At 55.1% G+C, this 116,503-nt stretch overlaps 6 protein-coding genes, 2 long non-coding RNA genes and 1 pseudogene across 15 annotated transcripts; 6 read left to right on the top strand and 3 right to left on the bottom strand.

Moving 5' to 3' along the window:
• The first annotated feature begins 8,373 nt into the window (after positions 1–8,373).
• Positions 8,374–15,194, top strand: LOC145514503 (leukocyte immunoglobulin-like receptor subfamily A member 6). 5 transcript variants are annotated; one of them, XM_081512373.1, is made up of 10 exons: positions 8,374–8,679; positions 8,832–8,867; positions 9,095–9,325; positions 9,462–9,764; positions 9,996–10,292; positions 10,645–10,828; positions 11,450–11,497; positions 12,189–12,305; positions 13,081–13,133; positions 14,006–15,194. In XM_081512373.1, the coding sequence occupies exons 1-9, from the start codon at positions 8,646–8,648 to the stop codon at positions 13,106–13,108; spliced, it is 1,278 nt and encodes a 425-aa protein (XP_081368499.1). In that variant the 5' UTR covers positions 8,374–8,645; the 3' UTR covers positions 13,109–13,133; positions 14,006–15,194. The 5 variants fall into 5 exon arrangements, with proteins under 5 accessions (XP_081368499.1, XP_081368496.1, XP_081368498.1 ...); XM_081512370.1 differs by having other exon boundaries at positions 10,526–10,828; XM_081512372.1 differs by having other exon boundaries at positions 9,041–9,325.
• A 12,549-nt stretch (positions 15,195–27,743) lies between these two features.
• LOC145512485 (sentrin-specific protease 3-like) lies at positions 27,744–30,704 on the top strand (annotated as a pseudogene).
• A 4,489-nt stretch (positions 30,705–35,193) lies between these two features.
• LOC145514504 (leukocyte immunoglobulin-like receptor subfamily B member 4) lies at positions 35,194–38,260 on the top strand. Of its 2 annotated transcripts, XR_014060185.1 has the most exons (6): positions 35,194–35,333; positions 35,486–35,521; positions 35,696–35,980; positions 36,217–36,519; positions 37,490–37,703; positions 38,039–38,260. XR_014060185.1 is itself a non-coding variant. In XM_081512374.1 (5 exons), the coding sequence occupies exons 1-5, from the start codon at positions 35,300–35,302 to the stop codon at positions 37,609–37,611; spliced, it is 780 nt and encodes a 259-aa protein (XP_081368500.1). In that variant the 5' UTR covers positions 35,194–35,299; the 3' UTR covers positions 37,612–38,260. The 2 variants fall into 2 exon arrangements, 1 of the variants encoding a protein (XP_081368500.1); XM_081512374.1 differs by having other exon boundaries at positions 37,490–38,260.
• A 6,956-nt stretch (positions 38,261–45,216) lies between these two features.
• On the top strand, positions 45,217–49,693 carry LOC145512481 (uncharacterized). Its single transcript, XM_081506169.1, has 4 exons — positions 45,217–45,433; positions 47,573–47,857; positions 48,181–48,304; positions 48,626–49,693. The coding sequence occupies exons 1-4, from the start codon at positions 45,217–45,219 to the stop codon at positions 48,678–48,680; spliced, it is 681 nt and encodes a 226-aa protein (XP_081362295.1). The 3' UTR covers positions 48,681–49,693.
• A 6,227-nt stretch (positions 49,694–55,920) lies between these two features.
• Positions 55,921–72,571, top strand: LOC145512480 (immunoglobulin superfamily member 1-like). The gene is made up of 20 exons (XM_081506168.1): positions 55,921–55,954; positions 56,109–56,144; positions 56,318–56,602; positions 56,736–57,038; positions 57,256–57,552; positions 57,786–58,088; positions 58,474–58,488; positions 58,999–59,159; positions 64,469–64,714; positions 65,567–65,652; positions 66,206–66,299; positions 68,048–68,159; positions 68,312–68,347; positions 68,521–68,805; positions 68,939–69,241; positions 69,459–69,755; positions 69,989–70,291; positions 71,070–71,084; positions 71,202–71,466; positions 71,813–72,571. Exons 1-19 carry the CDS (start codon positions 55,921–55,923, stop codon positions 71,372–71,374), a joined length of 3,384 nt encoding a protein of 1,127 aa, XP_081362294.1. The 3' UTR covers positions 71,375–71,466; positions 71,813–72,571.
• Positions 60,340–66,699, bottom strand: LOC145514500 (uncharacterized). The gene is made up of 4 exons (XR_014060183.1): positions 66,601–66,699; positions 65,621–66,355; positions 65,026–65,500; positions 60,340–60,629 (listed from the first exon to the last, which is right to left on the bottom strand). It is a non-coding gene; the product is annotated as an uncharacterized LOC145514500 (long non-coding RNA).
• A 4,996-nt stretch (positions 72,572–77,567) lies between the features above and the next one.
• LOC145514501 (uncharacterized) lies at positions 77,568–79,011 on the bottom strand. Its single transcript, XR_014060184.1, has 3 exons — positions 78,931–79,011; positions 78,297–78,636; positions 77,568–78,039 (listed from the first exon to the last, which is right to left on the bottom strand). It is a non-coding gene; the product is annotated as an uncharacterized LOC145514501 (long non-coding RNA).
• Positions 79,012–80,373: 1,362 nt separating this feature from the next.
• On the top strand, positions 80,374–108,707 carry LOC145514487 (leukocyte immunoglobulin-like receptor subfamily B member 3). 2 transcript variants are annotated; one of them, XM_081512333.1, is made up of 16 exons: positions 80,374–80,489; positions 80,642–80,677; positions 80,852–81,136; positions 81,273–81,575; positions 81,793–82,089; positions 82,321–82,623; positions 102,526–102,810; positions 102,958–103,263; positions 103,533–103,814; positions 104,183–104,482; positions 105,010–105,054; positions 105,846–105,962; positions 106,634–106,667; positions 106,749–106,789; positions 106,982–107,034; positions 107,701–108,707. In XM_081512333.1, exons 1-16 carry the CDS (start codon positions 80,456–80,458, stop codon positions 107,845–107,847), a joined length of 2,868 nt encoding a protein of 955 aa, XP_081368459.1. In that variant the 5' UTR covers positions 80,374–80,455; the 3' UTR covers positions 107,848–108,707. The 2 variants fall into 2 exon arrangements, with proteins under 2 accessions (XP_081368459.1, XP_081368460.1); XM_081512334.1 differs by lacking the exons at positions 102,526–102,810; positions 102,958–103,263; positions 103,533–103,814; ... (5 more) ...; positions 106,982–107,034; positions 107,701–108,707 and adding exons at positions 83,912–84,028; positions 85,310–85,352; positions 85,435–85,472; positions 85,872–85,924; positions 86,797–88,982.
• A 1-nt stretch (position 108,708) lies between these two features.
• RPS9 (ribosomal protein S9) lies at positions 108,709–115,628 on the bottom strand. 2 transcript variants are annotated; one of them, XM_081512360.1, is made up of 5 exons: positions 115,598–115,628; positions 115,218–115,419; positions 114,890–115,012; positions 109,787–109,973; positions 108,709–108,954 (listed from the first exon to the last, which is right to left on the bottom strand). In XM_081512360.1, the coding sequence occupies exons 2-5, from the start codon at positions 115,312–115,314 to the stop codon at positions 108,777–108,779; spliced, it is 585 nt and encodes a 194-aa protein (XP_081368486.1). In that variant the 5' UTR covers positions 115,315–115,419; positions 115,598–115,628; the 3' UTR covers positions 108,709–108,776. The 2 variants fall into 2 exon arrangements, with proteins under 2 accessions (XP_081368486.1, XP_081368487.1); XM_081512361.1 differs by having other exon boundaries at positions 115,218–115,339.
• Between the last annotated feature and the right edge of the window lie 875 nt (positions 115,629–116,503).

The following is a 116,503-nucleotide window of genomic DNA, read 5'->3' as shown; positions in this document are numbered from 1 at the left end:
GACGGCAGCCCATCAGGCTCCGCTGTCCCCGGGATTCTCCAGGCAAGAACACTGGAGTGGGTTGCCATTTCCTTCTCCAGTGCATGAAAGGGAAAATGAAAGTGAAGTCGCTCAGTCGTGTCCGACTCTTCGTGACCCCATGGACTGCAGCCCACCAGGCTCCTCCGTCCATGGGATCTTCCAGGCAAGAGGCCTGGAGTGGGTGCCATTACCCTCTCGATGCTAAGTGAAATAAGTCAGAGAAAAACAAATTACTATCTGATCTCATATATGGAATCTAAAATGCAAAACAAAGAAAACAGTATGAGAGAGACTCATAGAAGCAGAAAGTGAACGGGTGGCTGCAGGAAGGAGGGGGGTTCGAGGGGCAAAACACTGAAGGGGACAAACGTCCAGCTACAAATAAGTCACAAGCAAGTAACTTCAGCATAAGGAATATGGTCAGTAATGTAATAAATCTGTATGGAAATGGATGGTGAGCAGACTCACTGTGGTCATCATTTCATAACATATGCAAATGTAGAATCCTTACGAGGTGGACCTGAAACTAACATAACATTGCACATCAGATGTATTTCAATAAGAGAAGAGAATGAGGAGACTTCCCTGGTGGCCCAGCGGTTACGACTCTGCGCTTCCACTTCGGCGGGGAGAGCTTTGGATCTCTGGTTGGGGAACTAAGATCCCCACACGCCATGTGGCCAAAAACAAAAAGCAAACCTCCACTACACTGGGAGTATTCACAATGAACACATCTGACAAAAAGAAACTCACATGCATAATAAGAAAAAGAGAAAGCGTCCCATTGTTTAGTAAAAATAATAATAATAAAGTTAGTTAACCCAATTTTTAAATGAGAAAATGATTCAAAAATTTCACAAAAATAAAATATCTAAATGGCCAAAGACAGATGGAAAATTCACAAGTTCATTAGTTACCAGAGACATGCAAAGTAAAACCACAAAGGCAACACCACCCCTCACAGCGGGGCGAAAATAAGAAGGTGGGAAAGCGGAGGGGCGGGTGAGGATGTGGGGTAGCCAGAACGCTCCGAGTGTGAACTGACACCATCACTTCGAACCATATTCAGAAGGGCCTACTGGAGCTGAGTAGATGCACAGCACTACACACGGCAATTATGCCCCGAGCTTTATTCCAACAGAAGCGCACATATACGCTCACCACTGGACATGATTTAAGACATTCAAGGCAATACTTTCCATCCTAACGTAAACTGGAAGCTAAGCAAATGCCTCTTTACTCTAGGGGGGATGTACGCATGGTGGTGATTCACACAATAAAATACTCCACAGCACCCAGAGTGTGAGACAAATCTTAAAATATTCGGTTGAGCAGAGGAAGCCACACACACACACACACACACACACACACACACACACTCACTGAAACAGGCTGCAGAGAATATTCACCCTGAGATAAAAAACCAAAACATGCAAATTTAACCCATGCTGTTGAAGTCAGCAAAGTCATTACCTTTGGAGACAAGTTATTGGAAAACGTGAGTGCTCAATTTGTGAAAATTCACCAAGCTGTGCATTCAACATGTGTAAATTTTTGGGTATTGTACTTCAATAAAAGTCAACACACACACACACACATACACAGAAACACATCAGTGAAAAACCGCTGAAAAATCCAAAGACAAAACATTAAAAGCATGGGAAATAGACATATCATTTTCAAAGGAGCCACAGAGGAGATACAGTTTATCTGAACAGAAGTGATTAATGCCGTATTTAATGTGCTGAAAAAGCTAACTGCCAACCTAGAACTCTAGGACACCGGGAAACATCCTTCCAAACTAGAAGTGAAATAAAGACATTTCGGTGGGCAGTGAGAAACTATTCACCACCAATAGACGGCCAGGTTTTCTCGGCCCAAACCGCATCCTCTCCACTCCCCCTTCCGCAGTCCAGGGCGGGAACACAGCCCCTCAGATAGAGCTAGGTTTCTGCTAATAGGGAGACTGGGCACTGCTGCTCATAGACCACCATCAGCGTCTGACAGAGCTCCTCTCGGGAGAAGCGGCCGATCCCTGGCCTCGGGGACAGAGGACAAGGGATTCCACGAGGGGCTCCCGTCCTGCAGGGCTCCGTGTGCACACGCGCCCTCCTACCCCCGGTCCTGCTCTCATTTCAGCACCCAGCTGGGGGCCCCCCCGGGTCCCAAGCCCAGGGCCAGGTCCCAAGGTCTGTCTCCCCGTCACTCAGTCCCTCTGGGATTTTGCCTGTGCTCACGGGCCAGCCCCGCCTACCGCGGTTCCTGCCCCGCCCGGGGAAATGGGCAGAGAACCCACGTGATAGGATATTTTTAATGCGCTCGACACCTCCCGGGAATGTAACGTATATCGCGATATTAAACACTCACGGGAGGATTTCAGGGTTTTCATTTTCAATACGAGGACCTGTTGGCATAAAATGATGTAACTCTTTGCTCAAGAACAGAGTCGGGACTGACGGTCAAGTCAGTGTGCGGCACAAAGCGTGTTCTGCTCACAGGTGGAGGATGGGGCTCCCACCTCGGGGTGCACCCGGAAGATCCCACACGCCCTGGAGCAGCTGAAGCCAGAGAGCCGCAACTACCAGGCCCGTGCGCCTGGAGCCCGAGCAGCACAAGAGAAGCCTCCGCAACGAGAACCCGCGCATCGCAACCAAGAGCGGCCTCCCCACCGCAACGACAGGGAGCCCGGGCAAAGCAGCCAAAAAAGTACAAATAAATACGTGAAAATCTCAAAAGGAGCTCTGGAGAGTTAGGGGCATGCGGCATGGGAACCTCGTGCTGAGGACCCGAGACCGGAAGCCTGTTGGCGCAGGAGGCGCGGGCGGAGCTGGGGGCGCTCCGTGGAGGGGGGGTCCTCCAGTGCCAGGCTTGCCCCTCGCCCTGGGGTCCGCTCCGCGCCGGGATTCTCTCACTGCCCCACCCCACGCCCCGGTGACGGGACACTTCCTCTGCACGGAGGCTGTGTGTCCCAGCGCCGTGTGCTGTGGACTTTCTGGTGATGGAGCACAGACTACTTTAAACTCCTTCATTTGGTGCCTACTGGCCCCTGGACAAAGTCTCTGACTTAAGACTGTTATTCCTGCTTAGAACGGTGCTCGTTGCATGCCTGCTGACAGGTGAGATTGACCAGAACTTAGTCTACAAATAATAAATGCAGAGAAAAGGGAACCCTCCCACACTGTGAGTGAGAATGTAAATTGGTGTAGCCACTATGGAAAACAGTATGGAGGAAGGTCCCTCAAAAAAGGCAAAATACAGCTACCGTACGAACCAGCAATCCCACTCCTGGGCATAAGCCCAGAGAGAAGCATAATTGGAAAAGGTACACTCATACCCTAGTGTTCACTGCAGCACTGTTTGAAAGACAAACATCGTATGATTTCACTTATGTGTGGAATCTAAAAAAAGATATGGAAGAAATTATTTACAAAACATAAAGGGAATTGCAGACATAGGAAACAAACTGATGGTTACCAAAGACGAAGGAGGGAGAGACAAATTAGGAGTCGGGGGTTACAGATACACCCTAATGTATATAAAGTATATAAACAACAAGGACCTATGGTATAGCACAGGGAAAACTATACTCAGCATCCTGTAATAACCCATGACGGAAAAGATTCTGAAAAGGTATATCACTCCACGATTTTGCTGTACAGCTGAAACTAACACAGCATTGTAAATCAACTGGACTCCAATATAAATAAACAAGTAATCTGTGTCACAGCAAATCCAAGGCTAAACGCACTTTTACATTTGCAAAGAAGGAGTAAGATGATCAATCTAGACCTTAAGGTCCCATTTTCTACTGGGTCCAGTCGGCAGTGGAGCAACGGTTGGAAATCAGGCACGGAATTCACCGAGACAAATCTCTTCTCAGCCTCACTCAGCAGTCTAAAGACAGGAAATGAGATTGTGTGCAGAGTGGAGAAAGCCAGAGTCTAGAATCTGCTCAGAAAGACTGGGCTGGTGGGAGAGTCAGTCTGCCACAGATCAGACTGCACGCTGGCATCTGGGGTTCCCCTCATATAACAAGAAACTCCCCAACAGATCAGTTCAGCTCAGCCGCTCAGCCGTGTCCAACTCTTTGCAACCCCATGGACTGCAGCACACCAGGCCTGCCTGTCCATCACCAACTCCCGGAGTTGACTCAAACTCATGTCCATTGAGTTGGTGATGTCATCCAGCCATCTCATCCTTTGTCATCCCCTTCTCCTCCTGCCTTCATGGATCAGCCTTCACTAAATCCAATCAGAAGGTGAACCTCATCTGGTAGACACAACTTCTTGAGGAGGGTGGGCAACATCCTTCCCAATGTGACAGGACAATGGAACATGGCTTCCTGTGGGTCCCAGAACACCCGTGCCACCAAAGGAACACGGAGGTGACCCATGCACCCTGATTAGACAGTGTTCTGAGGATCTCCTATAGGCTTGATTCTAGAGTCAAACACATTCAGAAATCAGTTAGCGTTAACGACGCCTGTGACGATTTTATTTCTTCTAATGTGTTAGGGCTCACCCATCTGAAGATCTTTGCCCAAAATATTCTCGAATGCTTCCTTCTCTTTCCCTATAATTTCACTTGATTTAGAAAATGCCAATTCATTCCTGGCATTTAGCTATAATGAAATAATTTAGCTTTCCCTCATCACCTTCAAACCTAAACCCATAAACTCTGTGATTTCTTAATTCATGCTGACCTATTGCTGTAAACTGTTCCCCCCAAGACCAATCTTGTTTCCCACGTTAGACTTATCTGTGTAACTGTTTTGTTAATTTAGTTTTTCTTTTACACCAGACCTTCCATGAGGGCGGGGAATACATCTGCTTTGCTGAATTTTATTTCCTCATTTCCTAGGAAAAGTGAAAGTCGTGTCCAAATCTTTTCGACCCCATGGACTGAAGCCCGCCAGGTTCCTCTGCCCATGCAATTCCCCAGGCAAGAATACTGGAGTGGGTGGCTGTCCTCTCCTCCAGGGGATCTTCCCAACCCAGGGATCGAACTCAGGTCTCCCGCACTGTGGGCGGATTCTTCACCATCTTAGTCACTAGGTAAGTTCATTTCCTGGGATGGCCACGGGTTGACATGCTTAAATATTTCTGAGTAAACAGGGATAAGATTCCTGAATGGGGAAGGATGAACAAAAGGGAAGTCAAGCAGTCATGGAACGGTTGTTAAGGTGAGTGATCTCGAGCAGTCAGAGAAGAGATGATGTCATTGGAAAAAACAAACCAAACACCTCATGGCATTTTCCAGTCCCTGAATTACTGTGAGTTACCCTGGAAGCCCGAGCTAAGACAAGGATGGAAGTGCAGGCAGTTTATCTGAGAAGCAAGAAGGTGGGAGTGGGGCAGGGAGAGCGTGAAGGAAAGGAATTCCTGTAGAGAAGCTTCCTGAGGTCCCTGCAGGGGGTGTTGGCAGGGGCTCCACCAGGACCTCGAGAGTGTAGAGAGTGCCCTGCAGGGTCTTCCCTCCGAAGGCAGAGACACTTGGGAATGTATTCATGGGCTCCTGTTCCCCACTGCTTGGAATTGCCCTGGGGATGGTACAGCCTTCCAGGTCTGACCTAAAGAGCTGAGCCGTCAACCACATCAAACATGAAAGAGCAGGTCACCACAGGGATGTGAAATGGAGGCTAAAACAGAGGCTTGAAAACCTCTGTTCAATGGGTTGAATCCAGTCTGTGAACTTGACTTCACCCCTTCTGAAAGCCTCTGCGTCTTTGCCTTCTGGACCAGAAGACAATGTCTCTTTCAATCCCTGCTTCCTCTTTTCCCTCCCAGCCAGCGTTTCAGTTCTGAAGTCAGACAGTCTTCTCCCCCTTTAAGGAGAACAGAGCGGATCAATCCTTACTCACCTCCCAGATCAGACCACAACTCCAGGTCACCACAGGCCAAATCTGTTGGAAGCCCTGCAAGCCTAGCCTTGGAAGCCAGCAGCACGTTGAACAAAGGAAATCACCCCCGGATATGAAGGCCTGCCTGGGGAGGGAGAGAGAGAAAGGGACGCCGGGAGCGGCCTGGGCCCAGAGCCCAGATGTGGGGCCTGCAGGGAAGCTGGCCTGCTGGATGGAGGGAGCAACATGCCAGAACGTTCCAGAAGGCCAGCAGGGAAGGCAGACAGTGACCAAAGGGCTGCCTGTCCAGGGCTTCCATGGACCATTGGCCATTGAGGAAACGTCCCGAATCCTGGCCACAGAGAAACAGCTTATTCCTGTTGTTTTCGTGACGGTTTTACAGTTTTAGATTCTTATCTTGTAGTGTTACAGGTTCCCCAAATTAAACATAACTTTACAATTCTTGCATTGACACAGAATTTTCATTGTTCTCTAGGTGCCAGGAAACCAGGCCAGTTGACCCCTCCCTGCCAATAAAAAAACCAACCAGGTGGAATATTAGCAGACTCGGACAGGACCGCCAGCAGCTGTTCTTGGTTGCTCGTTTTCACTGAGTTTTTGGCAGTGCGAGCCCTGTCCTCACACGAATTGTCTGTGTTCTTCTCTGATGGGGACACTGAGGGGCAAGCAGAGTGGGAGAGGCGGGATGAGACAGTTCTTGCAAGATGGTGGTCACCAGGGAGAACCTGTTCGTGTAGACCCCAGGGAGCTGGGCCACCAGGGGAGGGGGAGGGGCAGGGGAGGGAGGGGAGGGGAGAAGGGGAGGGGAGGGGAGGGGAGGGGAGAAAGGGAGGGGAGGGGGGAGGGGGGAGGGAAGGGGAGGAGGGGGAGGGGAGGGGAGGGGAGGGGCAGGCGGGCTGAGTGGTGCGGGGAGTGCGGGGAGCAGAGGGAAGTGGACTGGAGAGTCCTCAAGACACCGCGGTGAGAGTCACTCAGCCATCAAAAAGTCAGACTTGTGGTCACTATAAAATTAATTTCTATGAACCAACCACTTTCAGATCCACAAAGAAATCCCAGCTTCCCCTGAGTAGGAAGAACAAAAACAACAGCAGAGGAAAATTCTAAGGGATACATGTAATACGGAACGTGGAAAACTGAGCCCACGTGAGTGTGTATCTTTCCAACATCCCTGAGCGGCACAGAAACCACCTTTGCAGAAATGAAGAGCCGCATCCGACCCTCGGACAGAGGCCCTGGGCACGGCGAGTGTGGCAGTCCTTCTTCAACTGATGTATAAATGAGCCAGAGTCCTCAAAACGCACCAACAAGCATTTTTTCAAAAAGTAGACAAATTGATACTAAACTTTATATGGAAAAATCACACCCAGGAGACACCCCAGGAGAAGCAGTATGCAGGCAGAGGGGATGAGCTCAACCAGAACCTAAAACACACCGTAGAGGGGCTTCCTGCTGGTCAAGTGGTTAGACTTTGCCTTCCGATGCCGGGGGTTCCATCCTTGGTTGAGGAGTTAAGGTCCCAAAGGCCCAACAGCCAAAAAGCCAAAACAGAAAAAGAAACAGTATTGCAACAAATTCAACAAAGACTTTAAAAACGGCTCACATTAAAATTTTTTTTTAATTTTTTAAAGATGCCACATACACCATAGAGCCTCTGAGTCACGCGGCGACAAGAAAGCCTGGGTGCATCTCCTTCCTCCAGGAAAAGAACCAAACAGAGAACCAGCCGTGTTCCGCAGGCATTTCAAGCAGTGCGGTTTGATAAACAGTGTGGTTCATTCGCACGCGGACGCTTCTGGGAAAAGACAGCATGTGGCTGCAGCATAAGGTCAGCAGCTGCGAACATTATTAAGTGAATGTTTAAGAAGGAACGCAGTGTGTTCAAACTCTCAGAGTATCAATATCTCCCCACGAAGGGCAAACAGCAGCTTCACTCTGGAGAAACCCGGGGCTCGCCGAGTTCACCCGCAATCACCAACAGGGAGAAACAGGGATAACACGGCTCGGCTGGTGTTCCACCCCCAGCGCACAGCCTGCATCTGACCCGAAGCGGTCTGGGTGCCGTTCTGTGCGCGTCACACCTCCTTTCTCGGCCGGCTCCCACTTCCACAGCAGCCCGGGCACCGCTCTCATCACCAGTGTTATGGGGGGAGCAGAGACTGATGGCAACTTCACTGCGTCCAAACAGGCGGCCCGAGCCAGAGACTCGGGATGAACACGAGCCATTCAAGACCAGGAGGGGCTCAGACCTTGGGCAGGAGCCGCTGATCTGCTGACCGCTTGGCCCTGAGCCCTGCATCGGGCTCTCATCTCCTGATAGCACATTTGGACCATGCCTGGAGCACACGTCGGGGTTTATGATGGGCGGAAATTGTTTTCTGAACAAAAAGGATTCTTACATCTTATGTGGGGTGGCCTCGGAGACTGACATGTACCAAAATAGCTGCTCGGCTTCCGGTGAATAGGTGCTGATGCTTGGGGGGAGAAAGGCCATCAGACCAGGAAGGGTTAGGGTAGCTTAGAGTCACGTGCGGCCTCAGAAGTAGTCAGAAATGTCTGTAGAACCCAGTGCCCGCTCCAGCCTCAGCCTGCAGAAACCAGGGCCGGGTTCCGGGTAGGATCGGTCCCCTTCCTGCGGGGACGCTTATATGAGAGCCGCGTGACAGGAAGCACCAGCCTCTGACTGGACACACCGTGTGGTCTGTCTGTCTGGAGGGCACCCAGGTCTCCTCCATCCTCACAGCCTGGACCGCAGGGAGGAGACGCCATGGCCCCCACCCTGACCGCCCTGCTCTGCCTCGGTGAGATGAGAAGGGGCAGGGGGAGCCCTGGTCTGGAGGGTCCCCCCAGCCAGCCTGCTCCCTCAGGGGGCCCCAGGGCCCAGGAGGCTCCCAGGGAGGGGAAGCACTGCTCAGAGCTGAGGGCAGACCTCTCACAGGGCTCTCTCTTCCAGGGCTGAGCGTGGGCCTGAGGACCCAGGTGCAGGCTGGTGAGTCTGTCCCCAGGGCCCAGCTCCCTCCTCTCGTGGGGACAAGGGTCTCCCCCAGGCCGCGGGGAGGGGGACGGCAGCTCGGGGCTCATGGAGGGGGAGTCTGGGAGGTCTGGGCTGAGAGCCGGGGCCGGGGGGGACGCCTGGTGAGCCCGCCTCTGATTTCCTTCCAGGGACCCCCCCCAAACCCACCATCTGGGCTGATCCGGGCTCTGTGGTCCCCTCAGGGAGCCCCGTAACCATCTGGTGTCAGGGGACACCGGGGGCCCAGGTGTTCCGATTGGATAAAGAGGGACGCTCGGTTCTCTGGGAAAGACAGAAAATACTGAATCCCACGCACAAGGCCCAGCTCGCCATCCCACAGATGACCAAGCATGATGCGGGGAGCTATGACTGCCACTACAGAAGCCCCGCTGGCTGGTCAGAGCGCAGTGACCCCCTGGAGCTGGTGGTGACAGGTGAGGGACACTCAGGGGCCTCAGGAACTGCCCTTGGGAAGGGGGTCTGCTCTCAGGGGGTGACCCTTTCCCAGCCCAGCCCTGGGGGAGGTGAGGGTGGGGGCCCCAGGGAATAAGCTGCCTCCCTCTCTCCTAGGAGTCTACGGCAAACCCAGCCTCTCAGCCCTGCCGAGCCCTGTGGTGACCTTGGGAGGGAACGTGACCCTCCGGTGTGGCTTCTATCAGAGATTTAACAGATTCCTTCTGACCAAGGAAGGAGAAGACAAGTTGTCCTGGACCCTGGATGGACAGCGAAGCCCCAACGGGCAGACCCAGGCCTTGTTCCCCGTGGGCCCCGTGACCCCCGGACACAGGTGGACGTTCAGATGCTACGGCTTTTACAGGGAAACCCCCCGTGTGTGGTCGGCCCCCAGCGACCCCCTGGAGCTCCTGGTCTCAGGTGAGGAAGTCCCATCCTGAGCCCATACATGTGTGCAGACACGACAACGTACTGGGGTCTCTTCCCCCAGGGGAGCCCCTGTGAGAGAGTGGGGAGAGGAGAGTGGGGAGAGGAGCGTGGGGCTCCAGGACAGACACACAGACTGAGAGACAGGAAGGCCTGCGGCCGGGCCCAGAGAAGGGGGTCCACGAGGGAAGCGGTTCCAACAACCCAGCGTGTGTCTCTCCCCAGGGCTGTCTGGGAAGCCCTCCCTGCTGACCCCGCAGGGCCCCGTCGTCACCTCTGGACAGAACCTGACCCTCCAGTGTCGCTCTGACGTCGGCTACGACAGGTTCGCTCTGTCCAAGGAGGGGGGACAGGACCTCCCCCAGCGCCCTGGCCGGAGGCCCCAGGGGGGGCTCTCTCAGGCCGACTTCCCCCTGGGCCCAGTGGGCATCGTCCACGGGGGCCGGTACAGATGCTACGGTGGACACAGCCTCTCCTCCGAGTGGTCGGCCCCCAGTGAGCCCCTGGAGCTCCTGGTGGCAGGTGAGGAGCCAGCGGGTCCGTCGGGGACCAGACCCTGAACAGGCCCCGCCGGGGGAGCCCCAGGGGTGATGCTGGGACCAGGGGGAGGGTCTCAGGGAGGGGGACAGAGGGAGATGGGCGAGGGGGGAGGGGAGAAACTCGGAGAAACAGAGGCAGCGCTGAGGGTCCAGAGAGGCCCGGGGAGCCTCGCTCAGAACCGAGGCCCGGCGCCCTCACCCCCTTCCTCTCTGCAGGATGGCTCGGAGACAGCCCCTCGCTCTCGGTGCAGCCGGGCCCCTCGGTGGCCCCGGGGGAGAATGTAACCCTGCTGTGTCAGTCAGGAAACAGGACAGACACTTTCCTTCTGTCCAAGGAGGGGCCAGCCCATCGCCCCCTGCGTCTGTGCTCCGAGAACCAAGACGGGCGGTACCGGGCCGAGTTCTCCTTGAGTCCTGTGACCTCAGCCCACGGGGGCACCTACAGGTGCTACCGCTCACTCAGCAGAGAGCCCTACCTGCTCTCACAGCCCAGCGAGCCCCTGGCGCTTGTGGTCTCAGGTGAGGGCCTGGTGGTCAGCTCTGATGGAGCCCCCCTTTCTAGGGTGGGAGTTGGGGGTCTCCAAAGAGAGTCAAGGAGGGTCATGCAGACGGGGACCTAGGCTTCATAGGGACGGAGGGAAACGCTCCCCCCACGCCCTTTCCCACATCCTGTCACCGGGCTTCTCAGAGGTGGGGGAGGAGGCAGAGAGGCAGGGGCAGCCAGGGGCGATTCAGAGACGTGCTGAGCAGAGTGGGTTCCAGGAAGCTGCCGCCCCTCCCCAGTCACAGGGGTCATCCAGAATCCTCTGGGGACCCCAGCCCCTTGACACGGGCTAAACCTAACAGCTCCTGAGACAATGGGGTCTCTGTAAAGCAAGTGGACAACTGGACCCAGGCCTGTCCCTGGGTTCTTTGCTGATCGAACTCTGCTTCCAATCTCAGCACACCTGGTATCCCGGGGGCGGTGCTGGAGGTTGGGCAGAGAAGTGAGGCAATTGCAGCCTCCAGGGGCTCTGAGGCTGATGGATGAAATGTCAGGGGTCACAGAGCAGGAGATGCTGGGGCCCAGCTAGGTGGGGGAGCAGCAGGGCTGAGGAGGGGAGAAGCAGCCCCACCCTCACTCCCTTCCTGATTCCGCAGGAGGTTCGGAGGGTCAGCACCCCCCTCACTGGAGTCAGGGACTGCAGAGTAAGTGTGAGGGTCTTGGGGAGGTGGTGGCGGGTCTGGGGCGGGGCAGGGCTGAGTTATGCCCCCGGTTCAGGCCCCCCTGGAGACACTGACTCTGTCACCCCTTCCCATTCCCCTTACTTTTGGGGCCTCAGTTTCTCCCAGTGTGAAAGGAGATACCCATGGCCCAGGTCTTAGATTTCCTCAGTTCTGACCTGGGTGTGACCCCGCATCAGGAGAGGAGCACAGGGAGCCCCCAGGAGGGGACTGTGGGGTCCTGTCCCCTCCGCTGCAGCGCGGTGACAGCCTGTGGGGGACGGAGGACCCAGAGGCCCCTCCACGCAGCCCGCCCCTCCCCCTGCCCCCAATGTGGTGGGGGAGGGGCGGGGACAAGGGAGGACCCTCAGCTCCAGCTGAGACCCTCGGACAGCCTCCCCACCACCACAGCAAGGAGCCCCCAGAGCAGGAAGCTGGTGTCCTCCTGGGGGACGCTCAGGAGGAGCTCACGGCCCTGGGTCCATTACCAGCTCTGCCTGCTCCAGGCGGGGTCAGCAGGGGCCCGTGATGTCCCTCTCTGTGCCTCAGTTTCCTCCTCTGTAAAATGGGTGGGGTGGATTGGAGATGGATGCACAGACCGCAGCACGAGTCTGCACACAGTAGGTGCTCAGTTAAATGGCATCCCTGGCTCACTCAGATGTCTCTGGTGCCCCAGGCCTCACGTGGTACCTGAGTGTCCTGATCGGGGTCTCGGTGACCTTCATCCTGCTGCTCCTCGTCCTCCTCGCAGTCTTCCTCCGACACCGGGGTCAGGACAGACGCAGGAAGTCGGGTGAGTAGGGACCCAGGTGAGCAGGGCCCCTGGAGGCTGAGGGGCTTCAGGCTCCACTCAAAGGGAAACCTAACACATGGGAAGGGCAGCTTAGGAAACATCATCCAGAGACTGATAGTTGAAAACTCAAAAAGAAAACACCCACTGTCAGCTCACGGGCCTTAATTTAAGCTGTTTCCTCCTGTGCAATGTCTCGAACCACTGAACTACGCGCAAGAGTTCAGGGTGCCTCCTCTCCTCCTGAATCCCACGTGGAGGGCAGGGTCGCCACATCCCCGGGGCGAGCCTCTGTCCCGGGTCCCATCCCAGGCCGAGGCTGAGTTCCAACCTCCCACAGGGGCCGCAGACCCAGGGCCCAAGGACAGGGGCCCGCAGAGCAGGTAACTCCCGCCCCGACACCCCCAGACTTCCCCACCCACAGCACCCCCACCTCCTCCCCCTGACACAGCGTCTCCTCAGCTCCAGCCCAGCCACAGACACCCAGGACCAGGCCATCTGTGAGCAGGAGAGGCGGCGGCCGGCCGGGGCGGGGGGCATAGAGATTTCTGGAGGCAGCGGGGGGTGGTCAGAAGGGTGGGGGAGCACACAGCACCCTCCCCGGGGTGCAGGCGGGGTCACAGAGACTTCTGGAGGCAGCGGGGGGACGCTCAGAAGGGTGGGGGACCGGGGCTGGGAACTGAAACCCCACACAGCACCCCACCCGGGGTGCAGGGCGGGGGCTCCAGCCCTGAGGGTCTCGGAACCCTGCCCAGCGGTCCCCCCTTCTCTGCTGCAGATGCTGCCGTCAGCGACGCACAGTCTGAGGTGGGGCTGCAGCTGGACCATCGGGTGAGACCCCGGCTCCCGTCCGGCCGCCACAGACCCTCTGTTGCCAAACTCAGCCCAGGGCACAGTCGCTGTGCTCACATCCCCGCTCCAGCCACGCCCACCCTGACCCCCCCTTCCCGGCTCCCAGGGTCCTGCTCTGACCCCACCCTCCCCTTGCCCTGCGACCTCAGGGCCCCTCCTTCGGGGCGCCTTTCCCAGCTCCGTGTCCTCTGGCTGACCTTCTGGTGTGGGGTGCAGCCCCAGGTCTCAAGAGGACGCGAGCGTCCGTGACTTGCCCGCACGCCCCAGGCCCCCCTCCTTCATCCCCCAGCAAAGGGCATGGGCCCTACGCCAACAAGCAGGCAGAGTCCCAGAATGCAAGGTCCTGAGGAGGAAAGTAAATCAAGAGATGGGGCTGAGCACACGGGGTGGGCACACTCAGGGAGGTCCTGAGGCAGGAGGGACGCGCTTTAGCAGGAAGACGGCGGTGTACTGGGGCAGATGAGCAAGAGCTCAGGGCTCGGACAGAAACCAGGGCCGGACAAAGCACCCGGAGGCTCCCGGGCATCAGGAGGCCCCTGGAGTTTCCATCAGGAGAGTGAGCTGACCTGACCCGAGGCTCCAAGCCTCATCTGGGCACAGCGGGGAGCTGGCTGGTGGAGGGGCGGCCGACCCAGGAGGCGCCTGTCCTGTGTCACTGTCTCCAGGCGGGAGGCAGACCTCCAGGAGGGGACGGACGCCCTGAGAACCCCCGAGATCGAGATGAAGACGGGAGGTGCCCCCCTCTCCTCCCGGTCGGGGGCATTGAGGGAAGGACAGACAGACACACAGTAGATGGGTCCCTCCTCTCCGGGCCCCCAGGCGCCCCACTCACACATCTTCCCCCCCCACAGGCTGCCACGTCCAAAGCCCCCCAGGATGTGACCTACGCCCAGCTGAACCACAGGGCCCTCAGAAGGGAGACGGCCTCACCCCCCGGCCCCCCGGTCCCCTGACAGGGGAGCCCCTAGCAGAGCCCAGTGAGTACGCCGCTCTGGCCGTTCGCTAGCCCAGGAAGGACCTGGACCCCAGGCTCCCGGGACAGGAGCTCAGGGACCCCAGAAGGCACGGGAGCTGCCAGCAGTGGACACCACCTAATGACCAGCAGCCAGTCCCTGGGCTCCTAACAGACCACCAGGAGCCCCGGGACCCTTTGGGAATAACCTAATTCTACCCTCAGAGATACCTAATATCCTTATATTTGGGAAATAATGCAACAGACTTCTCTAAAATCTGCGTGTGGATGAACAGTAGGCTGTCTCCAAGCTCCATTCCCCTCTGGAGGCTCAGGGGGCAGCCTCGCTCAGGTTCTTGGAATAACTGAACTTATTATGCTGGTGGGAATAAGGCTTCCTGTCGGCTGAGGGCCCTGCCCAGCTTCCAGAAGCTGTCCCAGTCCTTGCCTTGGGGGTGCTCGCTTCATCTTTGAAGGCCAAACGGAAGATGAGACTTGCTGCCTCTCTCTGACCTCATCTGCTGCGTCTCTCTCCCACTGTTGAGGCCGCGTGTAACTCTTTGACTCCCCAGCTAATTTAGGATCATCCCCCTCTCTCAGCCGCAGCTGCATGATGCTTCTGGCCATGTGATGTAACATGCTACAGGCTTGGGGGATAGGAAAGCAGGTATCTTTTGGGGGGGGGGCGTCTTTATTCTGCCTGTCACACACTGTGAGTGTGCACACCGTTCAATGGTTATTAGTAAACGTATACAGCTGTGCAGCCATAACCCGGACCAATCACAGAACACGTTTCACCATCCCTCAAAGTTTGTTCCTGTCTGTAGGTGTGCTCTGATCCCTGCCACTGATTTGCTTTTCGTGTTTATAAATTTGCTTTTTAGGATATTTCATATAAATAAGATCAAAAATATTTAGTCTTTTCATTCAGGCTGTTTTGCTAAATTTAGCATAATTTCTTTTGAGTTTTTTCCACGTTTAGCATTGATTTATAGTTTGTTCTTTTTACTGTTGACTGTATTCCATGGATTGTATGTACTGTGTTTTGTTCATTCATTTTCCAAGTAATAAACATTTGAATTGTATCCAATTGTTGACTATGATGAAAAAGCTTGCAAAAAATGTTCCACCTATGTCCATGTGCGTAAAAGATAAATGTGTGTATTGAGAACCAAAACCAAACCACAAGATAACACAGAAGTTGGAAAATGTTTTCAATAAATGATAACCTAAACAATATGCATCAAATGTATGAATTTAAAACACTGATATGTGCAGGAAAAAATTTATAAATTTAAAAAATTTAGAACCATGAATATATTACAAAAGCTTAAAAAAATCAATGACCTCACTGCTCACACCAAGAATATAGGAAGAGATAGCAAATTATTTCACTTGAAGGTAGAAGGTAGGAATAATAAGGACAAGGGTAGCTAATAATGAAGACAATCAAGAAGTAGAGAAAATCAATTAAGACAAAAAGCACACTCATTCTTGACAATAGTCATAAATTCTAACCACCACAACCCAGGTAAAAAGAGAGAAACCATATTTTTTATATCATGAACGAAATTGAAGGCCACAGCACAAATCCTACACGATTTATTTGGTGACAGAACATTATGAAACACTTGATACCAACATCCAGAAAATGAAGAGGAAATGGAAATATTCAAGTGTACAATTTACTAAATGGACTTGAGATTAAATGGAATATTGATCACTTTATTCATTGACTCGGTAATCAAATGCCCATGATTGAAATGTCAAAATGAGACACAAGGGAGGTAGAATGGTTACTAGTGTTGGTGTGAGGGGGAGGGGCATACTTGGTCCAAAGGGCACAAACTTGTGGTTATACAGCTGAACCAGCTCTGGGCCTTCAGCATGGAGCAGCGTGGTGATACCCAGTAACACTGGATCACATTTCGAGTCTTGTGAAGAGAGTACATCCAGTACGTCTAACCACAAAAAAGGAAATCGTAGCCGTGATGATATGGAGTGGTTGAGTGAAGCTGTGGGGTCACTAATTCTCCATGTGTATCAGTTCGGGATGCTTTGCTGGAGATTATGTATTCATTTTTTTAACTTAACAAATCACTATTCAGCATCCATTTATGATTAAAACCCTCCAGAAAGCAGGAATAGAAGGAACATATCTCAACATAATAAAAGCTATATATGACAAACCCACAGCAAACATTATCCTCAATGGTGAAAAATTGAAAGCATTTCCCCTAAAGTCAGGAACAAGGCAAGGATGCCCACTTTCACCACTACTATTCAACATAGTTTTGGAAGTTTTGGCCACAGCAATCAGAGCTGAAAAAGAAATAAAAGGAATACAGATAGGAAAGGAAGAAGTAAAACTCTCACTGTTTGCAGATGACATGATTCTCTACATAGAAAACCCTAAAGACTCTACTAGAAAATTACTAGAGTTGATCAATGAATATAGTAAAGTTGCAGGATATAAAATTAACACACAGAAATCCCTTGCATTCCTATACTCCAATAATGAGAAAACAGAAAGAGAAATTAAGGAAACAATACCATTCACCATTGCATCAAAAAGAATAAAATACTTAGGAATATATCTACCTAAAGAAACAAAAGACTTATATATAGAAAACTATAAAACACTGATGAAAGAAATCAAAGAGGACACAAACAGATGGAGAAATATACCGTGTTCATGGATTGGAAGAATTAATATAGTGAAAATGAGTATTCTACCCAAAGCAATCTACAGATTCAATGCAATCCCTATCAAGCTACCAATGGTATTTTTCACAGAACTAGAACAAATCATCTCACAATTTGTATGGAAATATAAGAAACCTCGAATAGCCAAAGCAATCTTGAGGAAGAAGAATGGAACTGGAGGAATCAACCTGCCTGACTTCAGGCTCTACTACAAAGCCACAGTCATCAAGACAGTATGGTACTGGCACAAAGATAGAAATATAGATCAATGGAACAAAATAGAAAGCCCAGAGATAAACCCACGCACATATGGACACCTTATCTTCGACAAAGGAGGCAAGAATATACAATGGAGAAAAGACAATCTCTTTAACAAGTGGTGCTGGGAAAACTGGTCAACCACTTGTAAAAGAATGAAACTAGAACACTTCCTAACACCGTACACAAAAATAAACTCAAAATGGATTAAAGATCTAAACGTAAGACCAGAAACAATAAAACTCCTAGAGGAAAACATAGGCAAAACACTCTCCGACATAAATCACAGCAGGATCCTCCATGACCCACCTCCCAGAATATTGGAAATAAAAGCAAAAATAAACAAATGGGACCTAATTAAAATTAAAAGCTTTTGCACAACAAAGGAAACTATAAACAAATCACTGATTGGCTTTATCTGACTGTGCTGGGTCGGAGGTGGGGCCCGCGGGATCTTTGATCTTCTCGCAGTGAGCGGGACATGCAATTGGGCATGGAGGGGTCCCCTGAGCCCCCCCTCCGCTCCTCTGCCTGTGAGGAGGGGCCCAGAGTGGGAGGCCCGGCCCCTCCCTCCCCCCTGTCCCCAGCAGGGGCAGGGGTCCCTCTGCTCTGACCACTGTGGTGTCCACACTGACACCGCCCTGCAGTGTGACCCCTGGATTTCAAGGAGAAATTTGCTTTGTTCCCGGAGTCCTGGGGGCTCCGTATCCAAGGGCCCGGAGACCCTGTCTTTACAGACAGGAGGCTTCAGGCTGTAGAGACCGTGACACCAGAGGGTCACAGGGCTCCCGTTGGTGACCACGGGCTCTGGGTCAGCCCAGATGGAGGGTGTCAGGGGATTCCTGGGAAGGATGCAGAGCTGAAGTTTGGGGTGCCCTTCTGCCCTCAGTTCCCCCAGGTGTCACTGCAAGGCTGTCCCCAGACTGCTCACCACCCGTCCACACGACTGTGCTCCCCCCTGATGGCGGGGCTGGGGCCTGTTGGGCTGAAGCAGGGGGTCTGGGGAGAGCTCACCCACCTTGACCTGGTCCCGTGGGCCCCGACAGGGCCCTGGAAATGAGTGTAGGGACAATATACATAACATCTACAAAATAAAGCGGGTGAGAGCAATGTGACCTATAGATTTATAAGGTCTCTACATTTCCCGTGAAGAGGTAAATTCTCTTTCTGTGTAAAGTTGGGTATGTACCTGATAATCTCTGGGACAGCCACTTAAACAGCGAAGTGGTATAGTTACAGCACCAATAGAGAAATTAAAACGGAATGCTAAAAATATTTTTAAATCCGATGAAAGGCAGGAAAGGGTAAACAGAAGAACAAGAAAGACGAGGGAGAACATTTTAGAAGACGAAATGATAAACCCAAACAACAATCTTATCAGTAATAACATTATATGAGAATGGGCCAAACACAGCAATTAAAAGACAGAGATTGTCAGACTGGTTTAAGAAAAAACCACCACCGCCAAGACCCTACACTGTGAAGTTTAGAAAAAGCTTGCTTCAAATATAACATATAAAAGTACAAGATAACATGTAAAGGAAAAGAAGGAACAACATGCATGAATCTTGGAAACATTATTCCATGTGATGTCAGCCCGACACAAAGTATCTCCTACTGTATGATTTCACTGACATGAACTGCTGGGAAGAGCCAAATTCCTACAGGCAGGAATCAGAATGGAGCTGACCAGGGCTGGTTCTAAGAGGACCTAAGGGATTCTTGCTTAATGGGTACAGAGTTTCTGTTTGGGATTATGAAAGTGTTCTGGAAAATGGGCAGTGGCCATGAATGCCCAACATGGTAAATGTGCTTAAGGCTGCTGAACTACACGCTTTAATCATGTTTCAGCAGTGGAAAATACCACGGTGTGTAGGTTTTTTACCACTAAAAAAAGGAGGATTAAAAATGTACTATGCAAACTCTAACCGAAAGAAAACTTAAGTGGTTGCATTGGATGCCATTTACCAAAAATGACCACAGACTTGGTGAATTAGAAGACTTATGTGATCTTACAGCTCTAGAGGTCAGGAGGATGTAATCAGGCTCACTGGCGTGAAGTCAAGAAACAAGAAGTTTCATTTAGTTCATCTCAGCCCAGGACTGGAAGTCCAGAAGGCAGCTGAATTCTAAATATTGATCATGTGTCCAGCAATGTTGGAAAACTACTGTTAGCTCTTTTTTCTTTCTTATTTCACTGTACCAGGTCTTTGCTGCGGCCCGTGGGCTCCAGTTCCCCCACCAGGGATCGAACCCGGGCCCCCTGTACGGGGAGCGTGGAGTCTTAGCCACTGCACCAGCAAGGAACTCCCAGAAAACTCTTTCCTCACTTAGAGTAGGCCATCTTGTGTTGTGCAGGCTCCTGGTAACGCAGGGTTGCTCTCGCCCGCTTCGGGTCTGCTCCCTCTGTCTGGTCTCACTTCCTTGGGAGGCGCCACCAGTGCGCTGGCGGAGAGATGCGGTCATAGGACCACACTTGGATCCTTGCCAGGCACAGAGGAGAGGACCCCCGTTCCCACCTTTACAAGTGACATCTAGTGTTGATTGTTGAACATGCCTTCACCGATGAAAGGAAATCCCCTTTTATTTCTGATGTGTTTTTATTTTCAGCAGAAACCGTTGGCATATTTTACCAAAGGCTTTGCCTACATGTGTTGAGGTGATTATTCTTTCACTTGTTGTATCGATATATTGCATTATGTGATAGATTCTTCAATTTTTAAGTTACTCTGCCCATCCAAAAAAACCAAACAAACCCACAGTATGGTCATGAGTAACATCCCTTGAACACGTCACTGAATCTGACTTGTGTACACTGTTCATGGATTTACCTCCAAGGCCATGGGAGAGACCATCCTTTCCCTTTCCTGTTTAAAATTCCCTTGTCAGGTTTTGGTGAGTATATCTTTCTGGTCTGATAAATGTGTTGAAGTGTTGAGGTACATGCCTTCTTTTTCTGTTTTAAAGAAAAGTTTATGCAGTTACGGAGTTACGGAGTGTGTGTGTTCCATAAGTACATTATTGCTTGGGATTTCCCCGGTGGCCCAGGGACTAAGGCTCGATGCTCCCAGGGCAGGGCCCAGGTCCCATCCCTGGCCGGGGAGCCAGATGCCACTCGGCACACTCAGGGTCTGCATGCCGCAGCTGAAGACCCCAGCTGCCACTGCAGAGCAAAGATTTCGCACACCGCCGTGAAGACCCAGCACAGCCAGCGAAATTATACAGAGAAATAGTTCAGGTTTTCTTTTTTAATTAGTACTTAAATGTTTGCAAGAACTCACCAGGGAAGCTTCCTGAACGGATACATGCATCGGAAAATGGTTACCACCATAGCTTTACTTAAGGCCTCCTTCTCATCACTTGGTTGCCATTTCTTCGTGATGAGAACATTTAAGATCTACTCTCTTCACGAGACTCGAAAATGCGACACAGTGTTACCAGCTATAAGTGCCCTGCTGTATATCGGGTGCCCAGAACTTATTCACCTTGTAGCTGGAAGACTGGGCCCTTTGCCCCAGACGTCTCCCACTCTCCCCCTCACTCCAGCCCTGGTAACCAGCATTCTACCCTCTTGGCCTCTCAGGCTGACTTCTGTAGATTCTACATACCACAGGCGTGGGCGTTTGACTACAGATTCAACGCATAAGGTGACAGATGATCCGTTCAGTCTTACATTTGAAGCTTTTACCATTTGAAACTGTACACTTGAACGTGACCATCCCATCTGTATCTTCTATGTCGGCACGTTTCAAAATGTTTCATCAGGTTCTGTCACTACCTTTATAAAGTCTGTAGAGTTTGTGGTAGTCTTGGCAATGTCTTTCATAATATTAGAAATGTGTCATTTCTCTGTTTTTACCTTGGGCCTGGTGGCCAGGGTCTATGAACGTTGTCAAGAATGAGGTTTTTTTTTGCCTTAACTGATTTTTTCTACTTTGTGGTTGCCTTCATTTTTAGCTACCTTTGTCACTGTTATTCCCAAATTGCACCTTTGTTTGAAAAAAGTTTCTACTTTCCCCTAAATTCTTGGTCTGGTAAACTAGGTCATTGGGTTTCTTTTAGCCTTTTCTGATATATTCATTCATGTTCCTCGGTTTTCTCAATTCATAGCTTCGATATGTATTATTTACATTATCGTTCATCAAAAACATTTTCCATCATCTTTTTTGTTGTTTGTTTTTTTGTTTGGATCTTTGGTTTTGGTTTTCAATTTACGCATTGATTTTGAAATGTCTGTTGCGTTATCTCACAAATATAAGGATATTAGGTATCTTTGAGGGTAGAATTAGGTGATTCCCAAAGGGTCCCAGGGGCTCCTGGTGGTCTGTTAGGACTGGCTGCTGGCCGTCCCCCTTCCGAGGCTTGAGTGGTTCAGCTGGGCACAGGTCATGTCCTGGGGGGCTTCGGATGTGGCAGCCTGCGGTGGGGGGGTGTGAGATGGGGCGCCTGGGGGCCTGGAGAGGAGGGGCCCGGAGAGGAGGACCATCTACTGATGGTGTGACTGACCGTCTGTCCATCCTCTTCCCCTGTCTGTCCTTCGTGTCAGCAATCCCCCTGACAGGGAGGAAGAGGGGGGCACCTCCCCGCCTTAGTCTTGACGTTAGGGGATCACCAAAGTGTCCGTCCCCTCCTGGGGGTCGGCAGCCCACCTGTTCTGCTGGGGGGAGACAGTGAGACAGAAGAGGCACCTCCTGGATCCACTGCTCCCTGCTCTAGCCAGCTGGCCTCTAGGGCCCCAGTTGTCTGTTCAGTGGCTCAGTCGTGTCTGACTCTCTGCAACCCCATGGACTGCAATGCCAGGCCTCCCTGTCCTTCACTATCTCCTGGAGCTTGCTCAGACTCATGTCCACTGAATTGGTGACGCCATCCAGCCATCTCATCCTCTGTTGTCCCCTTCTCCTCCTGCCCTCAATCCTTCCCAGGTACAGGGTTTTTCCAGTGAGTTGGCTCATCACATCAGGTGGCCAAAGTATTGGAGTTTCAGCTTCAGCATCAGTCCTTTCAATGAACACCCAGGACTGATCTCCTTTAGGATGGACTGGTTGGATCTCCTTGCAGTCCAGGGGACTCTCAAGAGCCGTCTCCAACACCACAGTTCAAAAGCATCAGTTCTTCGGCTCTCATTCTTCTTTATGGTCCAACTCTAACATCTGTATGTGACTACTGGAAAAACCACAGCCTTAACTAGGTGGACCTTTTAATAAGCTGTCTAGGTTTGTCATAGCTTTTCTTCCAAGGAGTATGACTGCAGTCGCTCCACAGTGATTTTGGAGCCCGAGAAAATAAAGTTTGTCACTGTTTCCATTGCTTCCCCATCTATTTGCCATGAAGTATGGAACTGGATGCCATGATCTTCATTTTTTGAATGCTGAGTTTTAAGCCAGCTTTTTCACTCTCTTCTTTCACCTTCATCGAGAGGCTCTTTAGTTCCTCTTCGCTTTCTGCCATTAGGGTGGTGTCATCTGCATATCTCAGGTTGTTGATATTTCTCCCAGCAATTCTGATTCCAGCTTGAGCTTTATCCAGCCTGGCATTTTGCATGTACTCTGCATATAAGTTAAATAAGCAAGGTGACAATATACATACAGTCTTGACGTACTCCTTTGCCAACTTGGAACCAGTCAGTCATTCCACGTCCCATTCTAACTGTTGCTTCTTGACCTGAATACAGGTTTTTCAGGAAACAAGGCAGTCTGGTATTCCCACCTCTTTAGGAATTTTCCAGTTTGTGGTGGTCCACACAGTCAAAGGCTCTAGCATAGTCAACGAAGCAGATGTTTTCCTGGAACTCCCTTGCTCTCTCTATGATCCAACCACTGTTGGCAATCTGATCTCTGGTTCTTCTGCCTTTTCTAAATCCAGCCTGAAGGTCTGGAAGTTCTTGGTTCAAGTACTGCTGAAGCCAGGCTCCAAGGATTTTGAGCGTAATTGTAATACACCTCTGGGAGTGTATGCACTCTCATAGGTGAAGGTGGCTCTGCCTTATTAGGGAGCCGGAGTCCAGGGCTGGCCGGGGCCTGCTCAGGGCTGGTCCTGGCGCGGTGGCTGGAGCCCCAATCAGTTTCCAGTCTGCTCCCTCGAGAGGAGGCAAGTCTGCATGCGTGCTCTTCAAGGGCAGAGTCTGGGTTTCTTTCACATCTCTGGTAAGCCCTGCTGGGCTGCAAACCAGCAGAGGCGGCTCCTCCTCCCAGCGCTGGTGCTCAGGGCTGAGGTGCTCCATGTATGACTCAGATCCCCTGCTCCCCAGGGAGACCCCCTACCCTGTGAGACCACCCGTCTCTTCCATGTACCCCCCCACAGCGGTAAGTCATTCCAACCCGACTCCACGTGGATCTCTCTACAGCCCTGGCCGTGCAGCACTGCCCTCAGGCACATTTCCGAGAGCGTTGTCAGTGGGCAGCTGAGGTTTTGAGGCGTTGGCGTAGGGAGGTGAGCCCAGAGTCATCCTACACTGTCCTCTTGATCACCTCTCCTTCCTCCTGTTTAAATACCTTGAATCGCTTTCCTCTTCCACTGGTATCATTTCTAGTTCCCTGACTTCCAGCTGGCTGATTCTCTCCTCCAAGCATTCTCCATCTTGTTCACTGAGGTCTTCAGCTCCACAATTTCTGTTTTCTTTTTTTTTTAGAATTTCAATCTCCTTGGGGATGTGTTGATTCATTACATGCCTGAGCTCGCTGAGCGGCCTTGCTGAATTTCCTTAGAGCACATCTGACCTTCTTCATGAAGGAGATTCTTCTGAAGTCTCCATCCGATCGGAACATTCCACGACCTTAGGCTCTTGGCTTGAGGACTGTCATTGTTCTGTTTGTGGCACAATGTTATGGGGCTTCTCCACACTGCCGCCCGAGTGGCTCCTGTCCTGGGGCCCCTTTCTGCTTAGAAGCTGGAGGACTTGCTTCTGTTCGCCAGCAGGTGGCAGAGACGCAGCACAGGTTTGGGGTTTCTCTCGCCTGAGTTGTCAGAATGTACTTGAGAACGGGTGCCTCCCACGCTCCGCGGCCTCTGTCGGAGGTCCCACCTCTGACACTAAGCTGGTGGCCCCAGGGGCGTCGGTGCCTGGGTCCGCAGGACGGCGGGCTCCTCCCCCAGTTTGGGACCCCCTGAGCCGCAGGGTCTGTCACTGTGGAGTCGGGAGGGAGTCGTGCGCTGCGCCCAGTGCCGTCGGGTTTGCGGGCTCCCCAGCTGCGGATGGGGAAGTCACGGGAATCTCCGTGCCTCGTGGGACGTGGCTCCAGGCATGTGGCTGGGTCCCCGTAATCCCCTGCCTCCCCGCTGCTGCGGGGTCCTCTGGGGCTGCAGGACCCGCGGCTGAGGCCACAGGGCGGGGATCGCGGGCGCCCGCTCAGCTGGGACCCTCCCGAGGCCTCCCGCGCACCTCCCTTCTCACCCAGCACCCCGGCGTGGGGGACAGAAGCCCTTGGTTGAGCTGTGGGTACTTCCCCGGTTATGGATTGAAGGGGAGAGGCACAGGGCGCACCTCCACCCACCACGCGCGGGTCCCTCTGCTGCACACCGCCTGTGGTTGATGATTGCATATGGCGCCCACGTGGGAAGCAGCTGTCCAAGTCAGCATCTGCCCACAGACTTATCCAGATGGGTTTGGAAAGGCCATAACCTTCCCCTGCAGTGGAAGACTTTTTGTCGTGGTGACGCCGCAGCTGCGCTCCGTGTCCGGATTCTTCCTTCTGTCTCCCGGGAGGCAGTGACTGCCTCCTTTTCATTTCTCAGATGCCCAGATGCCTCCTCCCACACTCTGCCAACGACTGCTTTTGTCCCTCCATGATTCGGGCCAAGTGAACTCTTACGACAGGTGTGGGGGTGGGGGTTGTAATTTCAGAGCAACCGAGTGAGGAAAGGGAGGCCGGGGAGGAAGTAGCCTTCAACCATTTCGGAAGTGGTGGCACCACACCTTGCACTTAAAGTGTGTGACTCTGTGTGTGTGTGCACACGCGTGCACGCGTGTGTGTTCTAATGCCTTCCAACAGGAGGGTCATTTGGGCCTGAATCCTGAAAGGTCTCCACAGTTTGATGTGAAGGGTGACACCTAGCTTTGAAGGGGGCTCTAAAGAAACAGAAATACCTCAAGTGATTTTCTCCAAGCAGATGGAGAGACCAGCCGGCTGGGCAGGAACTGTGTGAAGTAAAACCTGGCTCCCGGGCCCAAAAGGAAGAGCTGTCTCTTCCTGGGTGAGCGGAAGAGCACCGCCGCACCCCTGACTCGGGGCCTGCTCCCCCCACCCCGGGCTCACCGGTCCCCACCCGCCGAGGCAGCCAGTGAAGCGCGCCCTCCCGGGTCTGGGCTCTGCCACACTCCCGTCCTGAGTTCACCCTCCACACAGCACCTGGCTAACTGCCCCTCCCGAACCGTGTCCTGCTCCAACTCCTCACCAGTTTCAGGGCAAGCTCCAAACTCTTCTAACTGAACTCAAGGCTGTTCGTCATGCCCCAGAGGAGACCCCCCAACCTCAGCTCTCATTTCTGTTCTGCCTCCAAACCCGAAGGCTGCAGTTCCACCACACACACACACACACACACACACACACTCAGAGGACTTCACACAATGGTGAGCTGTTTAACACACATGTGCTTTCCCACATCTGCTTTTTTTAGGGTCATCTAGACCTGGCAGATCCATTCCCATGCCTCCAGTTGAAGCTCCATGGTAAGAGAAAAACCGTGATTACTGCTTTGTCTTCTCTGACTCTTTTCATGAATGCTACGGGGCACGCCAGGGACACATGATAAATCCATGTGAGCATTTATCTAACGGTGTTTCACGCGTTACTGGAGTTCAGTCGCTGTATATATTAGATTTCTTTAGTTTATTTGCAATACAGCGGCACACGTGATCCTCATGAAGCAATCGACCCTCACAGTCCATTTTGTCTCTGTTCCTTCTGTCATAATCCAGGGTCCCTGCGCCTTGGGCAGCAATGCATAACCGCCGCTGCCTCCCCTCTCCTCCCATCCACACAGTCCTTTTGTCTCTAGGGCCCTCTGGAATGTTCCTTCCTTTCTGGAATGGTCTCACTCTCACCCCAGGTCTCTGCCTATAGTCCACTCTCGTCCTCAGAGGCCTTCCCACCCCTGCCATTGCCTTTCCCCTCACCTGGGGTCCTTTGAGGGGGCAGGCGGCCAGTGGGAGGGTCTGGGGAGGCCACAGGGCCATGCAGGGGAGAGGGGAGTGGGGGGGGACCCCGGATCAGCCCAGCCCCCCCTTCCTAGACTCATTCCCAGGACCCTCTCAGGCCCCAGCCCCCACCCCCAAGGCTCCAATTCAACAACTGGGGAGTCTGGTCCTCTTTGCTCAGGGGGATCCCAGGCCACCAGCGCAGGTTCAGAGTCTCTCAGAGCATCCAGGGCCCCTCAGGCATCTGAGGACAGGCTTGTCTCCCGGGGGCCTGTGGTATAGGGTGTGCAGGGTGGAAGACAGCTCTCGGCTGGCCTGTGGAGGATACTGACTCCATCCTCGGAGGAGGCCCCCCAGGTACTCGTGCTGATGGCTGGTAAATGGGAGTGGCAGGGACGAGGTGCGTTCTGTTCTAGCTCAGGACAGGCTGGGCACACAGGGCCAAGGGGACAGGCCGCGCTGTCAACAAGGAGCCCCCAAGCCCCACGCTGGCATCCACCTGGGGCACAGTCCTGGGCTCCACTTCCACGAGTTCCCTCTCTGAAGCTCAGCGTGCTGGTCTGCATTCTCCACCCGCCTGCTGGGAGGGTTGGCGGAGGTGGACGCGTGGACCGCAGCTGGAGCCTGCACCCTGGGGTGCTCGGCTGCAGGGCCTCACAGGGGCATTCGGCAGGTCACCGCTGTGCCCAAGGCCTTGGAAAGCACCAGAACCTTCTGACCCGCATGTCTGTGACCTTCATCCCCTGCTTGCCCCGCTCCTCTGGCAGGAGCCCCACAACAAATGCAGCAGGGGAGGCCTTGCGCCAAAGACCTGGGGGACGCCCTCCGGACCCCCGCACCAAGGAGACGGGCATGCGTTCGGTTCTGAACTGTCTGCTCATTAAACACTCTGAAGTTTCTAGAAGGTTCCTTCCATCCCCACTTCACTCCCTGATCCTCTGGACAGAGATCCGGGATTCCCGGGAAGAGGGAAAGTGCGGAAGGCGCTCCTGCATGGAGGTGGCAGGGGGCTGGCTGGCACCCGAGGGGCCGCCCTGGGGATGCAGGGACACCCCGGGAGCGTGCTGCAGTGGGAGCGGGCGCAGGGGTGAGGAGCGGCGGCGGATGTGGGGGGTCGGTGGCTTTGAGTGAATATGTGAGTACGTTGGCGTCCAAGGAGCTGAGTTATGCAAGGGCTGTGAAGAAATCCTCAGACTTGCTAACGTGGTTGGCAAAGAATACTCAGAGGGGGCCTACTGGATTTCGAAATGTCAGTACAACCTCATTTTTAACATATAACTTCCATGAATGACTATAACACAGAGAAACGGTCTGACAGATGTAGACAACGGACCAGGGGTTACCAGCGGGGAGAGGGAAGGCGGAGGGGATTCAGAGGGATAAACCGCCTAAAGTAAATGTGACCCAGAAGCGCGGGAATCCCGCGCCTAAGGACAGCAGGGGAGGCGGGGCCGCTGGAGAGATGAGCTGGGAAGCCTGAGGCGGAGATGCCCGCCCTCGGTCCTGTCTGCCGGGCTTCCCCACGCTGGGCTTCGGGAAGATGAAAGAGACTCTACAAGACTACCCTGAGCCTCCTGGACCCGGCATAGCCCCCACTTACCCAAGTCCCAGGCGGCAGCATCTTCGCTGGCCCCCAACCCCCCAAAGAAAGAAAGAAAGTGAGGTCGCTCAGTCGTCCGACTCTTTGCGACCCCATGGTCTGTAGCCCACCAGGCTCCTCCAACCATGGGATTCTCCAGGCAAGAATACTGGAGTGGGTTGCCATTTCCTCCTCCAAGGGATCTTCCTGACCCAGGGGTCGAATTCAGGTCTCCCGCATCGTGGGCAAACTCTTTGCCTTCTGAGCCACAAGGGAATCGACAAACCGTGACTCAAATCAGGTGGAGGGTTTGGGCTGGACGCTGGGTCGGGGACCACAGTGCCCCCCGGATGCCTCCCTGTCCCTCGGGCCACTTTTGATGCCTCAGCCAGTGAAGAGGAGGAGGAAGAAGGGGACGACGAAGGTGAAGATGAGGAGGAGGAAGCAGCAGCGTGGAGGCCGCCCCCAAGATGGGCTCCGTCCCGGAGGCCTCGCTGTCCCTGCCCTACTCATTGGAAAGCCTGTTCACAGCGCCGACCTCGCAGGGCTGTGAGCGTCTTCCGGATGCTGCTGTACTCGGAGCAGCACCTGGCTGACACGCCACTGCAAGCTTTGGGGCGCCACCGGGGCCGGCGGCGGAACCTCGCCCACTCCGAGGGCCACCTTTCACCCCGGGAAGGGGCTGCGATGCCACAGGTGCCATCCCCCTGCTGTCGTTTTGACTCCCCCTGGGGACCACCCCCTCCGCAGCCGGCTCTGACAGGTGCTGTCATGGCCGAGGAGGGGTGACAGGCTCTCCACCAGTGCCCTCTGGGGCCCCCGTGGGGGAAGGGGGCTAAAGGCGGACTCCAATGTCTCCTCTGGGCCCTGACCCGGGTCTCATCTCCTGGACTCTGCCCAGCGGCCCTGGGGGAACCACCTGGGCCCCGAGGAGAGAGACGTCTGGCACCCACTGAGGCCAGCATCCTCAGCAGCGCGTGAAGGGTCGGGGACCGCGTGGCCCAGAAGGTCTTCCAGGCTGAGGGGCTTCCGAGTCACCCATAAGGGTATGTGCCCACCACGGGTGACTCGGGGGCTTTGTCCACGGGCAGAAGTGGCTCAGCGACCCGGTGGCGGACGTGGGTGGAGACCTGGCCACGGACACGGTCCCTGAAAAGGTGCACTTCTCCAGCTGTTTCTTCTACAATGAACTCCATACCAAGGGTCATGACGGGGTGAAAGGACGGGCCAAAAACGTGGACATCTTCAGCAGAGAGCTCCTGCTAAGCCCTTGGTCCTCATCTCTGCTGACATCAGGTGGCGTGCCATCACCTGTTCTGACTGGCAGCGCACCCTGCACCTGCCCTCGCCATATCACCAAGTATCTACAGGCAGAGGCCGGGAAGACAAACTGGCTGGACCTCCAGCAGGGCTGGAAAGGTTCCTTCAAAATGAATGTGGCCAGGCCGAACAACGACCATGCCCGCGGCGCCTCTGGGCTGCAGTACTCCAGCACCTGGCCCCATCTCGTCCACTCAGCTTCGCTCGGCAGGATGCGCCCGCGCTTCGAAGGCAGATCTACGAGGAGCTGTGTCCGCACCCTCGGGGTCAGCCTCAGGCCCCAGGCCTCAAGCCCGTCGTGAATGTGCAGCAGAACATGGGAGACCCTTCCAGAGAAACTCCACTTCCTTTGGTCTCCAGCCTCTTTCCACCCAGTTCCCTTTGGTTTTCCATATTTAAATGTTTTAATTCATTTTTGTATTTTTGTTTTCTTTGAGAGAATACTTGTTGATTTCTGATGTTCAAGGGGTAGCCATGGAAAAATCCCCAATTTCCTGCTGTCTGCAGGGGTGGATGGCCTTGTGGCCTGGGTGGGGCAGTCACCTCCCTTCCATGTGCGGGCAAGGGGTGGGGGGCAGAAAAACCTGGGGGTGGTGGGTGAGCAACAGGGTTACTGCCTGCCAAATCTTCAGACGTTTTATATATATATATATATATATATATATATACACACATACATATATATAAACACCATGGTCCTGCTCTGTAAACAAAGGATCCTTTGGAGATAAAACAAAAAATAAATAAATAAGTTACAAGGATATATCATATAGCAAGGGGAATATAGCCAATATTTCATAACTCTGAGTGGAATATAATCTATAACAAAAATTGAATCACTGTATATAATAATGTATGTTTGAATGAAATGAACTATGTTTAATTAATATACATTATATGTCTATAATATAGACATATATTACACATACCTTGATTGACATGGAAATAGTTACAGGCTTAAGTGTTTGTTAGGGCTTCCCTGGTGGCTCAGACGATCAAGAATCGTCTGCGATGGGGGAAACCCAGTTTTGATCCCTGGGGGGGGAAGATCTCCTGGAGAAGGGAAGGGCACCCACTCCAGTATTCTTGCCTGGAGAATCCCATGGACAGAGGAGCCTGGCGGGCTACGAGCTTGCGTGCTAGGTCACTTCAGTTGTGTCCGACTGTTTGCGACCCCGTGGATTCTAGCCTGTTCATAGTAATATATGCAAATGAATGAATAAATAAATCACTACATGGGAAAAAGAGAAAACTTTAGAGTCGAATGCCAATTTATCAATACAGAGGGAGGAGTGGAAAGAGATCGTCATTATCTAGTTCCCCTCATGGTGGACGTGTCAGGGGAGGGTCATCTGCAGATACTAACAATGGCTATTGTGTTTCTGCCGATACTGGACGAGAAGTCAGTATCTATCCCGACACCAATCGAGTTCCAAGGGAGAACTGGGGACTTCGCCATGAGAAACCTGGCAGACGCCTGCTTGATGTGACCAGACGATGAACGTGAACATGACCAGCGTGGGGAAGGGTGCCACCTGGGCTCCTGACACCACGGAGACGACCACAGCCTCATTTCTGGGGCGTCCGCCCAACAAAGCGTGACCTGGGTCAGATCATCCGTCCACACGGACGGCACAGGTTGAGGGTCATCCACAAATCCTGTACCCTTGAAGATGGTCTGGGGCCCAAGGGACCAAGACTGGAGGGTCGTTGGGGGATGACAAAACAGGACAACCACAGGCAACATATGCTTCTGGGTGAAACCCTGGACCAAAAGGAAAAACTGAGGCTGTCTGGCAGGTGACTAACTGTGAATTGGGACTGAGGACTTGGTAAAATTTACATCAGTAAAGACCTCCAAATTGGGAGATTCAGGGTCATGCAGACCAGTGTTCATGTCTATGGGAGGCACACACTGGTGGATTTATGGTAATGATACTTTATCTCGGGGCTTCCTAGGTGGTGCAGTGGTAAAGAATCTGCCTGTCAATGCAGGAGGTGGAGGAGATGCGGGATCCATCCCTGGGTCAGGTGTGGTGGTTTAGTCGCTAAATCATGTCCGACTCTTACAACCCTGTGGACGGTAGCCTGCCAGGCCCCTCTGTCCATGGGATTCTCCAGGCAAAAACACTGGGGTGGGTTGCCATTTCCTTCTCCAGGGGATCTTCTGGACCCAGGAATCAAACTCGGGTCTCCTGCACTGCAGGCAGTTTCTTTACTGACTGAGCAAGAGGGAAGCCTAGGGTTGGGAAGATCCCCTAGGAAATGGCAACTCTCTCCAGTAGTCTTGCCTGGAGAATCCCATGGACTGAAGATCCTGGTGGGCTACAGTCCATGGGGTCGAAAAGAGTTGGACACGACTGAGCGACTGAGCACATACATGCTTTATATTAGGAAAACATCTATGTGTGTACATGTTTGTGTGCGTGTATACATGTATGTAACAGACTCAGGCTCCCGCCGCGTCCCTCCCCGACCACGTCATCCTCTTCTGACAGCTCCCTCTCTATCTCACTTGGGTAAAATATTACTCAACTGGGAATGTAGGTCAAGATGATGTGGGGAAAAGGCAATTCTTACAAGTTTTCCTGTAAAACAATAAAATTACTGGAAGATCCCTTGGAATGAGGAGATTGAATAAGAAGCGAGTAAGACATTTGAAAATGTTCTTGGGTGGGGGCTAATACATTTTTTTTAACTTCTGCGCAGGTTACGTGTGCTACAGTTTGCTCCTGTTCACCTTGAAGTCCACGTGGGCAGAGCTGGGGGCGAGTATGACCTCATCAGGGCTCAGATCCTCTGAGCTCTTAACGCAGCCTGAGGGCTGGGGCTGGGATATTGTGGAAGCCAATTTATAACTTTATGCAGGGACCCTGAAGCTAAGACGAGAGCCCCCAGAGAAACGTCATTTCTCCCCAAGCCCTACCCGCTCCCCCGCCCCACCTCCGGCGACCTCCCACCTCTACCTGTAGCTCCTCCAGCGCTGCCTAGCTTTGTAAGCCTGCTTTCCTCCCCTCAGCTCCAGCCCCACAGCTCACGCTCAGGGGGAGAACAAGTGTAACCGAGAGGGTGCAGGTCCTGGGTCCTGGCAGGAGGACTGGAGGGGGGTAGGGTTCTGGGCTTCGGGACGAGGAAGCGTGGACACGTCTGTCTCTGTGATCCCAGACACATCCCTGCCCCGTGCTGGACCCTGGTCTCCCCACCTAAGGGCGAGAGGAGTGTGCAGGACTGCAGGGTTTCAGGAATCTCGGCATAAGATGAAATTTATCACTCCGCAGATGCAGCCATGAGCGATTCCCTGTCTGAGGAGGGCAAACAGCTGGGCAGACAGCTGAGTGAGTCCCGGCTCATTACGGCGGACACCCACACAGTCTTGTTTGTTTCGGCAGGTGGGCTCTTACGTCCCCGGCCAGGGGTCGACACTGTTGCCCCCTAAAGTGGAAGCGCTGAGTCTTAACCACTGGATCAGCAGCGGAGTCCTGCCCCTGGTATCTTGAATAAGCTAAATCCGCAGGACACTTATCCCTCCTGTCACTCACCTCCCAGCAGCATCTGACCTCAGCCTTCCTCTTGAAATAGGACACACTCGGGCTGCTGGGATGCCACTCCGCAGGGGTCCCTCCTGATACCAAGTGGGCCCCGCCTTCCTGGTCCTCTTAATGTGGTTCCTTTGAATTGCTGGTGTGTCCATGTCTCAGATGGTAGTGCTGCCAGGGATGGTTGCATAGTGTGTGCACTGCACAAGAGAGTGCCTGGGGTCTGAGAGGCTTGCCCTTGCTTATGCACACAGAAGCCCCTGTAGACCAGCCTGACCCTGCCCTAGGATCCCCTGTCTCCCCTTCACTCTGTCTCCTCTTCCCTCCGGGCCTGTGGACTTAGACGCGGTGGCACTGCCCAACATTGTGCCTTGGGGGGCACCTGTAGGCACTGGGCACCTGCTCTCACAGGAAGCGTACCCCAGCCACCGTGTTAACACGTGCGACCAGTCTGTATTTTAGGTTGTGAGACTCCAAGGTACAGCTGGGCCATCTGTATGCTCATCATTCACAAGTATTTCCTACCCTGCCTCCTTCTTGAGAGCCAACCTTATGTAATCAGCGGCCTGTGAGCCACCTGCCCCCGTCCGCCCAGCAGGCATCTCAGCGGCACACGGACGACTCTCAGGCGTCTCACAAGGGCCTGTTACTCTTAAGGGCTCCTCATTCCAAAACACCCAAACGTTGCTCTCAATCCTTTCCTTTCCCATGTCATGCCAGTGTCTAGAGACACTGATGGGCTGGTGAGGTGGGTCGACTTATACAGACACGTGTTTATGTTTTACTGGGTCTCGCTGCCCCGCGCTGCAGTACGTGGATCTTGCACTGTAGGTGTCACCTCTCCAGCTGCGGGGTGTGGCCTCAGCAGTCGCAGCACGTGGGCCCGGTTGCTCCGCAGCGTACTGGGTCTCAGTTCGCAGGCCAGGGATCAAACCCGTGTTCCCTGCCTCACAAAGCAGATCCTTAACCACTGGACCACCAGGGAAGTCCTTCTTTATTCCTGTTGAGGTATCACTGATGTGCAATATTACAGTCATTTCAGGTGTACAATATAGTGATCCAAAGTTTTTACAGATTATACTCAAAATGTTATAGACTGTATCTAAAGTTTTTATAAAATATTGGCTATACTCTTGTCGTACAGCCATTACCCTAGAGTAAACACATTGCCACACATTTTCATAGGCTACCATGAATACCATGAACATCCGACAAGGCTATTTCAAGAGAGGAAAACTCATATCTCAGTCTCCCACATCAACTTAGATTGAAAAGAACTTATAAAAATGGTGGGAAAAACTCTGATTGGAACCTGATTGCTCAGTTAACACAAGCAGTGGGTGATTAACACATATTTAAATAAATATCACTGCACACAGTGACTGCAGCCACGAAATTAAATGATGGCTGCTCTCTGAAAGAAAAGCTATGACAAACCTGGACAGTGTACTCAAGAGCAGAGACAACTCTCAGACAACAAAGGCCCAGATAGTCAAAGCTACGGTTTTTCCAGGAGTCATGTACGGATGTGAGAGCTGGACCATAAAGCAGGCTGAGCCCCTAAGAAATGATGCTTTCACACTGTGGTGTTGGAGAAGACTCTCGAGAGTCCCTTGGACTGCAAGGAGATTGAGCCAGTCCATCCTAAAGGAAATCAACCCTGAATATTCATTGGAAGCACTGAAGCTGAAGCTCCAATATTTTGGCCACCAAATGTGAACAGCTGACTCATTGGAAAACACCCTGATGCTGGGAAAGATTGAAGGTGGGAGGAGAAGGGGATGACAGAGGATGAGATGGTTGGATGACATCACGACTCAATGCACATGAGTTTGAGTAAACTCCGGGAGATAGTGAAGGACAGGGAAGCCTGGAGTGCTGCGGTGCGTGGGGTCACAAAGAGTCAGACAAAACTTAGCGACTCAACAACAAGTAAATACCAATGTCTCCAGATAACTCGAGATCTAACTCAGCTTTACTGTCACAGAAGCTTTAGACAAAAGGCACAGAATGAAGAAGAGAGCATGCTGAAGGATCATGGAGCCCCGCCCAGCCAGGAGGGACCCAGGGGCTTCTTCCCAGGAGGGCAGGGGGAAGCAATACGAGAAAAAGACAAGCCCGTGAAGGGGGCTGTGAAGGGCGAAACCCACACTCCGGGGCCAGTGGAGGAGTCGGTTTCCTTCCTTATTCCCTGAGCGTCTCCTCTGGGCTCCTGGCCACACGGACTCCACTGAGCCCCAGGGAGATGCTGACCTGTGTCTCTAGGGATCTAAGCTCTGCAGGGCAGCAGGAGCTGGCATCCTCCCCGAAGCATCTCTAGGGCCTGGTGACCCCGTCCATGGTGAGGACCCCACAGGGACCTGCCGATGGACGGGCAGAGGAGGAAGCAGACCCCGAGGCGAGCCTTGCGGAGGGAAGGAGCCTGGCCCTCCTCATCTGGAAGGGGTGTCTCAGGAAGTCACGGGGCTGGCTTCCTGCTCTGCCATGGAGACGACAGCCAGGCTTCCTGGGAGGGACAGTTCTCCTTTCTGTGGGGACGCTGATGTGACACCCTTGACGAGAAAAATCCACCTCAGACTGCCAACACCCTATGGTCTGTCTGTCCAGAGGGCACCCAGGTCTCCTCCATCCTCACAGCCTGGACCACAGGGAGGAGACGCCATGGCCCCCACCCTGACCGCCCTGCTCTGCCTCGGTGAGATGAGAAGGGGCAGGGGGAGCCCTGGTCTGGAGGGTCCCCCCAGCCAGCCTGCTCCCTCAGGGGGCCACAGGGCCCAGGAGGCTCCCAGGGAGGAGAGGCGCTGCTCAGAGCTGAGGGCAGACCTCTCACAGGGCTCTCTCTTCCAGGGCTGAGTGTGGGCCTGAGGACCCAGGTGCAAGCTAGTGAGTCTGTCCCCAGGGCCCAGCTCCCTCCTCTCGTGGGGACAAGGGTCTCCCCCAGGCCGCGGGGAGGGGGACGGCAGCTCGGGGCTCACGGAGGGGGAGTCTGGGAGGTCTGGGCTGAGATCTGGGGCCTGGAGGGGCCACCTGGTGAGCCCGCCTCTGATTTCCTTCCAGGGACCTCCCCTAAACCCATCATCTGGGCTGAGCCGGGCTCTGTGGTCTCCTCGGGGAGCCCCGTGACCATCTGGTGTCAGGGGCCCCTGAATGCCAAAAGATTCAGTCTGAACAAAGAGGGCGTCTCAGCCCCCTGGAACACACAGCCGCCACATGAGCCCTGGGACAAGGCCAACTTCTCCATCCCGCACGTCTCAGAGCAGGAGGCAGGGAGCTACCACTGCTCTCATTTCATCGGAGTTAACTGGTCAGAGCCCAGTGAGCCCCTGGAGCTCCTGGTGGCAGGTGAGGAGCCAGTGGGTCCATCGGGGACCAGACTCTGCACAGGCCCCCCCAGGGGAGCCCCAGGGGTGCTGCTGGGACCAGGGGAAGAAGGGCCCCAGGGAGGGGGACAGACGGAGACAGGGGTGGGGGGAGGGGAGAGACTCGGAGAAACAGAGGCAGCGCTGAGGGTCCAGAGAGGCCCGCGGAGCCTCGCTCAGAACCAGGGCCCGGCGCCCTCACCCCCTTCCTCTCTGCAGGGCGGCTCGGAGACAGCCCCTCGCTCTCGGTGCAGCCGGGCCCCTCGGTGGCCCCAGGGGAGAACGTGACCCTGCTGTGTCAGTCAGGAAACAGGACGGACACTTTCCTTCTGTCCAAGGAGGGGCCAGCCCATCGCCCCCTGCGTCTGCGCTCCGAGGACCAAGACGGGCGGTACCGGGCCGAGTTCTCCTTGAGTCCTGTGACCTCAGGCCACGGGGGCACCTACAGGTGCTACCGCTCACTCAGCAGAGAGCCCTATCTGCTCTCAAAGCCCAGCGAGCCCCTGGTGCTCGTGGTCTCAGGTGAGGGCCTAGTCTATCCGTCTGACTCAGCAGCTCGGGGCTCTGTGCCTGGGAGCGCGGGGCGGTCGTGCAGTGCGGGGCCCCTGAGGGAGGGGCCCCTGAGGGAGGGGCCTTGGAGCCCGCCTCTTCCTCCCGCACTGGGGTCCTGGAGGGGCAGGTGGGCAGTGGGAGGGTCTCGGGGAGGCCACAGGGCCGTGCAGGGCAGAAGGGAGTGCGGTGGGGACCCCGGGTCAACCCGGCGCACCCCTTCCTGGGCTCATTCCCAGGGCCCATGGGCCCAGCCACAGACCCAGATCCGAACCTGGGGAGTCTCGGGCTCTGTGCTGAGGGGAGACAGCCCACCCCAGGGCGCTTTGAGGTTCTCTGGGAGGACAAGGCCCCTCAGATCGTCAAGAGCCGGCGGGGAGTCGGGCAGAGATGGCGAGGGAGCCACAGGCTGCAGGGGCCTGAGGCTGCTGGATGGGGGTCAGTCTGGGGAGAAGCAGGCGCGCCCCCACCTCATCATGCCCCCGGAGGCTCCAGGGATCGCTCCCTCCCCCGCGCAGAGTCAAGCCCGCAGACGCAGAGGGCTGAGCAAGCGCCTGTGGGGGGCGGTGATGGGTCCGTGGGAGCCACGGTTGGGTGCCACCCCGAGACCCCGCAGACCACCGCTCAGGGCCGGCCCCCACCCTGTGCTGTCTGAGCGCCATCAGCTCAGGGTCCTGACCAGGAACGTCTGAGACAGTAAGATAAGACGCCCCGGGAGGCTCCCCGAGGAGGACACGGCCCACCCACAGCCTCCCTTCAGGACCCTCAGGCCCCCTGACACCCTCCCCCATCACCGCGGTCAGACCCGCGAGTGGGGACAAGGACACCGTCTCCGTCGGGGGCTGGGCTCGGGGCCACGTCCTCTCACGGAGGCGGGTGCCCCGGGCGCACACCCCGCTCCCGGGTGCCGGGGCCGGCGCTGACCTGTGCGCCCTCACCCCAGACTACACGGTGCAGAACCTCATCCGGATGGGCCTCGCGGCCTCGGTCCTGCTGCTCCTCGGGATCCTGCTCTGCCAGGCTCGGCACGACCGCGGAGGAGCCCGAGACGCGGCCCGGAGCTGAGCACGGGGACCCCGCACCGCCCGGAGCGCCGCAGTCCGGGACGCGAGCTTCCGGGCCGGAGCTTCGGGAAGAGCCTCTGCCGCGCGTGCTGGGTGCGCTGTCTGCGGAGACCCCGGGGAGAGACGCGCCGCGGGGCGGGAGGAGGCCCGGGCGTCACGGGGGGATCGGCCTCTGCTCACGGGGTCCCCTCCCTCCCGGGGAGGGCTCCCCGACTCCTCCCACCCCCGTCCGAGGCGCCTCCCACGTGGCAGGGGCGGGCCCTCCCCTTGCACCCCCGCAGGCTCTGCCCACCCCCATGAGGGACGTGGGCGTCACTGTTACTGCCCGCCGTCTCTGGTGTGCGCGATGACCTCCACCCCTTCTCAGAAACAGAGTGATGTGGACTTCTCCGGGGCTCCAGAGGTTAAAACTCTGCCTGCCTATGCAGGAGCCTCGGGTCCGATCCCTGGTCCCGGAAGACCCCAGCTAAGCCTGTGTGCCCCAACGACTGAGCCCGCGAGCCCGCGCGCTCTACAGCAGGGGAAACCCTGGGCTGCAACTGGAGAGTAGCCGCCACTCTTCACAGCCAGAGAAAAGCCCGTGGGCAGCAGCAGTGAAGAGCCATCACAGCCAAAAACAAATACTCAAATAAATATTTTTTAATATAAAACAGATTGTCATGTAAATAACTGAATAAATGGGTGGAAGTGGAGCCCCATTTGGAACAGACAGATCCAGAACTCTTCCCTGAACCCCCCGGGGCCCCTCGCGCCCTCCTGTCCTCATCGGATGACACGGGGTGTCATTTCTCCAGACACCATCGCTGCGAGGGGACACTCTGACGCTTGAAGTGACAGCCAGGTGCTGTGCTGGTAAACGGCTAAGGACACAACATTTTATGAAAAGCCCAGGTGTGTGAACTGGGTGTCTCCTTTGGTGCAAACGCTCTCCGTGGCCAGCCTCACGGAGCCTGGGTGAATGCGCTGAAGGCCGGGTGGGAAGGAAGCAGCAGGCTGACTTTCCCACAGGAGCGAGTCTGACCCAGCCAGCCCCCACTGATGGCCCCGCGTGCACAGATGTGTCCTTTGCATTACACATCACCGTTAGATCATTTCCATCTCAGTTTCAAGCCCCACTTTCCATGAAATCAGATGCCAAAGCCCTCGTCCATTCAGACGAGAGACAAAGAGAAAACAACGCAAGCACCAACTGCGGGAGAAAGCACGGAGCACTTTGACGCCTAATACCTTACAGGTTGGAGTGCAAATCGCCTCAGTCAATTTGGGGAGGAAATAACAACTATCGTTAAAAGGAAGAGACACACAGCCCCCACCCAAAGTTATATAACCGAGGGGAAAATTGTGTATAACCACCAGTACACAAGCAGGAGAAAAAGGGCAGAGGGGTCGCTCATATCAGACGGATCACAGAAAACCGCCTTGTCAAACCTGAACAGTTTGGTGTATACATGCGATGCAGCCTTTTCTGAGTTAAGAAAAGACTGTACTGACATACCAAGAGCTAACAAAGTCAAGACAGAACTCCTCTGACACCATTTGCTAGTGTCTCCCTTGCAAAATAAGTCAACACCAGTCTAGAAAGGTCTGCAACCTCTTGCGAGTGTTAGCTTTCCAGAGCTGCTGGGAAACCCACGAATCAGTTGCTGCACTTGGAGACATCTGGTCTTCCAGGCACTGCCTCCCCCTTCCTCCCACACCTCCCCCCAAACCACTGCGGGTTTCCCTGGGGCGTGGGGGGCACTTCCTTGACCCACTGGTCTGGACGGTGACGGGTGCCAGGTTGCTGTGCTGTGTCCGCAGGGACCTTAGGCTTCCCAGGGCCACAGCACATCCAGCTTGGTCCCCTCCCTTACTGGAGCAGACAGACAGCCTAGTTGAAAGGAACTAGAAGTGACGAACACGGATGATTTGGCTTTTTTGTTTAGTGTGAAAACACAAAGCAAGCCAGTGCTTGGCAAGAGTCCAAAGCTCTGGTCCTCCCCGTAAGTTTCCCCAATGAAAGCTCAAAGCGCAGCACCCTCTTACTCAGACCAGAATTTGACTGTAAACAGAAACAAGGAACATCATTTTTGGTACTATATATATATATACACATACACACACACATATACACACACACACACACACACACACACATACACACACACACACATACATACACACACATATACACACACATACATATATATATATACACATATACATACACACATATACACACACATACACACACATATATATACACACACACACATTTATATACACACACACACACATACACACATACATATACACACACATATACATACACATACACACATATACACACACATATACACACATACATATACACACACATATTTATATACACACACATATATACACACACACACGTATATACGTATGTGTGAGCTTGTGTGCTCACTGATGCCCAGCTCTTTAGACCCCATGAACGGTAGCCCACCAGTCTCCTCTGCCCATGGGATTTCCCAGGCAAGGATACTGGGGTGGGTGGCCACTTCCTCGTCCAGGGGACCTTCCCGACCCAGGGACTGAACCCGTGTCTCCTATAGCTCCTGCGCTGACAGGCGGATTCTTTCCCCTTGCACCATCTGGGATATATATATATACATATAATCTTCTAAAGAAAAAGACAGACTGGCCGCTTCTTCCCATCCATTACCAAAGCAAACCGAAAAACAAAACAGGATTGAAATACTGACTCAATATGCACTGTGATGAGGTTCACAAAGGAAACGCTTCAGGACAAGGACACCAGTCAGATGTGTGACCAGTGCCGAGCCACGCGCGCAGCAGCAAATAAGACAGCGCTACTTCTATTCACCAGGAAACATGATGACCAGCAAATAAGACAGCACTACTTCTATTTATCAGAAAACATGATGACCAGCTCCGAGCATCCATCCAACTCTCCCATGAAGGGGTCACAGCTGCACATGTGCCTGCACGTGCACACACACACTTACACACAAACCACCAGGTGTCACAAGCACCAAGAAAAACACGCGACACCGCAAGGCAGAGTGGCTGGCGTGAGGTGTGCGCAGAGTCAAGCTCCGGGGCTCACGTAGCTGGGTGTGGAGCCATGGCTGTAGGCCCGTCGGTGAGCCCTGAGCAGGGGCGCCCTGAGGGCCGGGAGGGGACGGCCGAGGCCAGGCTCCACGGCCTCCATGGCAGCATGACTTGGAGCTCAGGACCCCTGCGGGGGCAAGGCAGCCCAGGGGAGCCCCTGGGTCACACCCAGGGCCACTAGGGGACAGGACGGGGCCCGGTGTGCTGGCCTCTCTGCATCTCCTGCTGGGACCCTGGAGGGCACGTTCTCCCCTTGACTGCCCACCTTCCGGCCCTCGGGTCTGCCCAGGCGGTACACAGATACAGCCTCTCAGCCGGGAGAGAGCACCTGGAGCCCAGAGGTAGGGGGACTGTCAGGGGAGGGCGTGGGGACTGCGGAAGCACTGCGCCCCAGGCCGAGGTCCGGAGGAGAGACCTCCTTCCAGCAACCACCCACTGCCCTGGGCGTCCGGAGCGGCTTGCGAGGCCACCATTAGGACTAAGGCAGTCCTTGCAGAGGTGGGCAGAAAGGACGGCAGTGGGCGGACAGCCTTCCCTTTCTGTCCCCCAGACTCGGAGCGTTCAGGTGGAACAGCTCTGGGATGGCCCCCTCCCGGGGTGCACTTGGGGTCATCATCTGGGGACTGCAGCTGCTAACCCGAATCAGGGTGAGACGGCCCCCACGTCCACTCACCAGGGTTCCTGAGCCCGATGGCCACCCCGTCCTCTACGTTAAGGCCGCAGATGTCGGAGGCGCGGGGCAGGGCAGAATGGGGAACAGTGCCGCCTTTGCGGGCTCAGGCGATGCTCTGAGGGGGGAGTTCTCACAGCATGGCCCCTTCCTGCTCCCCTGCCCTCTTCCACACACCGAGCAAAGTCCTCTCTGGAGCGGCCCCCAGGTCTTGCCTCGCCCCAGCCTCCCCCCTTCTCTTCCAGCCGCTGGGCAGGAACAGTCAAGCCGACCCGGAGAAGCCCCCTGCTCTAAACACCCCTGCCCAGGGGAGACTGGGAGGCAAGGTGACCACCGCGGTCATCGCAGACCCTGGAGGCAGGCAGTTCAAATAGCGAACGCGGTGGGGCTTGAGAAACACAGTACGCTCTTGGGGAACATTTCGCTGAGCCCCAGGCCACCCAGACTTCTTGAGGCGAATGAGGAGCAGCGTGAAGGCCCAGGGGCAGGAACCAGGGCGGGGCCAGGACGCAGGGCTGCACGGTGGCTCCCCTGCCGAAGTCACAGGCAGGGCCGGGTCCGGGCGGGATTACCCCCAAGCCTGCCCGTGAAGGAGGCCACCGGCCCCTGGAGAGTCTGGGATGCCAGAGCAGAGCCAGAGGCCAGAGGCGGGCCGGGGAGCCCGGTGCCCAGGCTGTGTCAGAAACACCTCAGGTTGAAGAAGCCCAGAGCGGCGGGAGACTCCCTCAGGGACCGTGAGGAGGCTGGCGGTGACGTCGGTGGCGAAGACCCTAACCCTAACCCCGTGAGGCCGCGGGCGGGCCCCCAGTCCCGGCTGGTCTGGACGGACTCGGAGAGGCCCTGCCGGCGCGGGCGGGGAGGCGGGTCAGGGCCCCAGGCGAGCTGCTTTTCTCCCCGCCGGCCTCCCAGCTTCTCCCGAGGCCGGGCGGCCCTCCTGCCCGGGGTGTGCGGCCGTGGACATGGTCTCTCTTGCCTGCAGGGCAGCTGGCCTTCCGGCGCCCCCAGGTCCCTGCGGACGTCTTCAGCACCCTGGCCAGGCTCGTGAGCCTCCGGGCCGCCTTCAGCTCCGGGAACCGGGGCTTGCGGCCCGCTTCTTCGGGATGGGATGCTTCAGTGTGGGCTTGCCTACCAGGGTCCGGGCGGCCTCTGAGGCACCGGCTGAGTCTCCAGGCCGGGGCCCCCGGGCGTCTGAGTCGGGCCATCCTCTCCTGAGGACGAGGAGGCGGACGTGGAGGACTGGAGGGCGCGCCGGGTTCCTGAGCCTGGAGCGCCGCCTACAGGAGGACATTCCGTGCGCGTCCCCGGCCGGCCCCAGGGCGCTGGCCACCCTTCCGGCCCTACACCTGCCCCTCGGGCTCCTCTCCCGGAAAGCCGAGGGCAGGCTCGGGTCGGGGTGTCTCCCTTGGCGCCCAGCCTTTGTGCCTGGGGGGCCCGTCGCGCTACTTGACCAGGCACCCGCGCTCGCCCTTGCGGAGCAGATGGCTCAGACTGCGCGCGGCGCGGAAGGATAGACCCGCTCGGCGGCGTCGGACCCTCCGCGCGGCCCGCGGCGCCCCGCCCCGCGGCGCCCCGCCCCGCGGCGCCCCGCCCGCAGAGCCCTATGCTCCCACGCACAGCCACCGCCTAGCACCCACCCGCCCTGCGGTGGTGTTTTAAACGACAGACACAGTCACCAAGTTCAACTACTACAGTGAAAGTGAAAGTGAAGTCGCTCAGTCGTGTCCGACTCTTTGCGACCCCATGGACTGTAGCCCACCAGGCTTCTCTGACATGGGATTTTCCAGGCAAGAATATTGGAGTGGGTTGCCATTTCCTTCTCCAGGAGATCTTCCCCACCCAGGGATTGAACCCGGGTCTCCCACATTGTAGGCAGACGCTTTACCATCTGAGCCACCAGGGAAGTTACACAAAATACATGCCTACCAGGCAAATCATATGTAGATTATCATTTTATAAAACTAACATTTGTCTACCACATATCTAGCAGACTCACAATATTCTCCAGCAATAAATAAAGCTCATAAGCTAAAGCTTCCTACATCATCTGCTCTCAAACAACTACTACAGTAATACACACCAATTTTCAAGCATGACAGCGAAAAAGTGAAGAAACACTGTGTATGTGTGTGATGTATTCCACTGCATCCGATTCACAAGGAGACAACACATGCTACCTGGGGAGGCAGAACTTTGTGGAATCTTAGCACTAGAGGAAGATGGGCTGGAGGAAGCACAAGCTGGAATCAAGATTGCCGGGAGAAATATCAATAACCTCAGATATGCAGATGGCACCACCCTTATAGCAGAAAGTGGAGAAGAACTAAAGAGCCTCTTGATGAGAGTGAAAGTAGAGAGTGAAAAAGTTGGCTTAAAACTCAACATTCAGAAAACTAAGATCATGGCATCTGGTCCCATCACTTCATGGCAAATAGATGGGGAAACAGTGGAAACATGTTTGTGACAGACTTTATTTTGGGGAACTCCAAAATCACTGCAGATGGTGAGTGCAGCCACGAAATTAAAAGACGCTTGCTCCCTGGAAGAAAAGTTATGACCAACCTAGACAGCATATTAAAAAGTAGAGACATCACTTTGCCAACAAAGGTCCATCTAGTCAAAGCTACGGCTTTTCCAGTAGTCATGTATGGATGTGAGAGTTGGACCATAAAGAAGTCTGAACGCTAAATAAAGAATTGATGCTTTTGAACTGTGGTGTTGGAGAAGACTCTTGAGAGTCCCTTGGACTGCAAGGAGATCCAACTAGTCCATCCTAAAGGAGATCAGTCCTGGGTGTTCATTGGAAGGACTGATGGTCAAGCTGAAACTCCAATACTTTGGCCACCTGATGCGAAGAGCTGACTCATTTGAAAAGATCCTGATGCTGGGAAAGATTGAGGGCAGGAGGAGAAGGGGACGACAGAGGATGAGATGGCTGGATGGCATCACCGACTTGATGGACATGAGTTTGGCTAAACTCCGGGAGTTGGTGATGGACAGAGAGGCCTGGCATGTTGCAGTCCATGGGGACATAAAGAGTCAGACACGGCTGAGCAACTGAACTGAACTGAGAACTAGAGGAAGGAAAGCTCCCACGTGACCTCCTGGTCCTCACACACCGGGGAGGGGGCAGGGGTCGCTGTCAGAGGGAAGCTCGGGGGCTGCTGGAACACGGTCCTGTCCCTCCTGACCCTCGGGTACCGACTCCTGTCTGCAGCTCCTTACTGGTGAGCCATCCCTTTGCTCCATCACCCTCCCTAGCTTCTCACCCCTGAGTGAGGCGGGGCTGAAGCAGGCTGGGGAAAGCCACCCCCTGCGCTAGGGGCTGATTCACAGCAGAGTGGCTGTGTCCATCAGTCACGGCAAACCCTCCACACACTCTCAGTGTGTTTTGCACGCACCATGACCTCAGCTGCCCAATCAGCATCACTGAGTCCAGCCAGACGATGAGCCACTGCCAAGGGGGAAACAGCTTCACACACACTCTACCACCGGACAACATGCGGTGCAGAATTTAAACGGAGTCCATATGAATTTCTGAACATAAAAGTCAAGAATCTCAATCTGGCTGGAGGCCGCCACTGCGGACCTGAGGGGTTCAACCCTACGGGCAGTAGGGTGGGGTCACAGAATGTTTGGTTTCAGACTGAACCACATCAGGAAGCCTGAACTCTTATCTGGTCCCCACTGAGGCGAGTGGGTGGAGGAGAAGGGCCTCCCTCTCCTCTGGAATTCCTATGCCACAGGTCCTCAGAACGATGAACTAGAATGAGCCGGTCAAATACAAAAGCACAACTGTAGAGGCGGGATCAGCTACATAATTTAGGGGAACAGTGAAAATCGAGAATGCAGGGCCCCACGTTCACATGTCAAGACGGTAACGGGAGAGCATTAAAGCCAGGTGGAAGCCTGCCTGATCTCACAGCCCTCCGCCCGCGAGCGGCTCTGCAAGGAGCAGTGGGCAGCCGGCGGGTGCCCAGCATGGTGCCTCCTGGGGCCCCGCCCACGTGGGTGCCACATGCGCACCACGCACTCCACGCGCACTCCACCACGAAACTATCAGGTGGGGGTCGTCTCCTCTTTTGTGAGGGCGCTCCCAGGCTCATGCAGGAAGTTACCTAAAAACACGGGATTAGGGCAACGGTCTAAACCACTGACGTGTCTGACTCCCGGAACCTGCCTGCTCCACCATACGGCTCCCAGCTGAGGCCTACCCAGTCCCGCCCTGAGTAGCTGGCAGGACCTTCATGCCCACCTGCATGGTCGGATGTGCATCTTAACCCCAGGCTCTCTAACCAAGGCCAGCAGCCGCATGCAGGGGAGTCACACTCTGGGGTCAGGGTTCCCGGGCTTCCATTCCCAGATGGAAATTTCTGGAGATCTGAGCCTGAGGAACAGATCCAGTGACCCTGAGTCTTGGTGCTGTCATCCAGTGAATGGAAAGGCCCCAGCAGAAGGAGAGCTCCGATGACAGGCCCTGAAATAACTAGTCCGACACGGGTCTCCACTCCCTGGGAGAACTTGGGTGTGGAGAGGAGGAAGCCTGGGGCCTCTTGATCAGAGGATCTCTCTGCACCAGGATCCTGGGTTTTCGGCCTTGTGTGCCGAGCACTGAGCAGGTGACAACTCGGGGAGGGGGAAGGAGGGACACTGAGCTCCAGCAGCAGCAGGCACCCTGAGACCCGCACACAGGACAGCTGCACCAGTCTCTGCAGGTGGGTCAGACAGGGCAGGGCCCCGAGCCCTCTCCCCTCTCTCTGCTTTTGTCCTCAGGGATAAAATGGAAAGTGATACACAAACAGATGACCTGGTGGTTTCTGACAAAGGGTCAAGACAACGCAAGGGGGAAAGGACATTCTCTGAGACAAATGGAGCTGGGAAATCTGGATACCCACCCGCAGAAGAACGAAGCGCAATGTTACACATGCACATAAAAAGATCAGCTCAGAATGGGTCCAGGTAACAGCCGAGATTCTCTAAGAGAAAACACAGAGTAAATCTTCATCATGTTGACTTGACGACAGATTCTTTGCTACGACAGGAAAAGGACCAGAAGAAAAGAAAAAAAAAAGATGAATTTCACCAAAATTTAATCTGGTGGTACCTCAAAAACACTCTCCAGAGTATAAAAGACACCCAACAAAATTTGAAAAAAATATTAGCACACCGTCTAGTCAGAGTATAGTATCCTGATATATGAAGAATATCTTTAACTCAATAACAAGAAATGACCCAATATTTTTAAAACGGTCAAAGGTTTAAATAGATATGTCTACAGAGAAGATATACAAGTGGACGGCTAGCACATGAAAGGGCATTGAGAACATCTGTCATTAGGGAAAGGAAAGTTAACCCATGATGAGATGCCGTTTGAACCCAGCGGGATGGACCATGATTTGAGAAATTAACAATGGTGATGAGGATGTGGAGAAACCCGAAGCCGTGAAATCGCGGGTGAGGATGGGAAGCGGCTCCACCGCCGCGCAAAGCAGGTCGGCATCTCCTCGAAACGCAAGCCCGAATTAGCATTTGACCCAGAAGTCCCGCCTCTTGGTGCAGTTTCAGTTATGCAAGATGAACAGGATCTGGAGACCTGCTGCACCAGGGGTGCCTGTGGCTGAGCACACTGTGCTGTGAGCCAGACGGCACGGAAAGCAGACCCCCTGGTAAGCGCTCCTACCACAATTTAAAAAAAAAAGCTGCCAACAGACTCTCAAATATTTACGCAAGTGTGTTCATTGAGGTAGCCACAGGAGACAAAAAAGGATGACAATCCGAATGTCTATCACTGATGAGTGGATAAACAAAAATACCATTCACTGTTTTCAAATGGTATTTTGTCCAAAGCATGGAGACAGAGGCCCCAGGAGGCTCGGTGGGGACAGACTTTCTTGGGGGAGAGGGGAATGTCCTCTGCCTGGATCTGACCCCAGCCCTCGGCGCAGAGCAGACCTGGAGCGTCCAGGACATGTGGTGGGGCTGGGCGCTCACAGAGAACTCTCTTCCAGGGCTCTGCTGGGGCCCATGGGACCAGGGACAGCCAGGTGAGCCCCTAGACCTCCTGCTTCCACCCACCACCCCTGGTCATTGGGGAGCACAGCGGGTCGGGGCCGCTGGTGGCCCGTCTGGGAGGGGCCTGGGTGACAGCTGGGGAAGCTGGGGGAGAAGGTGCCCTGACTCCTCAGGTCTGATTCCTTTCCAGAGGTTCTCCCCAGACCCTCCATCCAGGCCGACCCAGGCACCATGGTCGCCCAGGGGAGCCCGGTGACCATCTGGTGTCAGGGGTCTCTGCTGGCAGACATCTACCATCTGTATAAAGAGAGGGGCTCTGTATACTGGGAGGCTAAGGCCCCACAGGACTCCAGGAACAAGGCCAGGTTGCACTTTGAATCCTTGAGCTCAAGTGATGCTGGGCAGTATCAGTGTGCATATCAGAGCAGGAACCGCTGGTCAGAGCGGAGTGCCCCCCTGCCCCTGATGGTGACAGGTAAGAGGGCGGGCCGATCCCTCCCACCGTGGGCTCCACCTCACGGGCAGAGCAGCAGAGTGTGGGCTCAGGGGGCCCCTCCCCTCCCAGCCCACACCTGGGGTCACTGGGGCGGGGGTCCCCCTTTAACACAGCCCCTCCCCCCAGGACTGTACAAGGCGCCCTCCCTCTCCACCCGCCCAGGGGCCTCAGTGCCCCGGGGAGAGAACGTGACCCTGCAGTGTCGCTCTGAGGTCTGGTCAGACACCTTCCACCTGTCCAAGGAGGGGTCGCTTGCTCCTCCCCAGCACCTTCGTCTGCAGGACACGGCTCCACCCGTTCAGGTCAACTTCACCCTGAGTGCTGTGACCTCGGCCCACAGTGGGACCTACAGGCGCTACAGCTCACAGAACACCGCCCCCTACCTGCTGTCCCTGCCCAGCGACCCCCTGGAGCTCCTGGTCTCAGGTGAGGAGCCCCGTGCCCATACCCACTGAGGAGTCAGACCCACAGCTCAGCCCTGTCCCTGGGGAGCTCTGGGCTGCTTGGGAAGAAGGGAGACACGGGGACATCAGCCACAGGTGACCCCACCTCACGGAGGGATGGATAATACAAGGGGGTCCCTCTCCCTCTACTCCACGTACCCCCTCCCCAGGGTCCAGGCAGTGCTAGATGTGCAGAGAGGGAACTGAAGAGTAGAAAGCTCTGGGCTTTGAGGGAAGACACGGAGCTAAAAGCAGCATGAAGACCCAGACACACCCCCACATCCTCCTCCTGTCCTTGTTCCAGGAAGCAGCTGGGGCCTGGAGACCCCATCCACATGCGCGAGCTCCACGTCCGCTGAGTAACCGAGTCCTCCTAGCCTAGAGGAGATGAAGTCTTCCTGGCCCTGGGCGACCTCCTGTTCCCCCTTCCCCACTAAACCTTTACAGGTTGCTTGCCATAGGGTCTAAGATGGGGTGGGGATGAAGGGAGAGGGCTTCAGGGCTCAAGTATAACTGAGCTCACTGGTCCCTACTGGCTGCTCAGAGTGAGAAGAAATGCGTGAAGGGGAAGCCACCCAGCTCGGGAGGGAGAGAAGAGGAGGCGGCCTCCCCGCCTCTGTCCGTGGTGCTGATTTCCGGGAGCCCGAGAGTCAAGGGCACCAAGAGAACCAGCCACGCAGTGTGAAGGGCAGAGTGAGGGTGGCCTCTGTCCGTGGTGCTGATTTCCGGGAGCCTGAGAGTCAAGGGCACCGAGGGAATCAGCCCCACAGTGTGTAGGGCAGAGTGAAGGTGGCCTCTGTCCGTGGTGCTGATTTCCGGGAGCCTGAGAGTCAAGGGCACCAAGGGAATCAGCCCCGCGATGTGCAGGGTAGAGTGAAGGTGGCCTCCCCGCCTCTGTCCGTGGTGCTGATTTCCGGGAGCCTGAGAGTCAAGGGCACCGAGGGAATCAGCTCCACAGTGTGCAGGGCAGAGTGAAGGTGGCATCTCATTTCCAGGTCAAAGAGGTGGGGGGATTCACTGGACAGTTATATGTAAATCAATGAAAGTAGAACATTCTCCAACACTACACAAAAAAAACTCACAATGGTTTGAAGACGTAAATGTTAGACATAACATCATAAAACTCCCGGAAGAGAACATGTGTCAAGCACTCTTTGATATACATTGTATCAACATTTTCATAGATCAGTCTCCCAAGGCAAAATAAATAAAAGCAAAAATTAACAAATGGGACCTCATCAAATCTAAAGCTTTAGCACAGCAAGGAAATCATCAACTTGAAAAGACAACACACGGAATGGTAGAAACATTTGCAAATGATATGACCAAAATATATGAACTGCTCATATGACTCAAAAATCAAAGAAACAAACAACCCATCAAAAATGGGCAGAAGAGCTGAAGAGACATTTTCCCAAAGACATACAGATGGCCAACGGGCACATGAGAAGATTCTCAACACTGTCAATTTTTAGAAAAATACAGATCAAACCTGCAATGAGTTACCACCAAACACCAGTTGAAATGGATATCAACAAAATCTACAGGTAATAAACGCTGGAGAGGGTGTGGAGAAAAGAAAACCCTCCGAAACCATTGGGACATGTGTGTGCTTCAGTCGTGTCCAACTTTTTGCGGCCCTATGGACTGTAGCCTGCCAGGCTCCTCTCTCCATGAGATTCTCCAGGCAAGAATACTGGAGTGGGTTGTCATGCCGTCATCCAGGGCATCTTCCCCACCCAGGGATTGAATGCGCGACTCTTAGGTTTCCTACATTGGCAAGCGGCCTCTACCACTAGCTTCACCTCTTGTACCTTGAAAGGCGCTTTTCTTTCAGCTTAGAGCCATCCTGCCTGTGGCCACAAGGGGGCAGACGAGAGACACGCCAGAGTCGGTCCTCGCGGTGAGACCCTGTTCAGGAGACACCCCTAGGGCTTCCCGCTGAACGGGTGCATCCTTCCCCCAAACCAGCGTCTGCCCTCAGAAAAAGCCACCTGAGTCCAGGAGAGACGACGCGCCCAGCCGGTCCAGCAGAGGCTCTTAAAGACTCCTCAGTTAGAGAGTCCTCATACTTCACTGGTTAAATGAACCTCCCATCTAAACTGCTAATTCCCACATCTCTGCCACATCATAGCACCACAGACTTCAAGGTGATGAATTCAGCAGAAAGCCCTGGACTGGAAGTTTGAACCATGAGGTTTCAGAAAGAGTACCATGGGTTGGTATGTTGAATGTGGATAAATCACATTTCCTTTCCCTGGCAGGTCCTGCCTCTGTTTAACAAAAAAGCAACTATGATTCTACAAAGTAGTTGTGGGGCTCAAGAACTGGGGCACTGTGACTCCACCCAGGGCAAGAGACAGTCGGCCAGAAGTGCAGATTTAGGAGCTCCCTAATTATTGAAAACAATTGTCTTAAAGAGGTTCCGTGAACTGACCTTCCACAAGGCGCCCAGAGCACAGAATGGGCAAGGACAGTCCCGTCAATAAACGGGGCTGGAAGAGCCAGAGGAGAGCAGGCAGGGGGATGGGACTGGACCCTCAGCTCCCCCTACACGTGACATCATCTCAGAACACAGCAGGGACCGACTCAGGGCCTGAGACCGTGAGAGAACAAGGAGAAAGCACGGGGGGAGCTTCGTGACGCGGGCGTGGACACGGTTTCTGCGGATACGACTCCGCAAGCACGGGCAGCAAAGACAGAAACAGACCAGGGGGGGCCCGGTGAGTAAAGCCTCCTACACAGCAAAGGACGCGGTCAACAGGAAAGGCCGTGTGTGCACCGGGAGATGACGCGTGCAAACCACACAGCCGATAAGGAGCTACTTCTGCAATACACAAGGAGCTCACACAACTCAACGCAAAGCAACAAACACCCCGGTTTTTAAATGGGCAAAGGACCTGAACAGGCATCTCTCAAAAGACGACGTCCAAATGACCAAACGGGACGTGGGAAGGTGCTCAACCTCCCCCAGCCCTCAGGGGCGCACATCAGAGCCAGTGAGCTGTCACGGCGCGTGTTACAGGCGCTTGACTGCTCAGAAAAGACAGAGACGAGTGCTGCCAAAAGGCGGGGAAGAGAGAGCCTGGTGCACGGTCGCAGGGAACGCAATCGGTGCAGCCTCTGTGGAAAACAGTGCGCGGTGTCCTCAGAAACTAAAACCAGAACTACCGACCACCTGATCCAGCAATTCCACTCCTGGGTATGTATCCAAAGAGGAAGCCAGGGCCTCACAGACGCATCTGCACTCCTGTGTTCATGGCAGCGTTGGTCCCAGTAGCCGGATGTGGCCACAACCTGGCTGTGTGTCAATAGGTAAATGCACAAAGAAAATGCCAGATACACACACACACACACAAAGGAGTGTCATTCAGCCTTAAAAAAAAGTGAACTCCCTCCTTTTGAGACAACATGGATGAACCTGGAGGACATTGTGCCGGGTAAAGCCAGCCAGCCAGCCAAACAGAGCAGGAGCTCCCTGACCTGTGGGCTCGCATAGTCAGACTCAGAAGCACAGACAGGTAGTTGACAGAGGCTGGGAAAGTCGGGGTGGGAATGGGGAGGTGCTGGTCACGGGGAACAAAGTCTCAGGGACGCAGACAAGTAAGTTCTGGAGGCCTGATGTGCAGCGACGCGACTACAGCTGACCGTCCTCTACTGTGGACTCAGTCCTGCTCTGAGCGTAGCCCGGAAGCATCCTCGCCAGACCCGCAAACCAAGGTCACCTCCGGGAGCTGATGGCCACGCTACTTAGCATGACTGTGCTGTTTCACAGTGTAAGCGTGTATCAGAACATCAAGCTCTACCTCTGAAACATACAACTCTTTGTCAGTTATACCTCAAGAAAGCTGAAAAGTTTTCTTTCATTTAAGTAGACCAAACACACTGTAAGTTATTCCATTTCTAATTTAAGCCAGTTACGCCCATGTTTAATATATGTACTGACACATTTATTTCTGAACAAATGTGCAGTCTCCTCCTCCGCTGAAGAAAACAAGGTCCTAATTATACTCCACCTGAACTCTGAGGATTCACGTACAGGTGTGCGTGCATGCACACCTGTGCACCTGCGCGTACGTGTATCTGTGGCCATGTTTGTGTGTGCCACTGTAATCTTCCAAAGCTCATTTTTCGGCCATGCGTTCCTCACTGTTGCATCTCACTTGCTCCATGACATCAGTTAGTATTCCTTTCAGTGTGAAAACAGTCAGTATCTTAGACCTTGCACCTCTGGTAAAGCCATCTCTCACCCTCACTCTCTATCAAGCTACTTGAAAACATGTTATGTTTTTAATGAAGTGTGTGACTCAGCGACGAGGAGAAGAACATACAGTTGAAGGTTAAGGGGTCCATCCTCCCACAGCCCTCCTTCTCTCTGAGCAAGACGCAGCCTGATCTGGTGGGTTTAGTGGCTGAGATCCCACCCACAGGTCAGAAGTGGTGCCCGAATTTCAGGATTCAGAGACTTCCCCCTCTAACGACCCTTTCACGTTTCTCCCTTACAAATAATTTTTTGTCTCAGTATAAAATTGTTCCTAATGAATTCCCTGAAGGTGTTTCTCCAATATCTCCTGGCATCACCTTTTTGTAGGAAGTAGTCTGGTCCCAGTGAGCTTGTCATTCTCTTGATAACTGAAAAAGGTCAGTTTTCATTCCAATCTCAATGAAGGGCAATACCAAAGAATGTTCAAACTACCGTACAATTGGTCTCATTTCACATGCTAGCAAGGTAACACTCAAAATCCTTCAGTCTAGGCTCCAGCTGTACCTGAACCAAGAACTTCCAGATGTACAGAGTGGATTTAGAAAAAGGCAGAGAAATCAGACATCAAATTGCCAAACATCTGTTCAATCATGGAAAAAGCAAAGGAATTCCAGAAAAACATCTACTTCTGCTTCATTGACGACACGAAAGCCTTTGATTGTGTGGATATTAACAAACTGTAGAAAATTCTTAAAGAGATGGGAATACCAGACCATCTGACCTGCCTCCTGAGCAACCTGTATGCAGGACAAGAAGCAACAGACCGGACATGGAACAACTGACTGGTTCAAAACTGGGAAAGGAGTATATCGAGGCTGTATATAGTCACCTCGTTTATTTAATTTGTATGCAGAGTACATCATGCCAAATGCTGGGCTGGATGAAGCACAACATGGATTCAGCATTTCTGGGAGAAATATTAGTCACCTCAGATATCCAGATGACATCACCCTAATGGCAAAAAGTGAAGAGGAACTAAAGAGCATCTTGATAAAGATGAAAGGGGACAGTAAAAACGTGGTTTAAAACTAAACATTCAAAAAACTAACATCATGGCATCCAGTCCATCACTTCATGGCAAACAGATAGGCAAACAATGGAAGCAGTGACAGACTTTATTTTCTTGGGCTCCAAAATCCCTGCGGACAGTGACCGCAGCCATGAAACTAAGATGCCTGCTCCTTGGAAGAAAAGCTATGACAAACCTAAACAGCGTATTAAAAAGCAGAGACATTACTTTGCTGACAAAGGTCTGTCTCGTCAAAGCTATGGATTTTCCAGTGGTCAGGTATGGACATGAAAGTTGGACTATAGAGAAAGCGGAGCACCAAAGAATTGATGTCTTCGAACTGTGGTGTTGGAGAAGACTCTTGAGAGTCCCTTGGACTGCAAGGAGATCAAACCAGTCAATCTTAAAGGAAATCAACCCTGAATATTCATTGGAAGGACTGATGCTGAAGCTGAAACTCCAATACTTTGGTCACCTGATGCGAAGAGCTGATTCATTGGAAAAGACCCTGATGCTGGGGAACGTCGAGGACAGAAGAATTAGGGGCGACAGAGGCCGAGAGGCTGGACGGCATGAGTATCTCAATGGACCTGAGCCTGAGCAAGCTCTGGGAGACAGTGATGGACAGGGAAGCCTGGCGTCCTGCAGTCCATGGGGGTCACAAAGACTCAGACGCGGCTTAGCGACTGAACAACAATGGATTTAAAATAAGTTTCACCTTTTCCTGTTGCCTCTCTTTCCTTGCCTCAGACACCCCCGTGAATCAGCAGGCTGCTCTCCGCAGCACTGTCTTCATTCGGGGGTCACGCTGAGGGCCACCCCTCTCACACTCACCATCTCTCATAAAAGGTCTCTCGAGGGACTGGCCCGGGAGGCAGGCTGATCGGGGGGCCCTTGGCAGCCACCCAGCGCCCTGGAGTCCACGGTCGCAGACTCTGCCCCTGCTCAGAGCTGTGCACACAGGGTGGGCTGGGGGGCCCGCAGCCTCCCGCAGGTGGGCGCCGTGGCTTACAGCGTGGCACCGAGTGTGTTCCTGCCACACGTGGGAGGCTGCGTGGTGCGGACCGCAGGCCTGAGGCTGTGAGTGGAGGGCTCCCAGTGCCCACCAGACACTGCGGGAGGGGGGCTCCAGGTAGCAGCCTCCATCGGAGCCCTGACCCCCCCTGCCTGTGAGGACGGGCGCCTCTCTGTGTCCACACGGGTGGGAACCTTCCTTCGACCCCGAGACAATCCCCGCCGCCGGGGCACACCGCCTACTGCTCCGGGCACTGCTGTGCTTTCCTCTCCATCTGGGGAACTTTTTTGCTGCACTTGCCTGTGGCTACGTGTTTCAGAAGCACTCTCCGTAGCACGTCTCAGCGTTAGGAGCAGAGGAGGCTCTGGGTGGGCACCACACTCACCCCCTTTGGTGCAGTCTGAGCCGGCAGCCCTTCACGTCCACCCTCTCCTGCCATCACCTCCTCTGGAAATTAACCACGATGATGGCAGCAGTGACCACGGCCCCTCTGGGGGGGGGCTTCGGGACAACATGCAGAGGAGGAGACTCGGGCACAGAGAAAGGGCACTGCCGCTCCAGGTGCAAGAGCAGCGGGCACACGTTTATAGCAACATCTGTTTTACATCAGAGTGAGAGCTCTGACCCCAGTCAACACCCCCTAAAGTTTGCAGGTCGATGACAAGATCGGGAGGACACGGTGCCCAAGGACCCGGGGGACTCGGGGAGGCAGGAAGCAGCCACGGGCTTGTTCCCAGGAAGGCAGGCTGGACGGTGATGCAATAAAGAGAGACGCCCCTGAAGGGGGCTGTGACAGGGGAAACCCACACTCCAGGGCAGGGGAGGAGTCGGTTTCCTTCCTTATTCCCTGAGCGGCTCCTCTGGGCTCTTGGCCACGTGGACTCCACTGAGCCCCAGGGAGATGCTGACATGTGTCTCTGGGAATCTGAGCCCTGCAGGGCAGCAGGAGCCAGCATCCTCCCCGAAGCATCTCCAGGGCCTGGTGACCCTGTCCATGGTGAGGACCCCACGGGAACCTGCTAATGGACAGGCAGAGGAGGAAACAGACCCCGAGGCGAGGCTCGCAGAGGGAAGGCCATCTCCTGGATGCCCTCAGCTGGAAGGGGCGTCTCAGGAACACACTGGGACTGTCATGGGGACGACGGCCAGACTTTCAAGAAGAGGCTGTTCCCCTTCTTGCGGGGACGCTGATGTGACAGCCGCGTGACAGGAAGCACCAGCCTCTGACTGGACACACCCTGTGGTCTGTCTGTCCGGAGGGCACCCAGGTCTCCTCCATCCTCACAGCCTGGACCACAGGGAGGAGACGCCATGGCCCCAAACCTGACCGCCCTGCTCTGCCTCGGTGAGATGAGGAGGGGCAGGGGGAGCCCTGGTCTGGAGGGACCCCCCCACAGCCAGCCTGCTCGCTCAGGGGGCCCCAGGCCCAGGAGGCTCCCGGGGACGAGAGGCGCTGCTCAGAGCTGAAGGCAGACTTCGAACAGGGCTCTCTCTTCCAGGGCTGAGTGTGGGCCTGAGGACCCGGGTGCAGGGCGGTGAGTCTGTCCCCAGGGCCCAGCTCCCTCCTCTCGTGGGGAAAAGGGTCTCCCCCAGGCCGCGGGGAGGGGGACGGCAGCTCGGGGCTCACGGAGGGGGAGTCTGGGAGGTCTGGGCTGAGATCTGGGGCCTGGGGGGCCGCCTGGTGAGCCCGCCTCTGATATTCTTCCAGGGACCCCCCCCAAACCCACCATCTGGGCTGATCCAGGCTCTGTGGTCCCCTCGGGGAGCCCCGTGTCCATCTGGTGTCAGGGGAGCCTGGGAGCCCTGGAGTTCCATCTGGATAAAGAGGGAAGCTCAGTCCCCTGGGACAGACAGAAACCCCTGGAGTCAGGGGACAAGGCCAAGTTCTCCATCCGATTCATGGGACTGGGCCACGCAGGGAGCTATCAATGCTACTACAGAACCCCCGCTGGCTGGTCAGAGCGTAGTGACCCCCTGGAGCTGGTGGTGACAGGTGAGGGACACTCGGGTGCCTCAGGAACTGCCCTCGGGAAGGGGGTCTGCTCTCAGGGGGTGACCCTATCCCAGCCCAGCCCTGGGGAGGGGAGGGGGGGCCCCAGGGAACAAGCTGCCTCCCTCTCTCCTAGGAGCCTACAGCAAACCCGGCCTCTCAGCCCTGCCGAGCCCTGTGGTGACCTCGGGAGGGAACGTGACCCTCCAGTGTGGCTCCCGACAGGGATTTAACAGATTCCTTCTGACCAAGGAAGGAGAAGACAAGGCCTCTTGGACTCTGGATGGACAGCGAAGCCCCAGCGGGCAGACCCAGGCCTTGTTCCCTGTGGGACCCATGACCCCCGGACACGGGTGGACGTTCAGATGCTACGGATTTAACAGGGACACCCCCCGGGTGTGGTCGGCCCCCAGCGACCACCTGGAGCTCCTGATCTCAGGTGAGGACATCCCGCCCTGAGCCCATACATTTGTGCAGACGAGACAACTTACTGGGGTCTCTGCTCCCAGGGGAGCCCCTGTGAGAGGGTGGGGAGAGGAGTGTGGGGCTCCAGGACAGACACGCAGACTGAGAGACCGTGAGGCCTGGGGCCGGGCCGGGAGAAGGCGGTCCACGAGGGAAGCGGTTCCAACAACCCAGCACGTGTCTCTCCCCAGGGCTGTCTGGGAAGCCCTCCCTCCTGAGCCCGCAGGGCCCCATCGTCTCCTCTGGACAGAACCTGACCCTCCAGTGTCGCTCTGACGTCGGCTACGACAGGTTCACTCTGTCCAAGGAGGGGGGACAGGACCTCCCCCAGCGCCCTGGCTGGAGGCTGCAGGGGCGGCTCTCTCAGGCCGACTTCCCCATGGGCCCGGTGGGCAGCGTCCACGGGGGCCGGTACAGATGCTACGGTGGACGCAGCCTCTCCTCCGAGTGGTCGGCCCCCAGTGAGCCCCTGGAGCTCCTGGTGGCAGGTGAGGAGCCAGCGGGTCCGTCGGGGACCAGACTCTGCACAGGCCCCGCCGGGGGAGCCCCAGGGGTGATGCTGGGAGCAGGGGGAGGGCCCCAGGGAGGGAGACAGAGGGAGACAGGGGTGGGGGGAGGGGAGAGACTCGGAGAAACAGAGGCAGCGCTGAGGGTCCAGAGAGGCCCGCGGAGTCTCGCCCAGAACCAGGGCTCGGCGCCCTCACCCTCTTCCCCTCTGCAGGGCGGCTCAGAGACAGCCCCTCGCTCTCGGTGCAGCCGGGCCCCTCGGTGGCCCCGGGGGAGAACGTGACCCTGCTGTGTCAGTCAGGAGACTGGACGGACACTTTCCTTCTGTCCAAGGAGGGGGCAAACCATCGCCCCCTGCGTCTGCACTCCAAGCACCAAGAAGGGCAGTACCAGGCCGAGTTCTCCTTGAGTCCTGTGACCTCAGCCCACGGGGGCACCTACAGGTGCTACCGCTCACTCAGCGGAGACCCCTACCTGCTCTCACAGTCCAGCGAGCCCCTGGCGCTCGTGGTCTCAGGTGAGGGCCTAGTCTGTCCGTCTGACTCAGCAGCTTGGGGCTCTGTGCCCTGGGAGCGCTGGGCGGTGGTGCAGTGAGGGGCCCCTGAAGTAGGAACCGCGGAGCCCGCCCCACCCCTTCCTCCTGCATTGGGGCCCCAGAGGGGCAGGTGGGCAGTGGGAGGGTCTCAGGAAGGACACAGGGCCGTGCAGGGCAGAGGGGAGTGCAGTGGGGACCCTGGGTCAGCCCGGCGCACCCCTTCCTGGGCTCATTCCCAGGGCCCATGGGCCCAGCCACAGACCCAGATCCGAACCTGGGGAGTCTCGGGCTCTGTGCTCAGGAGAGACAGCCCACCCCAGGGCGCTTTGAGATTCTCTGGAAGGACAAGACCCCTCAGATCATCAAGGGCCAGCGGGGAATCGGGCAGAGATGGCGAGGGAGCCACAGGCTGCAGAGGCCTGAGGTTGCTGGATGGGGGTCAGTGTGGGGAGAAGCAGGCGCGCCCCCACCTCATCATGCCCCCGGAGGCTCCAGGGATCGCTCCCTCCCCCGGGCAGAGTCAAGCCCGCAGACGCAGAGGGCTGAGCAAGCGCCTGTGGGGGGCGGTGATGGGTCCATGGGAGCCACGGTTGGGTGCCACCCCGAGACCCCGCAGACCACCGCTCAGGGCCGGCCCCCACCCTGTGCTGTCTGAGCGCCATCAGCTCAGGGTCCTGACCAGGAACGTCTGAGACAGTAAGATAAGACGCCCCGAGAGGCTCCCCGAGGAGGACACGGCCCACCCACAGCCTCCCTTCAGGACCCTCAGGCCCCTTGACACCCTCCCCCATCACCGCGGTCAGACCCGCGAGTGGGGACAAGGACACCGTCTCCGTCGGGGGCTGGGCTCGGGGCCACGTCCTCTCACGGAGGCGGGTGCCCCGGGCGCACACCCCGCTCCCGGGTGCCGGGGCCGGCGCTGACCTGTGCGCCCTCACCCCAGACTACACGGTGCAGAACCTCATCCGGATGGGCCTCGCGGCCTCGGTCCTGCTGCTCCTCGGGATCCTGCTCTGCCAGGCTCGGCACGACCGCGGAGGAGCCCGAGACGCGGCCCGGAGCTGAGCACGGGGACCCCGCACCGCCCGGAGCGCCGCAGCCCGGGACGCGAGCTTCCGGGCCGGAGCTTCGGGAAGAGCCTCTGCCGCGCGGGCTGGGTGCGCTGTCTGCGGAGACCCCGGGGAGAGACGCGCCGCGGGGCGGGAGGAGGCCCGGGCGTCACGGGGGGATCGGCCTCTGCTCACGGGGTCCCCTCCCTCCCGGGGAGGGCTCCCCGACTCCCGGCTCCTCCCACCCCCGTCCGAGGCGCCTCCCACGTGGCAGGGGCGGGCCCTCCCCCTGCACCCCCGCAGGCTCTGCCCACCCCCATGAGGGACGTGGGCGTCACTGTTACTGCCCACCGTCTCTGGTGTGCGCGATGACCTCCACCCCTTCTCAGAAACATAGTGATGTGGACTTCTCCGGGGCTCCAGAGGTTAAAACTCTGCCTGCCTATGCAGGAGCCTCGGTCCGATCCCTGGTCCCGGAAGACCCCAGCTAAGCCTGTGTGCCCCAACGACTGAGCCCGCGAGCCCGCGCGCTCTGCAGCAGGGCAAACCCTGGGCTGCAACTGGAGAGTAGCCGCCACTCTTCACAGCCAGAGAAAAGCCCGTGGGCAGCAGCAGTGAAGACCCATCACAGCCAAAAACAAATACTCAAATAAATATTTTTTTTATATAAATCAAATAGACTGTCATGTAAGTAATCGCATAAATGGGTGGAAGTGGGGCCCCATTTGGAACAGACAGATCTAGAACTCTTCCCTGTAGCCCGCCTCCCTGGACCCCTCAAGCCCTTCTCTCCTCATCAGATGACACGGGGTGTAGTTTCTCCAGAAACACTGTCAGTGTGAAGGGACACCCTGGTGTTTGAAGTGACATCCAGGGCTGGTAAATAAGCTCAGGAATATATCATTTTGTAAAGAGCCCTGAAATGGGGTTTCCCTGGTGGTAAAGAATCTGCCAGCCAATGCAGGAGACCCAGGTTCAATGCCTGATGCTGGGGGATCCCACACGCCAAGGAGCAACTGAGTCCGTGTGCCGCAGCGACTGAGGCCGGAGGGTCCTAGAGCCCGCGCACCGCCAGAGAGGCCACTGCTGGGGACAGACGCCCAGACACCACAGCGAGAGAGCAGCCCCGCTCACCACGCGACCAGACCCACCCCACAGCAACAAAGACGCGGCACAGGCAAAACCATCGGTCAATAAATTCTTAAAAAGCCCGGGTGTGTGAACTGGGTGTCTCCTTTGGTGCAAACGCTCTCCGTGGCCAGCCTCAAGGAGCCCAGGTGACCGCGCTGAAGGCCGGGTGGGAAGGAAGCCACAGGCTGACTTTCGCACAGGAGGGAGTCTGGCCCAGTCAGCCCCCACTGATGGCCCCGCGTGCACAGATGTGTCCTTTGCATCACACATCACCAATAGATCATTTCCGTCTCAGTTTTATGCCCCAGGTTCCATGAAATGAGATGCCCACCTCGTAGTTCATCTATAAGAGAGGGAAAGAGAAAACGATGGAGGAGACAAGGCTGACCCTGATGAATCCCAGCACATCACAGGCAGGTGTACTTATCACCCCAGTCAATTTGGAGAGTCGAGAGCAATTCTCAGTTAAAAGGAAGAGACACAGCTCCAGCCCACAGTTATATAACCTAGCGGAAAATGCGTGCACAGCCACGAGTGTACAAGCAGAATATGGACAGGTGGGTTGTTCACAGTAGAAAAATTTCCAGAAATCACTGTCACCAAAATGAATGGTTTGCTGTATATATATTTGACAGAATTTTATGCAAAAAATTCACAAAGGTGGCCTGCTAGAGTAACACAGATCGGTTTTCAAGCACAATGGTGAGTAAGGGAAATTAAAGTGTGGGAGTCAACTGCATCACATCAGGTTCAAGAGGCAACGACATGGGACGCAAATAAACAAAATAAGGAGCGGAACAGGAGGGAGACACCTGCTGCCAGGTCTCCCTGGTGGAGACGAGTCCAGCCACCGATGCAGGGACGGGGCCTCCAGCCCTGCTCTGAGAAGATCCCACACGGGCCACAAATGCGGAGCCCGCGGGCCTGGAGCCCTGCCTGCAACAAGACTAGCCATCAAAACGAGGAGCCCAGGCACCGTAGCAAAGAGAAAAGCTTCGCTGAGCTCAGCACAACGGGAGCAAAGGCCCTGGGCAGCAAGGAAGACCCAGCACTGACCTTCGTCGCTCAGGTGTGTCCGACTCTGTGACGCCATAGTCAGTAGCCCACCAGGCTCCTCTGTCCATGGGATTCTCCAGGCAAGAATAGTGGAGAGGTCGCCATGCCCTCCTCCAGGGGGTCTTCCCCACCCAGGGATCGAACCCAGGGTTCCCGCACTGCAGGCAGATTCTTTACCATCTGAGCCACCAGGGAAGTCCAGTACAGCCACAACTAATTCATAATTAATTTTAAAAAGTTGATACCTCAGAAATACAAAAGATTATAAGAGAGTCCTAAGAACCACTGTGGAAGAGATGCACAGGTCTCTAGAGACACACAGCCTGCCAGAACTGAGGGAAGAAGACGCAGCCGGCCTGCAAAGACCGGCCACTGGACGTGACACAGAATGTGTAACAACACTGATAAAATCCCCCTGCAAACCAAAGGCCAGAACTGGATGGCTTCACGGAGGAGTTCTAACAAGCCGACAAAGAGGAACTTATACTGACCCTCTTCAAACTCTTCCCGGAGCCTGAAGAGCAGGAAATACTCCCAAAGTCGTTCTATGAAGCCACCGCCACCCCGCCACCTAAACCAGACAAGGACACAACCGAAAAAGAAAAGTCACAGAACAAAGCTGTGTATGAATCTACACGCAAAATGCACAACAAAATACATGCTAACCGAACTCAGCAACACACAAAAGGAATCAACACACCATGATCAACTTGGATTCATACCAGGGTCACAAGGATAATTCGACATATGGAAATCAATCAGTGTGAATCACCACATCAGCAAGAGACAAGACAAGACAACATGCTTGTCTTAATAGGTTCAGGGAGAGCATTGATACAATTCCACATCCATTCATCAGAAAAACTCTCCCCAAAGTGAGGACAGAGGGAAGACGTCTCAATGCAATAGAAGCTCTTTATGACAAGCATAGTCAACACAGTACTCAAAGGAAAAAAGCTGAAAGCCTTTCTACAAACTCTGGGACCAGACGCCCACTCTCACCATTTGTGTTCACCATTCTGCTGGAGTCCTAGTCACAGCAGTCAGGCAAGAACAAAAAGGACTCAACTTGGTGGCAGGAAAGAGGCAAAACTGTCTCTGCTGCAGATGACATGCTATTCCATGTACAAAGCCCTAAAGAATGCACACAGAAACTATCAGAACCCCGGGAGTGAGAGCCCGGGCCTGCTGCATGGGAGGCGGCGTGGTGTGGGTCTGTAATCTCTTCGTGTGTGTGTGTGTGTGTGCACGCGCGCGCGCTCAGTCGTGTCCAACTCTTTGTGACTCCACAGACAGTAGCCCGCCAGGGTACTCTGTCCATGAGATTTTCCAGGCAAGAATACTGAGGTGGGTTGCCATTTCCTCCTCCAGGGGATCTTCCCAACCCAGGGATCGAACTCGAGTCTCGACATCTCCTGCGTGGGCAGGCAGATTCTTTACCCCTGAGCCGCTGGGAGCCGAGTGCAGCCCTCCATCACTGCGTTTCTCTCATTCGAAAACGGCGCCTGACACCTGTTTACCCTTCTCGTTTTCTCCCCTGTGTATGTGAACTGTCAGGACTTGCCAGGTGGCGCCAGCGGTGAAGAATCCACCCCCAGTGCAGGAGACTAAGAGACTTGGGTTCCATCCCTGGGTCGGAAGATCCCCTGGAGGAGGGCATGGCAACCCACTCCAGGATCTTGCCTGGAGAATCCCATGGACAGAGGAGCCTGGCGGGCTACAGCCCATGGGGTCGCAAAGAGTCGGATGCAGCTGTAGCACGCGCACTAGTTAACTATCATTTCTATTTTCCATTTCTGGCCTCACTATGACACATTTCAGAAATTTTAATCAGCGCTTTATGCAGGATGGCACATCGGGAAGTACCAGCCCTCATCTCGCACAGAAACACTGACAAACCTGCGTTATTTGGGCCAAATGACTTTTATGCAAACTGCAGAATCCAGCTACTGAGCTGCAACACCTCGGATAAGCAGAAAACTGAGAAGAAGCACTTCGAAAGGATAAACGAAGCAGATTCTCTTTCCCTGTCTCCCCTCCCCGAAGCCGGCACAGCTCAGCAATGGGAGGACCCCACGTGGGCCCAGGCTCCCTGCTCCCCGGGAGGACAGTGAGTGCAGCCCACCACGTCCCCAGGCTCTGGGGCACGGCCTCAGGACCTCCCCGTTGCTCAGCTCACGAGAGCACCAGGCCGCAGACACACGTGGGGCCGCAAAGCAGGAAGAGAAGGGCCGGGGCTCTGTGCAGCCGGCTGGGCCTCGGGGATTACAGGAGGACGGGGTCCTGAGGCTTCTCCTCAGGAGAGGAGCGCGACAGGGCGGGGCACACAGGCGTCTCCCCGGACCGGAAGGCGGTGGAGCCTCGTGTCCACAGAACTCGTCTCCGAGGCTCCAGAACCTCTCTCTGGGCTGGGGGCAAAATCCCACCATAAATCTGAGAGGAGGCGGCTGCTTCTCCCAGCGCAGACAGCAAAGCAGAGCCACGGGAAACTGCAACGACCGGGAACCGTGGCTCTGCCCAGGGCAGCAGAGGAGCGCAGGAAAACGGGAGAGCTATGAGCTCCCTTATCACGGAAAACAATCGTCCCGGAGAAGCTCAGCGAACTGACCTTCCACAAGGCGCCCAGAGCACAGAATGGGCAAGGACAGTCCCGTCAATAAACGGGGCTGGAAGAGCCAGAGGAGAGCAGGCAGGGGGACGGGACTGGACCCTCAGCTCCCCCTACACGTGACATCATCTCAGAACGCAGCGGGGACCGACTCAGGGCCTGAGACCGTGAGAGAACAAGGAGAAAGCACCGGGGGAGCTTCGTGACGCGGGCGTGGACACGGTTTCTGCGGATACGACTCCGCAAGCACGGGCAGCAAAGACAGAAACAGACCAGGGGGGGCCCGGTGAGTAAAGCCTCCTACACAGCAAAGGACGCGGTCAACAGGAAAGGCCGTGTGTGCACCGGGAGATGACGCGTGCAAACCACACAGCCGATAAGGAGCTACTTCTGCAATACACAAGGAGCTCACACAACTCAACGCAAAGCAACAACAGCCCGGTTTTTAAATGGGCAAAGGGCCTGAACAGGCATCTCTCAAAAGACGACGTCCAAATGACCAAACGGGATGTGGGAAGGTGCTCAACCTCTCCCAGCCCTCAGGAGCGCACATCAGAGCCAGTGAGCTGTCACGGCGCGTGTTACAGGCGCTTGACTGCTCGGAAAAGACAGAGACGAGTGCTGCCAAAAGGCAGGGAAGAGAGAGCCTGGTGCACGGTCACTGGGAACGCAATCGGTGCAGCCACTGTGGAAAACAGTACGCGGTGTCCTCAGAAACTAAAACCAGAACTACCGACCACCTGATCCAGCAATTCCACTCCTGGGTATGTATCCAAAGAGGAAGCCAGGGCCTCACAGACGCATCTGCACTCCTGTGTTCACGGCAGCGTTGGTCCCAGTAGCCGGATGTGGCCACAACCTGGCTGTGTGTCAATAGGTAAATGCACAAAGAAAATGCCAGACACACACACACACACACAAAGGAGTGTCATTCAGCCTTAAAAAAAAGTGAACTCCCTCCTTTTGAGACAACATGGATGAAGCTGGAGCACATCATGCCGAGTAAAGTAAGCCAGACAGAAATCAGAACTTCAAGCTGTACATGTGAAACAGATACAATTTTGGTCAATTATACCTCAGTGAAGCGGAAAAGGTTTTCTTTCATTTAATTACACCAGGCATGTTGGGAGTTACTCCATTTCTGATTTTAGGCGGTTGTTCTCATGCTTAAAATACGTATTTACATCTTTATTTCTGAACACGTAGGCGTTCTCCTCGTCCTCTAGAAAAGACAATGCTCTAACTGTACTTCACCTGAACTCTGGGTACCCATAGACACGCGTGTGGGCATGCGCACGTCTCTGTGCACACGTGTGGGGGTGTCCGTGCGTGCAAGTGTGTGTCTGTGTGTTTCCAAAGCTCGTTTTCAGCCATGCGTTCCTCTCTGTTGCACCTCACTTTCTCTCTGCCATCTTTTGTCTTGTTTCCGTGTGAAAACCGTCAATATCTAAGAACCTGCCCCTCTGGAAACGCCTTCTCTCACTTCATCCTCTTTTTACCGAGTTACTTGCGGACACTTCCGATTTTTCATCAAGCGTGTCACTCAAGTCCTAGGAGAGGAAAACGCTCGTCAAGGTTAAGGGATCCACGCCCCCAGCGCCCTCCTTCTCTCCCAGGACCTGGCGGGTGTCAGGCTGAGGCCCGGCCCAGCGCGGGAGGCGGTGCCGAACCTCCCGGAAGCCGGGGATGTGCTCCGGATGAGGTCTCCCTTCTGCCCCTGCAAGCACTCCGACTCGGGGGGCTCCGAACTTCCCGGAAGCCGGGGATGTGCTCCGGATGAGGTCTCCCTTCTGCCCCTGCAAGCACTCCGACTCGGGGGGCTCCGAACCTCCCGGAAGACGGGGATGCGATCTGGATGAGGTCTCCCTTCTGCCCCTGCAAGCACTCCGACTCGGGGGGCTCCGAACCTCCCGGAAGCCGGGGATGTGCTCCGGATGAGGTCTCCCTTCTGCCCCTGCAAGCACTCCGGCTCGGGAGTCTCCGAACCTCCCGGATGAAGCTCCCTTCTGCCCCCGCAAGCACTCCGACTCGGGGGGCTCCGAACCTCCCGGAAGCCGGGGATGCGATCTGGATGAGGTCTCCCTTCTGCCCCCGCAAGCACTCCCACTCGGGGGGCTCCGAACCTCCCGGCAGCCGGGGATGTGCTCCGGATGAGGTCTCCCTTCTGCCCCTGCAAGCACTCAGAATCGGGGAGCTCCGAACCTCCCGGAAGCCGGGGATGTGCTCCGGATGAGGTCTCCCTTCTGCCCCTGCAGGTACCCCGACTCGGGGCTGCTCCTCGTTCATTCCCGGCGGCCTTGCTCCAGGGTCCTCTGGCGCCCCCTCTCGGCGGGAGGCAGTCTGCGCCCAGTGGGCTGGTCAATCTCCTGACTGTAATCTGCGTTTTCCACAGGAAGTACTTTCAACTGTAAAATTCAGTACGAAATACTTTCTTAATTTAACCTCCAGTTCCTCAGTTTACGTAGTTAACTAACCGGTTGCTGACTGAGCGGCGGCACACAGGCGCTCCATCGCAGCGTGCGGGCGCTCGGGCTGACGTGCGCCGTGTCTGCCTCCCTGGCCGGCGATCGAACCCGGGCCCCTCAGTGAGGAGCGCTGAGTCCCAGTCACTGGCTCAGCAGGGGAGCCCTCGGGTGTCCCAGTTACATACCTGTGTCCTAGCACTTCGTAGGTCAGTTCTCATCCGTAAAAGATGTTCCATTATTTATTTCCTCAGCTGTTGCTTTGTGTCATGAGCTTCTTCCCTTCTGACACTTACGATACCACATTGGCCCTCAGGACTGTCCCGCCTCTCTTGAATTTCCATTTCTGCTCTCTAGGCTGCATTCTGGAACATTTCCTAAATACTATACTCCAGCTTCATATGTGGCTGCTTAGCTGTCTTCTTGACTGATTGGCTTTTTTTAATGTGTTAAATCTACTCGATTTTTCATGTTAAAAATTTTCAACTCTTTTAAGTAACTGCCTGTTCTTCTACAAAATAATCCACATGCTTGCCTCCCTATATTTTTCTGTGATGATGGTTCCCTCTCTGTGTCCACACGGGTGGGAGGGAACCTTCCTCCGACCCCGAGACGATCCCCGCCACCGGGGCACACCGCCTACTGCTCTGGGCACTGCTGTGCTTTCCTCTCCATCTGGGGAACTTTTTTGCTGCACTTGCCTGTGGCTACGTGTTTCAGAAACACTCTCCGTAGCACGTCTCAGCGTTAGGAACAGAGGAGGCTCTGGGTGGGCACCACACTCACTCCCTTCGGTGCAGTCTGAGCCGGCAGCCCTTCACGTCCACCATCTCCTGCCATGACCTCATCTGGAAATTAACCACGATTACAGCAGCAGTGACCACGGCCCCTCTGATGGGGGGGCTTCAGGACAACATGCAGAGGAGGAGACTCGGGCGCAGAGAAAGGGCACTGCCGCTCCACCTGCATGAGCAGCGGGCACACGTTTATAGGAACATCTGTTCTGCATCAGAGTGAGAGCTCTGACCCCAGTCAGCACCCCCTAAAGCTTTCAGGTCGATGACAAGACCGGGAGGACACGGTGCCCAAGGACCCGGGGGACTCGGGGAGGCAGGAAGCAGCCACGGGCTTGTTCCCAGGAAGGCAGGCTGGACGGTGATGCAATAAAGAGAGACGCCCCTGAAGGGGGCTGTGATGGGGGAAACCCACACTCCAGGGCAGGGGAGGAGTCAGTTTCTTTCCTTATTCCCTGAGCGGCTCCTCTGGGCTCTTGGTCACGCGGACTCCACTGAGCCCCAGGGAGATGCTGACATGTGTCTCTGGGAATCTGAGCCCTGCAGGGCAGCAGGAGCCAGCATCCTCCCCAAAGCATCTCCAGGGCCTGGTGACCCTGTCCATGGTGAGGACCCCACGGGAACCGGCTGATGGACGGGCAGAGGAGGAAGCAGACCCCGAGGCGAGGCTCGCAGAGGGAAGGCCGTGTCCTGGATGCCCTCAGCTGGAAGGGGCGTCTCAGGAACACACTGGGACTGTCATGGGGACGACGGCCAGACTTTCAAGAAGAGGCTGTTCCCCTTCTTGCGGGGACGCTGATGTGACAGCCGCGTGACAGGAAGCACCAGCCTCTGACTGGACACACCCTGTGGTCTGTCTGTCCGGAGGGCACCCAGGTCTCCTCCATCCTCACAGCCTGGACCGCAGGGAGGAAACGCCATGGCCCCCACCCTGACCGCCATGCTCTGCCTCGGTGAGATGAGAAGGGGCAGGGGGAGCCCTGGTCTCGAGGGACCCCCTCAGCCAGCCTGCTCGCTCAGGGGGCCCCAGGCCCAGGAGGCTCCCGGGGACGAGAGGCGCTGCTCAGAGCTGAGGGCAGACCTCTCACAGGGCTCTCTCTTCCAGGGCTGAGTGTGGGCCTGAGGACCCGGGTGCAGGCCGGTGAGTCTGTCCCCAGGGCCCAGCTCCCTCCTCTCGTGGGGACAAGGGTATCCCCCAGGCCGCGGGGAGGGGGACGGCAGCTCGGGGCTCACAGAAGGGGATTCTGGGAGGTCTGGGATGGGAGCCGGGCCTGGGGGGGACGCCTGGTGAGCCCGCCTCTGATTTCCCTCCAGGGACCCCCCCGAAACCCACCATCTGGGCTGATCCGGGCTCTGTGGTCTCCTCGGGGAGCCCCGTGACCATCTGGTGTCAGGGGAGACTGGGGGCCCTGGCGTTCCATCTGGATAAAGAGGGAAGCTCAGTCCCCTGGGGCAGACAGAAACCCCTGGAGTCAGGGGACAAGGCCAAGTTCTCCATCCCATACGTGGTACTGGGCCACGCAGGGAGCTATCACTGCTACTACAGCACCCCCGCTGGCTGGTCAGAGCCCAGCGACCCCCTGGAGCTGGTGGTGACAGGTGAGGGACACTCGGGGGCCTCAGGCTCTGCCCTCGGGAAGGGAGTCTGCTCTCAGGGGGTGACCCTCACTCAGCCCAGCCCTGGGGAGGGGAGGGGGGGCCCCAGGGATCAAGCTGCCTCCCTCTCTCCTAGGAGCCTACGGCAAACCCGGCCTCTCAGCCCTGCCGAGCCCTGTGGTGACCTCGGGAGGGAACGTGACCCTCCAGTGTGGCTCCCGACAGGGATTTAACAGATTCCTTCTGACCAAGGAAGGAGAAGACAAGTTCTCTTGGACCCTGGATGGACAGCGAAGCCCGAGAGGGCAGACCCAAGCCTTGTTCCCCGTGGGCCCCGTGACCCCCGGACACGGGTGGACGTTCAGATGCTACAGCTTTTACAGGGAAACCCCCTGGGTGTGGTCGGACCCCAGCGACCCCATGGAGCTCCTGGTCTCAGGTGAGGAAGTCCCGTCCTGAGCCCATACATTTGTGCAGACAAGAGAACGTACTGGGGTCTCTGCTCCCAGGGGAGCCCCTGTGAGAGGGTGGGGAGAGGAGTGTGGGGCTCCAGGACAGACACACAGACTGAGAGACCGTGAGGCCTGGGGCCGGGCCGGGAGAAGGGGGTCCACGAGGGAAGCGGTTCCAACAACCCTGCCCGCGTCTCTCCCCAGGGCTGTCTGGGAAGCCCTCCCTGCTGACCCCGCAGGGCCCCGTCGTCACATCTGGACAGTACCTGACCCTCCAGTGTCGCTCTGACGTCGGCTACGACAGGTTCGCTCTGTCCAAGGAGGGGGGACAGGACCTCCCCCAGCGCCCTGGCCGGAGGCTGCAGGGGCGGCTCTCTCAGGCCGACTTCCCACTGGGCCCAGTGGGCATCATCCACGGGGGCCGGTACAGATGCTACGGTGGACACAGCCTCTCCTCCGAGTGGTCGGCCCCCAGTGAGCCCCTGGAGCTCCTGGTGGCAGGTGAGGAGCCAGCGGGTCCGTCGGGGACCAGACTCTGCACAGACCCCGCCAGGGGAGCCCCAGGGGTGATGCTGGGAGCAGGGGGAGGGCCCCAGGGAGGGAGACAGAGGGAGACAGGGGTGGGGGGAGGAGAGAGACTCGGAGAAACAGAGGCAGCGCTGAGGGTCCAGAAAGGCCCGCGGAGTCTCGCCCAGAACCAGGGCTGGGCGCCCTCACCCTCTTCCCCTCTGCAGGGCGGCTCAGAGACAGCCCCTCGCTCTCGGTGCAGCCGGGCCCCTCGGTGGCCCCGGGGGAGAACGTGACCCTGCTGTGTCAGTCAGGAGACTGGACGGACACTTTCCTTCTGTCCAAGGAGGGGGCAAACCATCGCCCCCTGTGTCTGCACTCCAAGCACCAAGACGGGCGGTACCAGGCCGAGTTCTCCTTGAGTCCTGTGACCTCAGCCCACGGGGGCACCTACAGGTGCTACCGCTCACTCAGCGGAGACCCCTACCTGCTCTCACAGTCTAGTGAGCCCCTGGAGCTCGTGGTCTCAGGTGAGGGCCTAGTCTGTCCGTCTGACTCAGCAGCTTGGGGCTCTGTGCCCTGGGAGAGCTGGGCGGTGGTGCAGTGAGGGGCCCCTGAAGTAGGAACCTCGGAGCCCGCCCCACCCCTTCCTCCCGCACTGGGGCCCCGGAGGGGCAGGTGGGCAGTGGGAAGGTCTCGGGAAGGACACAGGGCCGTGCAGGGCAGAGGGGAGTACAGTGGGGACCCAGGGTCAGCCCGGCGCACCCCTTCCTGGGCTCATTCCCAGGGCCCATGGGCCCAGCCGCAGACCCAGATCCGAACCTGGGGAGTCTCGGGCTCTGTGCTCAGGAGAGACAGCCCACCCCAGGGCGCTTTGAGATTCTCTGGAAGGACAAGACCCCTCAGATCATCAAGGGCCAGCGGGGAATCGGGCAGAGATGGCGAGGGAGCCACAGGCTGCAGGGGCCTGAGGCTGCTGGATGGGTGTCAGTCTGGGGAGAAGCAGGCGCGCCCCCACCTCATCATGCCCCCGGAGGCTCCAGGGATCGCTCCCTCCCCCGGGCAGAGTCAAGCCCGCAGACGAAGAGGGCTGAGCAAGCGCCTGTGGGGGGCGGTGATGGGTCCGTGGGAGCCACGGTTGGGTGCCACCCCGAGACCCCGCAGACCACCGCTCAGGGCCGGCCCCCACCCTGTGCTGTCTGAGCGCACTCAGCTCAGGGTCCTGACCAGGAACGTCTGAGACAGTAAGATAAGATGCCCCGGGAGGCTCCCCGAGGAGGACACGGCCCACCCACAGCCTCCGTTCAGGACCCTCAGGCCCCCTGACACCCTTCCCCATCACCGCGGTCAGACCCGCGAGTGGGGACAAGGACACCGTCTCCGTCGGGGGCTGGGCTCGGGGCCACGTCCTCTCACGGAGGCGGGTGCCCCGGGCGCACACCCCGCTCCCGGGTGCCGGGGCCGGCGCTGACCTGTGCGCCCTCACCCCAGACTACACGGTGCAGAACCTCATCCGGATGGGCCTCGCGGCTTCGGTCCTGCTGCTCCTCGGGATCCTGCTCTGCCAGGCTCGGCACGACCGCGGAGGAGCCCGAGACGCGGCCCGGAGCTGAGCACGGGGACCCCGCACCGCCCGGAGCGCCGCAGCCCGGGACGCAAGCTTCCGGGCCGGAGCTTGGGGAAGAGCCTCTGCCGCGCGTGCTGGGTGCGCTGTCTGCGGAGACCCCGGGGAGAGACGCGCCGCGGGGCGGGAGGAGGCCCGGGCGTCACAGGGGGATCGGCCACTGCTCACGGGGTCCCCTCCCTCCCGGGGAGGGCTCCCCGACTCCCGGCTCCTCCCACCCCCGTCCGAGGCGCCACCCACGTGGCATGGGCGGGCGGGCCCTCCCCTTGCACCCCCGAAGGCTCTGCCCACCCCCATGAGGGACGTGGGCGTCACTGTTACTGCCCGCCGTCTCTGGTGTGCGCGATGACCTCCACCCCTTCTCAGAAACAGAGTGATGTGGACTTCTCCGGGGCTCCAGAGGTTAAAACTCTGCCTGCCTATGCAGGAGCCTCGGGTCCGATCCCTGATCCCGGAAGACCCCAGCTAAGCCTGTGTGCCCCAACGACTGAGCCCGTGAGCCCGCACGCTCTGCAGCAGGGCAAACCCTGGGCTGCAACTGGAGAGTAGCCGCCACTCTTCACAGCCAGAGAAAAGCCCGTGGGCAGCAGCAGTGAAGACCCGTCACAGCCAAAAACAAATACTCAAATAAATATTTTTTTTATATAAATCAAATAGACTGTCATGTAAGGAATCGCATAAATGGGTGGAAGTGGGGCCCCATTTGGAACAGACAGATCTAGAACTCTTCCCTGTAGCCCGCCTCCCTGGACCCCTCAAGCCCTTCTCTCCTCATCAGATGACACGGGGTGTAGTTTCTCCAGAAACACTGTCAGTGTGAAGGGACAGCCTGGTGTTTGAAGTGACATCCAGGGCTGGTAAATAAGCTCAGGAATATATCATTTTGTAAAGAGCCCTGAAATGGGGTTTCCCTGGTGGTAAAGAATCTGCCAGCCAATGCAGGAGACCCAGGTTCAATGCCTGATGCTGGGGGATCCCAACGCCAAGGAGCAACTGAGTCCGTGAGCCGCAGCGACTGAGGCCGGAGGGTCCTAGAGCCCGCGCACCGCCAGAGAGGCCACTGCTGGGGACAGACGCCCAGACACCACAGCGAGAGAGCAGCCCCGCTCACCACGACCAGACCCACCCCACAGCAACAAAGACGCGGCACAGGCAAAACCATCGGTCAATAAATTCTTAAAAAGCCCGGGTGTGTGAACTGGGTGTCTCCTTTGGTGCAAACGCTCTCCGTGGCCAGCCTCAAGGAGCCCGGGTGACCGCGCTGAAGGCCGGGTGGGAAGGAAGCCGCAGGCTGACTTTCGCACAGGAGGGAGTCTGGCCCAGTCAGCCCCCACTGATGGCCCCGCGTGCACAGATGTGTCCTTTGCATCACACATCACCAATAGGTCATTTCCGTCTCAGTTTTATGCCCCAGGTTCCACGAAATGAGATGCCCACCTCCTAGTCCATCTATAAGAGAGGGAAAGAGAAAACGATGGAGGAGACAAGGCTGACCCTGACGCATCCCAGCACATCACAGGCCGGTGTGCTTATCACCCCAGTCAATTTGGAGAGTCGAGAGCAATTCTCAGTTAAAAGGAAGAGACACAGCTCCAGCCCACAGTTATATAACCTGGCGGAAAATGCGTGCACAGCCACGAGTGTACAAGCAGAATATGGACAGGTGGGTTGTTCACAGTAGAAAAATTTCCAGAAATCACTGTCACCAAAATGAATGGTTTGCTGTATATATATGTGACAGAATTTTATGCAAAAAATTCACAAAGGTGGCCTGCTAGAGTAACACAGGTCGGTTTTCAAGCACAATGGTGACTAAGGGAAATTAAAGTGTGGGAGTCAACTCCATCACATCAGGTTCAAGAGGCAACGACATGGGACGCAAATAAACAAAATAAGGAGCGGAACAGGAGGGAGACACCTGCTGCCAGGTCTCCCTGGTGGAGACGAGTCCAGCCACCGATGCAGGGATGGGGCCTCCGGCCCTGCTCTGAGAAGATCCCACACGGGCCACAAATGGGAGCCCGCGGGCCTGGAGCCCTGCCCTGCAACAAGACTAGCCATCAAAACGAGGAGCCCAGGCACCGTAGCAAAGAGAAAAGCTTCGCTGAGCTCGGCACAAAGGGAGCAAAGGCCCTGGGCAGCAAGGAAAACCCAGCAGTGACCTTCGTCGCTCAGGTGTGTCCGACTCTGTGACGCCATAGTCAGTAGCCCACCAGGCTCCTCTGTCCATGGGATTCTCCAGGCAAGAATAGTGGAGAGGTCGCCACGCCCTCCTCCAGGGGGTCTTCCCCACCCAGGGATCGAACCCAGGGTTCCCGCACTGCAGGCAGATTCTTTACCATCTGAGCCACCAGGGAAGTCCAGTACAGCCAAAACTAATCCATAATTAATTTTAAAAAGTTGATACCTCAGAAATACAAAAGTTTATAAGAGAGTACTAAGAACCACTGTGGAAGAGATGCACAGGTCTCTAGAGACGCACAGCCTGCCAGAACTGAGGGAAGAAGACGCAGCCGGCCTGCAAAGACCGGCCACTGGACGTGACACAGAATGTGTAACAACACTGATAAAATCCCCCTGCAAAGCAAAGGCCAGAACTGGATGGCTTCACGGAGGAGTTCTAACAAGCCGACAAAGAGGAACTTATACTGACCCTCTTCAAACTCTTCCCGGAGCCTGAAGAGCAGGAAATACTCCCAAAGTCGTTCTATGAAGCCACCGCCACCCCGCCACCTAAACCAGACAAGGACACAACCGAAAAACAAAAGTCACAGAACAAAGCTGTGTATGAATCTACACGCAAAATGCACAACAAAATACATGCTAACCGAACTCAGCAACACACAAAAGGAATCAACACACCACGATCAACTTGGATTCATACCAGGGTCACAAGGATAATTCGACATATGGAAACCAATCAGTGTGAATCACCACATCAGCAAGAGACAAGCCAAGACAACATGCTTGTCTTAATAGGTTCAGGGAGAGCATTGATACAATTCCACATCCATTCATCAGAAAAACTCTCCCCAAAGTGAGGACAGAGGGAAGACGTCTCAATGCAATAGAAGCTCTTTATGACAAGCATAGTCAACACAGTACTCAAAGGAAAAAAGCTGAAAGCCTTTCTACAAACTCTGGGACCAGACGCCCACTCTCACCATTTGTGTTCACCATTCTGCTGGAGTCCTAGTCACAGCAGTCAGGCAAGAACAAAAAGGACTCAACTTGGTGGCAGGAAAGAGGCAAAACTGTCTCTGCTGCAGATGACATGCTATTCCATGTACAAAGCCCCAAAGAATGCACACAGAAACTATCAGAACCCCGGGAGGGAGAGCCCGGGCCTGCTGCGTGGGAGGCGGCGTGGTGTGGGTCTGTGATCTCTTCGTGTGTGTGTGCGCGCGCGCGCGCGCTCAGTCGTGTCCAACTCTTTGTGACTCCACAGACAGTAGCCCGCCAGGGAACTCTGTCCATGAGATTTTCCAGGCAAGAATACTGAGGTGGGTTGCCATTTCCTCCTCCAGGGGATCTTCCCAACCCAGGGATCGAACTCGAGTCTCGACATCTCCTGCGTGGGCAGGCAGATTCTTTACCCCTGAGCCGCTGGGAGCCGAGTGCAGCCCTCCATCACTGCGTTTCTCTCATTCGAAAACGGCGCCTGACACCTGTTTACCCTTCTCGTTTTCTCCCCTGTGTATGTGAACTGTCAGGACTTGCCAGGTGGCGCCAGCGGTGAAGAATCCACCCCCAGTGCAGGAGACTAAGAGACTTGGGTTCCATCCCTGGGTCGGAAGATCCCCTGGAGGAGGGCATGGCAACCCACTCCAGGATCTTGCCTGGAGAATCCCATGGACAGAGGAGCCTGGCGGGCTACAGCCCATGGGGTCGCAAAGAGTCGGATGCAGCTGTAGCACGCGCACTAGTTAACTATCATTTCTATTTTCCATTTCTGGCCTCACTATGACACATTTCAGAAATTTTAATCAGCGCTTTATGCAGGATGGCACATCGGGAAGTCCCAGCCCTCATCTCGCACAGAAACACTGACAAACCTGCGTTATTTGGGCCAAATGACTTTTATGCAAACTGCAGAATCCAGCTACTGAGCTGCAACACCTCGGATGAGCAGAAAACCGAGAAGAAGCACTTCGAAAGGATAAACGAAGCAGATTCTCTTTCCCTGTCTCCCCTCCCCGAAGCCGGCACAGCTCAGCAATGGGAGGACCCCCCGTGGGCCCAGGCTCCCTGCTCCCCGGGAGGACAGTGAGTGCAGCCCACCACGTCCCCAGGCTCTGGGGCACGGCCTCAGGACCTCCCCGCTGCTCAGCTCACGAGAGCACCAGGCCGCAGACACACGTGGGGCCGCAAAGCAGGAAGAGAAGGGCCGGGGCTCTGTGCAGCCGGCTGGGCCTCGGGGATTACAGGAGGACGGGGTCCTGAGGCTTCTCCTCAGGAGAGGAGCGCGACAGGGCGGGGCACACAGGCGTCTCCCCGGACCGGAAGGCGGTGGAGCCTCGTGTCCACAGAACTCGTCTCCGAGGCTCCAGAACCTCTCTCTGGGCTGGGGGCAAAATCCCACTATAAATCCGAGAGGAGGCGGCTGCTTCTCCCAGCGCAGACAGCAAAGCAGAGCCACGGGAAACTGCAACGACCGGGAACCGTGGCTCTGCCCAGGGCAGCAGAGGAGCGCAGGAAAACGGGAGAGCTATGAGCTCCCTTATCACGGAAAACAATCGTCCCGGAGAAGCTCAGCGAACTGACCTTCCACAAGGCGCCCAGAGCACAGAATGGGCAAGGACAGTCCCGTCAATAAACGGGGCTGGAAGAGCCAGAGGAGAGCAGGCAGGGGGACGGGACTGGACCCTCAGCTCCCCCTACACGTGACATCATCTCAGAACGCAGCGGGGACCGACTCAGGGCCTGAGACCGTGAGAGAACAAGGAGAAAGCACGGGGGGAGCTTTGTGACGCGGGCGTGGACACGGTTTCTGCGGATACGACTCCGCAAGCACGGGCAGCAAAGACAGAAACAGACCAGGGGGGGCCCGGTGAGTAAAGCCTCCTACACAGCAAAGGACGCGGTCAACAGGAAAGGCCGTGTGTGCACCGGGAGATGACGCGTGCAAACCACACAGCCGATAAGGAGCTACTTCTGCAATACACAAGGAGCTCACACAACTCAACGCAAAGCAACAACAGCCCGGTTTTTAAATGGGCAAAGGGCCTGAACAGGCATCTCTCAAAAGACGACGTCCAAATGACCAAACGGGACGTGGGAAGGTGCTCAACCTCTCCCAGCCCTCAGGAGCGCACATCAGAGCCAGTGAGCTGTCACGGCGCGTGTTACAGGCGCTTGACTGCTCGGAAAAGACAGAGACGAGTGCTGCCAAAAGGCGGGAGAGAGAGAGCCTGGTGCACGGTCGCTGGGAACGCAATCGGTGCAGCCTCTGTGGAAAACAGTGCGCGGTGTCCTCAGAAACTAAAACCAGAACTACCGACCACCTGATCCAGCAATTCCACTGCTGGGTATGTATCCAAAGAGGAAGCCAGGGCCTCACAGACGCATCTGCACTCCTCTGTTCACGGCAGCGTTGGTCCCAGTAGCCGGATGTGGCCACAACCTGGCTGTGTGTCAATAGGTAAATGCACAAAGAAAATGCCAGACACACACACACACACACAAAGGAGTGTCATTCAGCCTTAAAAAAAAGTGAACTCCCTCCTTTTGAGACAACATGGGTGAAGCTGGAGGACGTCATGCCGAGTAAAGTAAGCCAGACACAGACAGGAAACACGGCAGGAGCGCACTGACCTGTGGGATCTAAAACAGACTCACAGACACGGAAGCGAAGGGGAGTCACCAGAGGCTGGGAATGGGGGTAAACGGGGAGGTGCTGGTCACGGGGAACAAAGTTTCCGTGTCGCAGACGAGTAACTTCTGGAGGCCTGATGTGCGGCGAGGTGACTAGAGCTGACCATACTCTACCACAGACTGAACTCTGCTCAGAGGGTAGCCCGGAAGGGTCCTCACCAGACCCACAAACCAAGGTGAACTTCGAGAGCTGATGGATACGCCCATTATAATCAGCATGACTGCGGTACTTATTTCACAGCGCAGACAGAAAACAGAACGTCAAGCTGTACATGTGAAACATACAATTTTCGTCCATTATACCTCAGTGAAGCTGAAAAGGTTTTCTTTCATTTAATTACACCAGGCATGTTGCGAGTTACTCCATTTCTGATTTTAGGCGGTTGTTCTCATGCTTAAAATACGTATTTACATCTTTATTTCTGAACACGTAGGCGTTCTCCTCGTCCTCTAGAAAAGACAGTGCTCTAACTGTACTTCACCTGAACTCTGGGTACCCATAGACACGCGTGTGGGCATGCGCACGTCTCTGTGCACACGTGTGGGGGTGTCCGTGCGTGCAAGTGTGTGTCTGTGTGAGTTTCCAAAGCTCGTTTTCAGCCATGCGTTCCTCTCTGTTGCACCTCACTTTCTCTCTGCCATCTTTTGTCTTGTTTCCGTGTGAAAACCGTCAATATCTAAGAACTCGCCCCTCTGGAAACGCCTTCTCTCACTTCATCCTCTTTTTATCGAGTTACTTGCGGACACTTCCGATTTTTCATCAAGCGTGTCACTCAAGTCCTAGGAGAGGAAAACGCTCGTCAAGGTTAAGGGATCCACGCCCCCAGCGCCCTCCTTCTCTCCCAGGACCTGGCCGGTGTGAGGCTGAGGCCCAGCCCAGCGCGGGAGGCGGTGCCGAACCTCCCGGAAGCCGGGGATGTGCTCCGGATGAGGTCTCCCTTCTGCCCCTGCAAGCACTCCGGCTCGGGAGTCTCCGAACCTCCCGGATGAAGCTCCCTTCTGCCCCTGCAAGCACTCCGACTCGGGGGGCTCCGAACCTTCCGGAAGCCGGGGATGCGATCTGGATGAGGTCTCCCTTCTGCCCCTGCAAGCACTCCGGCTCGGGAGTCTCCGAATCTCCCGGATGAAGCTCCCTTCTGCCCCTGCAAGCACTCCGACTCGGGGGGCTCCCAACCTCCCGGAAGCCGGGGATGTGCTCCGGATGAGGTCTCCCTTCTGCCCCTGCAGGTACCCCGACTCGGGGCTGCTCCTCGTTCATTCCCGGCGGCCTTGCTCCAGGGTCCTCTGGCGCCCCCTCTCGGCGGGAGGCAGTCTGCGCCCAGTGGGCTGGTCAATCTCTTGACTGTAATCTGCGTTTTCCACAGGAAGTACTTTCAACTGTAAAATTCAGTACGAAATACTTTCTTAATTTAACCTCCAGTTCCTCAGTTTACTATGAAAGGTCAAGATACAGATGTTACTTCTATTTACTTTTAAAAATACGTAGTTAACTAAGCGGTTGCTGACTGAGCGGCGGCACACAGGCGCTCCATCGCAGCGTGCGGGCGCTCGGGCTGACGTGCGCCGTGTCTGCCTCCCTGGCCGGCGATCGAACCCGGGCCCCTCAGTGAGGAGCGCTGAGTCCCAGTCACTGGCTCAGCAGGGGAGCCCTCGGGTGTCCCAGTTACATACCTGTGTCCTAGCACTTCGTAGGTCAGTTCTCATCCGTAAAAGATGTTCCATTATTTATTTCCTCAGCTGTTGCTTTGTGTCATGAGCTTCTTCCCTTCTGACACTTACGATACCACATTGGCCCTCAGGACGGTCCCGCCTCTCTTGAATTTCCATTTCTGCTCTCTAGGCTGCATTCTGGAACATTTCCTAAATACTATACTCCAGCTTCATATGTGGCTGCTTAGCTGTCTTCTTGACTGATTGGCTTTTTTTAATGTGTTAAATCTACTCGATTTTTCATGTTAAAAATTTTCAACTCTTTTAAGTAACTGCCTGTTCTTCTACAAAATAATCCACATGCTTGCCTCCCTATATTTTTCTGTGATGATGGTTCCCTCTCTGTGTCCACACGGGTGGGAGGGAACCTTCCTCCGACCCCGAGACGATCCCCGCCACCGGGGCACACCGCCTACTGCTCCGGGCACTGCTGTGCTTTCCTCTGCATCTGGGGAACTTTTTTGCTGCACTTGCCTGTGGCTACGTGTTTCAGAAACACTCTCCGTAGCACGTCTCAGCGTTAGGAACAGAGGAGGCTCTGGGTGGGCACCACACTCACTCCCTTCGGAGCAGTCTGAGCCGGCAGCCCTTCACGTCCACCCTCTCCTGCCGTGACCTCGTCTGGAAATTAACCACGATGACAGCAGCAGTGACCACGGCCCCTCTGAGGAGGGGGTTTCAGGACAACATGCAGAGGAGGAGACTCGGGCGCAGAGAAAGGGCACTGCCGCTCCACCTGCATGAGCAGCGGGCACACGTTTATAGGAACATCTGTTCTGCATCAGAGTGAGAGTTCTGACCCCAGTCAACACCCCCTAAAGCTTGCAGGTCGATGACAAGACCGGGAGGACACGGTGCCCAAGGACCCGAGGGACTCGGGGAGGCAGGAAGCAGCCACGGGCTTGTTCCCAGGAAGGCAGGCTGGACGGTGATGCAATAAAGAGAGACGCCCCTGAAGGGGGCTGTGATGGGGGAAACCCACACTCCAGGGCAGGGGAGGAGTCGGTTTCCTTCCTTATTCCCTGAGCGGCTCCTCTGGGCTCTTGGCCACGCGGACTCCACTGAGCCCCAGGGAGATGCTGACATGTGTCTCTGGGAATCTGAGCCCTGCAGGGCAGCAGGAGCCAGCATCCTCCCCAAAGCCTCTCCAGGGCCTGGTGACCCTGTCCATGGTGAGGACCCCACGGGAACCTGCTGATGGACAGGCAGAGGAGGAAACAGACCCTGAGGCGAGGCTCGCAGAGGGAAGGCCATCACCTGGATGTCCTCAGCTGGAAAGGGCGTCTCAGGAACACACTGGGACTGTCATGGGGACGACGGCCAGACTTTCAAGAAGAGGCTGTTCCCCTTCTTGCGGGGACGCTGATGTGACAGCCGCGTGACAGGAAGCACCAGCCTCTGACTGGACACACCCTGTGGTCTGTCTGTCCGGAGGGCACCCAGGTCTCCTCCATCCTCACAGCCTGGACCGCAGGGAGGAGACGCCATGGCCCCCACCCTGACCACCCTGCTCTGCCTCGGTGAGATGAGAAGGGGCAGGGGGAGCCCTGGTCTGGAGGGACCCCCCAGCCAGCCTGCTCCCTCAGGGGACCCCAGGGCCCAGGAGGCTCCCGGGGATGAGAGGCGCTGCTCAGAGCCGAAGGCAGACTTCTCACAGGGCTCTCTCTTCCAGGGCTGAGCGTGGGCCTGAGGACCCAGGTGCAGGCCGGTGAGTCTGTCCCCAGGGCCCAGCTCCCTCCTCTCGTGGGGACAAGGGTCTCCCCCAGGCCGTGGGGAGGGGGACGGCAGCTCGGGGCTCACAGAGGGGGATTCTGGGAGGTCTGGGATGGGAGCCGGGGCCTGGGGGGGCCGTTTGGTAAGCCCGCCTCTGATTTCCCTCCAGGGACCACCCCCAAACCCACCATCTGGGCTGATCCGGGCTCTGTGGTCTCCTCAGGGAGCCCCGTGACCATCTGGTGTCAGGGGAGCCTGGGGGCCCTGGAGTTCCATCTGGATAAACAGGGAAGCTCAGTCCCCTGGGGCAGACAGAAACCCCTGGAGTCGGGGGACAAGGCCAAGTTCTCCATCCCATACGTGGTACTGGGCCACGCAGGGAGCTATGAGTGCTACTACAGAACCCCCGCTGGCTGGTCAGAGCCCAGCGACCCCCTGGAGCTGGTGGTGACAGGTGAGGGACACTCGGGGGCCTCAGGCTCTGCCCTCGGGAAGGGGGTCTGCTCTCAGGGGGTGACCCTCTCCCAGCCCAGCCCTGGGGGAGGGGAGGGTGGGGGCCCCAGGGATCAAGCTGCCTCCCTCTCTCCTAGGAGCCTACGGCAAACCCAGCCTCTCAGCCCTGCCGAGCCCTGTGGTGACCTCGGGAGGGAACGTGACCCTCCAGTGTGGCTCCCGACAGGGATTTAACAGATTCCTTCTGACCAAGGAAGGAGAAGACAAGTTCTCCTGGACCCTGGATGGACAGCGAAGCCCCAGCGGGCAGACCCAGGCCTTGTTCCCCGTGGGCCCCGTGACCCCCAGACACGGGTGGACGTTCAGATGCTACGGATTTAACAGGGACACCCCCCGGGTGTGGTCGGCCCCCAGCGACCCCCTGGAGCTCCTGGTCTCAGGTGAGGAAGTCCCATCCTGAGCCCATACATCTGTGCAGACAAGACAACGTACTGGGGTCTCTGCTCCCAGGGGAGCCCCTGTGAGAGGGTGGGGAGAGGAGCATGGGGCTCCAGGACAGACACACAGACTGAGAGACCGTGAGGCCTGGGGCCGGGCCAGGAGAAGGGGGTCCACGAGGGAAGCGGTTCCAACAACCCAGCGCACGTCTCTCCCCAGGGCTGTCTGGGAAGCCCTCCCTCCTGACCCCGCAGGGCCCCGTCGTCACCTCTGGACAGAACCTGACCCTCCAGTGTCGCTCTGACGTCGGCTACGACAGGTTCACTCTGTCCAAGGAGGGGGGACAGGACCTCCCCCAGCGCCCTGGCCGGAGGCCCCAGGGGGGGCTCTCTCAGGCCGAATTCCCCCTGGGCCCAGTGGGCATCGTCCATGGGGGCCGGTACAGATGCTACGGTGGACACAGCCTCTCCTCCGAGTGGTCGGCCCCCAGTGAGCCCCTGGAGCTCCTGGTGGCAGGTGAGGAGCCAGCGGGTCCGTCGGGGACCAGACTCTGCACAGGCCCCGCCAGGGGAGCCCCTGGGGTGATGCGGGGCCAGGGGGAGGGCCCCAGGAAGGGGGGCAGAGGGAGAAGGGGTGGGGGGAGGGGAGAGACTCGGAGAAACAGAGGCAGCGCTGAGGGTCCAGAGAGGCCCGCGGAGTCTCGCCCAGAACCAGGGCTCGGCGCCCTCACCCTCTTCCCCTCTGCAGGATGGCTCAGAGACAGCCCCTCGCTCTCGGTGCAGCCGGGCCCCTCGGTGGCCCCGGGGGAGAACGTGACCCTGCTGTGTCAGTCAGGAGACTGGACGGACACTTTCCTTCTGTCCAAGGAGGGGGCAAACCATCGCCCCCTGCGTCTGCACTCCAAGCACCAAGACGGGCGGTACCAGGCCGAGTTCTCCTTGAGTCCTGTGACCTCAGCCCACGGGGGCACCTACAGGTGCTACCGCTCACTCAGCGGAGACCCCTACCTGCTCTCACAGTCCAGTGAGCCCCTGGAGCTCGTGGTCTCAGGTGAGGGCCTAGTCTGTCCGTCTGACTCAGCAGCTTGGGGCTCTGTGCCCTGGGAGCGCTGGGCGGTGGTGCAGTGAGGGGCCCCTGAAGTAGGGGCCTCAGAGCCCGCCCCACCCCTTCCTCGCACATTGGGGCCCCGGAGGGTAGGTGGGCAGTGGGAAGGTCTCAGGAAGGACACAGGGCCGTGCAGGGCAGAGAGGAGCGGGGTGGGGACCCAGGGTCAGCCCAGTGCACCCCTTCCTGGGCTCATTCCCAGGGCCCATGGGCCCAGCCACAGATCCAGATCCAAACCTGGGGAATCATGGGGCTCTGTGCTCAGGGGAGACAGGCCACCCCAGGGCAGTGTGGGAGTTGGAAGATATAATACCCTCTCAGGTCAGCAAGTCATCAAGGGCTTGCTGAGGGTGTAGCAGAGATACTGAGGGGGCGCCGGGAAACACAGGCTGCGGGGGCTATGAGCTGCCGGATGAAGGGCTGGGAGTCATGGGGCCAGCCTGGGGGAGCAGGGCTGCGGAGGGGGGAAGCGGCCCCGCCTGCATCCCCTTGCTGACCCCCAGGGGCCTCCGGGGATCAGTGCCGGCCCTCAGCGGGGTCAGGCCCGCAGAGAAGGGAGCAGGCTCTTGGAGAGGTGGTCATGGGTCCAGGGACAGGACTGAATATGCCCCCAGTTCAGGCCCCTCTGGAGACACTGACTTTGTCACCCCTTCCCCTCCCTCTTGCTGTTGGGGCCTCAGTTTCTCCCAGTGTAAAAGGAGAGTCCTGTGGCCCAGGTCTTAGATTTCCTCAGTTCTGACCTGGGTGTGACCCCGCATCAGGAGAGGAGCACAGGGAGCCCCCAGGAGGTGACTGTGTGGGCCTGTCCCCTCCGCTGCAGCGTGGTGACAGCCTGTGGGGGGCGGAGGACCCAGAGGCCCCTCCACGCAGCCCGCCCCTCCCCTCGCCCCCGCTGCGGTGGGGGAGGGGTGGGGACAAGGGAGGACCCTCAGCTCCAGCTGAGACCCTCGGACAGCCCCCTGCAGGTGAGGGGCCCCCAGAGCAGGAAACTGGTGTCCTCCTGGGGCCCGCTCAGGAGGAGCTCAGGACACCCACGGCCCTGGGTCCAGTCCCAGCTCTGCCTGGGCTGGGAGACTTAGGGCCCGTGATCTCCCTCTCTGTGCCTCAGTTTCCTCCGCTGTAAAATGGGTGGGATGGATTGGAGATGGATGCACAGACCACAGCACGAGTCCGCACACAGTAGGTGCTCAGTTAAACGGCATCCTGGCTCACTCAGATGTCTCTGGTGCCCCAGGCCTCACGTGGTACCTGAGTGTCCTGATCGGGGTCTCGGTGACCTTCATCCTGCTGCTCCTCATCCTCCTCGCCCTCTTCCTGCGACACCGGGGTCAGGACAGATGCAGGAAGTCGGGTGAGTAGGGATCCAGGTGTGAAGGGCCCCTGGAGGCTGAGGGTCTTCAGACAAAGGGAACCCTGGACATGGGAACAGTCTGCTTACAAAAATTTTTCCACAGTATGGAGGTTCCTTAAAAACTAAAAACAGAATTATATGATCTAGCAAATCCACTGCTGGGTATATATTTGAATAAAATGAAAACACTAATTTGAAAAGATACAAACATTCCAATATTCATATAGCCAATTTACAATAGCCAAGTTATGTGAGCAACTCAACTGTCCAGCAACAGATGAATGAATAGAAAAATGTGGTGTGTGTGTGTATATATATATACCCACATATACATACAATGGAATATTACTCAGCCATAGAAAAGAAGGAAACTGCCATTTGCAACAGCATACGTGGACCTAGAGAGCATAATCTCACTGAACTAAGTCAGAGGAAGGTAAATGCTTTATGATACCATTTACACATACTGAGGAGAAGGCAATGGCACCCCACTCCAGTACTCCTGCCTGGAAAATCCCATGGACGGAGGAGCCTGGTAGGCTACAGTCCATGGGTCGCTAAGAGTCGGACACGACTGAGCGACTTCACTTTCACTTTTCCCTTTCATGCACTGGAGAAGGAAATGGCAACCCACTCCAGTGTTCTTGCCTGGAGAATCCCAGGGATGAGAGAGCCTGGTGGGCTGCCGTCTATGCACTCGCACAGAGTCGGACACGACTGAAGTGACTTAGCAGCAGCAGCAGCATACGTACTGAATCTAGAAAATAATACAAAGGAATGTATACGAAAAACAGAAACAGACTCCTTGATATAGAAAAATAACTAATGGTTACCAGTTGGGGACGGGCAGATTAGGGGTATGGAGTAAGAGACACAGACTACTATGTATAAAATAAACAAGAAGGATATACTGGATAGCACACGGAACATAGCAATTATTTTGTAATAACTTTAAATGGTGTATAACCTATGAAAACATTGAATCATATGCTGTATGCCTGAAACTAATATATTATAAATCAACGATATTTCATTTAAAAAATTTCCCAGAATCTCAAATCTGAAATCTAGTGGAAAGAAAACACCCACTGTCAGCTCAGGTGCCCTAATTTAAGCTATTCCCTCCTGTCCAATGTCACGAACCACTGAACCACGCGCACGAGCTCAGGGTGCCTCCTCTCCTGCTGAATCCCACGTGGAGGGCGGGGTCGCCACATCCCCGGGGCGAGCCTCTGTCCCGGGTCCCAGCCCAGGACGAGGCTGACTTCCAACCTCCCACAGGGGCCGCAGACCCAGGGCCCAAGGACAGGGGCCCGCAGAGCAGGTAACTCCCGCCCCGACACCCCCAGACCCCCCCGCCCACAGCACCCCCACCTCCTCCCCCTGACACACCCTCTCCTCCTCAGCTCCAGCCCAGCCACAGACACCCAGGACCAGGCCATCTGTGAGCAGGAGAGGCGGCGGCCGGCGGGGGGTGGGGGGCATAGAGACTTCTGGAGGCAGCGGGGGGGGGGGACGCTCGGAAGGGTGGGGGACCGGGGCTGGGGACTGAAACCCCACACAGCACCCCACCTGGGGCGCAGGGCGGGGTCACAGAGACTTCTGGAGGCAGCGGGGGGGATGCTCAGAAGGGTGGGGGACCACACAGCACCCCCCCCCCGGGGCGCAGGGCAGGGGGTGGGGCACAGAGACTTCTGGAGGCAGCGGGGGGACGCTCAGAAGGGTGGGGGACCGGGGCTGGGGACTGAAACCCCACACAGCACCCCACCCGGGGCGCAGGGCGGGGGCTCCAGCCCTGAGGGTCTCGGAACCCTGCCCAGTGGTCCCCCCTTCTCTGCTGCAGATGCTGCCGTCAGCGACGCACAGTCTGAGGTGGGGCTGCAGCTGGACCATCGGGTGAGACCCCGGCTCCCGTCCGGCTGCCACAGACCCTCTGTTGCCAAACTCAGCCCAGCGCACAGTCGCTGTGCTCACATCCCTGCTCCAGCCACGCCCACCCTGACCCCTCCTTCCCGGCTCCCGGGGTAAAGCTCTGACCCCACCCTCCCCTTGCCCTGCGACCTCACGGCCCCTCCTTCGGGGCGCCTTTCCCGGCTCCGTGTCCTCTGGCTGACCTTCTGGTGTGGGGTGCAGCCCCAGGTCTCAAGAGGACGCGTGCATCCGTGACTCGCCCGCACGCCCCAGGCCCCCCTCCTTCATCCCCCAGCAAAGGGCGCTGGCCTTACAAGCAGGCAGAGTCCCAGAATGTAAGGTCCTGAGGAGGAAAGTAAATCAAGAGATGGGGCTGAGCACACGGGGTGGGCACACTCAGGGAGGTCCTGAGGCAGGAGGGACGCGCTTTAGCAAGAAGACGGCGGTGTACTGGGGCAGATGAGCAAGAGCTCAGGGCTCGGACAGAAACCAGGGCCGGACAAAGCACCCGGAGGCTCCCGGGCACCAGGAGGCCCCTGGAGTTTCCATCAGGAGAGTGAGCTGAGCTGACCCGAGGGTCCAAGCCTCATCTGGGCACAGCGGGGAGCTGGCGGGAGGAGGGGCGGCCGACCCAGGAGGCGCCTGTCCTGTGTCACCGTCTGCAGGCGGGAGGCAGACCCCCAGGAGGGGACGGACGCCCTGAGAACCCGCGAGATCGAGACGAAGGCGGGAGGTGCCCCCCTCTCCTCCCGGTCGGGGGCATTGTGGGAAGGACGGACAGACGCACAGTAGATGGGTCCCTCCTCTCCAGGCCCCCAGGTGCCCCATCTCACACACCTTCCTCCCCTCCACCACAGGCTGCCACGTCTGAAGCCCCCCAGGATGTGACCTACGCCCAGCTGAACCACTCGACCCTCAGAAGGGGGACGGCCGCACCCCCCGGCCCCCCGGCAGGGGAGCCCCCAGCAGAGCCCAGTGAGTACGCTGCTCTGGCCGTTCGCTAGCCCAGGAAGGACCTGGACCCCAAGCTCTCAGGACCGGAGCTCAGGGACCCCAGAAGGCACTGGAGCTGCCAGCAGTGGACACCACCTAACGACCAGCAGCCAGTCCCTGCGCTCCTAACAGACCACCAGGAGCCCCGGGACCCTTTCGGGTCAACTGATTCTACCCTCAGAAACAGCATCCTGGACCCCCGGTGGCCCAGTGGCTAAGAATCTGCCGGCCAATGCAGGGGACATGGGTCTGATCCCCGGTCCAGGAAGATCCCACTTGCTGCAGGACAGCTGAGCCTCGGTGCACTGCAGCTCCCGGAGCCCTTGTGCCCCGAGCCAGTGCTCCTTGAGGGAAGCCAGCGCGGGAGAAGGCCGTGAACCGCAGCCAGGCAGCAGCCTCCACCCGCTGCAACCCGCGAGAGCCCCCGCGCAGCAGTGCAGGCCCAGCACAGCCACCAATAAACCAGCTACTGACAGAGTGAAAGGCATGTTTCAGGTTCCTTAACAAAGATCATTAATATCCTCATATTTTATAAAGAAGGCAACAGGCTTCTCAATTATCAATGATTTTGAAAAAGATCAGCAAATTACTGCAAATGAAGGCAGGAAGAGGGAAATAACAATGACATGGGTAGCTGCTAATGAAGACAAACAGAAAGGGGAGGGAAGTTAGTAAGGCCAAAGGCTTCACCCTTTAGAACGCGCATCGCACTTACACATCCTAGGCACAACGAGCAAGTCAGAGAGAGAAGGCATTGCTTTACTGACATCAGGACACTACGGCAGGTCCTCCAGACTTTAAAAAGATAAAGAACTTCATTGAAGGGCAATTTTATGCCAGTATAGTAGAAAATGTAGATGACTCAGACCAAAACCCTCAAAAATAAGATTTATCAAAATTATGGACATAAGGATAAACAGAAAATCTGAATTGTCCCATATGTTAAAGTGAACTCTGAGTCCAGACAGTTTCACAGGTGAATGCATCTGAGCACGTGTGCACTCATGAAACCACACACACACACTCGTACGCCCGCCTACGGAGCTTACACCAGCTCACACAGAGAGGGGAGAAGGAAGGGCACTCTCCACAAAACATTTCACTGCGCCAGAGAAAACAGACCAAAACGTGACATGGAAGCCACAAACTGGGAACATCACAGGAAGGTCTTTTTTCCTGGTTTCTGTTTTCTTAAAACAGTGACACAGAGGATTCATCAACAAATAAAACGGACAATATATCGTGCGCATGCACCTATTTTTTTTCAGGAATGTGTGGTTGGTTTCATCCTCAAAAATAAATCAATACAATTCAAACATTAAAAGAAGAAATTTTAAAAATCATGATAACAGATGAAAAGTTTTTGATAAAATTTTTGATAAAATAGATCACCAATTTATAATGAAAAAGTCATAAGTAGAAGGGAATTTCCTATTATTTAGCAAAACATCTTTTGAAACCTACACTAGAAATCAACTTTTTATGTTTACTTGTTTACTCACTGTGGGCTGTGCGGGGTCTTGGCTGCTGCATGAGCTTTTCTCCAGTTGCAGCGAGCGGGGCGACTCTACTTGCGGTGCCCGGCTTCTCGCTGCGGGGACCTCTCTGGATGCACAGCTTGGGCTCTAGGGTGCCCAGCTTCCACAGCAGTGCCACGGGGTTGAGCGGCCCCCAGGCTCTCCAGCACAGGGTCAGCGGTGCTGGCGGACGGCGCGTGTGGCATCTCCCCGGGTCAGGGACCGAGCCCGGGCCTCCTGCGTTGGCAGGCAGATTCTTCACCACTGAGCCACCAGAGATCACTGTTAAAGGTAAAAATGGACAACCTTTCTGCCTGCGATTCAGACTGAGCCAGGAATGTTTACTATGACATTTCTATTCAGCAGGGTCCTGGAATAACCAACCAATTAAATAAAGTTAAAAAAAAAAAAAAGATAGGCACAGAGGGATGGAATAAAACTGTATTGCTAAAAAAAAAAAACTGTATTGCTTACATATTACAAAACTGTGTGCATGGAAAATCCAAATAATATAAGAATTTATCTTTCTGATTTGAAAAGGATCTATGGAATATCATTGGGTATGCTCAATATATAAAAATCAGTTGCATGTCAGACTTCCAGTTTTAGACCCGGAGGAAATAGAGGTTTGTTTCCTTAACCCCCCATCAGGCACAGTTAAGCTCCTGGACATTACATATACAATCGCAACAATACAGGCATGCCTCCTTTCACTGTGCTTCCCAGATAATCTGAGTTTTTACAAATTGAAGGTTTGTGGCAAGCCTATCAGTGCCATTTCCCCACTAGCATTATTTTTTAATTGAAGTGTGTACATTGTTGTATCAGACTTAATGCGACTGCAGACTTGCAGACCACGGTACAGTGTGAATGTAACTTTGATAGACACTGGGAACCCAGGAGAGTCTCTGTGTCTCACTTTACTGTGATGTCTGCTTTGTTGCCGTGGTCTCCAACTGAGCCCACAACATCTCTGGGGTCTGCCGGTACTCTGAAGACTGGAGAGAAGGCAGCAGACAGACTAACAGTGGTAAGACCCCAGGAATGAAACGGTGGGTATCAAAGGGGACCGGGTAGGGTACCTGGACTGCCCCATCTACCAGGCAGGGATGAGTCATATCCCAGCAATGTGTCAGGTAAGCCCTTTATAACAAAAGATTTCCAGAAGCCCGAGACCCTCACAACATAATATCCAAAATGTCCAGGTCTCAATTTGAAAACTCATTCAGCAACAGGAGAACAAGGAAAATCTCATCTTGAGCACTTTGGCCACCTGATGCGAAGAGCCAACACACTAGAAAAGACCCTGACGTTGGGAAAGACTGAGGGCTGGAGGAGAAGGGGGCGACAGAGGATGAGATGGTTGGACGGCATCGCCAACTCAATGGATGTGAGCTTGAGCAAACTCCGGGAGATAGTGAAGGACAGGGAAGCCTGGCGTGCTGCAGCCCGTGGGGTCGCAAAGGGCCGGACACAACTGAGTGACTGAACAACAACAGCTGCTAACACTGATGACAGAGGTGTTGGAATCATCTGACAAACACCGTAAAACAGTCATGATAAAAATGCTTTGAGGAGCATTATACATGTGCTTAAAGTAAAACTAAAGAAGCTAGAAAGTCTCAGCAAAGAAACAGAAGACATAAAGAACTCAGTGGATATTTCAGATCCGAAAGACTCAATAATTAAAACAGAAGCCCCCGTGGATGAACGGGCTCAACAGCAGAATGGAGGTGACCAGGGACAGGGGACGGAAGAGGCAGCAACAGGAACACCGGTCTGAACACCAGGGAGCACATATTCTGGAAAGGCATGGGGACAGAGTCTCGACAGTCTCCGATCCCGGGGATCTGATTCCTAGAAGGAGAAGAGAGAGAGGATGAGACTGGAAAGCAATTCAAGAAACAGTGGCTGGAATGTCCCAAAACTTGGCAGAAGTCATAAATCTACAGATTCATGAAACTTAGAAAAACCCAAACAGGATGATGAGCCCCAGAAATCCGTGCCAAGATACATCACAATCCAGCAAAAGAGGAAGACGCTCCCTGGACGCCGTGAGATAGAAGTGCCACCCACTCACATGACAGCGCACTTGTCAGAAACTCAAGGGCAGGAAGGAAATGGTGCAACAGTTCCAAGTGCTGAAAGAAAACTGCCCATCCCCGATACGATGCTGCTGCTGCTGCTAAGTCGCTTCAGTCGTGTCTGACTCTGTGCAACCCTATAGGCGGCAGCCCACCAGGCTCCGCCGTCCCTGGGATTCTCCAGGCTAGAATACTGGAGTCGGTTGCCATTTCCTTGTCTAATCCTTCAGAAATGAAGGGGGGAAAGAGACACTCTCAGGGAAACCGACAGGACTTCTCGCAAGCACTCCTGGCCTAGATCAATGGCCAAGGGAAGTTCTGGTCCCAGAAAAGGGAGGAATCTTGGGACATTAGGAAGCAAGAAAGAAGAATGGGAAAACAGAAACGTGGGCGGGAGGACAGCGACGAGGACAGAACGTCCACACTGCCCTGTTATCTTTCCTCCGTGAGCGCTAGTCTCAAATTTTGCGGCAGCAAAACCCAAGTCACACTCGTTGTCATCCAATGATATTGTCATCTTTCGTTTATCTATTAATGTTTTAAGAAATGTTTGTGAATTAACATTGTGTTTCAATTCCTGGAGCCTGTACAGCGATGGGAGATGTTTGAATTCCATGTAGTATAAAGAACTTATGTGGGTTTCCCTGGTGGGTCACTGGTAAAGAATCCGCCTGCAAATGCAGGAGACGCAGGTTTAATCCCTGGTCTGGGAAGATCCCACATGCCCCGGAGCAAGTGAGCCTGGGAGCCGCAACTACTGCGGCTGCGCCCGAGAGCCCGGGAGTCACATCCACTGAAGCCCGCGTGCCCGACATCCGGGGAGTCACACCCACTGAAGCCCGCATGCCCGAGAGCCTGTGCTCCACAGCGAGAGAGGCCACCTCAGAGAGAAACCTGCATACCACAACTAGAGAGGAGCCCCCGGGGCCACAGCTACAGAAAAGCCCATGCTGCAAGGAAGACCCAGCACAGCCAAAAATAGGCAAGAATGTTATTCAAAAAAAAGAACGTGTGGAACACTCAGGACAATCAGACACACTCAGAGAAGCCACACATTCATAGTAAAGCCAAACGAACTCAAGAATATTCCCAGAGGTTGTTTTTAAGCCTTGAAAGCATAAGCTGAACCAATCATTTTATCGACCTCCAAAACATAGTTTCACAGCCCTTAAAGACAGGAAGTAGAATCTGCATACTCAACAATATAACGCGGGGACTTCCCTGGCAGTCCAGGGGTTAGGACTCGGTTCTTTCATGGGCGAGGGCGTGAGTTCCCTCCCTGCTCAGGGAACAAACGGAGAAGGCAATGGCAACCCACTCCAGTACTCTTGCCTGGAAAATCCCATGGACGGAGGAGCCTGGTAGGCTGCAGTCCATGGGGTCGCTAAGAGTCGGACAAGACTGAGCGACTTCACTTTCACTTTTCATTTTCACTCATTGGAGAAGGAAATGGCAACCCACTCCAGTGTTCTTGCCTGGAGAATCCCAGGGACGGCAGAGCCTTGGTGGGCTTCTGTCTATGGGATCGCACAGAGTCGGACACGACTGAAGCGACTTAGCAGCAGGGAACAAAGATCCTGCAAGCTGACTGGCTAGAACAAAAAAAGGAAAAACGATGTACCTTTCCTATCCCAGAGTCCATAGGCAATCAAAAGCAACGCTGCAGTCAGGTGGGATGGCAGGAGTCCGCGCCGCCTGCAAAGACTTAGGTGGGGAGGTGGGGCTGACACACCGCGCCTGCTCAGCACCCAGCCTGGCCTCTGCAGAACCTGATGGGTGAGGTTGGTTGGCGGGCCTTGGACTTCACCCAGCACTAGCTCCTGTCGCAGCTGCTGTGTGGGATGGGTACTTCCCCCAAAACAGAATTAGGCACCTTGGCGCACTTTTGCGCAGCTGTGGATCTGGTAACTAAGAAGCAGTTCGTGTTCACCTAGGCTGGACTGCAGTCCACTCCACACTTTGTCCGGAGGCAAATTAATTCTCTCCGCCTCACAGCACAGTCCAAAGCGACCCTCGGCTTCCTGACATCGGGCAGAACGTCCCATCTGTCTGCAGCGTCGATGACATCTTGTTAACTGGACCTGCTGGGTAGGGGGCAGCAAGTACTCTGGTAACCCTGGTATATACTACAAAAGGTGGGAGTTGTCGTTTTGTTTCTGCTTTTTAAGAAGAAAGAAATTCAGCAATCCAGAGCGTCCCAAAGCAGGGAGGTTAACAGAGGTCCTGTTCTCGGAGGCTATCAAGACACTCTGGGTAGTAAGCCACCGGCCACTGCACCTTGCAACACCTAACCCTAAGACAGGCACAGCTCTGGGTGGGTGTCCTTGGCTCGCAGAAGCAGCATATGTCACCCTTGGGAAAACAAGTGACTTCTCACGTGACTGAGAAGCTGGTGGATCTGAGTGGAGCCCCAAGGCGGGGCTCTGCAGTAGCTTCAGTCCCGGGATCCCCATATCCGGGTGTAGTGGAGGCTGCGTGAATTCTCAGCAAGCCCCAGCGGCAGAGGTGAGGTTTAGTCCTATGGGTTCACACCATCACACCTACCATCTGCAACTGAGACCCAGAGGCTACTTAGAGAACTGCTCCGGGGGCTTCCCAGGTGGCTCAGTGCTAAAGAACACGCCTGCTGATGCAGGACATACAAGAGGTACAGGTTCCATCCTTGGGTCAGGAAGACCCCCTGCGGCAGGAAATGGCACCCCGCTCCAGTGTTCTTGCCTGGAGAATCCCACGGACAGAGGAGCCTGGTGGGCTACAGTCCAGGGAGTCACAAAAGAGTCAGACACAACCTAGCGCCTAAGCACCAACAAACATAGATCCCAGATGCTCTCAATCTGATTAAAGAGGTCCCCTTCTATTCCTACAGAGCTGGGCATTTTACTAATTTTATCAAACGGTTCTGATGCCCAAACTTATGTAATGATGTGGGTGTTCTTTGTTCATCTATTAACCTGGTGGATTAACCTTACTGGTTTTCAAATACTGACCCAGCCTCGCATCTGATGACAAACCACACTTGGTTGTGATGTGCTGTCCTTTTCAGACTTGCTTGGCTTTCATTTATCGGTACCTCGGTGAGAAGTTTTGTATCTGTCTTCCTGAGGTGTACTGTCTGCTGCTCTCTTTCCTTTTCCTGATTTGAGCTTGAAGCAATGCTTCCCTCGTAAAACTGCTGCACAGGGCTTTATTTCCCTTCTGTTTTCTGGAAGAGACTGTATAAAACTGTATTATTTCTTCCCTAAACGTTTAGGAGTACAGCCCATTCTGCCCTGGAGTCTTTCTTGTTTGTTGGAAAGTTTTTTTAACTATAAATTAAATTGCTTTAATATTTTTTTAAGAATATTCAGATTATTTCTTCTCAAGTGAGTTTTGGCAGCCTGCATCTCTCAAGAGTTGCCAAATTCATGGGCACAGAATTGTTCCTTATTTTCTTCTTATGACCCTATTTATGTCAGTGGGGTCTGTAGTGATAACCTGTCATTCATTACAGATATTGGCAAATGGTGTCTTCCCTCTTTCTTCCATGGTTTCTCTGACTAGTGGTTTGTCAATTTCACTGACCTTTCTAAAGAACTGGCCTTGGGCTTCATTCATTCCTACTATTGCTTTTCTGTGTTCAGTTTCATGGAGTTCTGCCCTTTACCGTTTTTAAAGTATTATTTATTTCTTCATGGCTATGCTGTGTCTGCGATGCCGTGCGGGCTGTCTCTAGCTGCCGTGAGCAGAGCTATTCTCTACTTGTGGTGCACGGGCTTCTCTTCACAGCGGCTTTTCTTATTGCAGAGCAGGGGCACCAGGGTGCACGGGCTTAGTTGCCCTGTGGCATGTGGAGTCTTCCTGGACCGGGGATCAAACCTGTGTCCCCTGCATAAGCAGGTGGACTCCTAACCACTGGACCACCAGGGAATCCTTTATTATTTATTATGCTTATTTTGAGGTGAGTCTGCTCTTCTTCTTGTGTCTTAAAATGGAAAGTTAAGTTCGTGATTAGAGACCATTCTTTTTTAAAATATGAACACTTGCTGGTCTCACTTTCCTTCTGAACACTGCTTCACCTGCGTCCCACAAGGCCAGTGTATTTCCATTTCCATCCAGTTCAAAATATTTTTCCAGTTTTCCTTGAGCTCCTTTTTGTGCTCTGGATTATTTAGAAGTGTGTTGTTTCATTTCCAAAGAGCTGAAGATTTTCCAGATAGCTTTCTGGTGATAGATTCTAACTTAAATCCCAATAAGGTCAGAAGAGAAGTCATGAGTGATAGCAATTCTTTTAAATCTGATAAGCTGTTTAACAATCAAGAATAAAGACTACCTTGGCCAATATTCCATGTACTCTTGGGAAAAAAAAGTGCATTTTGCTGTTGGTTGAATGTGTTCTGTGTGCCAGTTAGGTCAAGTTGGCTGATAGTATGGTTAAGGTTTTCTATACCCTTGCCAACTGGCCATCTGCTTACTCTACCAAGAGAGGAGTATTAAGGTCCCTGACTATACCTGTCAATTCATCTGTCTTTTCATTTTCTGTCGGTCTCTGCTTTCAGTACTTTGAAGCTCTGCGGTTTTGTGTGCGCACGTTTGGGGTTACGATGTCTTCTTGACGAGCTGACCTTCTTATCTTCACCCCCAACAATCTTCTTGCTCTACAGTCTCTGGTGTGTTTCACTGTAGTGTCTCACACAGCACAGCCACTGAGGAAGGCAATGCCACTTCCTTGCTGTCCCAAAGATATCCGAGCCCTAGTCCCTGCAAACTATGAATATATTACCTTACATGGCAAAGGGGGCTCTGCAGACATGACTAAAGCAAGTATCTTGAGATGGGGATATTATTCTAGGTAATCTGGGGGAGCCCAGTGTATTCACAAGGCTTCTTGTAAGAGTGAGGCAAGGGGGTCAGAGTCAGGGATAGGAAACTGATGGCGGAGGTTGGAGTGATGGAAGGAAGGGCCCACAAGCCAGGTACTGCAGGCCGACTCTGGAAGATGAGAAAGGCAAGGAAACACAGTCTCACTGCAGAGCCACTAAGAGCAACCAGCCCTGCAGACATCTCGGCTCTAGCCTGGGGGGGGGGGGGCTGGCTTTGTACTTCTGACCTCCAGAACAGGAAGACACCACATTTGTGTTGTTTAAAGCCCCTAAGTTCATGGTAATTTGTTACAACACCAATAGGAAACTAATGCAGCCACGTAAGCTTTCTTTTGATGAATGTTTGCATAATACATTCTTTCATCCTTTTAACCTATTTATACCACTGTATTTAGTGAACCTCAAGAGGTTCACTTGTTGGGTCTTCCTTATTGTTAATCCAGTTTTACAATCTCTGCCACTTAATTGCATTTTTGCCATTTATATTTAATGTAATTACTGACAAGTTTGTATTTAGGTTTCAGTTCAGTTGCTCAGTCATGTCTGACTCTTTGAGACCCCATGAATCGCAGCACACCAGGCCTCCCTGTCCATCACCAACTCCCGGAGTTTACCCAAACCCATGTCCATCGAGTCGGGGATGCCATCCAACCATCTCATCCTCTGTCATCCCCTTCTCCTCCTGCCCCCAATCCTTCCCAGCATCAGGGTCTTTTCTGATGAGTCAACTCTTCGCATGAGGTGGCCAAAGTATTGGAGTATCAGCTTGACCATCAGTCTTTCCAATGAACACCCAGGACTGATCTCCTTTAGGATGGACTGGTTGGATCTCCTTGCAGTCCAAGGGACCCTCAAGAGTCTTCTCCAACACCACAGTTCAAAACCATCAATCCTTCGGTGCTCAGCTTTCTTCACTGTCCAACTCTCACATCCATACATGACTACTGGAAAAACCATAGCTTTGACTAGACGGACCTTTGTTGGTAAAGTAATGTCTCTGCTTTTTAACATGCTGTCTAGGTTGGTCATAACTTTCCTTCCAAGGAGTAAGCGTCTTTTAATTTCATGGCTGCAATCACCACCTGCAGTGATTTTGGAGCCCAAAAAAATAAAGTCAGCCACTGTTTCCACTGTTTCCCCATCTATCTGCCATGAAGTGATGGGACTGGATGCCATGATCTTAGTTTTCTGAAACAGCTTTAAGCCAACTTTTTCACTCTCCTCTTTCACTTTCATCAAGAGGCTCTTTAGTTCTTCACTTTCTGCCATAAGGGTGGTGTCATCTGCATATCTCAGGTTATTGATATTTCTCCCGGTAATCTTGATTCCAGCTTGTGTTTCTTCCAGCCCAGCGTTTCTCATGATGTACTCTGCATATAAGTTAAATAAGCAGAGTGACAATATACAGCCTTGACATACTCCTTTTCCTATTTGGAACCAGTATGTTGTTCCATGTCCAGTTCTAACTGTTGCTTCCTGACCTGGATACAGATTTCTCAAGAGGCAGGTCAGGTGGTCTGGTACTCCCATCTGTTGAAGAATTTTCCACAGTTTATTGTGATCCACATAGTCAAAGGCTTTGGCATAGTCAATAAAGCAGAAGTAGATGTTTTTCTGGAACTCTCTTGCTTTTTCGATGATCCAGTGGATACTGGGAATTTGATCTCTGGTTCCTCTGCCTTTTCTAAAACCGGCTTGAACATTTGGAAGTTCATGGTTCACATATTGCTGAAGCCTGGCTTGGAGAATTTTGAGCATTACTTTACTAGCATGTGAGATGAGTGCAATTGTGTGGTAGTTTGAGCATTCTTTGGCATTGCCTTTCTTTGGGATTGGAATGAAAACTGACTTTTTCCAGTCCTGTGGCCACTGCTGAATTTTCCAAATTTGCTGGCATATCGAGTGCAGCACTTTCACAGCATCATCTTTCAGGATGTGAAATAGCTCAACTGGAATTCCATCACCTCCACTAGATTTGTTCATAGTGATGCTTCCTAAGGCCCACTTGACTTCACATTCCAGGATGTCTGGCTCTAGGTGAGTAATCACACCATCATGACTATCTGGGTCGTGAAGATCTCTTTTGTACAGTTCTTCTGTGTATTCTTGCCACCTCTTCTTAATATCTTCTGTTTCTGTTAGGTCCATACCATTTCTGTCCTTTATTGAGCCCATCTTTGCATGAAATGTTCCCTTGGTATCTCTAATTTTCTTGAAGAGATCTCTAGTCTTTCCCATTCTGTTGTTTTCCTCTATTTCTTTGCATTGATCGCTGAGGAAGGCTTTCCTATCTCTCCTTGCTATTCTTTGGAACTCTGCATTCAGATGGGAATATCTTTCCTTTTCTCCTTTGCTTTTCACTTCTCTTCTTTTCACAGCTATTTGTAAGGCCTCCTCAGACAGCCATTTTGCTTTTTTGCATTTCTTTTCCATGGGGATGGTCTTGATTCCTGTCTCCTGTACAATGTCACGAACCTCCATCCATAGTTCATCAGGCACTCTGTCTATCAGATCTAGTCCCTTAAATCTATTTGTCACTTCCACTGGATAATCATAAGGGATTTGATTTAGGTCATACCTGAATGAACTAGTGGTTTTCCCTACTTTCTTCAATTTAAGTCTGAATTTGGCAATAAGGAGTTCATGATCTGAGCCACAGTCCGCTCCCAGTCTTGTTTTTGCTGACTGTATAGAGCTTCTCCATCTTTGGCTGCAAAAAATATAATCAGTCTGATTTCGGTGTTGACCATCTGGTGATGTCCATGTGTAGAGTCTTCTCTTGTGTTGTTGGAAGAGGGTGTTTGCTATGACCAGTGTGTTCTCTTGGCAGAACTCTATTAGCCTTTGCCCTGCTTCATTCTGTACTCCAAGGCCAAACTTGCCTGTTACGCCAGGTGTTTCTTGACTTCCTACTTTTGCATTCCAGTCCCCTATAATGAAAAGGACATCATTTTGGGTGTTAGTTCTAGAAGGTCTTGTAGGTCCTCATAGAACCGTTCAACTTCAGCTTCTTCGGCGTTACTGGTTGGGGCATAGACTTGGATTACCGTGATATTGAATGGTTTGCCTTGGAAACGAACAGAGATCATTATGTCATTTCTGAGATTGCATCCAAGTACTGCATTTTGGACTCTTTTGTTGACCACAATGGCTACTCCATTTCTTCTAAGGGATTCTTGTCCACAGCAGTAGATATAATGGTCATCTGAGTTAAATTCACCCATTCCAGTCCATCTTAGTTCACTGATTCCTAAAATGTCGACGCTCACTCTTGCCATCTCCTCTGTTTGACCACTTCCAATTTGCCTTGATTCATGGACCTAACATTCCAGGTTCCTATGCAATATTGCTCTTTACAGCATCGGGCCTTGCTTCTATCACCAGTCACATCCACAACTGGGGGTTGTTTTTGCTTTGGCTCCGTCTCTTCATTCTTTCTGGCGATACTTCTCCACTGATCTCCAGCAGCACATTGGGCACCTACTGGCCTGGGGAGATCCTCTTTCAGTGTCCTATCTTTCCGCCTTTTCATCCTGCTCGGGTTTAACCTTTTATTGTCTTCTCTTTGCCGCTCTAGTGTTTGCTCTTCAGGGTTCCCTTTCCTGTCTTCTTTTGGGTTTGTGGAGTTTTTTTTTTAGTACTCTGTTATATCTGTCAGTACTCTAACTGTAAATCTTCACATGTTGTTTTTTTAGTGGCAGCTCTGGGCATGATAATATATTCACCTAATTCCACAGAGTCCACACAGAGTTCATATTTTATCTCCTCAAGAGAAACATGGAAACCTTATCACACAGATCCTTTCACCCTCACCTTCCATCATGCTATAGCTGTTATATGTATTCATCTATTATATGTATATTAAAAACCCCACCAAGCATTGTTATTTTTGCTTTCACCAGTCACATATACAGGAAATGAGAAACATATGCTATCTCATTTACCTAGATATTTACCACTTTTTGTTCTTCCTTTATTGTTGAATTTCCACGTTTCCCTCGAGAATTATTTCCTTTCTGCCTGAAGAACTAGCCTTACCATTCCTTTAAAGAAGGTCTACAGACAACACTCTCTCAGTGTTCTTCCCTCTCAGAGTGACTATTGTGCTTTCATCCCTGAAGAACACACCCAGAGGAATTCCACGCTGGCTCTTCTCGTCTCTCAGAACTATCCGTCTTAGACCATAGTGGCTTCTGATATGAAATCTGAAATCATTCAAATCATTCTTCCTCTGTATGTAACCTGGTCCTTTCATCTGGATCCTTTCAATTTTTTCCCACTTGACTGTGACGTGTGTGGACATGGTTTTAAAAAAATTTTCCCCACTGATTTGAATATGATTGTGATGTTTGGGCATCGTTTTTGAAGGTTATCTGATGAGCATCTTGGACGTGTAAACTTATGGCTTTCATCAAACCTGTAAAATGGTCAGTATTTACCTCCTCAAAATTATTTTTCTTCATTGATATCTTTCTCCTTTTGCTGGGCGATCAGTGATTGTCTCAGAGATTCTGGGTCCGTGTTCATTTTTAAAAACTTTTGCCTCCAGCCTGTGTTCTTCCCCTTTGCCTAGAGAAAGAATTTGCAGAATGAGATGAAAAGTTCTGCTCAGGGTAAGAAGGGGCACTGAGGAGGCAGAAATGACTCAGAGGTTTAGAAGAAGGGCAATGAGAAAAGATGGTGCTGAATTATAGAAACAAGTAAGTCAGTGCAGAGGAAACGAGAAGCCACCATCCCAGGTCAGGAGGGAGGGCTGTGCTTTATGCTAAACAACAGTGATCAGTGTTCCGAGCATCCCCCATGCGTCTCTCTCTCCTAGGGTCGTCCTATTTATGACTGCCCCATTGGCGCCTCCAGGCAACCCAGGCAGACAGGGGAAGACCTTCAGTTCCCGGGCCTGCCGCACTTCGCACCCAACCACCAGGTCCACACCACTGTGCCCCTGGCGCCCTTCTGAACGAGGTCCCTGATCCGCCCCCAGACGTCTTGTCTGTGTCGTCACATCAGCCTCCTTCCCGGTCCTCCAGTCCAGGCCCCACGGCTTACTCCCGTTCATCTCTCACCACCTCCAAAAGGACTCTTCCCATCGTCGTATCAGGTCTGAGCCTGCCCTGTTCAAAATCCTTTCAACAGTTTCCACCTTCAAAGACATGGTCCAGGTGCACCGCCCCACATTCCAGGCTGTGGCAGCTCAGCCCCACTGAACAGCTCTCCCTCCTAGACCAAACTCATCACACTTAACCACATATCCCCAAGCACTCACGTACACAGACCTATTTAACATCTCTGTGCCTCCACAGACCACCCCCTCAGCCAATCTGAACAGGGCCCAGTCCCTTCCAAGCTGCCGGACCAAGAAGCCTTTTTCATTCCAGTGTAAAATATATGAAGTCACTCTGTCATGTCCGACTCTTTGCAACCCCATGGATTGTAGCCCGCCAGGTTCCTCTGTCCAAGGGATTTTCCAGGCAAGAATACTGGAGTGGGTTGCCATTTCCTTCTCCGGGGGATCTTCCTGATCCAGGGATCGAACCTGGGTCTCCCACACTGCGGGTAGACTTTACCGTCTGAGCTACCAGGGAAGCCCAGTGTAAATATATTTCGAGTTATAGGTTTATGTAAGGTTTATCCATGTGAACGACTTAAAACACTGGTCAACACGCCATCCAGGAGCCAGATCAACGTTGGCATTTTCCTGTGAATGGGGTTCATTATCAATAGAGACTTCCTGCGTCACACTCTTCACATGGTGGTCATCTTTCTGAGCTAGAAGTCAATCCATACTGTCTGCTGCGGAAAACCTTCCCACTGCGTTAAAGATAAAACCCGAAACACTTATGTGGTGCTCAAGACTCAGCGCGGCAACGCCCCTGCCTTCGCCCTCATTGTTCTCAATTCTGAGAGCAGCTCAAAGTCTGCCTGGTTGGGATGCCGCCGCCTCCACCGCCGCCCCTGAGCTAGTAGCCCCTGCTTTTCCACCCGTCAGACACACCTCCCAGCCAGGACCCAGGCTTCATGACGTCTACCTGTTAAAGATACTCATGGTTCCCTGTTTTCTCCCAACTCCTAACAGTCTCACAAGAGTAAGCTGAATTGTTTGCCGTGTAAAAGTTTGTCATGTCTGTTTTTATTCATCTGAGCCCCACAAGTCCAGGGAAGGAATTTGCTGGCGTCACCAAGGAAACTCCAGGCTCTGTCACCATGGCTGAACATGGTCATTGCCCAACAAGTACTGAGGAATTGGACTAGCTGACGGAAGAAAGGACAACGTTTGCAGAAGCTCAGGAAAGGGAAGCTACTTGCCCAAGATCACACAACCCCTGTGGGAGGCAGAGTAAGAACGGGGACAGAACTCAGATGGCTCCGGGGCCTGTCCGGCTTCTTGCAGCCTCGCACTGTGGGACGTGAGGTCACTCTCCGGGTCCGGACTTGGCACAGGAGGAGGCAGAACAGGCAGGCAGAGTGGCGGCGGTGGGGGGAGGTGTCGGTAAGTCTGATCTGGTCAGAAAGGCCCCCAGAGACCACGGTCGCCTCAGCCCCACCCTTTAGGGAGAGCGGAGCGAGGCTCAGGAGGAACCCAAGACGTGCGCCACCGAGCCTGGACCTTCACGCCCAGAGCGTCTGTCCATCCTGCGGGCTCCGAGGTCTCTGTAGTCACCTGCTCTGCTGGGGACCATGAGAGGCAGCACCATGACCCTGACCTTCACCGCCCTTCTCTGCCTCGGTGAGCTTCGGGGAAGGGAGGGGGTGGGCACCCCTCTCCTCCCACATCTGGTCCCTGAGAGGCCCCAGGACGCAGGAGGCTCGGTGGGGACAGACTTTCTTGGGGGAGAGGGGAATGTCCTCAGCGTGGATCTGACCCCAGCCCTCGGCGCAGAGCAGACCTGGAGCGTCCAGGACATGTGGTGGGGCTGGGCGCTCACAGGGAACTCTCTTCCAGGGCTGTGCTGGGGCCTGGGGGACCAGGGACAGCCAGGTGAGCCCCCAGACCTCCTGCTTCCACCCACACCCCTGGTCATTGGGGAGCACAGCGGGTCGGGGCTGCTGGTGGCCCATCTGGGAGGGGCCTGGGTGACAGCTGGGGAACCTGGGGGAGAAGGTGCTCTGACTCTTCAGGTCTGATTCCTTTCCAGAGGTTCTCCCCAAACCCTCCATCCAGGCCGACCCAGGCACCGTGGTCGCCCAGGGGAGCCCAGTGACCATCTGGTGTCAGGGGTCTCTGCTGGCGGACGTCTACCATCTGTATAAAGGGAGGGGCTCTGTATACTGGGAGGCTAAGGCCCCACAGGGCTCCAGGAACAAGGCTGGGTTCCACTTTGAATCCTTGAGCTCAAGTAATGCCGGGCGGTATCAGTGTGTATATCACAGCAGGAACCGCTGGTCAGAGCGGAGTGCCCCCCTGACCCTGATGGTGACAGGTAAGAGGGCGGGCCGGTCCCTCCCACCGTGGGCTCCACCTCACGGGCAGAGCAGCAGAGTGTGGGCTCAGGGGGCCCCTCCCCTCCCAGCCCACACCTGGGGTCACTGGGGCAGGGGTCCCCCTTTAACACAGCCCCTCCCCCCAGGACTGTACAAGGCGCCCTCCCTCTCCGCCCAGCCCAGCCCTGTGGTGGCCTCAGGAGGCAGCGTCTCCCTCACGTGCAGTTCACAGTATGCAGCGGGCACCCTGCACCTGCTGAAGGAGGCAGGCCCCGACCCGCTCCGACACAAGGCATTGAGGAACCAAGGGACCCATGGGCGGAAACAGGCCGTGTTCCTTGTGGGCCCCGTGACCACCTCCCACGGGGGGACCTACAGATGCTATGATGTTCCCAGCACCCAGCCCTATCTGTGGTCACACCCCAGTGACCCTCTGCATCTCCAGGTCACAGGTGAGGCCCCCAGGCCCCTCTATTTCCTAGACAGACCCCTGACCTAAGCCCTGTGCCCCATGAGCCCTGAGGGAGACGGGGGCAGGGACACTGGTCTCGTGGGGCAGGACGCGGGCGGGAGCCTGGGGAGGGAACAGGGAGAGCTCTCTCCGCAGCCCCGGGCCTCTGGGCCCATCTGCAGGCGTGCACACGGCGCCCTCCCTCTCCGCCCAGCCCACACCTGGGGTCACTGGGGTGAGATCCCCCTTTAACACAGCCCCTCCCCCCAGGTGTGTACACGGCGCCCTCCCTCTCCGCCCAGCCCGGCTCGCTCGTGCTCCCCGGGGACAACCTGACCCTCCAGTGTCGCTCAGAGGCCGGCTTTGGCAGCTTCGCTCTGACCAAGGACGAGGGGCTCACCTCGCCCCTCCGTCTAGAAGGGCAGCAGAGCCCAGACTTCCCCCTGGGCCGTGTGAGCCGCACCCACGGGGGCCGGTACAGATGCTACAGCGGACACAACCTCTCCTACGCGTGGTCGGCCCCCAGCGCCCCCCTGGACATCCTGATCGCGGGTGAGGAGCCCCTGTCCTGGCCCAGGTCCCGACTGTCTGCTCAGGGTGCTGGACCAGGGTCAGCTCTGGTGGTGACGGGTCTGGGGAGAGGGTCCTGGAGCAGAGGCCCCGGTGCGGCAGGGGTCTAGGAGGGGAACGTGAAAACAGGAGTGAGAGGCACGAAGACTAAGGAGACCCACACAGACGGGCTGAGAGGAGCTGGGAGGGCTCACAGGGAGGCCCCTCAGCTCAGGGTCTGGGGTGTGGGCAGGGGCTCTCTACACATCACCCCCGTCCTCCCCCAGGAGTGCACAGGAAGCCCTCCCGCCCAGCCCACACCTGGGGTCACTGGGGCGGGGGTCCCCCTTTAACACAGCCCCTCCCCCCAGGACTGTACAAGGCGCCCTCCCTCTCCGCCCGCCCAGGGGCCTCAGTGCCCCGGGGAGAGAACGTGACCCTGCAGTGTCGCTCTGAGGTCTGGTCAGACACCTTCCACCTGTCCAAGGAGGGGTCGCTCGCTCCTCCCCAGCACCTTCGTCTGCAGGACACGGCTCCACCCGTTCAGGCCAACTTCACCCTGAGTGCTGTGACCTCGGCCCACAGTGGGACCTACAGGTGCTACAGCGCACACAGCACCGCCCCCTACCTGCTGTCCCTGCCCAGCGACCCCCTGGAGCTCCTGGTCTCAGGTGAGGGCCCCAGCCCTCTGTGTCCTCCGGGTCAGGCCAGGGCCCCGTCCCCAGGGGAGCTCTGGGCTGAGGTGGGAGTGGGGTGGGGGTCACAGAAGGCGGGGATCAACTCTGAGGGGGCCGGGAAAAGCCAGAGGCCTCCCTTCCCTGCCCGTCTGCGCCCTCATCCCGGGCGTCCAGACCCGCTCCTGGTGATGGAGCCGAGCCAGAGAGGCCTCGGGGCTGACCAGCAGGACTCAAGGCCAGAGCCCCCGGTCCCCACCCTCCTCTGGTCCCCAGTCCTCGTGGCCCCGCGCCCAGAGAGCAGCACAAGACAGGGCTAGCAGAGCCCGCGGCCCCCAAGGGCCCCGGGGGACAGGCCCTGGCTCAGCTGGTGTCCCGGGGGGACCACGGGGCTCCCGGGGCTGAGACGGGTGGAGGAAGGGTGGGGGGTGAAGGAGAGGGAGGTGCTGGGGCCCAGCTGGAGGAGGGCAGCAGGGCTGACAAGGGGGAAGCAGGCCTCCGCTCATCTCCACCCTGACCCCCAGGAGGCTCCGGGAATCAGCTCCTCCCTGCCTTGGAATCAGGCCCGGGTGAGTCAGGCTCTCTGCAGGGTGGTGGGGGTGGGAGCAGCTCTGTCGGGGCTCCGTCATTTCCCGAGTTAATGGCCTCAGGACAGCCCCTTCTCACTGGCATCAGCCTCGACGGCGGGGACAGGGACACGGCGACACTGGATGGGGACCAGGTCCGAGCTCTCCGGCCCCCTAAGGAGCAGCCCTGGTGCCAGGGAAAGAGCCGGCCGTGGGGGTCACAGCTCCGCTACTTCCTACCTTGGGATCTTGGACCAGTTGTGCTCCTCCCAGGGTCCAAGCCCACCCTCCACGGAAGGGGCCTCCCACCTCCTTCCTCAACACGACAGCCCACAGCGCAGGGCCTGTTTAGGGCTCAGGAAGGCCAGAGCCCTCCCCACTGCCCCTCCCAGACACACACTCCACGTCCACGCAGGCCCGTGGTGGGCGCGGGAGAAGGGGGAGGCAGGCCTCTGCAGGGTGGGAGACAGATCTGGCTGGGCTGGCAGAGAGCTGGGCTTGACGCTCCTGTCTGAACTGGTGCTCTGCCTGGAAGTGAAAGCACGAAAACAAAATAAAAACTAATTCTAAAAAACACAAGGGAACCCACAGTCCTGGGTTCCAGTCCTGGCTCTGCCACCTGCAGGCTGGGCGACTTGGGGCCCGTGATCTCCCTCTCTGTGCCTCAGTTTCCTCCTCTGTAAAATGGGTGGGGTGGATTGGAGATGGATGCACAGACCGCAGCACGAGTCCGCACACAGTAGGTGATCAGTTAAACGGCATCCTGGCTCACTCAGACGTCTCTGGTGCCCCAGGCCTCACGTGGTACCTGAGTGTCCTGATCGGGGTCTCGGTGACCTTCATCCTGCTGGTCCTCGTCCTCCTCGTCCTCTTCCTCCGACACCGGGGTCAGGACAGACGCAGGAAGTCGGGTGAGTAGGGACCCGGGTGATCAGGGCCCCTGGAGGCGGCGGCCTTAGGGCACCAGCCAAACTAAAAAAGGAGTGAGGTCCTAGAAGTGCTCTAGCGTCTCCCCGGAGAAATCTAAAAGGAAGAGACTCAACGTGAGCGCACAAGTGGGCATTCGAGAGCGCCCCCTGATGGTTTCAAGCTTACACGACGCTTGAGAATACACGCAACCTTTGTATTTTATGGTTTAGAGCTCTCGAATTTTTTTCTAATAATTTTTGAATTTTATTTTTTTATTGGCTGCTCTGGGTCTCGGTTGCTGTGCATGGGCTCTCTCTGTTTGCGGGGTTCAGGCTCCTCGTTGCGACGGCTTCCTCTTGCCGCAGCTCCTGGGCTCTCGGGTGCGCGGGGTTCAGCAGTCACTGCTCCCAGGCTCCAGAGCACAAGCTCACTAGTTGTGCTTTGATGGCTCCGTGGAATGTGGAATCCCCCCAGACCAGGGATCAAACCCATGTCCCCTGCATTGGCAAGCGGATTCTTTACCACTGAGCCACCAGGGAAGCCCTTCTCTTGAATTCTTCGTGGAGAAGGGAAGGGATGACCATTTTTTCAACCCGAAGACCCTTGCAGATCTTCTGTAACCCTAGAGAAGGGCTCTGGGGTGGGCTGGAGGCTGACTTCCGTCTTCCTGCAGCACCAGTGCTTGACGACAGAGGCCAGCAGACGAGGTGAGACCTCTCCCACAGACTCCCACCCCACCACCTGCCCCGGGCTCCCTCACCACCCCAACACTGCTCTCTCCTCCCCAGCTCCAGCCTGGCTGCTGACGCCCCAGAGGAGAGCTTGTACTGTAAGGGGAAGGGGGGCGCTGTCCTGGAGGCAGGGTGGGCGGGCAGTGCACGCCATCGGTTGGAAGTGGTTCTGGGCTTGGGAGGAGAGCTGGGTGGCGGTGGCCCTGTCACCGAGCCGCTCTGGACATCTGCTGTGGGAGGTGCGAGGGAATCTAAGCAGGAGCCGGGGCCCCCTTGTCCTGTCCCCCCAGGTGCCGTCATGGAAGATGCACAGCCGGAGCACGGCAGACCGCGGGACAGTCAGGTGAGACCCCCAGCCTCCTCACTCACGCACAGAAGGCAGGACACTGACCCCGAGGCCACGCAGCCCCTTCCGCGAGCACCTGCTCCCTGGGCTGCCGAGCCTCACACCTGGGGTCCTCCTTCCGGCGGGCTGTTGAACCCTCAGGTTGAGCTGGCAGGGCTGAATGGTCTGTGCCCCCCAAAACGGGCTACATGCAAGCCCTGGGCCTGGAGACAGGGCCAGAGGGGGGGCCTTCTAACATCCAGAGGATTCTGAGATCCTCGCTCAGCTGTCAGCCATCTGTCCCCAGTCGGGTGAACCTTGTCTGTTACCTGGAGTGAGGACCAGCTCCCGTGGCCACCCTGCTGACCCCCAGCTCTCCTGTGGGGTGCAATGGGGTCTGACTGTCCCTCCGTGAGGAGGGCCACATCCAATTCCCATCTCCAGCCCCGACCTCCTCCAGCATCCAACTTACCATCACAGGCATTTCAACCGGCTTCACTTCCCTCCTTCCTGAGGGTCCCTACAGGGACTGGAGTGGGGCAGGGTTCCGAGACCCCCCTCACCCCCCCACCGTGGCTAGCAGAGCCCTGAGGACTTAGGAGCCTCAAGCAGTGCATCCGTACCTCCCAGGCCCCCGGGCTTTGCCCACCTCACACCCTTGCCCTCTCTCTACACCCCCCAAAGGCTGCTGCATCTGAAGCCTCCCAGGATGTGACCTATGCCCAACTGGACCACTCAACTATCAGACAGGGGGCAACTGCACCCCCCAACCCGCAGTCAGGGGAGCGCCCAGCAGAGCCCAGTGTGTATGCTGCTCTCGCCTTCCACTAGCCCAGGACGACCCAGACCCCACCTCCAGGGACCCCAGGAGCTGCCCCCACGGACACTCAGTTCAACCCCAGCCAGCCTGGAGTCCTGACACCAGCTCTGGGACCTCCCGAAGGTAGGCTAGGCTGCGAGGACTCTGCTGCATGCTTCACAGCGACTTGGCAAATGCTGAGCTGAGAATGGCCACTGAACCGACATCAGAGCCCCAAGCCCCCAGAGCCAGGACTTGGGTGCCGCATGCCTGCAGCTGTTGGGGTTGCTCAATCCCCTATTTCTCATTTCCTGAGACCAAGCCCCTTCCTGCCCCGGGCAGCTCAACAAAGAAAAGGGAAGCCTGCTTCCCTCCTGACCACGAACGCCTCCAGACCCCAAACACGGGGCGGGGGCGGGGGCAGGGTTCCCCCTTCCTCTGTCTCAGAAATGACCCCCTCACTGACAACTGTTTTTGGCTGTTGGGTGTTCACTGGGAAGCACAGGCTTCCCCTGTGGGAGCAGGGGCTTATTAGTTCTTCCACCAGGGACTGACCATGAACCTGCATCACAGCAGTGCAAGGCATCAGGATCACTGGGACCGCCAGGGCAGTTCCTGGCTGAGCATTCTCCTCGTTCTGTCTTTGCCCGTACTGTGGGTCCCCCGGAAGTGTGATGAAGTGATGTGTAGACGTGTCTGTCAGGATACAGTAAAGCCAGGCCTAAGGGGAACGAGGCCCACCACCCAGGAACGGCTCCACAGACGGGAACAAAGCTCACCCGGCTCTGAGCACGTGTGGAAACCAGCTCGAGGCGGCGGCCCCCACTGCCGCTACAGAAGGGTGTGTGTTCAGGGCAGGGAAGGAGAGACAGCAGTAAACACCAGCCCCACAGTATCGCTATCCCGCTTTATTATCTGGGGCACACAAGCCGCTCCGCCAGCCCAGGGGTGCCGCCCGGGCTCAGTCCTCCTCCTCGTCGTCGCCGGCTCCGGCCCCGCCCTGGCCCTTCTTGGCGTTCTTCCGCTTCACGCGGCCCGGGCGGCCCCCGCCGTATGGGGAGCGCAGGGAGAAGTCGATGTGCTTCTGGGAGTCCAGGCGCACGATGAAGGACGGGATGTTCACCACCTGCTTGCGGACCCTGGGGGGGAGCGGCGGGTGAGGGGCGGGGCCGCGGCTGGCAGGGCCGCTCCAAGGGCCGCGCGCGCGCTCCTGGTCCTCGGGAGCTCCCCTGTGTCCTGAACACTCGCTCACAGCTTACGGAGGGCGGGGGATTCCAGGCCCGGCATGAACGAGGGGGTGGCAGCGCGTTAACACTGAGGCCTGCTCTCGACACCCTGAAGTGGGCGGCAGTTGCGAACCGTGCACCTCTCACTGAGCTTTAGTCTCCATCGGGGGTCCGCTCACGGTCTTTGAAGCGGCACCCAAGGACCCGGGCAGTTTCATTTCAGACATGCAGCAGAGGCTCCTGCCCACGAGTCACAGGGGCTACTGAGAGGCTAGTGCACACATCCCGCCCGCTCACTACACAGCCCCCGTGACCGGGGCCCGATCTCCATAGGGTAAACTGAGCACCCAGAAAAAGGCCCATCTGGCCTCTGCTCTTCACCAGGGCAGCTGCCAGGAGAGTGCACTGTGTGAGCACAAGGGCCCAACCCACCCAAGTCAGCTGAGCCCCCATGGCGGCTCTCCACGGGACACCAGGAGCTGTTACCTGTCCAGCTCCCGGCTCGGCGGGCGGAGCCTTCGCAAGGTGTACGGCTCCAGCCGCAGTGACCCTTGCGCAGGGCTCTGGGGGGTGAGGCTGCCCCCAGCTCCCCCATGAGCTGTCTGTAGGGACCAATCTGTCCCCTTAAGGCGAGCTCACACCATCACCTCCAAGGGCTGCACAGAAGACAGGGGCAGTGGGCTCAGCGAGGGCGTCCCTTCAGAGGGGCAGGGTGGGGGAGACTCCGGGAGCCCCAGGGCGGTACCTGATGTGGCGCTGGCGGATGAGCACACGGGCATGGTGGATGGACTTGGCCAGGCCCAGCTTGAAGACCTGGGTCTGCAGGCGTCTCTCCAAGAAATCCTCAATCTTCAGGCCCAGGATGTAATCCAGCTTCATCTTGCCCTCATCCAGCACCCCGATACGGACGAGCCGCCGCAACAGGGCATTACCTGGTGAGGGGGCACAGAAGCCTGTCTCGCCCTTCCGGTTCAAATCCGGCACCTCCACACCCCAGTGCGGGGCCCAAGCAGGAAGGAAGAGCTCACTGATACAGGACTCGAGGCGCTACCGCATGAGCCACCGTGACTCCCGGAGCCCTCACCCCCCGGGGGAGGCGACGACCCGCAACTCTGCTCCTCTGAGCAAGGAGAGCCGTGTGAGTCTACGCGCTGCCGCCCCTCCACTAGCCCTCCCGTAACCAGCATGGGGCGACAAGCCAGTACGCTCGAGTCCAAGAAGCCCTGCTAATCAAACACGGCCAAACCAGTTCCCTCATCTGACACTGGAACAGCATCAGTACCCATCAGCCCCGGAAGAGGCTCGGCATACATTCGAGCTGAGTACTTGTCACTCATTTTATCACTAAGATTTTCTACTAAAAAGATGGTGAGGATAACCTCAGTGCCTGGTAAAGTAAACCAGCAGGTGTCAGCTTCTACCTGGCACCCAACAACTCCAGGTTCAGGAGGCCTTGCCTGTAGGCGTCCAAAGCTCCACTCAGGAGAGCTCCTGGGACGCTGCCAGCTGCCAGCTCGCACTCCCTGGGCTGGTTATCATCACAGAGGACAGTCATTTATTAGCACCTAAAAGCACCATTACCACCAGCCCCCTCTTGCCCCCAGGCAAAGCCTGAAAGAAAGCTGGCTGACTTTGTGATGACAGTCTTCCTAGCGGACTAGGAGCCAAGAAGAATCTAAATGGAGAAACATACTATACCTTTTTCAACACCCCAGGTACTAATTCGCACTGAATAAATACTGAACACAAGTCAAGGATATTCTCCCATTTATAACTGCATAAAAAGTGAAAAGTCTGTACAATGGAAACTGCAAGACACTAGTCAAAGAAATTAAAGACACAAACAGAAAGAAATTCAGTGCTCATAGACTGGAACAGCAGTAAAAAAAATGCCCATACTACTTATACCAATATACAGATTCGAGGCAATCCCTATAAAAATTCCAATGCCATTTTTCTCAGAAAAAGAACAAGCAATCCTAAAATCTTTACAGAACCAGAAAAGACCCTGAATAGCTAAAGCCAATCTTAAGGAAAAACAAAGTTGTAAAAGACAAAAACAAAAAACTAAGGGAAAAAAAACCCCCACAAAGTTGTATACATCACAGTTATAGTAATCAAAATAGTATGACACTGACATAAAAACAGATGAAAGTAATAGGATAGAGACCAGAAATAAACCCATATATATAAACGGTCAATTAATTTACAACAAAGGAGCCAGGAATCTACAATGGGGAAAGAAGAGTCTCTCAATAACGGTGTCTGGAAAACTGGACAGACACATGTAAGAACAAGACTGAAGCCCTATCCTATCCTGTACACAAAAGTTAACTCAAAATCATGAATTCCCAGAAGGTCCCGCAGTGAGGACTCAGTGATTTCATTTCACTGCAGTGGCTGGGGCTGCTCCCTGGGCTCAGTGGTAAAGAATATGCCTGCAACACAGGAAATACATGTTCAATCCCTGGGTAGGGAAGATCCCAGGGAGAAGGAAACGGCAACCCACTCCAGTGTTCTAGCCAGGGAAATCCCATGGACAGAGGAGCCTGGCAGGCTATGGTCCATGGGGTACACTGGGAGTTGGACATGACTCAGCGACTAAACAACCGGGAATGAAGATCCCTTAAGCTGTACAGCAGAGGGAAAAACAAACTCAAAATGGATTAAAGACATGAATGTAAGACCCGAAACCATGAAAACTCCTATAAAAAAACATAGGCAGTAACCTCCTTGACCTAAGTCTTGGAGATGCTTTTTTGGATCTAATTCTAAAAAGTAAAGGCAATGAAAGCAAAAATCAGCAAGTTGGACCACATCAAACTAAAAAGCTTCTGCAGAGCATAACAAAATGAAAACCACCTACAGAATGGGAGAAAATATTCACAAATCACATACCTAATAAAGGGTTAGTACCCAAAGTATATAATGATCATACAACTCAACAGCAAAAACAAAACAAAACAAAAACTCACTTCAATTAAAAAGTGGGAAGATGATCTGAATAAACATTTTCCCAAAGACATACAGATGGCCAACAGGCACGTGAAAAGGTGCTGAACATCACTAATTAGAGAAACAAACATCAAAACCACAAGGCCTTGGAAGTTGTCATTTCAAGAGAAAGTCTTACATGATATATAGTGACAAATGTTAACTAGACTTACTATGGAGGTCATTTCACAATATACAAATATATCATTCTGTTCTGTACTAATAATGTCAAATTATAAATTATACAATTTAAAAACTGAACATAATAATCAAATATTACAAAACATACCCAAAGGTAAACAAAAGTGAGTTTGGAATTATCTACCAGTTTGGAAAAGTCATGTCTTTTTGTGCTTACGTTAGAAAATAGACACCTGACAATAATTCAACCTGTATTACTTCAGAAACGTATTTCACTTACTATTAAGCCACCTACATCCTTTAATAGTGGGGAGGGCCATCAATACAGGAAAACTGTTACTGGATGTGAAGACAAAAATAAAACTGATAAATTTGCAGCCTTCAACAAGTGTGTCCAACTATTAAAAACTGATAAATGGCTTTCATTTGGCCAAAAGAATTAACAATCAGAATCGGCCAAATCAAAGTTGCTTTTTTTTAAAAAAAAAAAAAAACTATGCCAGTGGGCACCTCAATGGCCAAGGGGCCCTTGCCTCTATGGCATGAGGCAAGCATTTAAGTGCTTTTGTTTCTAATATGATGTGTCTGTCACTCAGTTGTGTCCAACTCTTTGCACCCCCAGGGACTGTACCCAGCCAGGCCCCTGTTCATGGAATTCTTCAGGTAAGAATAGGCTGGAGTGGGTTGCCATTCCTACTCCAGGGGATCTTCCTGACCCAAGGATCAAACTTCCACTAAGGTGTGAGTCTTATCTGACCAAAAGAGTTACTCATTTCATTCAGTCACTCACAGGTTATCAACTCTCACCTCACACCAGGGTAAAGAATCTGCCTGCGATGGATGGATGGATGAGACCCGGGTTTGGTCTTTACCCTGTGCTGGTGTGAGGTGAGAGCTGATACCTGTGAGTGAGTGACTGAAGTGAACCAATAACTCTTTTTGTCAGATAAGACTCACAGGTTAGTGGCAAAGGCTGGACCTCAAACAAGGCCAAGCTGCGGCAGTGAGCAAACACCTCAGAGCTCCCAGGCTCCTCCCCACCACAGCAATCTAGCTTCATTCAGTACAAAGGGGACCACCTGCTGCTTCCACCCTGGAGAACCAAGTAATCCCTGGACACCCGCTGCTCAACCCTGCCCCGTGCCATCTGTCACATGACTGCTTAGCACCTAAGTTCCTCTGTGATTAACTCTTCAGCAAGTTCCCGTGACCAAAACAAGCTGAGGTCTCTCCCCCAGACTCTGGGACTGGGTTCCACCCAATGCCAACATCCACTAGGGAGATTCCTGAATTCTCCTGAGTGTCAAAGGAGCTTCCAAACTAACAAAGGTTAAGAATGAAAACCTCTCACATCCTTGGAACTGGGAGAGATCCAAGTGATGAACCCGTGTTAGTCCAACACCTCTCCAAACCTTTCTCAACCTCTACTGTGGATGAGCACTCATGCTTAACAGAAGTGTAAGAGCACTTCCATCCTTAATCACGGTTTGGGAGAAAAATCAGACCACTCCAACTGAAAATAAAAAGCCAGCTGCCCAAGTTAGCTCAGGCCCCTCCTGACTGTCAATAGAATCAACATTTCCTAGGGTCAGACCAAAAGCAGCATCAAGCTAATAACTATGAAATGGCCAATTTTAGAGGTAACTAAAAACAAATTTTAGATACTGTTCCTGTCGTGTAAAGTTTATCCTAATAAAAGGTTGTTACAAAAAACAGACACAGAATCACCTACAGCCAGACTCCCATCTGTTAGAATCACAAACTGTATATGAAGCTCTTCCACAGCCAGCATACGATGTATCACAAATACTAAGCAAGCTGACTGACTACTCGTACATCTAGGAACTGTTTCAACTTTAGGCATGTTACCTAAGCGTCATCTGGAAGCCTCCTTTAACTCCCAACCCGGAGCTCACAGGCTCTGCAGCCCCACCTGTTGGGGGAAGTCTCGGGTCACTTGCTCATTTGAAGACTATGATCAGTACCCCTGCCAGTCTACTTGTGCAAATTAAATAACGTACACCAAGAGCTTAGAAAAAGATAGTCAGTGAGCCTCATCAAGTACCAGCTTTCTTAGTGTCTTCACCATCTGACAACCTAAGAGGTTGGTCCTACTAAAATATGAGTGATATCGTCCCTTCCAAAAGCCCATCAACCTCACATCTTAAAGCAGACATTTAGACCTTAAGAGTCTAGAAGATGGTAGTTTGTCAAGTATACCGCACCATAATTTTTTTAATCTTAAATCATAGGGTATGATCTGTATTCCCTCTAAGATCACCTGGAACGGTTCTTTCCCGTGAAACCCACAGGTCCTCTACTGTTCAGACCCTGACTAAATGTCCTTCACTATCGTGTTAAAGAAGGCAAATATACACACTGAAGTTCCATCCTGGGTGGAACTTCTCAAATTTCACTGACTAGTCCCACTAGCAGGGAACCAGAACATAAGGAGCAATACTGTCCTGTTGAACTATGTACAGATATAACCAGGTGCCCAATGCTTGGCACTGTTAGTTCTAATCTACTGGAAACCGATTCTCAATGTTTAAATAAACCAGTCATAGATATGAAAAAAGGTAGGTACTCGGATTCAGGCCTCTTTTCCTACCCCTAACTCCTATTAAAGGCTGGATCCAACGTCTTGTTCCCTGTCTTGCACAACCCTAGAAGGAAGAACAGCAGCAGCTCTCCTGGGGGCTCAGAGACACACCTTCGAACAGACGCCGCGGGTCTTTCTCATCCAGCGTCAGCAGCTCCCGGGCAGCCTTTCGGATCTTGGCCAGTGTGAATTTGACCCTCCAGACCTCACGTTTGTTCCGGAGCCCATACTCGCCTGCAGAATGAGTGAAACAGCTCAGTCCCATGGACTAGTGAAAAAAGATTAGTGATTTCGGGATACAGAAAAACAACAAACGACCCCGAAACTGGGTGAGGGGGTGAACACACTGGAGATTTTAAACAGAACGAGCACGTGGGCGGCCTCACCCATGGGTCAGCTTCCCCAGCCCGGTAACAGAAACCTAGCTCTAGCCACTCACCGATCAGCTTCAGCTCTTGGTCGAGGCGGGACTTTTCGAAGGGTCTCCGCGGGGTCACATAGGTTTTGCGACAAACCCAGCTCCGGGCGACCGGCATGCTGGCCCTGTTTGCCCGTCTGCGCCTGCGCAGTTAGGAGAGCGGCCTGTGAGGACTCGGCGGCGCCTGCGCAGTCCCGGAATTACGCTATGAACCTCGCGGCGCCTAGGGAAGATATCGCGAGAACCGTCCCTGAAGAGTTTTATAACCGACTCTCATTTCTACAACTTTCCAATTACACTCATTTCACCTCCAACTGCTTTAGCGTACTCATTAAAGCTCGAATAGCCCGCACGACTTCACGACCCACCCCCAAAATACAGAACACGGCCACATGGCTCACCTAAGCGAACGCTCTGGAAACCAAGAAAGAGGCGCACGCGCTCGCCGGCCGCGTTCTTATAGAAACGTCGCCCTCTTGTGACGTCACCACGCACAGCGCAAGTCTGCACCAATCAGAAAAGGCCCTGGCGGGCGGACAAAGCAGTCAAGAGGAGAGGTTGGGGCAGAGTGGCGTGCTAAAGCGGGAGGGCTGATGAGGGATTAGTGATCAGACTGGTGCGACGTGAGGGCTCCTCTCCGCCCTCGGGGAGTGACTTAAGTCACCACTCAGCTAACGTCTGAGTCGCGGTATAAAGTTGGAGTAATCACCGCCACCGCCGCTAGACTTCAGCACGCTCCGTCTCTCTAAAAAGATGTCCAGAGCACTGGAGCTGTGCGAATTCAAAGCTCCTTCCAAGAGATGCCCTGTTATATCCATGAATAAAAAAGAAAAAATCATTTTCCATATCAGAACTTGAACCCTTCAACAGCCCCTCTGTTCGTGAAACTTTGAGCCTAAGGGAAGAGGGGGTAAAAATAATAACATCATTTCAGATTGCTGCTGTGAAGAAAATAAATTACTGATAATGACTGAGCTTCCCTGACGACTCAGTCGGTAAAGAATCCGCCTGCATTGCGGGAGACCTGGGTTCGATCCCTGGGTTGGGAAGATCCCCTGGTGAAGGGAACGGCTACCCACTTCAGTATTCTGGCCTGGAGAATCCATGGACAGAGGAGCCTGGCAGGCTACAGTCCACGGGATCGCAAAGAGTCGGACAGGACTGAGCAACTAAGCACATCTCTCAATGACTGAGGGAAAATGGTGTTTCAGAAAGGATTGTCAGGGAAGCCTCCTTAAGACGGTGACTGACGAAAACTGTGTGTGTGTGTGTGTGTGTGTGTGTGTGTGTGTGTGTGTACGTAAAGG

Source organism: Giraffa tippelskirchi, chromosome 7, assembly GCF_054371585.1.
Source record: "Giraffa tippelskirchi isolate mGirTip1 chromosome 7, T2T-mGirTip1v1.2.pri, whole genome shotgun sequence".
NCBI lineage: Eukaryota > Metazoa > Chordata > Mammalia > Artiodactyla > Giraffidae > Giraffa > Giraffa tippelskirchi.
The sequence above is the reverse complement of the archived record's forward strand: the minus strand, read 5'-3'. Positions and strand labels throughout refer to the sequence as shown.

What these genes read in the sequence shown, in the direction of transcription:
- LOC145512481 (XM_081506169.1), top strand. Translation starts at nt 45,217, where the DNA reads ATGCAGGGCCCCACGTTCACATGTCAAGACGGTAACGGGAGAGCATTA. An exon ending in CCTGCCCCTGATGGTGACAG is followed by an intron (nt 47,858 to 48,180) that starts GTAAGAGGGCGG and finishes CCACCCGTTCAG; the next exon opens with GTCAACTTCACCCTGAGTGC. An exon ending in CCTGGAGCTCCTGGTCTCAG is followed by an intron (nt 48,305 to 48,625) that starts GTGAGGAGCCCC and finishes TCCTTGTTCCAG; the next exon opens with GAAGCAGCTGGGGCCTGGAG.
- LOC145514504 (XM_081512374.1), top strand. Translation starts at nt 35,300, where the DNA reads ATGGCCCCCACCCTGACCGCCCTGCTCTGCCTCG. An exon ending in GACCGCCCTGCTCTGCCTCG is followed by an intron (nt 35,334 to 35,485) that starts GTGAGATGAGAA and finishes TCTCTCTTCCAG; the next exon opens with GGCTGAGTGTGGGCCTGAGG. An exon ending in CCTGGTGCTCGTGGTCTCAG is followed by an intron (nt 36,520 to 37,489) that starts GTGAGGGCCTAG and finishes CCCTCACCCCAG; the next exon opens with ACTACACGGTGCAGAACCTC.
- LOC145514503 (XM_081512369.1), top strand. Translation starts at nt 8,646, where the DNA reads ATGGCCCCCACCCTGACCGCCCTGCTCTGCCTCG. An exon ending in CCTGGCGCTTGTGGTCTCAG is followed by an intron (nt 10,829 to 11,449) that starts GTGAGGGCCTGG and finishes CTGATTCCGCAG; the next exon opens with GAGGTTCGGAGGGTCAGCAC. An exon ending in GGACAGACGCAGGAAGTCGG is followed by an intron (nt 12,306 to 13,080) that starts GTGAGTAGGGAC and finishes TCTCTGCTGCAG; the next exon opens with ATGCTGCCGTCAGCGACGCA.
- RPS9 (XM_081512360.1), bottom strand. Translation starts at nt 115,314, where the DNA reads ATGCCGGTCGCCCGGAGCTGGGTTTGTCGCAAAACCTATGTGACCCCG. An exon ending in CCCGCGGCGTCTGTTCGAAG is followed by an intron (nt 109,974 to 114,889) that starts GTGTGTCTCTGA and finishes CCCCCTCACCAG; the next exon opens with GTAATGCCCTGTTGCGGCGG. An exon ending in ATCCGCCAGCGCCACATCAG is followed by an intron (nt 108,955 to 109,786) that starts GTACCGCCCTGG and finishes GCTCCCCCCCAG; the next exon opens with GGTCCGCAAGCAGGTGGTGA.
- LOC145514487 (XM_081512333.1), top strand. Translation starts at nt 80,456, where the DNA reads ATGGCCCCCACCCTGACCACCCTGCTCTGCCTCG. An exon ending in CCTGGAGCTCCTGGTCTCAG is followed by an intron (nt 104,483 to 105,009) that starts GTGAGGGCCCCA and finishes CCTGACCCCCAG; the next exon opens with GAGGCTCCGGGAATCAGCTC. An exon ending in GCAGACCGCGGGACAGTCAG is followed by an intron (nt 107,035 to 107,700) that starts GTGAGACCCCCA and finishes CACCCCCCAAAG; the next exon opens with GCTGCTGCATCTGAAGCCTC.
- LOC145512480 (XM_081506168.1), top strand. Translation starts at nt 55,921, where the DNA reads ATGGCCCCAAACCTGACCGCCCTGCTCTGCCTCG. An exon ending in CCTGGAGCTCCTGGTGGCAG is followed by an intron (nt 57,553 to 57,785) that starts GTGAGGAGCCAG and finishes TCCCCTCTGCAG; the next exon opens with GGCGGCTCAGAGACAGCCCC. An exon ending in GGGGATGTGCTCCGGATGAG is followed by an intron (nt 65,653 to 66,205) that starts GTCTCCCTTCTG and finishes CTGCCCCTGCAG; the next exon opens with GTACCCCGACTCGGGGCTGC.